This window comes from Monodelphis domestica, chromosome 2 (genome assembly GCF_027887165.1).
Source record: "Monodelphis domestica isolate mMonDom1 chromosome 2, mMonDom1.pri, whole genome shotgun sequence".
NCBI classification, from domain to species: domain Eukaryota; kingdom Metazoa; phylum Chordata; class Mammalia; order Didelphimorphia; family Didelphidae; genus Monodelphis; species Monodelphis domestica.
The window spans coordinates 266,656,512-266,790,286 of NC_077228.1; the positions used below are offsets into that span (position 1 = coordinate 266,656,512).

The 133,775-nt window shown below is 41.5% G+C and overlaps 8 protein-coding genes and 1 non-coding gene across 32 annotated transcripts; 5 read left to right on the forward strand and 4 right to left on the reverse strand.

Moving 5' to 3' along the window:
* Positions 1–4,677: 4,677 nt before the first annotated feature.
* LOC130457317 (translation initiation factor IF-2-like) lies at positions 4,678–33,033 on the reverse strand. The gene is made up of 3 exons (XM_056817890.1): positions 32,263–33,033; positions 27,685–27,788; positions 4,678–6,739 (listed from the first exon to the last, which is right to left on the reverse strand). Exon 1 carries the CDS (start codon positions 32,996–32,998, stop codon positions 32,525–32,527), a length of 474 nt encoding a protein of 157 aa, XP_056673868.1. The 5' UTR covers positions 32,999–33,033; the 3' UTR covers positions 4,678–6,739; positions 27,685–27,788; positions 32,263–32,524.
* On the forward strand, positions 28,242–30,072 carry AIF1 (allograft inflammatory factor 1). Its single transcript, XM_056817891.1, has 6 exons — positions 28,242–28,394; positions 28,590–28,651; positions 28,736–28,802; positions 29,112–29,153; positions 29,402–29,564; positions 29,879–30,072. The coding sequence occupies exons 1-6, from the start codon at positions 28,370–28,372 to the stop codon at positions 29,961–29,963; spliced, it is 444 nt and encodes a 147-aa protein (XP_056673869.1). The 5' UTR covers positions 28,242–28,369; the 3' UTR covers positions 29,964–30,072.
* On the forward strand, positions 32,714–49,608 carry PRRC2A (proline rich coiled-coil 2A). Of its 11 annotated transcripts, none has more exons than XM_056817881.1 (31): positions 32,714–32,847; positions 34,974–35,148; positions 35,666–35,843; positions 36,120–36,219; positions 36,316–36,388; positions 36,807–36,950; positions 37,261–37,412; positions 37,567–37,643; positions 37,811–37,953; positions 38,355–38,445; positions 38,561–38,774; positions 39,244–39,718; positions 40,088–40,278; positions 40,564–40,861; positions 41,305–41,515; positions 41,763–43,604; positions 43,965–44,239; positions 44,481–44,611; positions 44,827–44,956; positions 45,057–45,142; positions 45,354–45,587; positions 45,711–45,839; positions 45,958–46,032; positions 46,120–46,287; positions 46,518–46,690; positions 46,786–46,996; positions 47,075–47,173; positions 47,384–47,596; positions 47,694–47,782; positions 47,869–47,965; positions 49,024–49,608. In XM_056817881.1, the coding sequence occupies exons 2-31, from the start codon at positions 35,037–35,039 to the stop codon at positions 49,063–49,065; spliced, it is 6,453 nt and encodes a 2,150-aa protein (XP_056673859.1). In that variant the 5' UTR covers positions 32,714–32,847; positions 34,974–35,036; the 3' UTR covers positions 49,066–49,608. The 11 variants fall into 11 exon arrangements, with proteins under 11 accessions (XP_056673859.1, XP_056673861.1, XP_056673851.1 ...); XM_056817883.1 differs by having other exon boundaries at positions 46,608–46,690; XM_056817873.1 differs by lacking the exon at positions 49,024–49,608 and adding an exon at positions 48,047–48,444.
* Positions 35,339–35,473, forward strand: LOC130457790 (small nucleolar RNA SNORA38). Its single transcript, XR_008917064.1, has one exon. It is a non-coding gene; the product is annotated as a small nucleolar RNA SNORA38 (small nucleolar RNA).
* Positions 48,691–67,211, reverse strand: BAG6 (BAG cochaperone 6). 7 transcript variants are annotated; one of them, XM_056817884.1, is made up of 26 exons: positions 67,095–67,211; positions 61,861–61,978; positions 59,991–60,108; positions 59,674–59,873; positions 59,354–59,407; positions 58,576–58,650; positions 57,830–58,032; positions 57,242–57,371; positions 55,596–55,793; positions 55,057–55,309; positions 54,505–54,582; positions 54,291–54,398; positions 54,032–54,144; positions 53,806–53,890; positions 52,795–53,072; positions 52,054–52,348; positions 51,589–51,758; positions 51,341–51,394; positions 50,968–51,070; positions 50,762–50,886; positions 50,442–50,588; positions 50,238–50,294; positions 49,988–50,131; positions 49,777–49,884; positions 49,261–49,407; positions 48,691–48,885 (listed from the first exon to the last, which is right to left on the reverse strand). In XM_056817884.1, the coding sequence occupies exons 1-26, from the start codon at positions 67,142–67,144 to the stop codon at positions 48,790–48,792; spliced, it is 3,507 nt and encodes a 1,168-aa protein (XP_056673862.1). In that variant the 5' UTR covers positions 67,145–67,211; the 3' UTR covers positions 48,691–48,789. The 7 variants fall into 7 exon arrangements, with proteins under 7 accessions (XP_056673862.1, XP_016286436.2, XP_016286437.2 ...); XM_016430950.2 differs by lacking the exon at positions 67,095–67,211 and adding an exon at positions 62,634–62,948; XM_016430951.2 differs by lacking the exon at positions 67,095–67,211 and adding an exon at positions 62,634–62,948 and having other exon boundaries at positions 61,861–61,993.
* APOM (apolipoprotein M) lies at positions 63,019–68,099 on the forward strand. 2 transcript variants are annotated; one of them, XM_007483538.3, is made up of 6 exons: positions 63,019–63,304; positions 66,312–66,466; positions 67,058–67,131; positions 67,245–67,343; positions 67,549–67,647; positions 67,978–68,099. In XM_007483538.3, exons 1-6 carry the CDS (start codon positions 63,290–63,292, stop codon positions 68,001–68,003), a joined length of 468 nt encoding a protein of 155 aa, XP_007483600.1. In that variant the 5' UTR covers positions 63,019–63,289; the 3' UTR covers positions 68,004–68,099. The 2 variants fall into 2 exon arrangements, with proteins under 2 accessions (XP_007483600.1, XP_001376080.2); XM_001376043.4 differs by lacking the exon at positions 63,019–63,304 and adding an exon at positions 65,727–65,923.
* A 156-nt stretch (positions 68,100–68,255) lies between these two features.
* On the reverse strand, positions 68,256–71,143 carry C2H6orf47 (chromosome 2 C6orf47 homolog). The gene has a single exon (XM_007483537.2). It carries the CDS (start codon positions 69,771–69,773, stop codon positions 68,859–68,861), a length of 915 nt encoding a protein of 304 aa, XP_007483599.1. The 5' UTR covers positions 69,774–71,143; the 3' UTR covers positions 68,256–68,858.
* A 44,196-nt stretch (positions 71,144–115,339) lies between these two features.
* On the reverse strand, positions 115,340–117,879 carry GPANK1 (G-patch domain and ankyrin repeats 1). Its single transcript, XM_007483551.3, has 2 exons — positions 117,227–117,879; positions 115,340–115,965 (listed from the first exon to the last, which is right to left on the reverse strand). Exons 1-2 carry the CDS (start codon positions 117,877–117,879, stop codon positions 115,518–115,520), a joined length of 1,101 nt encoding a protein of 366 aa, XP_007483613.1. The 3' UTR covers positions 115,340–115,517.
* Positions 117,880–117,947: 68 nt separating this feature from the next.
* On the forward strand, positions 117,948–125,755 carry CSNK2B (casein kinase 2 beta). Of its 7 annotated transcripts, none has more exons than XM_056817888.1 (7): positions 117,948–118,060; positions 122,720–122,802; positions 123,537–123,639; positions 124,191–124,306; positions 124,881–124,956; positions 125,094–125,283; positions 125,500–125,755. In XM_056817888.1, exons 1-7 carry the CDS (start codon positions 118,054–118,056, stop codon positions 125,588–125,590), a joined length of 666 nt encoding a protein of 221 aa, XP_056673866.1. In that variant the 5' UTR covers positions 117,948–118,053; the 3' UTR covers positions 125,591–125,755. The 7 variants fall into 7 exon arrangements, with proteins under 7 accessions (XP_056673866.1, XP_056673865.1, XP_007483609.1 ...); XM_056817887.1 differs by lacking the exon at positions 117,948–118,060 and adding an exon at positions 118,508–118,634; XM_007483547.3 differs by lacking the exon at positions 117,948–118,060 and adding an exon at positions 118,527–118,833.
* The last annotated feature ends 8,020 nt before the right edge of the window (positions 125,756–133,775 follow it).

A 133,775-nucleotide genomic window follows, 5' to 3' on the forward strand; every position in this document is an offset into this window, starting at 1 on the left:
AAAGATCCATATAAACTGATGCAGAGTGAAGTGACAAGAGGCAAGAAAACAATGTTTACAATAACTATATTGTAAACAGAAAGAACAGCAATATGCCAAAAACTCAAAAGTAAATGAAACAATTTTTTAATTATTATTTTTTATTTAAAAATATTTTTCCAAGATTACATGCTTCAGTTTTTCTCCCTCCCTTCTTCTCCCCTCTTGGAGCTGAAAAGCAATTATACTGGGTTATTCATGTGTTATCACTTGATACCTATTTCCATACTATTCATTTTTATAATAGAGTAATCTTTTAAAACCAAAACCCCAAATCATATACCCATATAAACAAGTAATAGATCATATGCTTTTCTTCTGCATTTCTACTCTCACAGTACTTTTTCTCAATGTGGATAGCATTCTTTCTCACAAGTCCCGCAGGGATATCCTGGATTCTTGCATTGCTATTAGTAGCTAAATTGATTACTAAATGTAACAAGATTATAAGAATAAGTGAGACCTATCCCTTCATATAGGTGAGAAGTCTACAGATGTTACATACTGCACATTTTTTAAGACTTTCTCAATATATGTGTGCAACTTCACACACACACACACACACACTAAAAAATACTATTTATTTGTCGAAAGAAAATGGCTATGAGAAGGGTGGGAGGTAGGAGGGATGCATAGGATAGTATGGTGATGTAAGAAATAGAAACCATCAATAAAAATGTTTTGTTTTGTTTTGTTTTTTAATCCATACCTTCTATTTTAGAATGAACACTAAGTATCAGTTCTAAAGTAGAAGAGCAATAAGGGCTAGGTAAGTGGGGTTAAGTGATTTGGCCAGGGTCACACAGCTAAGAAGTGTCTAAGGTCATATTTGAACTCAGCCTTCTATAATATATATATGTATAAAAAAATTTTTTTAGTAGAAGAAAACAAAGCAAAACAAAGGAAATCTCTTTTGCCTATAGGAAAGACACCAAACATGAAAAGGATGGAGCAGACCCTGGACTTGCAGCATCTTATTTCAGAGTAGAAGTGTCATTCTGTCTGTTATATTGAGACGGGGCCTCTCTGTAATACTGGAGACAACAGAGAGAGACAATGGAAACCAACAAGAGAAGAATGAGTAGAGTTGGAATGGCGGAATAATATTGGATCCTTGAGTGATGTGTCTACTACAGCACCAAGTATGCTGACTGAGAATTTATATCTTTCACTTTTAATCCCATTCAGTAAATGTACTTGAGTCTATAATGTTACTGTGTAATATATCTATAATGTGACAATGTAGTCCTTTGGGATCATGTAAAGTTGGAGATCAGAATCCTAAATATGGTAGAGAAAATGAGCCAAATCTTAAATTATGAATTACTTTTAGAGGCTAAGATAGTAAAAAGAAGGCTGAGAACCAAGAAACCCTGTCTTCACATGTGCAGAGGTAGGGCTGGTAGCTCAGGACTTGGATGGCCACCCTCAGTAGATCCTACATCCTGCCTCCTAAAGGGAACATGTTCTTGGCCTCTCCTTTACTTACTCACCTTTCTACCTCTGGTGCCAATGTGAAGCAGATGCTTCTGTAGAGAAGAGCATCCCTTCATCTATAGTTATATCACATTCCAGGGACTATGTCACATCTTAGAATAATAGCAAATGTTCTTCTTCTTGTGTAATAGGTATTTATACCATGCAATAGAGTTGCTTTTGTAGAGTAATCCAACATATGATGTAGATAAGCCCATTGATGATGGGTGTTCCTCCTGTAAGAAATTCCCACAACGAGCAATGAATAGGGAAAGGGGTTAGAGCAAACCAGCGTATCCCATATGATTAGGCCCTTTTCTCTTCCCCCATTAATTGCAGGCTTTTGACTGATTAGCAGCAATAATCTAGGGCAAGGGACAACAAACTTTTTCTGTAAAGAGCCAGAGAGTAAATATTTTAGGCTTTGTAGGCCAAAATACAAAATCAAGGATATTTCATCTTTGAAAATGTCTTTTCACAATGCCTTCTGAGAAAGAACTGATGGAATATGGATATAGATGGAAACATACTATAATTCATTTTCTTTCCTTTTTGTTTTTTTTTTAATTTGAGATCTCTTCCACAAAATGACTAATATAGAAAAATGTCTTACATGATTATACATGTAAAATCTCTATTGCTTACCATCTCAAGGAAGGAGAAGAACAAGGAGGTAAGGAGGGAGGAAAGGTCAGGAGAAAGAAGAGAATTTGGAAACTTTAAAAAAATGTTAAAAACTGTATTTATGTGTAATAGGGGAAAATAAAATGCTATTTTTAAAAAAATATTTAAATTTTTATTTAATTTTTAAATTTAATTTAAATTTTTAATTAAATTAATTTATTATAAATTTTATATATAATATATATTAATAAATTAATTTAATTAATTAAAATTTTAAAAATTAAAAAAATTTAAATTTTAAATTTAAATTTAAAAAAATTTTTTAAATATATCTTTTCATATAGAAAGGTATTGCCAAATAATAATGTAAATCCTCAAATATATGATTTTAATTGAGTTGAAATGGCCCAATAGTCTTAAACAAGTTTATTTTCTCAAGACATTTTTTCAGCTGCTGCAATAAAATACATTACTATGGTAAATGGCTTGCCTTTCTTGGCAACAAATGAACCAGTCTGAAGCTTACTTTGCTTGCAGCCTTTTTTCATTTTTTATTTTTGTCAAGAAATTTCTGCTGTAAAGAGATATTCCACTTTAAATTTTCCAATTTTAGCAACGAAGTGGGCAAAATTTTTTTCAATCTTAAAAAAATTTTTATAACAAAAACCTCTGAGAAAGGTGTCATTTCTCAAAATTATAAGGAGCTAAGTCAATTATACAAAAAATCAAGTCATTCCCCAAGTGACAAAAGTGACACATTAATAGGCAAATTTTTAGATAACGAAATCATAAGCACATGGAAAAGTATTCTAAATCTCTCATAATTAGAGAAATACAAAGCAACATTGAGGTACCACCTCATACCTAGTAGACTGGCCAATAGGACAGTAAAGGAAAATAATAAATGTTGGAAGGGGATGTGGCAAAATTGGGACACTAGCGCATTGCTGGTGGAGTTGTGAATTGATCCAACCATTCTGAATGGCAATTTGGAACTATGCCCAAAGGACTTTAAAAGACTGTCTTCCCTTTGATCCAGACATAGCACTGCTGGGTTTATACCCCAAAGAAATCATAAAGAAAAAGATTTGTGCAAAAATATTTATAGCCACGCTCTTCGTGGTGGCAAAAAAACTGGAAAATGAGAGGCTGCACTTCAATTGGGGAATGGCTGAATAAATTGTGGTATCTGATAGTGATGGAATACTATTGTGCTAAAAGGAATAATGAACTGAAGGAATTCCATGTGAACTGGAATGACCTCCAGGAATTGAAGCAGAGTAAAAGGAGCAGAACCAAGAGAACCTTATACACAGAGATGGATACCTGGTGGCACAATTGAATGTAATGGACTTCTCTACTGGCAGCAATGCAACAATCCAGGACAATTCTGAGAGATTTATGAGAAAGAACACTATCCACATCCAGAGAAAGAACTGTGGGAGTAGAAACACAGAAGAAAAATAGCTGCTTGATCACATGGGTTGATGGGGATATGATTGGGTATGTAGACTCTAAATGACCACCTTAATACAAATATTAATAATATGGAAATAGGTCTTAAAACCTCCTGGCCCGCGGGAAGTTTTAAGGAAGGAAAATAGAAACAGGATAGAAGTTTTGGATTCCTCGAAGGGCGTGAACGAGCCGGCTTTAGAGATGTAAATAACCGAGTCAGTAATCAATTATTGATATTCAGGAGCCACAGCCTGCTCCAACCACTGCTATTCCACCCAGTGATCTCAATTTAACACTGCACTGGTCAGAGGATAATGCTAGCTCAGAAGGAAAGGAGATTAGAAACTAAAGGAGGTAGATAATGCTAGGTATTAGCATTGGAAAAGAGAGAGAGAGACAGGAAGGCCTGACCGAAGGGCCAGGCCTCAGGGATAAAGATAGAGAGGAGAGAGAAAGGGGTGAAGTTGCTCCTTTGCAAACCTGTCGATGTCCTCCAAGTGGCTGAGCTGGCTGTGTCCCGTTCCTTTTATTCTCTTTGATATACAAACGAGCTCAATACATATTGATCAGTTACATGATGCCTCAATACATATAGATGAGTTGCCTAGTGTATTGCCATTGGATAATTACAAATTATGACAAGGTGAAGGTGGGGTTATTATCCTCAGGTGAGTGAGACAGGAGGAAGCAAGGTTTTGTGCCTAACCTCAGCCACGCTGGGAATAGAGCCCATTGCCATGCGCAGGATGGCCATGTGCTCACTCACAATCCTTGTCTCTCCATAATACCTATGGGCTGGACTGCTACAGGTCTTGATTAATGAAACATGTAAAACCCAATGGAATTGTGTGTTGGCTATGGGAGGGGGGTGGGAGGAGGGGAGACAAAGAATATGAATCATGTACCCATGGGAAAATATTCTAAATTAATTAATTAAATAAAATCTTTTAAAGATTGGAATTATGTGCAAAGGGCTTTAAAAGAATGTATACCCTTTGATCCAGCAATACCACTTCTAGGTTTGTACCCCAAAGAGATAATAAGGAAAAAATATTTGTACAAAAATATTTATAGCCATACTCTTTGTGGTAGAAAAAAATTGGAAGCTGAGGGGATATCCTCTATTGAGAAATGACTGAACAAATTGTGAAATATGATGGTGATGGAATACTATTGTGTTGTAAGGATTGATGATTTAGAGCCTTTCTGTATGAACTGGGAGGCTCTCAGTGAACTGATGCAGAATGAAATGAGCAGAACCAGAAGAACATTGTACACAGAAAGTAAAACACTTTGGAACAATATAATTTAATGGACTTTGCTACTAGTAACAATGCAACAAGTGTGAATTTTAGATTTACTCCACCCTGCTTAGTCTAACAAAACAGGAATGTCTACACCCCAACTTAAGGATTAAATGTCGAGAAGGATGGCCTATGACAGATATGTGCTAGCAAATGACAAATCAGAAACAACTGATACACCCCCTGGGTTGTCCTAAGTCAAGTTTAAGCTACCATTGGTACATGTGAGATGCAGGAAGTGATGTAAAAAACAGTCTATATATTTCATGTCACTTCCTCTCTCGGGCTCTTTTTGGTGGAGAGGTGGCTAGTGGCAGCATGCTGGGCGTCTTGGCATCTTGGCATGGCTACAGCTATTGTTTGGGTTTGGCCGTGAGTGTCCTTGATACAGTAACTGGGAGAAGCTTAATATCGTGGGTCAGGTGAGGCATCTTCCCTGAGCTCTCTCAGAATTTAGGCTGATTCCTTTTTTCCTTTACCTTTCCTAAAAATGCCATCCATCCCTCATCTTGGAGGAGGCCTCGTGACTGGAAGGTCTCTGAACTCCCCTTGGCTCAGGCTAGGCCAGAGAAATCTTATTCTCTTTTTCCTCTCTCTTCTTCTTAATTCCTTCCCTCTATATTAATTAAACTAACATAAAATTCCCAAACTGATGAGTATTTTTATTGGGATTTGAATTAATCCCTGGTGACCATAAGGATAATATATTAGTCAAAACCCCTAAATTTACCCCTTTCACAAGTCAGGACACTCTTAAAGGATTTATGGGAAAGAATGTTAAGCACATTGAGAGAAAGAACTATGGAAGTTGAAATGCAAAGGAAGAACATATGAAATCACTTATCACATGTATATAGGGGTATGTGATTTAGGGTTTAGGCTTCCAAAAAAATTGCTCTATAGCAAAAATGAATAATATGTGTAAGGGGGGTAAGGGGCTGTTTTTTAAAAAGGGTTGGACTTGATTATTTAAGAGTTTGGTCACCAGGAATTTAATTAATTCCAAAGAGATTTTATTTACAATTTATTTACAAAACGTAGAAAGAGTGAAGCAAGAAATCAGAGAGAGGATAAGGTAAGATATCTAGCCTCAGCACTAAGTAATTTATCTCCAGCCCCTGGCTCAAAAACCAGGCAGGGGAGTTTACTGCTCAAACAGATAGACCTTGGCCTTGGTAGCCCAGGACCTGGGGAAGTCTCTTCAGAAAAATCTAGCAGTTTAGAGTCAGCTTTTCACTCACCATGTGTCAGTCTAACAGCAGATCCTTCTGCCCCTCTTCACCAGCCTCAACTTGAAAACATAAAGAATTGAACTTCAGCAGAAGTGGAAGTCCAACTTGAACTCCACTCCAAGAATCCCAGTTCCAAGTCAAACTCCACTTTTAAAGACATTTTCTCTTGCGTCACTTCCCCTAATTCCACATTTACCAATCACAGCTGACATGCTCTAGAACTGCCCAGAAGGCAGGTAGTTGACTCTGATTTGTTACCCAGTATCACACACAGGTGTCACAGACCTCCCACTTCATGATTAAGTGGGATATTTATACTTTTGAAGATTAGATCTAAATGGGCAGATCTTCATACTTAACTTTTAAGTACCTTGTTTGCACTTTTTGTGATTGAATCTAAAAATAGGCAGGTCTCCATATTTAACTTTTAAGTAGGGTGTTTATACTTATGGGGATTAAAATCTAAAAATAGACATGATTTACAATTTAAATCTTCACAATCAGGGAAGAGTTAAGTACCTTCATTGTTACAATCAGGGAGAGTTAAATTTAATCTTCACATATGGAAATGGAAATCAAGTGACAGCATGGAATTGCTTGTTGGCTCTGGGAGGAGAAAGGGAAGAGGAGGAGGGAAAGAAAATGAATCATGTAAATATGGAAAAATAATTTTTAAAAATAAATAAATTTAAAAAATAAAAAACAGATAAATTTTCCAATTTTTCTGACCATTGCTTTTCTCTGAGTTGGGATTATTGTAATGAGTACTTCGTTTGGTAATATCAATATGTATTGTATTTTTTAAATAAAGGTATAGTGTCACTTGCATATTAAACTCCATGATTTGCCATCTAATTTGATCACAGAATAATCCACACTCCACTGTGCCTTAAAAATGTGGCATTAAAAGTGCCCTATTATCATCTTTTCTTGTTTTGACATGATAGGTATGCATTGATTTAAAAAAATAGCAACAAACTGTCTTGATAAGGTGATCATATAGTATTCAAAACACTCCTAGTTATTGACCGTGCTATCCCATTTTGTAGTGCCCGGAACAATAGCATGATGAGAGCGCCATCTAAAGCTCATCACAAATACTTTTCTTGACTAAACTGCCATAGGCAATATGTAAATAAATGCATGTTTGTATTCCAAGAAAACTTTATTTATGGTGCCAACCTTGAAAAACACAGAACCACAGTTAAAAAGAACAAGTCTTTAATTGGGCCAAGGAAAAACAATGATCTAATACATCCACATGGAGTCATGCACAAAATACCACACAGAGATAAGCTCTGGGTCTCTGGGAACACTGTCTCTGGGGAAATACACCTCCAAAGGGGATTTTTCACTAAACTGAAGAACTTGGGGTCCTATATACACTCTGGGGAATGAAGGACACAATTAATTGGCTTACATGGAGACTGGGGAAGAAGTCAGCTGGACTACCTGGGAGAGACCTAGATACAATGGGAGAAACTTCTAAGACAAAAAGGCACTTAAGATTTGACTAATTCTATTTAGACTGAGATCATTGGGTATTTTAAGGTTTATTGTTCAGTCTAAGGCAAGAGACAGACTAGGACTTCTCTGAAGGTAAGTTCCCAAGGGACAAAGGCAAATTTGGGGCTCCATAAAACAAGACTACCAATGGACATTGAACCTTGAATTTCAAATAACTTTCATGTCATTATAATTTTTTCCAAGCATTCAAAAATGTAAAAATCATAACTATCAAACTACCAAAAAACTTTTTTATAATATTAGAAAAAATAATAACACAATTCATCTGGAAGAGCAAAAGATCAAGAATATCAAAGGAGGGGGCAGCTGGGTAGCTCAGTGGATTGAGAGCCAGGCCTAGAGATGGGAGGTCCTAGGTTCAAATTCGGCCTCAGCCACTTCCTAGCTGTGTAACCCTGGGCAAGTCACTTGACCCCCATTGCCTAGCCCTTACCACTCTTCTGCCTTGGAGCCAATACACAGTATTGACTCCAAAACAGAAGGTAAGGGTTAAAAAAAAAAAAGAATATCAAAGGAACTAAAGAAAAAAGAGTGAAGGATGGTGACCTAGCAGTATCAGATCTTAAACTGCATTATAAAGCAGTGATCATCAAAACAATATGATACTGGTTAACAGATAGAAGCATGTATCAAAGGAATAGACTAGGGCTGTGGCAAACCTATGGCACAGGTGCCAAAGATGGCACACAGAGTGCTCTCTGGGAGCACTCAGCCACCCTGCCTCCCCAACCCCCACCCCCAGAGTCTGTTACTAGAAAGGCAAAAGGACTCTGACAGAGCTGCTCCCCTCCCCCTCTCCACCAGGACTGATGACATCCCCCCCCCATTCCCTACCCCTCTGTTGACAGAGCTGGAGGGGAGCACAGTGATCTGACCACTTCCCCTCCCCCTCTCTACACTCACCAAGGACATTCCTAACTTCACCTGCCCCTTTGCCCAGCAGTCTAATGATAGTCCTTCCTCCCTCACCTGTGTGGGATGGCAGAGCATAACCAGCATGTGGTGGTGAGGAGGGGTATGGCACACAGTCTCCGGGTAGGGCAAGGTTACCTTCCTCTTCTCACTTTAGTTCTGTGACCCTGAGAACTGGACTGGGGGGGGCGGGGTTGGTCTATTTTATTTGAACTAGACCTGGAAGGTGGGAAGTCCCCAGACCCTGGAGTTACAGCCATAGTGACAATTTGATGGGACTTTGCTGTATAGGAACTGAGTTATTCTAGGAATCAAATCCCCTTCTCCTTCCCAGAAACAAAGGGTGAATAAAGAGGATTCTGTTTCCCCCTCCCAAGATTTTGGGGTGGAGGAATGTTTGTATGTTTGTTCTTGTTATACCTTTGAAATACATATTCCTTTTTTTTTTTTTAATCTTTGAATTGTGCTATTTATTTATTTTTAACATTCTCTTCTTTTTAAATTTTGAGTTTCATGGGGTAGCTGGATAGCTCAGTGGCTTGAGAGCCAGACCTAGAGAAAGGAGGCCCTGGTTTCAAATTTGGCCTCAGACACTTCCCAGCTGTGTGACCCTGGGCAAATCACTAAACCCCCATTGCCTAGCCCTTACCACTCTTCTGCCTTGGAACCAATACACAGTATTGACTCCAAGACGGAAGGTGTAGCATTCCAAACATATTCACATCTAAGAAATATAAATGATGTATGGTTATTGTGTCTTCAGACACAAGGTTTGAACTCTGATATTTGTGGATGGACTCTTGACCTAGCCATGCTGCCTTTGCTCAAGGCAAATTCATTAACATTTGGTGTGGAGTCAAATTCCTTTGTAAAAGGGGGGGGGGGAGGGGTTGAAGTCAACATGCCCAAAAGGTGTCATCATTACCATCCCATCCAATCTGAATTATCTATGCTTTGAGTACCTCCCAAGCCACACTGAAATAAATTGGAAAGGCAGCCAGTGATTTCTCCTCTTTCCTCTCTTGGGCTTTGCATCCTCACTCTTGATATGCTTACCCTATTTTCTTTCATTTCCACGTGTTCCATTAGTTCTCACATTTTCCTACCAAGGAGAATATCATAGGGGATCTTCCCTATTCAGTAATACTGACTTGTCTGTGTCTCTCATTCTTCACCCATATTCTCAGACTTCTTGCTCCTTCTCGAGCCCCAACCCAAAGGAAAAATTTCTTTTTGTAGCCCCCACTGAATGGGAGGTTACAGAAGGTAAGGGTTAAAAAAAAAAAAGGAATGCATGCCCTGTGGTCCAGCAATACTACTACAAGGTTTGCATCCCAAAGAGATTTTTAAAAATCAGAAAGGTTCTGTTTGTACAAAAATATTTATAGCTGTGCTTTTTGTGGTGGCAAAAAAACTTAAAAACATGGGGATGTCCCTCAATTGAGGAATGGTTGAAAAAATTGTGGTATATGATAGTGATAGAATACTATTGTGCTATAGGGAATGGTGAATAGCTTGATATCTATAAGTGGAAGGATCTACAAAAAACTGATGCGGAGTAAAATGAGCAAAACCAGGAGAATATTATACATAGTAATTGAAATATTGTGGGACAATCAAACGTAATGGACTTTGCTACTAATAGCAATCCAATGATCTAAGACAATTCAGAGGGACTTATGAGAAAGAATGCCATCCACATCTAGAGAAAGAATTGTGGGATTAAAAATTCAGAAGAAAAATATATGATTTATCACTTGTTTATTTGGGTATATGATTTGGAGTTTTGGTTTTAAAAGATTACTCTTATAAAAATTAATAATATGGAAATAGGATCAAGTGATAATACATGTATAACCTGGTGGAATTGCTTGTCAGCTCTGGGAGATGGGAGAGAAGAGAAGAGGGAGAGAACATGACTCATGTAAACCATGGAAAAATATTTTTAAAATAAAATTATATTAATTAAAAAAAAAAAGTAAAGGCAGTGGATCTCATTTGATCCACTTGGCCATAGTTTATTGACCAGTGGTCATGGGGAAATTTCTGAATCTTATTGGGTTCCTAATCTCTCCCTGCTTATCACCCTGAGATGGCTTTGAAAACTATCAGGAAATTCTACCAGGTGGGGATCTGAGGAAAACCCAGACTCTTCCATGTTTCTCACAGAGGAGAGAAGGGGAAGAGAATAGATGGTTTTTTTGCCCTTATTCTGGACTCATCTGTATCTTGAAAATAACAATATGCAAGAACAACATGCTCTTTTCCTTTATTGATCAACAGAGTCACCAATATCAAGAAGAAGCAGACAAAAAATGCAAGAGGAAGGAGAACACAAAGGTCAAGCCAGCCCAGTTCAATGGAAATTTAACATCCATTGCTGAGTGTCTGGCTACAAAGGAAGGAAATGGCTTTTTCCTGCTTAGTATAGCCACTTCCTCTGCTGCTTAGAGTCACAGAGGAGGAAGGATGTCTCTAAGGGACAATGGACACCAAACCAATCAATACTGAATACTACACCTTGGCCATGGCAATCAGCTGCTCTTCAAAATCTCTTTGAATAAAAGAATGGGGCAAAACTGAGCACTAGCATCTCCCATATGTTCCCAAGATGTCAAATACACATGAATACTGTAAGGGCAACATGCAAAGGTAAGGATGGAACAATGGAAGAAGACATGATTGATGGACAAAGACTGTTGGTAACAGGATCATGGAAGAAGAATGATGACCTGAGAGAGCTCTAAGAGGAACTCTGGGTTTTTGAGATTGGATCTCAGGGTGAAAGGAAGCATTTTATTTTGCTAGAGATTTGTCAAGAGCCAACTGAAGGATATCCAAGTGAATAGCCCTGGGACTTCTCCAGAAGAGTGTTTTACTACATCCTAATATCTCTAATAAGAGAGATTCAGTTATCATTGGACCTGTGAGGGGCCTCAGACTCTCAGCCTATTGCACCTATCCTTACTCTTACCTTGACCCCTTTAGTATTTAATTTAGTTTGAGATAGTTGGGAGGTGAGGAGAAATTCTGATCTTGCTCTGAAGCTGTCAGAACAAAGGACCTCGGTGGGACTTAGAAATTAGGGACACCACTACCCTCAAACCAGCCCCTCACTTCCAAAAATCCTGTATTTATTAAACCTATACAAATGCAGACAGATATTTAAAAGGGATTTATTTAAGGAGCATTGAGGCAGTGACTCATTTAGGTCACTAATCAGCCATGGCTAAGTGCTGGTCAAGACCCCTCCCCTGCTGTCAGCAGACAAAGGGGAGGCTTGTCTTCCCGGCCAATTCGTGCACTGGTATTTTGGGGTACCCCATCCATCATTCAACAGAGGAGACTTCCCTTCAACTCCCTAACACCAACTTACTATTGGGGAACCACATTTTTCTAAGTTATACCCTCTGTAGCTATTGGAGTCATTCCACCTTAACTCCTACCTTTCCTCACATATATGCTCACAAATAGTAGCCTTCTTCTAATCCAACTAATATCATCCCCAAATAATCATTACAATACATTGAACTCTACCTTTTCACCCATATTCTTCCTCTGGCATCTTTTTCCCCAGAACATTCTGCAATATAATGCCCGCCCAGAAATCTTTGTTCTAAAAGATCAGTTGCAGATAGATTCTGGAATAGTTGTGGACAATGAGAACTTTTAGATTTAGATAAGGCTTTACAAAGCACATTACACGCTTTATCTTACTTGATCTATACAGCAACACTGTGAGATAACATATCCCATGCTAAAATAACACATTTCATATCAGGAGTCCATTTTATACATTATATTCTAAAATAACACATTTCATATCAGGAGTCCATTTTATGCATTATATTCTATGATATCCTGAAATCACAGCTAAGTAGGAAGAGCATATTTAAGACAGCACTCATATAATGCCTGTCTTGATGAATGATTTTGGAACTGTGAAATGGAACCATCACAGGTTTGGAAAATATCCTAACAAAACCTATACAATATTAACAACATATAGAACTGATTACTCTAAAGCAGCTATGGGAAAATGAACACTTCTGTGTCCCAGATATTTTTAGAGCATATGATATGAAGATTTTAAAAAAAACAACCTACAGTGATGCTTTAAGAATACTTGGACATCAGTTTACTAAGCTATATGAATGCCTACAACAGCTGCATGCCATTAGATTTGTCAAATGTTACCAAATGTCATTTATACCAGATGAAGCCTGGGGAGCCACTATCAATTGCAAATGGAATCAAAAGGTCTTGAGTGCATGACATCCATATAAATTTGATCAATCATATGTTGACAAAAGAAAAATCAAACAAATTGCTGAGTTGTGTGACTTTGTGGAAATAGAAGAATTTATGATGGCAATTCAGGATAATAAAGATAGAATTATCCTTTAAGATTTTTTAATATAATTTTAAAGTTCAGAATTTATCAGCTCCAAATAAGATGAGCATTTCCACATGCAAAGCATAATAAGAAAATATGTTACATACAACTGCAAAACTTTACTGTGTACAGTTCACTTCTCCCTTCAAGTTTATAAATTCAACATGTTATTTTTCAAAGTTTCTCTGCTTGCCTGTTTCCTTTTGACTTCCCTTATTCTCTCTTCTATGCATTTATTTTATTTTAAACCCTTACTTTCTGTCTTAGAATTGCTACTAGATTGGTTCCAAAGCAGAAGAGCAGTAAGGGATAAGCAACTGGGATCAAATAATTTGTCCAGGGTCACACAGCTAAGTGTCTAAGGCCACATTTGAACCCAGGTCCTCTTTCTAGACCTAGAACTGAGTTACTTAGGTGTCCTTCTTCTATGAATTAAAAAAAAATTCAATGACTCTTTTCTTATTTTTCTTTTTAAAAAATTGGTAACACCTATCTATAGTTCTTTCAACTTCCTTCCAAAACTGAAAGAAAAGCAAAGGCCTTATATCAAATATACATTGGGAACAAAACAAATCTCCAGTGTCCTTCTCTGAAAATATAGCTCATCCTGTAGCTTAAATTCATGATTTCTCTGTCAAGAAGTAGATAGCATGTTTCATCATAGATGCTATGGAATCATTGTATGTCACTAAATTCATCAGTTATTAAATCTTTCTTAGTTGTTTTTCTTTAAAATGCTGTAATTTTAGCCATAGTTCTCTCTCAGTCCATTAAAACTAGATGCATGTTGTTATCTCTTATATGGGGCGAAATTTCTTCATTATACTTATACATCCTTCAGTTTCCCCTGTTTACTTTATTATAGTTGTTTTGTATATCACTTTCTGAAATCAAGCAACTGTTTTTTTTAAATTGAGCTGTATACTTGACTTAAAATAAATAATTAATATTGAGCTTTGAAAAAATAAATAAAATGCTGTAATTTTGATATAAATTGTCACTATCAGCATCAGTTGATACAAGTTTTCCTAGGTGTGCCTGAAACTGTCCCTTTTGCTATTTCTTATGGTATAATAATATTCCATTACATTCACATGCCATAATTTGTTCAATTATTCTCCAACTGACATTCCTTAGGTTTTGTTTTTTAAACCCTTACCTTCCATCTTAGAATCAGTACTGAGTATTGGTTCCAAGGCAGAAGAATGGTAGGGGCTAGGCAATGGGGGTTAAGTGACTTGCCCAGAGTCATATAGCTAGGAAGCGTCTGAGGTTCATAGAGATAACTTAGCCAAAGTTATACAAGGTAATACAAGATAATGTTAAAATCTGAGCTCAAATCTTGAGATTCCAAATCCAGTAGAGATTTAATTCAAGTATATAGATGGTCTCTAAGGTCTCTTCTAAATCTGAAATTCTGGTATTCTGTGTTTCTGTCCTTTTCTGTGACCAGCTTTGCCTCTTTCTCCACCTCTTGTGCCTCTATTTCTCTGTTATTGTGTTCTTCTCTTCCTTGTCCTCTCAGGCTTCATCTTCATTTCTGTTTTTCACAGTCTTTGTCTCTGTCTCAGTATCACTCACTCCTCTTCTGCCTCTATGCTACCACCAGAAGTGTGAGGGATCAGGAGATGAGACAATGAGAACCATCAAATCCAACTTGATCACAATATTCTTGCTGTTTTATCTGCCTCTCTCTAGGAGAAAGGACCCAGCCCTTTGGATATAATTATAAAGCTCAGGACATAGAAAGGACTCAGGGTTCTCTACCCCATGAACCCCAAATTCTCTTCATGTCACTAGACTTAGAAATCCTGAATTTGAATCCAGGTTCTATAAATTACCACTATATATCATTAGATGAATTACCTGGCTTAAGCCTCAGTTTCCTTATCTATAAAATTGGGGTTCAGGCTATATGATATCCAATATCTCTTCCATTTTGAAAATCCTATGATCTTACAAGGATTAAAAATCCTATATCTTTCTTCAGTAAGAGATTTAATAGCATAGGAACTTTGTTTTTCAGAGAAGACACTACTGAGAAAGGATGGAGCTCAACCTGGGATGGCTTGCCAGGAGATATGAACCTGGAAGGAGTTGTTTGGACAGTATACAGCTCAGGTGAAATGTAACAATGTCTATTTAGAAGTCTTGAAAATGGTTCCATTGTCCAATTTTTAAATCTTCAGCTCCTAAAAAAGCATAACAATAGTTATTCCCATTATTTAAGTTTTCCATCAATGTGCACTTATGAAAGTCTTTTATATTAAACATTTCTTTTGTGCATGGGAAATAAATGGTTTGAACTAAGGTTCTCCTTCTCTAGAGTTAGCACTCTTATCATTATACCACTACTTCCAAGTAACCTGGTATGGCAGAGAGAGGATTTGAGTTCAAATCCCACTCCCCAACTTTGTGACCATAGGCAAAAGCACTTAGTTTCCTCCATAGTACTCAGTTTCTTCATTTGTCAAATGAGAGGGTTGAATTAGGCTTCTGAGGTCTCTTTCAGCTTTTTATTTATGGTCCTATGGTCTTGACAAGGTCAGAGACTGACTTTCCTAGCAAGACAATGCATATTATATAGTTGCTTATTGTTGAATTATGGAAACCTTCACAAGATTGTTGAATGGGATACTCATCAGATTAAATCTTAGTATATTATCTCCTTCTATTTGTCCCAAACAGTATCAATTGGGTGTTCACTGGTATATGCTAGCCCTTTTAATTTTCCCTGTACAACTATCAAATTTCGTACAACAGTTTTTCCAAACCTCAAGCCACTACACCATGCCTCTCTGTAAACAGAAGATGGTACTTTCTTCATAAACTTCATTGATAAAATTAAAAAAAAAAAACTTCTAACTACCCTACTTTGTTGAAACCCCAGGCATTTTCCAATAGAGATTAAAGTAATACTACAACAACTACAAGCAGAGCCTGAGAGAAAAATGGCTTTACTACAAGGATTACAAAATATCTGAAAGAAATGAAACAAGGGATAAAAAATGAAAATTAAAGAAGAAAATAAAGGCAGCCAGATAGTCCAATGAATAGAATGCTAGACATGGAGTCAAGAGTATATGAGTTCACGATCAGAGATACTGACTTTAAATGATCACTCTATTGTAAATAATAATAGAGAAATAGGTTTTGAACAATGATACATGTAAAATCCAGTGGAATTGCTTGTTGGCTGGGGGGGAGGGAAAGGAAAGAGCATGAATCATATAACTATGGAAAAATATTCTAAATTAATTAATTGAATAAAATGGAAAAAAGAATATATGAGTTCAAATTTGCCTTCAGAGATTACCTGTGTGACCCTGGGCAAGCCATTTTATCTCTACCTCTGTTTCTTCATCTATAAAATGGGAATAATAATAGCACCTACCTCCGAGGGTTGTTGTGAGTATGAAATTGGATATTTCTAAAATACTATAGAAATACTATCCTAATATTATTATTAGGGATATTGGCTATAATTTTTCTTTTCATTTTTTCTCTCCTTTAAGTATCAAAGACATATTTATATCACAAACAAATTTAGTAGGCTCTCTTTTTTTTCCTATTCTATCTGGTCTTTTTTTCCATAGTCTTCAATTTCTTTTTTTGAGACTGAGTTACTTAAATTCTGTATTCATTTTATTGTTAATCTGGGTATTTTGTGTTTCAGATAAATTCGGTTTTATCAGTTCATCAGTTTTGTTGGCATAAAATTCAACAGAGTAGTCTCCAATTACTTTTATTTCTTTATGCAAGCTGTCCTTTTTCTTTTTTATATTGGTAATTTGGTTTCCTTCTTTTAAAAAAATTATATCAGCTAAAAGTTTATTTACTTTGTTGTTGTTTAACAACAATTCAATTCAATGTTTTCTTTTTTACTTTCAATTAATTTTTGTCTTCGATTTTTGCCATTTCAATTTTTGTGTCTAGTTGGTTTTTTAATTTGTTGTTTTTCTAGTTTTTTGGTTGCATCTCAGATTCTGTTCATTCTTTTCTGTATAAAGCTATTTAAAGACAAAAATTTTAAGTATTGGTATGTTGTATCATTGTTGCTAATTTTCTTTGTTGCAATTACCTATTGTTCCTATGATTTGTTCTTTGACTCACATTCTGTATGTTCAAGCACTTATTTTTTTCTCCTTCCCATTTCTTTTTCCACTCACTAAAAAAAAAAAGAAAGAAAGAAAAGGAAGGAATAGAAATGTAGACATCACTCCAGCAAGTGACCAGAAGGATCATTCACCATGATCAAGTAGGATTTATACCAGGGATGCAGGGCTGGTTCAACATTAGGAAAACCATCCACATAATTGACCACATCAACAAGCAAACCAGCAAGAACCACATGATTATCTCAATAGACGCAGAAAAAGCCTTTGATAAAATACAACACCCATTCCTATTAAAAACACTAGAAAGCATAGGAATAGAAGGGTCATTCCTAAAAATACTAAACAGTATATATCTAAAACCATCAGCTAATATCATTTGCAATGGGGATAAACTAGATGCATTCCCAATAAGATCAGGAGTGAAACAAGGATGCCCATTATCACCTCTACTATTTGACATTGTACTAGAAACACTAGCAGTAGCAATTAGAGAAGATAAAGGAATTGAAGGCATCAAAATAGGCAAGGAGGAGACCAAGTTATCACTCTTTGCGGATGACATGATGGTCTACTTAAAGAATCCTAGAGATTCAACCAAAAAGCTAATTGAAATAATCAACAACTTTAGCAAAGTTGCAGGATACAAAATAAACCCACATAAATCATCAGCTTTTCTATATATCTCCAACACAGCTCAGCAGCAAGAACTAGAAAGAGAAATCCCATTCAAAATAACCTTAGACAAAAGAAAATACCTAGGAATCTACCTCCCAAGACAAACACAGGAACTATATGAACACAACTACAAAACACTCGCCACACAACTAAAACTAGACTTGAGCAAATGGAAAAACATTAACTGCTCATGGATAGGACGAGCCAATATAATAAAAATGACCATCCTACCCAAACTTATTTATCTATTTAGTGCCATACCCATTGAACTACCAAAATACTTCTTCACTGATTTTGAAAAAACCATAACAAAGTTCATTTGGAAGAACAAAAGATCAAGGATATCCAGGGAAATCATGAAAAAAAACACATATGATGGGGGCCTTGCAGTCCCTGACCTTAAACTATATTACAAAGCAGCAGTCATCAAAACAATTTGGTACTGGCTAAGAAACAGAAAGGAAGATCAGTGGAATAGACTGGGGGAAAGCGACCTCAGCAAGACAGTATACGATAAACCCAAAGATCCCAGCTTTTGGGACAAAAATCCACTATTCGATAAAAACTGCTGGGAAAATTGGAAGACAGTGTGGGAGAGACTAGGACTAGATCAACACCTCACACCCTACACCAAGATAAATTCAAAATGGGTGAGTGACTTAAACATAAAGAAGGAAGCCATAAGTAAATTGGGTAAACACAGAATAGTATACATGTCAGACCTTTGGGAGGGGAAAGGCTTTAAAACCAAGCAAGACATAGAAAGAGTCACAAAATGTAAAATAAATAATTTTGACTACATCAAACTAAAAAGCTTTTGTACAAACAAAACCAATGTAACTAAAATCAGAAGGGAAACAACAAATTGGGAAAAAATCTTCATAGAAACCTCTGACAAAGGTTTAATTACTCATATTTATAAAGAGCTAAATCAATTGTACAAAAAAATCAAGCCATTCTCCAATTGATAAATGGGCAAGGGACATGGATAGGCAGTTCTCAGATAAAGAAATCAAAACTATTAATAAGCACATGAAGAAGTGTTCTAAATCTCTTATAATCAGAGAGATGCAAATCAAAACAACTCTGAGGTATCACCTCACACCCAGCAGATTGGCTAACATAACAGCAAAGGAAAGTAATGAATGCTGGAGGGGATGTGGCAAAGTAGGGACATTAATTCATTGCTGGTGGAGTTGTGAACTGATCCAACCATTCTGGAGGGCAATTTGGAACTATGCCCAAAGGGCGACAAAAGAATATCTACCCTTTGATCCAGCCATAGCACTGCTGGGTCTGTACCCCAAAGAGATAATGGACAAAAAGACTTGTACAAAAATATTCATAGCTGCACTCTTTGTGGTGGCCCAAAACTGGAAAACGAGGGGATGCCCATCAATTGGGGAATGGCTGAGCAAATTGTGGTATATGTTGGTGATGGAATACTATTGTGCTAAAAGGAATAATAAAGTGGAGGAGTTCCATGGAGACTGGAACAACCTCCAGGAAGTGATGCAGAGCGAGAGGAGCAGAACCAGGAGAACATTGTACACAGAGACTAATACACTGTGGTATAATCGAACGTAATGGACTTCTCCATTAGTGGCAGTGTAATGTCCCTGAACAATTTGCAGGGATCTAGGAGAAAAAAACACTATTCATAAGCAAAGGATAAACTATGGGAGTGGAAACACCGAGGAAAAGCAACTGCCTGAATACAGAGGGGACATGACAGAGGAGAAACTCTAAATGAACACTCTAATGCAAATATTATCAACATAGCAATGGGTTCAAATCAAGAAAACATGTAATGCCCAGTGGATTTATGCGTTGGCTATGAGGGGTGGGGGGGAGGAAAAGAAAATGATCTTTGTCTTTAATGAATAATGCTTGGAAATGATCAAATAAAATATAATTAAAAATAAAGAAAAAAAGAAAAAAGAAATGTAGACATCATGTATCAGATAAACATAGTCAAGCAAAATAAATTCCAACATTAACCACACCTTTAAACAGGTTTCTTATTCTGTATATTAATCCTTTATCTCCCTGTCATGAAATAGGTATCACTATTTAGCAATCCTCTGAAATCTTGGTTGCCCCATCAGGTTGATTTGAGTTCATAAGTTTTTCAGAATTTTTACAATATTGATATAAACATATAAATTATTCTCCTACTTTTACTCTCTTCACTGTGCATCTGTTCAGGTCTTTCTGAAATTGTCTCTTTCTTCATTTATTATACTACAATAGTATTCCATTATATTCACAGGTTGTAATTTGTTTTCAATTATTCCCCAACTGATGAACATCCCTTTAATTTCCAGTTCTTTGCAATTTAAAAAAGTTCAGATCTGGTCTTTTCATTAGAGATGCTTCAAAGTTCTCTTCCATCAAGGATTAATTTTCCCCCAAGTAGATTATACTTAGTCTTCCAGAATAAATTGCTCTTGGTTATAAGGGTTTTTTTTTTTGCCTTTTGAAATATCATATGCCAAGATTTTTTTCTTTTTTAGAGTAATAGTTTTCAGGTCTTGTGTGATCCTGATTGTAGTTCCATGATATTCAAATTCTTTCTTGCAGGCTATTTGAAGCATTTTTTTTCTTTGACTGAAGTCTGGATTTGAACAATGATATTCCTGCGAGTTTTCATTTTGGGAGTTTTCATTTTCATTTCATTTCTTTTAAGAGATGACTGGTAGTTTCTTTCTAGTTCCATTTTGACCTCTAATTCTAATAAATTGAGAACAACTTTCATTTATGATGTCTGCAATGCTATATTCCAGGCTTTTCTCATCATGGTTATCATACATTCTGGTAATTCTTTTTTTTTCCCCTTTTAAACATTATTTTATTTGGTCATTTTCAAACATTATTTATTGGAAACATAGATCATTTTCTTTTTCTCCCCCCCTCCCACCAGCCCTCCCATAGATGACACATGATTCCTCTGGGTATCACATGTGACCTTGATCTGAACCCATTTTCATGTTGTTGGTATTTGCATTGAGGTGTTCATTTAAAATCTCTCCTCAGTCATATCCCCTCAGCCCTTGTAGTCAAGCAGTTGCTTTTCGTTGGTGTTTTTACTCCCAGTTTGTCCTCTGCTTGTGGATAGTTATTTTTCTCCTTGATCCCTGCAGATTGTTCAGGGAAACTACATTGACACTAATGGAGAAATCCATTACGTTCAATTGTACCACAGTGTATCAGTCTCTGTGTACAATGTTCTCCTGGTTCTGCATCACTTCCTGGAGGTTGTTCCAGTCTCCATGGAATTCCTCCATTTTATTATTCCTTTTAGCACAATAGTATTCCATCACCAACATATACCACAATTTGTTCAGCCATTCCCCAATTGAAGGACATCCCCTCATTTTCCAATTTAGTAATTCTTAAATTACCTCTCCTTGATCTGTTTTCCAGGTCTATTGTTTTTAATAGAGGATACTTTACATTTTTTTTCTATTTTTCTCAATCTTTTGAATTTGTTCCAATATTTCTTATTGTTTCATAGAGTCACTAACTTCTATTTGTTCCATTTTGATTCTCAGAGAGTCTGTTATGTGGATAAGGTTTTCTGCTTTGTGCTCTAAACTATTTGTTCTTAAAATTATTTCCTCTGGAGTTTCTTATTTCATACTGAGAAATAAGAAGCAAAAAAACAAAACAAAACATAGAAACAAATGAGTTTTAAAATATAACAGCTATAAACTACTGAGCCCAAGTGGCTAGGGCATTATACCATTTCTGGTTTATTAAGGGACCCTTCTCCTCTTGACCCAGGAATGTGTGGTAGCCTGAGTTCAGTGCTAGGGGAGCCTGGAGTTTGATGAAAATGGGTAGGCTCATTTTTTTGTTATGTCATAACATTTTTATGTCATAACACTCCCATGCTGGCTATGATTTGCATAATGGCTAGGTTCTTTCTGAAATAAGGGGTAGAAAAATATTCAATGTACAATATCAGTGAGATATGGGACAGCTATTCATTTCCTAGAAACACACACAAATCCTCACAAGCATCAATTGACAGCAATCAATTGCAGGTAAAAAATGAAATGACAGAGAAAAAAAAGTTTTGATCTCCTCAGCATATCAATTTACAAAGCAATGCATACCAATTGCCTAACAAATTAGGACCAGGCCCCTTCCTCAGCTTAGGTCTAGATGTTGAATATAGGGGGAGATGGACTTTTATACATTAAAAACAATAAAATAAAGCCAATTAATTAAAAGGAAACAATACAACATTAGGCAATCTGATTTCTAATTGGAGGAAAGATTAATTACTTTCCAAGTTGGGAGGGGAGAGTGAACAGATATAAGTGTCTGAATTCAGAAAAAGAGGTATAAGCTTAGACACATCCATTTCAAGACTGATGTCAGTTACCAAGGATCAGGCAAGGGAACACAAATCAGAAGGATTTCAGCCAGAGGTCCAGGCTCAAGTTCACTTAGCTGAAGCTTCCTAATGTAGCAATTCCCTAAGAACAGAAGATTTACTGCGAGAGTATAGATGGGCTAGTCTTTCCCTACCATCATGAGAATTTCCATAATTATATGATACCAGCTGGAATGTGAGGGAAGAGATAGCCAATGCTGAAGTTACTCCCTTTTTAAAGGTTTAGGGAGTCATCAGTTTTTCCTTCTGGGTAGCCAATAAGGGGATTGCTTTATCATCCCCAAGTTACCCAAAAGCTAAATCATACTTACATGTTAATCATCTTTTAAAATACTCAAGAACTAGTCCACATGGTTGGCCAAAAACATGCAAGGAAGCTTTGCATTTACCCTGTTCAACTCTAAGTTATTAAAAAAAAATTTTTTTTAGATTTTTTTAAAGGCAATGGGGGTGAAGTGACTTGCCCAGGGTCACACAACTAGGAAGTGTCAGGCCAGTTTTGAACCTAGGACTTCCCATCTCTAGGCCTGGCTCTCAATCCACTGAGCTACCCAACTGTCCCCTAAAGATTTTTTTCATAATAAATTTTCTAAAGTCTAACCATAAATTAGCTTAGTTAGTGCAGGTATAGGACACCACATACACAGAGAAGTTGGAACAAATTAAAAAGTTAAAATGGTAATAGGGATGAAAATGGAATGTAAGATTCTATTGTATTTGTTCTTTCTTTAAAAACAACACCAAACCAACCTTGCTTTCTGTCCTAGAATTGATACTAAGTAAGGGCTAGATAAATTTGGTTAAGTAACTTGCCCACAGTCTCACAGCCAAGAAGTGTCTAAGGTCAAATTTGAACCCACGACCTCCACCTCCACGCCTGGCTATCTAATTGCTCTATATCTGACTTGTTTTGTTTTTTCTTACACATAGGTTGGAAAATCATGACCTATTTTTGTACCATGCTGCCAGATAAGCATGGTTTTTACATTTTTAAATACAATAAAACTTTATTTAAAAATGTAAAAATCATTCTTAGGTCCAGGGCCATACAAAACAGGTAGGCAATCCCCAAGGTAGTGAAGGTAAACCTTTTAGAGACCAAACGCCCAAATTGCACTCTCACATCACATATGAGCTGCCCCTTACCCCTAGAAGGGAGGGAGGAAGCACCCTTACCCCTATATAGGAGGGAGGAAGCACTCCCACTGGGCTGCTGCGCAGAGGAGCAGGTGATATGAAAAAATGTCCTTGGGTGCAGTGGAGAAGGAAGTTAATTATAAAGGAAACTAGCTGTGATTATAAGCCATCTACTCTTTATCATTTAACTACTAAACTAACTGCCCAAGTTAAATGATTTATATCACATTCTAACACAATTATGGAGAACATATGGCATATGTGCCCAAAAGGGCATGCAGAGCCCACTCTGTGGGTGGGCCTGCTGTCTCCAGTCAGAGTTTCTTACTAAAAAGCCAAGAGGGACTCAGGGCAGAACTGTTCCCCTTCCCTTCTTTATGTACCTGAGGACATTCTTCACTTCACCAACCCCTCTGCCCAGCAGCCCAATGGAAGCACTTCCTCCTTTTCCTGTCTGGGGTAAGGTGGGGGGAGGGCTTAAGAGGGGGACTGAGGTGCAACACTTGGCTTGGTGGGGATAGAATTGGGGTGGGGCCCAACATGCCATCCCTAAATGGTTTGCCATCCCTGGTCTAACACTTTCACTCACTTTTCAATCAGCTATCATGATATTGCCACTCAGTCATGTAACCATACAATATGACTAATCAGCCACACATCTAATTATACTTAACTAAATAACTATACATTTAACTAAGCTAGTCAACCAGTCAAAGGCAATGAACTAATTGAGCACTCTTTACACAAATGGCTTTCCCCTTCAATTTGAAACTAACTGATAGGTGACTATCTCTACCCACCTCAATAAAAAGTTGATAAACTAGCCAACTAAGTTATCTCAGTAGCCAAATATTCTTTTAACTCTCTGGATATTTGTGGTCCTGGACTGGGATACCGTCTTTACCTAAGAGTCCCTAGTTAACAGTCCTTCCTTCTTTCCTTCTGTTGTGAGAGACTTGAACCCCCTGGGTTCTGGATGAGTACCCTTTGCAGGAATGCAAGACTCCAAAACTTAGCTTAAAAATAAAAAGAGAAATGTATTAATTTAGAAGGTAGTGTTGAATTGGACTGGAAGGACAGCATAGATGGAAAGTTGCCTCCTTGAGGAGATCCATTCTGGGGTCTTTATATGCTTTACAACAGGTGATGTGTGACTTGAGGAGGGTATGTGCACAGGCACAAGTTGGGTGGGGGTGGTCATCTGCCAGGGATCAGAGCAGTATCTTATGTCCTGAAGACATAGGGGGTGACCCTCATAGTATAGGGGACAAATAGATGTCTTAGATACAACCTGATGGTATCAAAGCATAGCCTGGAGGTATATCTCTATGTCCATCTTGAAATGTAGGGGATGATCCAAGGAGGACAATTCTCTTAAGGGACTTTCTCTTTGATATAGGAGAGTCTTATCAGGAGTTTTCTGATGTTCTGGAGTTAGTAGTCACAAGGATGCAAGGAAGCAAAGGAATTTTCCTGCTCACTGTTTGGCCTGAAACACTTCTATAATTTGGGAATATGACATCCCATGCCACTTCCTTCCTTCCTTCCTTCCTTCCTTCCTTCCTTCCTTCCTTCCTTCCTTCCTTCCTTCCTTCCTTCCTTCCTTTCTTCCTTTCTTCCTTCCTTCCTTTCTTCCTTCCCTGCTCTCTTCTACTTACTGGGGATAGTGGAAAGGCCAGATTATGAATATATACAAAAATAAACATATAAATTCATTTTAAAAATACAATCATCCCATAGGACCAAACCAATTTTAGTGAAGCTAGGTAGAACATATTCTAAGACCCTCGTATAGTTAATCAGTTCAAATGTGGAGTCAGACACTTCTTAGCTATGGGACCCTGGGTTTACCTTAATCCTCAATTGCCTAGCCTTTAACACTTTTCTGATTCTAAATCTAGCACTCTTACTCACCGAACTACCATAAACAACTATGAACCCCACTCAGAAATTGGACTGGGGATCTGGAGAGCCTCTGCTTTCTCTGAATGTCTTTCTTTCTAAAGAATGATACAGGGGCAGCTAGGTGGCTCAGTGGATTGAGAGCCAGACCCAGAGAGGGGAGGTCCTAGATTCAAATCTAGCCTCAGACACTTCCTAGCTATGTCACCCTAAGCAAGTCACTTAACCCCCCATTGCCTAGCTCTTACTGCTCTTGTCTTAGAACCACAGTATTGGTTTTAAGACTGAAGGTAAGGGTTTTTTTGTTGTTTTTTTTTAAGATACAAAACCCCTTCCTCTTTTCTTTATGAACCTTATACACGTACCTCTCCTCAGAAAAGACTACAGGGAAAAGGGAAAGAAACCTATTTCTTTGTATGTAAGAAACTTTCCTGATTTATATCCCTTAATTTCATATTTATTAAAACTACAGTGATCCAAATGTCAGATGTATAAGTTAATGGCTACAGTGGGAAGAAAAACTGAGAATAAATTACTTCAAGAGGTTAGGAGTGGATCTAAGACAACTGTAATTGTTTGCTACTTTATGTACTTAGAAAATTTCATCAGCTAGGCTGAATCTTGGGAAGCAATAGCATAAGCAAGGGCCAAGTTTTATACCACAACTGAAGGTAATCCCACTCTGTTCAGATGATAGAGGGGTGGTTTCGGAAAAATCTGGCAAGAATTCTATGAACTGATGCAAAGTAAAGTGAGAAAAACTGAGAGATCATTATGTACAATGAGAGCAATGTTGTAATGATGATCAACTGTGAAAGACCTGGTTATTTTGATCAATGTAATGATTCCAAGACAATTCTTTTTTTTTTTTAATTCCAAGACAATTCTAATGGACTCATGCTGAAAAAATGCTGTCCACCTCCAAAGAAAGAGCTGATGAACTCAGTACAAATTGGAGTATAATTTTCTCAATTTCTTTTTCTTACTTTTTAAAAAACATGTGGCTAATATGACATTCATTTTGTCTGATTTCACAAGTATAATTGTTTTTATATTGCTTGCCTTCTCGGTGAGAGTAAGAGGAAAGGAGAGAATTCGGAACGCAAAATTTAAAAAGAAAAAATGTTAAAAATATACTAATAATAAATTTATTTTTTTAAAGCATCTCACAACTTTGGTGTCCTCTAGGAGCCAGATGAAATTCTGTATTTGGTTGGTTTGCTTGGCTTTCCCACATCTGGCCACTGGCTAGAATAGCTCGCCATCTAGTGGGTACTTCAGATATGTACTATTGACCAAATTTTAACCAATGTGATAGACAATGGTACCAAGCCTGAACTAAACATCCACTGCCCAACCTTGCAGAGGTGTAAGGTCAATTGACATGGCTATAGGTCTCCCAAATCTACAATAGGGCCGTGGCACAATCAGAGTGGCCTCAGCAATCTCTGGATTCCACTTTTCTATTCTTTATCTCCATACTCTGATAAAAACAATTGAGCCAATAGCGGACCTCCCCTGGCAGTTCTCATGAAAGAACAGAAGACCTCCTCTCCTGGGTGACAATGGGATCATAGAAGGGATATTTGGGATAATTCATTCCAACCCCTTCATTCTATAGACAAAATCAAGGCCTACAGAGAAGTGAAAATCTTGTTTCCCTGGACTCCAAACAACTTCAATTTCTTCTTCCACATTAACACTCAATCACCCAAATATTTACCTAACTTTTCTGTCCCCTTTTTTCCTTAGGATGTGAATGCCTTCTCCCTCAAAGTATTACCAGGACTCCAAATCCAGGCTAATTCCCCTATTCTACCTCTACCTCTATGCCTTCATGTCTTTGGTCAGTGGGAACTTGGTACCTAGGTCCTAGATCTATACCTACATATTTATTTTTCAAAACCCTCCTTTCTTCTCTTTTTTCTATTCTTTTTTTTTAACCCTCACTTTCCATTTTACAATCAACACTAAGTATTGGTTCTAAAGCAAAAGAGTGGGAAGGGTGAGACAATGAGAGTTAAACTTGCCCAGGGTCACACAGCTAGGAAGTATCTGAGGTCAGATTTGAACCCAGGCCTTCCTGTTTCTAGGCCTGGTTTTCTATCTACTGAGCTACCTAGCTGCTACTCCAAACTCTTCTTTCACATCTGTTTTTAGCCTATGTTCTTCCTCTTATTATACTGCATTAGATGTTCCTCTCTCCCCAAACTAGCTTCTCTCCCTGTCTTGCCCCTCACCAAACTTCTCTCTTCCTCCTTCTTATACTCTTCAAGGCTGAACATTCTTTATCAGTCCTGGAACTATGCTTCCTAGTGCAAGAAACTATTCTAGAATCTAATGTTCCTCCCTTTTGCTGTGAGGTCCTTTCTATCTTTCCATTTTTGTTCTAGTGAAGATTCACCAATTCATGTAAAGCCCATAATTTATTTGTACTTGCCTCTAAACACATATATACCCTACACATCAATTGGCTTACCCTCTCCAGGCTTCTTCCTTCTCTTCTTAAGTTTAACAGTTTCCTTCTTGCCTGGAAAGGTCTAGTCATTGGCCCTGGGCAATTAGATGAAAAGACACAGATACCTGGAGGGAATGAAGAGGGAGGAAGGGAAGAGGTTGAAAAAAATGTCTTTTTTGTCAAGGATACCTACCGAATAGGAAAACTGCAGGAAATTTAAGGAAGTCTGGTTAGGGTCACACTGGCCTACCAAGAGTCAGAACAAGTGCAACAGAAAGTAAAAACTTTCAGATACAGACGCAGAAATCAGTTATATGAGGGGAAAGTGAATGCAGCCTCAGGTAGCTCAGTAGAGGGGTATTTCAGGAAATAGGGAGATTCATTGATATCTCTGTCTCCCTTGGAGAAAATGAACTGAAAAGGAGAATAAGAAGGACAAAGGTTGGATGCCAGAGACTCATCCATCATTTATTATTTTCCTTTCCCTCTTTTATTCACCCTACATATCCCTAGTCCAGCCCCTCCCTTAGCATGCTAGAGTCAGCAAAAGCTGATGGGGAAGTGAAGACATGGAGCTGGTAGAGAAGGGGTTCCAGGAAAGAGGAAGTCTCGGAGGTAGGCAGTAGAAGAAATTAGCCTGGAGAGGACTGACAGAGGGACAGATAGCTTTGCCTGGCTCCAACTCTCCTGTGGCCCCTTAGAGGTCATGAACCAGACCAAAGACTTTCAGGGTAAGGGAGAGAGTAAAAGCAGTAGGGGCAGAACTGGGAGAATTGGATAGGGGAGGGGAGAGAAGGGAATTCTAAGAGTAGGTAGTCAATGGGGATGTGAGATGAGGATATTAAGAGTACTATGTGTGGCAAGAAGGTAAGAAATATGAAAGTCTATTGAGTACTATTAATCTCTGTCTCCACCTTCCTTCCTAGGGGGCAAGGCCTTTGGACTCCTGAAAGTTGAACAGGAGGAGAGACTGGATAGAATCAACCAGGTAAAAGGATGGGAGGGGATCAAAAAGGAAAGGGAAGCCAGGCTTGAGGAGAGGATTTCTGATTTCCCTGCCTGTCCCTCACAGCAATTCCTGGATGATCCCAAATACAGCAGTGATGAGGATCTACTCTCCAAACTGGAAGCCTTTAAGAGTAAGACAAAGGGAAGAATTCTAGTTGGTATAGGGAGCCATTAATAGATACAGATTTTCTCTGCACTTGAGGAGAAGCTGTCTGCCCTACCAGTCAGCTCTTCTTACTTCTTCCCCCTTCCCTCAAACCTAATTCAAAAAAGTACCCATTCGTTTTCCCCTTTTCCAAGGTAGTTTCTCTCACTGTTCCTATCTCCCATCCCAGCTATTCAATCCCTCCTCTTCAACTCCTCTCCTGCCAATAACCTGTCTCTCCCGTCCTTCCTAAACCTCCCTCCTATTCTCCCTTTTTTTCTCCTCCCCTCTTCAGAGAAATATCTGGAGTTTGACCTGAACGGAGATTGCAATATTGGTGAGAATGGGGTAATTCTGAGGGTGGGAGGAAGTGATAGCTCTTCCAAAAACATGTCTAGAGATGGGAGAGGGTGATTTATACTGAGTCTTTGTCAAGTTTGGCAAAAGATTCCACCCCAAGCTTGGTGTTTGTTTCAATCCTATTCACTGGGTGGGGTGAGATTTATTCCTTTAATGGGGTGAGAAAGAAGAGGATGGGAATCTAAAGGAATGGGGTTGTTTGACCCTATCCAATCAATCTGGAAGATATTATGTCCCTGAAGAGAATGCTGGAGAAACTGGGGGTTCCCAAGACTCACCTGGAACTGAAGAAGCTAATTATAGAAGTGGCAAATGGTCCTGGGGAGACCATCTCCTACCCTGACTTCCTCAGGATGATGCTAGGCAAGAGATCAGCCATTCTTAAAATGTAAGTGTCAGACCCCCACAAACTATCCTGCATCCCCCATATTCTTCATCTGAATCCTCTTCTGGGTTCTGGCCCTCCCCATTCCCCAGCCCTCCCACCTACATCTTCCCCAGTCTGTCCCACTTTCCCCAACAAAGCTATAATTATTTTTTTCCCCTTTCACCCACTCCCTCCCATGTTTCTGAAGTCTTTGGTTACCGTCATACCCCAATCTGTGTCTTCTTAACTTACTTGATTCTGATGCTTTATGTCCTCTCTCAAACAGACTCTTCCCCTATTTCCCACCCTTCTATCTTTCCAATTCTCTAATTCAGGATCCTGATGTATGAGGAGAAAAACAGAGAACAAGAGAAACCGATGGCCCCCCCAGCCAAGAAAGCAATCTCTGAATTGCCTTAATTTGGGAGGGCTGCTCAGGGGCTTCATCTTCCCCTACTCCAAAATGGGGAATTGAAACTTTCCATTTCCAGTAAGCTGTGAATTAAATAAATTCCTTCTTCAAGATTAATCCTATTTGACTTATTTGGAGAGGGGAGTAGTAGAGTTGGGGTAGAAGGGCCCTCCCACTTAAATAATCAATAGATGAAAAGTATATTGCAAATGCCTACTCAGTTATGGAACTTACTCAATGCTTTGAAGTTTGTAAAATGTTTTTCACAATTCCCAGATGGGATAGAAAATGGAAGTATTAACCCTCTCTTTCATTCCCCCCATCCCCAATTGAAATAAAATGAAGTCTCCTGACTCCACAATTAGGGAACTTTTCCTACACTTTGGTAATTTTCAGGATAGATAACAGCATATATTTAAAGTGATAACATGGGACCCTCCCCTTATGTTCCCTAGTGCTCTGGGGAGTTCAGAGAAGGAAGAGGTTGATCTAGGTTGAAGTAGGAAAACAGGGATGATTTCACAAAGCAGGTAATACAAGTAATGGACCTTGAAGACTAGGTAGGTTTGTTGTTTTCTTTTGGAAAGGTATTGAAACTGGCTATCTAAAGTATATTTTGAAGATAATAGTTTCCCTAACAGACTTGGCACCAATGGATAGAGCAGTGCACCTGGAGTCAATTTACAAATCTGGTCTCAAGATACTTGCTAGTTGGGAAAGTCACTCAACCCTGTCTGCCTCAGTTTCTTCATCTGTAAAATGAGCTGGAGAAGGTAATGGCAAAGCATTCTAATATCTTTGCCAAGAAAACGCCAAATGTGATCACAAAGAGTAGAATGCACCTAAAAAGTGACTGAACAAAAACAAGACCATTAAGTCATTGAAGGCAAGAACTGAGTCATATCTGTTTTTGTATCCTCTACAGTACCTTGTGCTTTAATGTCTGTGAGGACTTTCTTAACAAGTCTATCCACTTATGCCTCTCTGTCCTCTCATATAAGGTAGTACCACAAAAAATACTTTGTCACTGAATGACAGGCCCCTCACAACTCAGGTCTGACTGGAACAGAGCAGTTAGGTAGAGAAGTTGCAAAATCAGATTGAGGGAGTATTTCTGTCAATTTTTAAAAACCTACTCAGCCAAAAGGATAGACTATGTTAATATGCTAAGAACAATAGAAATCTAACTCTCTTTTATTACAGTTATAAGTCATATAATTGCCAAAGGCTCATGACAAAAAATGTTATCCATTTCCAGAGAATTAATGAACTGAGTGCAGACTGAAGCATATTTTTTCACTTTATTTTTCTTGCTTTTTTGTTTGCAACATGATTAATATGGAAATGTTTTACATCACATTACATTTGTAATGGGTATCATATTTGCTAGTCTTTTCAATGGGTGGGAGAGGGGTTGGAAGGAAAGAGAGAATTTGGAATTCAAAAAATTTTTAAAGAAATCTCAAAAAATATTTGAAAAAAGTATGATATTGCTTTTCATCACTGATTGTTTATATTATGTTGAATAACTTCTGACAAAACAGCTCCTAACTGCTCTTGTTCTTCCGGTTTGCATATGTCCGGAAGAATTAGCTAGGGTAAAGGTTCTGTGGAGGGGTGACTCGTAGAACTTTTTAAGGGGTGCTAGAAGCAAAAACCAACTTTCATAATATTAAGGCATTTTAATTTCTAATATGGTAAGTATTGATCGATATAACCAACATAAACAAAAACTCTGGGAGGACAGGGTCTGAGTGGAGAGTTGTCCCCAATAATTAAGTGTATAAAGGGGTCCTCAAACTAAAAAGTTTAAAAATAGAAGACAAAGAGGCAGCAGCGAGTAGTAAATAGAAAGCAGTCCCTGGGGCCAGGAATACCTGAGCTCAAGTCTTGCTTCTTAAACGTACTGGCTGTGTCACCCTGGACAAGTCACTGAATGTCGCAGGGATTAAAAGGCAGGAATTGAATTATGCTAGTGACCCAGGGAGAGTAGGCCTTCTCTGGATTCGGCTCCTCTCTCAATTTATTTACATTAAGTACATATGTAAATAAGCACGAGGAGTGTTTTATTCTCAGAAAACCTGGAAAGCTCCGCCCCATTAATATAACTCTCGCGAGAGGATCATGATTCTTACACAGGTTCCATTCTCTGCATATATTATACTAATAATTCGACCATTCCTTCCTACCCCTTTACGTCTCCACTAGTTCCACGCGTTCCGCCCCCAATTTCTAGCTTCGCCGCTCACATCTGCCCCGCCTCTTCCCGCCGCGTACGCAAGACGCAGGCCCCGCCCCTTTGCCTACCTCCTTCCGCAGCTTACGCCAGACTTCTCCCAACCGCCGAACAGGCCGGCGCCGTGACCCCGCCCCTCCCGCACACCTCACGCCTCACGTCTTGGGCCGTAACGGCTGACTGAGGATGGGGGGGGGGTCTGCCACCCTAGCCAACCACAGTCCTGGCTACAGCTTACCCCACCCCTTTATGCAAATTATATCCTCACCATCACCCACACCCACCACTTGCTTGTCCCCATTTTTTGTTCCCCTCTTTCTTTTTTTTTCCTCTTCAGGGTTTTCCTTCTCTTCTTTTTTTTTTTTTTAAACGAACCTGCACTGAGATTAAAGAGTGGGGCCGGGTGGCGGGAACTCCGCCCATTATGCAAATGAGGGGGCGTGTCCCGGCGCGGAGGGAGGCGGGAGGTGGGGGGGGCGCTCCCGGGGGCGGCGGTTGCCCGGATGGGCCGTTAGTCGGAGCCGAGCCGCCGAGCGAGCGAGGGAGACGGGAGGAGCCGAAGCCGGCGCCATCCGCCGCCATCCGCCCCCGCCCCGCCGCCATCCCGCCCCGGGGAGCCCCAGACCCCGGCCCCGGACCCCCGCGCACCCGGCCAGGTGAGTCTGGGGGGCGCGCTGTGGGGCGGCCATCTCTTTCCCGGAGCGGGTGGCGTCCGGCGGCTGCGACGGAGGGGCTGGCGCTAGAGGCGGCGGCGGCGGCGGGGGGGAGGAGGTAGAAGCAGCAGCAGCCATCAGCCGCCGCCGCCATTTTGTCCTCTCGCTGCCGGGGCCCGGCCGCCCCTCCCCCCCGACACCCCCACCTCTTCCCGGTACCCCCATCCCCCCTCGGCCCCCTCCCCCCTTCCCAGGGGAATGATAACCTGTTTCAGCTTCTAGCGGGGCCACCCTTGCTTCCATTCCAGGTGTACCCCCATCTCCCTCAACTAGGGGTAACACCTTCCCCTGCAAAAACAACCCCCTCTCTATTCCCTTCCTCCATATTGTCCCCCGGACCCCCTCGACTAGCTCTTTCTTGGCTCTCGGGGACTTAGCCTTCCTCCAGGCTGCCGGGTCTCATCCCCCCTCCCCGTGTCACCTCATTTCCCCTCCTTCCGGGTCTCCCCTCTCCCTTTAAGCCACTATGATCTCGGAACCCCAAGATATTCTCTATCCCCCACACACGCACACTTAACCTTCCTGTCGCACAATTTCCAGTTTCCTTACCTACCTCTTTGCATGTGTCCCTTGTTCCCTTTTTCTTCATCTCATCCCTAAACTTCACCATCTCCCACCTAGAGCCCATATGTCACTCCTTCCCCCCCTCTGCCCCCCTTTAATCTCTTTTCTCTGCCCAATTGGACATTTCACTTCCCCTCCTCACGGTTTTGCCACCTCCTCTGGTAAAAGTAGATCACTTTAAACACTGGTAGCCCACTGTGAGTAAGTTCCTCTTTGAAATGATTCCCCCTTTCTGAGTATGGGCCAGTCCTTTCCCTTGGGAATAACTTCCTGAGATGTACATGGCTATTTACACTCTTATTTTGCTTTCTGTAAGGAGCTAAAAATCCTCTTATTTTTCTCAAAGAATATTCCATCCCCCTCCCCCTTCCTCCAGCTTGACAAAAAGCAAGTTGTGCCTCCCATCCTTTGGGCCCAATCCCAGTGGCAGCCCCTAAAGGAAGGGAATGTGCTGCCTCCCCTCCCCCACACATGGCAGTCATAGTGCGTCTAGGGAAGTGGGAATAAGGAATCCTGGGCCTGAGGATAGAGGAGCAGCCATGAGTTTCGAATTTTTTAACTCTGAGAAGGGAGGAATTAAGAGGGAAGGTCCTGGGGTTGTGAGAGCCAACACTGGCCCAAGATAGGGGAATTTCCAAGTGGTCCATAATTGCTTTATTTCTTCACAATCTGGATTTGGGAAGATAAAGTTGACTGGTGCCTTACCCCAGAATCTGGGTCTGCAGTATCCTGGACTCTTCAGGGCCTTGGCTATAAATCAGGCAGTTAGTCGTCGTTCCGGTAGTTTGGGTGCTTCAGTCAGAGAGTGTGGGTGAACACTGATTGTTCATTTGAGCATTTCTCAGACACCAACCCCCATTCTGGCTGGGCAAGCTCATAAAATTCCCAAACTCCCAGCATCCCTCTTTCCTAACCCTCCCCAGATGGGACAGAAGGCATGCTGGGAATAGAGCCTGGGGCTCTGAGCCCTGAGACAGAGCTAAGGAGTTTCAAACTGAATGGAGGGTTCTGGTTTGAAAAGTGATGGGACTGAGATTTTTGGTTTTTTGAGCTATTGATTATTTAGGATTTCTCTGAAATAAGGATTAATGTATCTACTTCCTTTGAGGGAAAGAAATGTTCTTGTTGATGGAATACAGAACTAAGAGAGAAAGAAGAGACTTGATATTTTCCTTAGAACTCTAAGATGAAGTTAAGTTTCTAATATTCCTTTCCCACCACCTTTAATAATCTATGGCTTTTCCTTGTGGTGGCAGAGGATGAGAGTAGGAAGATCAATGTTGAAAGGTAACAGGATTTGAAATTCATATCTCCCTGACTGAGTTTGGATGGTATGAGAAACTTATTTCATTGTCTGAAGGTGATAAAAAAGCTAAAATTTTAAATAAAAGAATGAGCTAGGGGCCAGGATATCTTTGATTCTGAAAGAAGTGAGAGTTGGGCATAGCCCTCCTCTTTGGTTCCTGAAAGAACGGGGAATAAGGTGCCTGGAACCCCACCTGCAGGCTCCAGCACGTTTCGGGGGAGGCGCCTGCAGGACCCAACGTACTCAATGAGCTTCCAGCGCGATGTCCGATCGCTCGGGGCCGACTGCCAAGGGGAAGGATGGAAAGAAGTATTCCTCGCTCAACCTGTTTGATACATACAAGGGCAAGTCCTTAGAGATCCAGAAACCCGCTGGTGAGGGCCCTTATGGGAATGTTGCTGTGGAGGGTGAGGGGGAAGAAATGATGGGAGTGCTCACGGTCTTTTGGGAGAACCAGACATAGTGGAGACATGGGAGGCCAAAAGGACACAGAAGACTTAGCAGGTCCACTCTAGGGATAGAGAAGGAGGGGATAGATACCTGATTCTGGATAGGAGTTATTTTACCTCCCACAAAGGCGTGTCTGTGGCTTCCCATCCATAGATACGTAAGAACTGGAGGCAAAGAAATGAGGATTAGGAAAAGTTCAAGACTGGCTTACTCAACCCTTGCTGGTCTAGGACTTCCTGTCCAACAATAATTCTGAGGAGGTTAGAGTCTCAGCCCTAAATCCCAGAGATGAGGGTATTAATAGGTTTTGTGGTAAATTGGGCCCTTCATCAAAGAGAGGTATAAATTGTGAGTGTTTGGCATTGGAGTCTCCTAAATCTGAGCCAGTTCTCTCATGGGCTAGGTTGAAGCACTCCTGACCCTTTTCTACCTTTCCTCTAGTTGCTCCTCGACATGGCTTACAGAGTCTTGGGAAAGTTGCCATCGCCCGGCGCATGCCACCCCCAGCCAATCTGCCGAGTCTGAAAGCCGAAAACAAAGGCAATGACCCCAATGTCTCGCTAGTGCCGAAAGACGGGACAGGATGGGCAAGCAAACAGGAGCAGCCCGACCCCAAGAGGTGTGGGGAACAGAGAAGAGATATTCGGACTTCAGCTTTTCTCATAGGGGATTTGGTGTAATAGAATTGGGGTTTGAACTAATTCTTTATGAACAAATAGGAGAACCAGAAGCAAGAACATGGGGACCTGAAGAGGGTTGGGCCTGAGTTTTTGTCACACATGGAGAGAAAAACAGATAAAGGAACATGTAGCTTTCTAATTTTGATTGTGAAACTGTCTTCTCTAAATGAATAGGAGAGATGGCCTAACCCTTCTGTCCTTCTATCTCCCTCCAGTTCCGATGCCTCAACTGCTCAGCAGCCGGAATCGCAGCCACTGCCGGCTTCACAGACGCCTGCCTCCAGCCAACCGAAACGCCCCCCAGCAGCCCCCGAGGTATTATTGAGAGAGGTTCAACCATATTTGGGATAAAGAAGAAAGGCATCTGAGACCAGCCATTAGCTCACTTTTCAATTTCCTTTCTTCCAACAGAACGCCCCTTCGGTTCCAAGCGGGGTAAAGTCCTGGGCACAAGCCAGTGTCACCCATGGAGCGCACGGGGATGGTAAGTTGGGGACATTGGAGTACTCTTCTGAATGAAGAACAGATTGTGTATGTTTCCTTTTCAATGGTCCTTAATTTCCTCCTCCTGTTTAGTAACCCTCTTTTTAAGGCCTGGCTTCCATGATGGTGGCCATTCCCTCCTTAGAGGCTGTCAGAGATTTGGTTGGGATTTTTTTGGTCATTCCCTTATTATTTAATCCATGTTCATTTCCCAAATCTCTCGTGTTAGGCTTTTAAGGAAAAAATAGAAGATTCCTTACCAGAGCTAGCTCTCCTTGGGTGAAGGAACCCACATATCCACTCTGAATTAGGGGCAGGGAGAGAGATTCTAGTCTAAAATCTGATAATTTAGTATTTAACAGATGTTTGATGTGTTTGATCATACTGAGGTCTTTCTGTCCTTCACTCATCTCTTACAGGTGGAAGGGCATCAAACCTACTGTCACGATTCTCTCGAGAGGAATTTCCGACCCTGCAGGCGGCTGGCGACCAGGACAAGGCTGCCAAGGAAAGGGAGTCTGCCGAACAGTCGTCTGGGCCCGGACCAAGCCTCCGCCCCCAAAGTGTGTCCCATTTTTTTTTTAAATTGATTACTACTTTTTAAATGACTGTTTTCACTACCCATTGTCCCTTCCTCCCCCTTTGCAAGGGGTGACTCAAAATTACTTCTTTGTTCTGTTATTCTTGACCTATATGGTGTTTCCCATGCATCCTTTCCCCAAAGGCCATAGTTTCTCTTCCAGAACCAGAGGCTGATGTGATCAGCTTTGTTCTTGCCTGTTCTTTTTATCCATGTTCACTTGCTCTTGGTAGTTATGTCTCTTTGTTTTTCTTTTCCTTTCTTTCTGTCTCTAACCCTCAAACTTGTAACAGATTCCACAACTTGGAGGGATGGAGGTGGGCGGGGCCCTGATGAGCTGGAGGGCCCGGACTCCAAACTCCATCATGGTCACGACCCCCGGGGGGGGCTCCAGCCCTCCGGCCCTCCCCAGTTCCCTTCCTACCGCGGGATGATGCCGCCCTTTGTGAGTTGTGGGTCTTGAGAGAAGGGGATCTTGGTGGACTAGTAAATAAGGGGATAGCAAGAGGGTTGGAACAGGTTTTTGGAAAGGAAGGTTGGAGGGGAGGGTTGGAACTTTTGGATTCCCTTCTAAGCACGAGTTTTGGGACCTCTTGCAGATGTACCCCCCATATCTCCCGTTCCCTCCTTATGGACCACAGGGGCCTTACCGATACCCTACTCCTGATGGGCCCAGGTGAGAGAACTGGGCTTGGACCTGGGGTGGAAGGGTTGTGGGACTGAGGGTTAAGATATGTAGAGTTTGGGAGACTGGACAGACTGGGACCTGAGGGAAGGAGATGCATGTCCTAGGAAACAGAGCCCCATTTAGAGGTGTAATCCATTCACATACCCTTAATGCAGCCGATTCCCCCGGCTGGCTGGCCCCCGGGGCTCAGGTCCCCCCATGCGCCTGGCAGAGCCTGTGAGCCGACCCTCCATCCTCAAGGAGGATAACCTCAAGGAATTTGACCAGCTGGATCAGGAGAATGATGACGGTTGGGCGGGTGAGTGGAGAATCCAAGGAGAACTGGACAAAGGGAATCTATGAAACAGGATCTGCTGGGAGAAAAAAGCTAGGCTCAATGAGGGCAAAGTTAAGCTCTTTCAGGAGTTTGGGGGGGTGGAAGTACCAATGGTGAAGAGTTTGGGTAATGAGGGGTGGTAATGGAGGTACTTTGAGGGGTCAGTTGGAATGGGAGACGATGGGGAAAGAGAGACGAGATGAAAGAGGGAAGAACATCAGTCTTTACAGAAATTGAAATAATGTAGTATATTCATCTCTACTACCCCTTTTCTCCAAGTCTTGGTCCCAACCTTAAGGGGAATCATAGGCAAATGTTTCAAGCCAAAACTACCAAGGTCCCAGTGGAAGACTGTATTTACCATCTGTGCCCTCTCCCCTCAGGGGCCCATGAGGAGGTAGACTACACAGAAAAGCTCAAGTTCAGCGATGAGGAGGATGGTCGTGATTCTGATGAAGAGGGAGCAGAGGGCCAGTGAGTGGGTGTGGAGGGTGGGGGCATTCTGATTCTCTGAACTCTGAGCATTTGTGGTTCTTGGAGTAAATCACTTTTGGTCATGGGGACATTTCCCTTGTTCCTCTTCCCACAGCAAGGAGTCTCGTCCTTCCAGTGAGGATCGGCCCCCTGACACAGAAAACAAAAAGGGCTGTTCCTCTGGCAGTGAGCCACCTCCTCCCAAGACAGCCTGGACAGAGACCTCCCGGCCTCCTGAGGCAGAGCCTGGGCCTCCTGCCCCTAAACCTCCCCCACCCCCACCTCACAGAGGCCCCACCGGGAATTGGGGACCCCCTGGAGACTATCCAGTGAGTTTTGACAAGAAGCATTGTGGAAAAAAGAATGTCTTTTCACGTGAAGGGAAATAGCTTGTACAAAGTGCAGCATAGGTGTATGAGAAAGCCAAGATTGTTTGAGGAGAGGGCAGAGCACTGTGTAAAGGTCCTCTCTATGTAAATCCCTTGCTTAGAACTTCTCTAACTTTGGGCAAGTTCCATTCCTTTGAGCTTCTGTTTTCTCCTCTCTAAAATAAGTGAGTCAAATCAGGAGATCTAAGGCCCTTTCTAACACATGGTAGCATTCTTCAAGAATGTTAAAGGAAGAAGTAGTTGTGAAGTCAAGAGTAAAATAGTGAGGAATGGCTGAAGATGGATTAAGTTAGGAGGAGGGAATGTTTAGGTGATATGGTAGAATGATGGAGCCAGAGAGCTAGAATATTGGTGAAAGAAGGGTAAAGTTATGCAGAAGTGAGTATCTGATATTTGTCTTCATCCTTAGGATCGTGGGGGCCCACCCTGTAAGCCACCAGCACCTGAAGATGAGGATGAAGCTTGGCGGCAGCGTCGAAAGCAGTCATCATCAGAGATCTCTCTAGCAGTAGAGCGAGCACGAAGGCGACGAGAAGAGGAGGAAAGGCGGATGCAGGAGGAGCGGCGGGCAGCCTGTGCAGAGAAGCTCAAGCGACTGGATGAGAAGTTTGGGGCACCTGACAAACGACTCAAAGCAGAGCCTTCTGCCCCCCCTGCTGCCCCACCTACCCCAGCTCCACCCCCTGCCCCCTCCAAAGAACCCCCAGCACCTCCTGCACCACCTCCAGTGCTAGTTCCACCTGCTGAAAAGGAGCCTGAAGAGCCAGCTCTGGTCCCTGCCCCTGTCCAGCCTGCCCCTGCCCCTGTCTTGGCTCCAGTTCCCACCCTGGTGAGCGGGGGCAGCAATAGCAGTACTAGCAGCAGCAGCTTTGATGCTAGCCCAGGTATGGGGTACATAACCAGGTGAATATTCCTAATTTGTGGGGTTATTTTGACTGGTTTGGGGCCAGGGAACAGTGGTAGGATGAAAAAAGAGCCTTCTCCCCTTGTGATTTAGGAAGGGACAATTTAATGAAGTAAATAATCTCTTGAGTGAGTCAACTTGGAAATTGGTTTGGCAAGGAAGGTAGTAAGGGCTTATAGAGAAGATATTAACATTGTCTTGGTGAACACTATCTGTAAAGGGAGGGTTTCCTGGTTCTGACTATAAGAAAGCTCTTCTTTGTTTTGATGGGAGAAATATGGTAATTGTTCAGCATAGATAAGAATCTGTTTGCCTGAGCCACCTTGATTTTCCTCTGTTTTCAATTTAGTGGAGCCTCCACAACCACCAAAGGAAGGCCCTGAGCCACCAGAAGAGGTCCCCCCACCTACCACACCCCCAGCTCCCAAGGTGGAACCCAAAGTTGATGGAGCTGGGCCAACACGACAGCCCCCTAACCAGGGACTAGGCTATCCCAAATACCAGAAGTCGCTGCCTCCCCGATTCCAGCGTCAGCAGCAAGTGAGCTTGAGGCCTTTTCCCTTAGGGCTCCCCATCTCTCCAATTTCACCAATGTTTACAGTGATCATTGACCACTTTCTGATATTTGTCTCCAATTTTGTCTGTATCTTGTTTCATTTTCATCTAATTTAGGCTTTTGTTCTCTCCCAGTTTCTTTGGCCACTTGATGTTTCCAAGCCTCGATTTCCTTCTCTCATTCATTCCACTCTCCACCACCTATAGACTTATCCCTGTGCTCCTTTCTACTAATGGAATCGTTTGGGTTTTTCCCTCCACTTTTTCTAGGAGCAGCTTTTGAAGCAGCAACAGCAACAACAGTGGCAGCAACACCAACAGGGTCCCACCCCTCCTGCTCCAGTGCCCCCATCACCTCCACAGCCTGTGGCCATGGGTGCTGTGCCACCCCCCCAGGCTCCACCCCCACCACCCAAGGCCCTATACCCTGGCTCACTGGGCCGGCCACCACCAATGCCCCCAATGAACTTTGACCCTCGTTGGATGATGATCCCACCCTACATGGATCCCAGACTGCTTCAGGGGAGACCCCCCCTGGATTTTTATCCTCCGGGTGTGCATCCCTCTGGTAAGAAATGGGCTTTGTTATAAATAGATCAGTGAAAGAAGGGGGAGAATAAGATCATCTCTATTAGGGATAGGAAGATTTTTGTGTGTGTCCCATTGGTTTTAATAGATGACTGATTTTTTTTTAAAAAGAATTCTTGATTTTCAACAAGAAGTTTTGCAGAGGGGGCAGCTGGGTAGCTCAGTGGAGAGCCAGGTCCTAGGTTCAAATCTGACCTCAGACACTTCCCAGCTGTGTGACCCTGGGCAAGTCACTTAACCCTGCCCTTGCCTAGCCCTTACCACTCTTCTGCCTTGGAAACAATATACAGTGTTGATTCTAAGATGGAAGGTATGGGTTTAAAAAAAAAAGTTTTGCAGAGTTATAAATGGTTGTACCCATTATAATGAGAATGTTGGTGCCAAGGACCCATTCTTTTTCCTAACCACCATCCCTTACGTCAGGTCTAGTTCCTCGGGAGCGCTCAGATAGTGGGGGCTCAGGTTCAGAGCCTTTTGATCGGCACGCACCTCCCCTCCTAAGGGAACGTGGCACCCCACCGGTGGACCCAAAGCTAGCTTGGGCAGGAGATGTCTTTGCCACTGCACCTGCTGACAACCGCCCACTCACCTCCCCACTTCGACAGGCCCCAGAAGAGGATGATAAAGGCATACGGTGAGTTGAGATGGGGAAGAAAGCCCAAGTCCTTGTAGAGTTCATAGACTCAGCAAATATAACTTAAAACCTTTTTTCTGAGTGGGAATAATTGGTTAGCCTGTTGTATGCTCTTGGGGAGAAGGGAAGGTTCAAATTGCTGCAAATAGTATCACCACAATAAATCCTAACTCCGTTTTCATATCCCAATATGCTGATTCTATACCTTTTTTTTTCTACTTTCCAATGTCGTTTTATTTCCATACAGGAGTGAGACCCCTCCAGCCCCTCCGCCACCACCCTACCTAGCAACTTATCCAGGCTTTCCTGAGAATGGAGCCCCTGGTCCCCCACTTTCCCGATTTCCTCTGGAGGAATCTGGCCCCCCAGGCCCTCGTCCGATCCCCTGGCCTACTGGTAATGATGAATCAGCCAAACTATCGATCCCACCCAAGAAGGAACCCCCTAAAGAAGAATCCCAACAACTAGGGGGACCAGAAACTGGGCGTAAACCCCCCCGGAGTGGTGGGGGTGGGGGCCAAGGCCCACCACCACCACGTCGTGAGAGCCGAACAGAAACCAGATGGGGTCCCCGCCCAGGTAGCAGCCGCCGTGGTGGACCACCTGAAGAACCAGGAGCACCCCCTCGACGTGCTGGGCCTATCAAAAAACCCCCACCCCCTACAAAGGCAGAAGAACTGCCTCCCAAGCCTCTGGAGCCAAGTGATGAAACCTCTAAGGTCTCAAAACCAGATGCTCTGAAGGTCTCCAAAGGGAAAACAGGAGGCCCCAAGGATACCCCTCCAGTTGGGACCCTGTCCCCTGCACCTCGACTTCGTCGGGATTACTCCTACGAGCGTGTAGGGCCAACTTCCTGCCGAGGCAGGGGCCGTGGAGAGTACTTTGCCCGGGGTAGGGGTTTCAGGGGGACCTATGGGGGAAGGGGCAGGGGTGCTCGAAGCCGAGAGTTCCGTAGCTACCGGGAATTCCGAGGTGATGATGGGCGTAGCAGTGGAACTGGAGGACCATCCCATCCCCCTCCTCCCCGAGGTCGAACAGCCAGTGAAACAAGGAGTGAAGGTTCAGAGTACGAAGAGATCCCTAAGCGGCGCCGGCAGCGGGGTTCGGAGACAGGCAGTGAGACACATGAGAGTGACTTAGCCCCCTCCGACAAGGAAGCCCCTCCAGCCAAGGAGGGGGCACCACCTCAAGTACCTGTAGCTCCCCCACAACCAGGAGCTCCACCGTCACCAGCTCCAGCCCGATTCCCTGCTACCCGGGGCGGTCGTGTTTTTACTCCTCGAGGTGTTCCATCACGAAGGGGTCGAGGGGGTGGTCGACCTCCTCCCCCTGCTGGTCCAGGTTGGAGCCCTCCAGCCAAGTCCCTGGCTCCCAAGAAACCCCCACCTGGCCCACTGCCACCAGGCAAGGAAGCCTCAAAGGAGAAATTGGTTCCAGGGCCTCTGCCACCCCAGGCTCGAGGTGCTGGTGGTGGCATAGAAGATGGGGAGCGTCCCCGGAGGAGGAGGCATGGACGGGCACAACAACAGGACAAGCCACCTCGATTTCGGAGACTCAAGCAAGAGAGGGAGAATGCAGCAAGGGGGGCTGAGGGAAAGGCTCCACCTTTGCCCCTTACCACCACACCACCTGGCCCTGAGGAAGTACCAACAGCAGCAGTGGTACCCCCACCTCCACGAAGAGCAGCTGCCAAATCACCAGACCTGTCAAACCAGAACTCAGACCAGGCCAACGAAGAGTGGGAGACAGCATCAGAGAGCAGTGATTTTGCCAGCGAACGTCGGGGAGACAAAGAGGCACCCCCACCTACCCTACTAGCCCCCAAGGTGGTGGGAACCCCTAGCAGTGGAGGTGGAGGGGTTGGGGCAAATCCTGGGGTCTCCTCCATGCCCCGAGGTGAGCTGAGCCAGAGAGCCAAAGACCTGAGCAAGCGGAGTTTCTCCAGTCAGCGACCTGGCATGGAACGACAGAACCGGCGCCCAGGACCAGGGGGAAAGACAGGTGGTGGCGGAGGCAGCGGGGTCCCTGGGGGGAGGGCTGGCCCTGGGCGAGGGGACAAAAGGAGCTGGCCCTCACCCAAGAACCGAAGGTGAGTAGAAACCAATACTCATGCCTAAGGGTTAGGGTGGACTTGGTGGTAAAGGGATTGGGAATGATTTGGGCCCCTGCAGGGATTCAAGAACGAGGTTGGTTTAAGGATTCCTAAGTGGAAGGAATAAGCACTAGAGCAGGCCCAGGATAAAGGTTGTTTCCAAACAACTGCTCCCCTAGTCCCAACACACAAGACTATTAGGGAAGGGAAGGGAGCATTTGAGGGAGACTATAGTACCTGGGCTTTAAGGCAACAGAATTTAAAGAGTAATTTAGATAGATAGCTGAATGCTTGGGAGAGGGCAGGGGCTTGGCCAGCACTAGGACTGATGCCATCCACCCCCTACCATATCCCCAGCCGACCCCCAGAGGAGCGTCCCCCGGGACTTCCCTTGCCTCCCCCACCCCCCAGCAGCTCTGCCGTCTTCCGCCTGGACAGAGTCATCCACAGCGACCCAGCTGGTATCCAGCAGGCTTTGGCCCAACTCAGCAGCCGACAGGGGGGTGCAGCTGCCCCAGGGGGCCCCCCGAGGCCCAAGCCAGGGGCCCCCCCAGCCCCTCAGGGCCCCTCTCCCCGGCCCCCAGCACGATTCGAGCCCCCAAGGGCCAGCAGCAACGGTGTAGGTGGCACCGGTGAGCTGGGAGAAATGGATTGGAGGTGGGGTGGGATGGTCAATACCTTTGTCACCAGAGGGAAAAATCCAAGTGGGAGGTGTATGTATATATTGAGGGCCCAAAGTGCTAGGATCTCCTTTCCCCTACTCCCTACCCACCCTCCCACCCTCCCCCACCCCCACAAAGTAAAGGTTGGGATGGTAAAAAGACCCTAGGACTCTGGATCCATATGCTACCAGGTTTTCCCCATTTTTCTCAGAGCCCCACTTTGCGGAGCCAGGGCCATTGGTGAGGGGGGTGAGTGGGACCTCCCGGGACTCTACTGGGGTTAATCCCTTCCCCCCCAAACGTCGTGATCGGCCTCCTCGAAAGCCGGAGCTGCTACAGGAGGTGAGAGGGGGCTGGGTCTATATTCTATTTTCATTGTCCTAAAGGTTTCTGGGCCTGCCCGCATCCTGAGCTTTTGGTATTGTCTCAGTCTTTCTTATTTTCTGTATACCATTTACCTCCATGTTATCCTACTGCTTCCTGTCTGTCCTATTTTTCATCCCATCTTTTCCCCTCCACCTTCATTATCTCCTTTTTTTTTATCTTTCTCCCTGTAGGAGTCTTTGCCTCCTCCTCATAGCCCTGGATTCCTAGGTCCCAAGCCAGAGGGACCCAATCCACGGGGAGAGCCCAGAGATGCAGGCACAGAGGCCCTGGCTCCCCATATCTGGAATCGTCTGCATACTAGTGAGTGGGATTGTGGTGGGAGATGAGATTTTGAAATGGCATAAAGCAGGCTCCAGGATTAATAACACCCCATCTAACTTTTCCCTCCTGGCCTCTTTAGCCGCCAGCCGAAAGAGTTATCGACCTGGCTCAGTGGAGCCCTGGATGGAGCCCCTCAGCCCTTTTGAAGATGTGGCTGGCACAGAGGTGAGCAAGATGGGGGAATCTGGGCATCTAGAGTGGGGATATCCATAAAGGCTGACCACTCTACTGCCTCACATTCAATATGATGTCTGTACGTGTTCAGATCTCCTATGTGTTCATCCTTCATCTGTCTGTCCTTCGTCTATGGGGTGACTTGGGAAGACTGTATTTCAGTTGGAGACTGATTACTTTCTTCTCCCCCATCCCATGCCAGATGAGCCAGTCTGACAGTGGGGTGGATCTGAGTGGCGACTCTCAGGTTTCATCAGGCCCCTGCAGCCAGCGAAGTTCCCCTGATGGGGGACTAAAGGGGACAGGGGAGGGTGCACCCAAGCGGCCTGGAGGCCCCTCACCCCTGAGCACTGCCCCTGGTGAGGGTCCACCTGGCTCTGAACCCTCCGATCCTCCAAGGAGACGTCCTCCTGCCTCCCGTGATGGGGACAAGAAGGTAACAGGGATCAAGAAAAGAAGGGAGGTGCAACCTGTAATACAGTCCCTCACTTCCACCTTTGCCCTGAAAGGCACTGAGCACCCCTGATTTTAGTCTTTTTTGTTATCTTGCCTACCCTAGGAGCCACCTCTGCCCCCTGGCCCCATAGGCACAGAACGATCCCAGCGAGCAGATCGAGGACCGGAGCCTGGTCCCCTTCGGCCCTCTCACAGACCTGGTCCCCCTATCCAATTTGGAACCAGTGACAAGGTTTGTCTGGAGCTGGACATTGGGAGCTTTGGTTGAGGGATAGAGGATGGGCTGGAGGGAAAAAGTTCAGGAAGTTGATGTCTTTCCAATATCCTCTTCTACCCTTCTGTGGTCTCAGGACTCTGACCTCCGCCTGGTGGTGGGAGACAGCTTAAAGCCAGAGAAGGAGTTGCCACAATCTGGGCCTGAGGTGGTAAGTAGGTGGTGGAAAGGCCAGGTATTTGGGAGAAGAGAGGATAATGCCTGGCTTCCTCATATGACATGGTGGCCCTTTTCTCAGCCTGCTCCAGTACCTCGAGACTGGGAATTGCTCCCCTCTGGTCCCACTTCAGCTGAGCCAACATCCAAAAATCTGGGCCCCAGCCATTGTGGCCCAGATCCCAACCCCTCGGGTCCCCGCCTATACCCTGAGGTCTTCTACAGCAGCCCAGGGCCTCCAGGCACCCAGGTATGTTCCAACCCCACTCCATCCCCAAAACACAACAAAACACCTTTTGTAGCATTCCTTAGATATCTTTATCAGAATTCTGACCACCAGTCTTCCCTAGCTATTCTTTTCACCTAATTTACTTTTTGTGTCAGGTCACTTATTAACTTGAAGCAATGCAATGCTTAGCACATAGCAGATTCCCAGTAAACATTTTCTGAATGAACAGATACTGTACTTGCTTCTCACAGGCACATCCTCATCACTGGTTGTGTGATATCTCATGTAGGGGCGTAAATGGCCCTGCCAAGAGCCTTCCCTGCTTCACTTTTTTCCCTCAGGTCCCAGGGGGAACAGTGGACTCTCAGCTGCACCCCACCAATGGTGGATTCCGCCCAGGGACCCCTTCGCTGCACCCCTATAGGTAAAGAAAGACAAGGAACCTAGGTACCTCAAGAAGTCAAAGTAGGGATTTGTAACTGAACTTGACACTTTACACCCGTTCTCTTTCCTCCTCAGGTCACAGCCCCTCTATTTACCCCCTGGCCCAGCCCCTGCTTCAGCACTGCTTTCGGGAGTAGCCCTTAAAGGCCAGTTCCTGGATTTCTCAGCATTGCAGGCAGCAGAGCTGGGGAAGCTGCCAGCTGGGGGTGTCCTTTATCCCCCACCTTCCTTCCTCTACCCACCGGCCTTCTGCCCCAGTCCCCTGCCTGACCCCCCTTTACTGCAGGTAAGAAATAGAATGTTGGTGTGGGGCATCATGGTTGGGGATTTGGGGACCCTGAGCTATGAAGCCCCTTCTTTCCAGGTGCGTCAGGACCTGCCATCCCCTTCAGATTTCTACTCTGCTCCTCTGCAGCCTGGTGGCCAAAATGGCTTCCTGCCCCCGGCTGCCCCCACCCAGCAGGTAGCACCCCATGTCTCCCTCCGGTTGTATTAGCTGTTTTCTTTTCAGCTTCCCTTACAAGTCTTTCCATAGAGCTGGTCTTAAATAGCCTGTCTTTTATTTTCCTGCTTCTAGACCTTGTAAACCCAAGAAAATCTCATTTCTCTTTACCAGGGTTTAGAGTTTTTTTCAGAATTTTCCTTGGCCAGACTTACTCAATTTCTCCTATAGATGCTGCTGCCAGTAGTGGAATCCCAGCTACCAGTGGTGAACTTCAGCTCCCTGCCTCCAGCTCCACCTCCTGCCCCACCTCCACTTTCCCTGCTGCCTGTGGGCCCTGCCCTACAGCCCCCCAGTCTGGCTGTCCGGCCCCCACCTGCTCCGGCAGCCCGGGTGCTACCCTCACCCGCCCGGCCCTTCCCTCCCAGCTTGGGGAGAGCAGAGGTGAGAGGCTAGGAGTTTAAGGGGGAAATGAAATTTTAAATTGTGGAGCCTGAAAGCAGGTCCTGAGGTTTTTTCTCTCTTCACCTTTCCCCTGTAGCTGCACCCAATGGAACTAAAGCCGTTCCAGGATTATCGAAAACTGAGCAACCTCGGGGGACCTGGGGCTCGAACCCCCCCAGCTGGAAGGTGAGAAGATGGGAGATTTTTAGCTTACCCCATGGAACTAGTCAACTCTAACAATCTGCCCCTGATGGTTCTTCTTCATTCTACAGGCCCTTCTCTGGTCTCAGCTCCCGACTCAAGGCCCCACCTACTGGATACAGTGGTGTCGGTGTCTTCCGAACCCAGCGCTTCGACCTCTACCAGCAGGTGAGGAAGATGAGACACCCCTTAGCCACTTGTCCTGACCTGTAAAATAAATACTACCCAAATCCTAACTCTTGCCCACAGTTTGGAAACTGGCCTACCCTCAATGATCCCCAAGTCTGTTTCTCACTCTCCCAGTTTGACTCCATGTGTACCTGCCCTCAGGCCTCCCCACCGGATGCCCTGCGCTGGATGCCGAAGCCCTGGGAGCGGGCAGGGCCACCCTCTCGTGAGGGTCCACCCCGGCGGGCAGAGGAGTCAGGGCCCCGTGGGGACAAGGATCCTGGGTTGCCCCCGCCCCGCTGAGGGAGCTGCCCCCCCCTGGGGCCTGTACATAGATATAAATATATAAGGGGGAAGGGGGCGGGTGGGGAGGGGTTGTGGGGCTGGGGCCTCCCTCCCCCTCCCCCCTCTTCCCCTGGGCCCCTATCCCTGGGGCCGTTTGTTTAAAAAAGAATAAAAGGATTTAAAAAAAATGTCCAAGTTGTTTAGAGAATGAATGTGAGGACAGATATTCCTCCTGAATGGCCATCAGAAGGAAAACGACAGAATTCATCCTGCTTCAAGCTCTTATTCCCAACTCCCAACCCCCAAAATGAGTTGGGCCATTGGGGGGGGGGGCGGGTGGACTGCAATCAGGTAAAATGAAGAAAAGTAATAGCAATGCAGTACCCAGCTTATAGAAGTTTGGGGAGGTGTCGACTTTTGTAGGGATAAAAACAGCCAAAGCCAGGAAAATCCGACTTTATTTCTTAAATACTGTGAATGGGGAGGGGAAGAGAGGTCCCTGGGAGAAGATGGTATGGGATTGGCCATCAAGCAAGAACCTAAGGGTCATCAGCAAAGGCCCTGTGGGTATTGGGGAAACGCTGGGGGCTGTAGTTGGGATCATCTTGAAGTCGTTTTTGGATGTCAGAACGGAGCTAGGAAGAAAAGAGCAAATGGGTTAAAAGCAGGGTAAAGGGCCCTTAGCATATGCCAACACTTCCTTCCCCCTTTAAACTTGTGTTCCACTAGGATAGCCATTCAGGAGACAAATCTTATCCATCTTCCCCATGCAGATTGTATATGGCAATATCGTTCACCAGAGGCATCCAAAATAATGACGGTGATCCGGCCCATCCCAGCTTATTTCCCCCTTGCTGACCTGATCTAATGGTCTCCACTTTGAGCCCACCCTCTTTTCCAAATGAACCTCCTGCCCTAGACCATTCCATTTCAGTTCTAGAAAAGGGAAGGACTGTCCCTAATGAAACTTTGCAATAAAGAATTTGCTATTCTGTTTTGAGAGGGTGCACCTGCTGCCTGTAGCTCTCCTGAACCTCTGGTGCCTCCAGGTCATGACTCAGGCTCTCCGAGCTAGTTAGAGGTCGGGCTCCAGCTGCCTTGGCTGCCCTGCTCACAGCCTCTGAGAGGAGCAGCTGAGGGCCCTCGCCCTGCATCGTCTAAGGAGAGAAGAATGGCTTTCAGCATCTCACCAGCTCTCCACCCCATCCCCCACCCCCCACCAAACTTAACAACTGAGTTTCCACACTAGCAGAGAAAAGGAAATGTCATGTGAATACATTTGGAGGGGGAGAATGCCAAGCTAGCAGATTGCCTGGCACCAAGTAGGTGCTCAATAAATGCTTATTGAATTATATTGACTTAGGCTCACATTTGCATTCACTGAAAAATGGGAGTGGGGGTGGTTGGGGGGTGGGGGTTAAACATAGAAAGGCAAAGAAATTGGCCTTATCACCCTCAAGCATAAATAAAGGAGCAGTATATCTTGAGGGCTTTAATACCATCTTCCAAGGGAAAGGGAGCCAAACCTTGCGTCTCTTGGCGGGCATGCCGCTGAGGTAGGCATCACTCAGGGGAGGCTGTGGTTTCACCTTTCTCTGGCTCTGGATATCCTGTTGGATGATTGGAACCCACTCCTGGAGAAAAGTCAGAAAATTAGGGAACATTCCACCCTGACCACTCCACAAAACCAGCACTTTAGGGAGCCACATTCCAACCCCAGCCACTCCGCACACTTACTGGAGGAACAGCAGCAGCCCAGGGCTCTGTCTCAGCTGTAGCTCCACCCTGGTCCTCCTGAGAAGTACCCTCAGGAGCAGGAGGTGGTCCCCTAGACATGGCCTCCTCTGCAGTAGTGCCAGGGGCTGGGGAGGCATTTTCCCGCTAGAAGAAAGGTGAGAAGAGTATTTACTGTATCTCAACTCTTGGCTTTCCTAATTCTTCCCCCATCACAAGGCACCCAGTTCCCAAAAGAACTCTTCCCCAATACCTGGGGTTCAGGAGTTCTCTCTGCTCCTTGGATTTCCATCGGTTCCTCAAGAACTGGCTGTGAAATTTGGTAGAGGGGAAGGGAGAGGTGATGGCTCTCCCCAAAGCAGTTTTTTTTCTCCCCAGTATAACCATGCCTTGTGTTCTCTCTCCATGTGTTTCTACACTATTAAGGGGCCCAAGCACAAGATCCTACAACCCTTACCTGGGAGGGATCTCCAGTTCTTCGAACATATCGCAGGACAGCATCAGGCCCTACAGGCATGTGCTCCAGCACAACTTGCAGCCGAAGCCCCATCATAGTTGTCAGCCAACTCACCAGGGATGGGTTCACCCCTCCAGACATACGGCGCTATATGAAAATAAATGAAAATCGATCATGATTCCTGCCACCCTGATACTTCTTATTCAGTCACTTTAGTACCTGGGTAGAGGAGTAAGGTGAGGGAATGGTATGGAATGGGTATGAAAGTCACAGGGAAAGATGGACTAGATAAAGGGTCCTAGAAGGAATCCATTTCTTACAATTCTACCATTGATGACATCTGTAAGTGCGCTCTGCTGTCCCCCTAAGCAATGCAGATTGAGGGCCAGACACTCGAACAGCCCCTGGTTACACAGCTCCAACAGCCGTGCCCCAAACCCACCATCTGTAGGAGAAAGGAGAAGTGTTGTTACCCCATCAGGCCTAATCCCCTATCCCTACCTTCCACAAAACCCCTGCCCCTGACCTGTGCAGTGAAGTACATGGGAAGCAATGCCATTGAATTGCTCCTGGAGAAACTCCAGGTTGGTCCTAGTGATGTCCACACCCGGCTGTACCTGCACAGAGGCCTAAGAAAGACAAAAGGTAAGATGGAAACAAGCTTAATGGCAATAGTTAACAGTAACTAGAGCAAAGGGACTGACTGCATCTGGAAGAAAAGAATCCACCCCACCACCAAATTATTCCAAGGGAGTTCTAGGGAAGAGGGGAAAGGAAAAGGGTCAGTCTTTTTGTGAAGGCACATCAGAGTTTTCAGCTCCTCCAAAAGCCAGAAAAGAGAGAGGGGCCAATAGCTGAGTGTGGGAGTTCATGTGGGGATTATGTGTTTCACCACTCACAAAGCTCTCTCGAACATACTCCTCCAATCCCGTGATCAGGGTGTGGGTTGCCATCTGTGGGAGAGACCCAAGCCAAGGTTAGCAGTTGGCTTCTGGAGACTGTTCCCCTTTCTACATTGGTCAGCCAGTAATTCGGGGGCAAGGTTAGAGAGCACTCGGCTAGACATCATGACAAGTCATGGAAATAGACTTGCAGAGGTTTCTGCAAACCTAGGAATGAGTCTTTTGGGAAAGGAAGCTCCCCTTACCCGGATGTTGTGGGGTGTGGGCTCACGGCCTCCCAGGTAGTGCTGATGAAAGAAGCCCCGAAGCTGGGGCTGGAGTCGCTGGAGGGGCTGAAAGTGCCCATGGAGAAGCATTACTACATCTACCATGGAGAAGTTCTGGCACAGGAGAGAGAGCAATGCCCCAAAGAATCCTGGAAATATTAGAGAGAAATAAATGAATAACAACGTTACCAAGTGCCCTACACAGTTGAACCAACTTGGGAAAAGAGCCGGCTAGAGTTTACAGCATCAGACCTTCTACTCCTATACTTCTCACTACAGACATACTTCCTTAGTTCTTTTGTTCATTTTGGGGTCATCTTCCTTAGCCACCACACTGAGGGTACCCCTTCTACCACAGATGACAAGCAGCTTCCCAATCAAGAAGACCCAATCCCATCCTAAGTTTCTTCTCCCTCAAGGTCCACCCCCACAATTACCACTCACCAAGGGCTCCATCTGCTCCAGGTTCGAAAATGTTGCTGGAGCCACTAAGGCGCTGGATAAAGGCTGCAATGCTCTCACTGCTACCTGCCCTTGCTCCAAGAGAGCCCAGCAGGGAACTCAGCACACCCTGCACCACTGAGGTGAAGAACTCGGGAGGCAGGCTCTCAGGTCCCACGCCCCCTTGGCCTCGTGCCCCCAGCCCTGCTGGAGGGGACCCAGGTGGTGGGGGTGCCTGTTCTGGAGCAGGAGGAGGTGGTGGGGGTGGAGGAGGTGGGGGTGGAGCACTCTGTGTTGCCTGTAAAAAAGTAAGGGAATCAGTGACAGGGAGTGAAAACAAGGTAAATTATGAACTAGAAAGAAGGATGGATTAACAAGCTAAAGAATGTATTCCCAACTCTGGGAAAGGGATACATGTATGCACTAGATAGGAGAGGTTGTTCCAAAGGAAGGGAATTAATTAAGTTAAATCCCTGACTATGGAACAAGATTTAAGGTCCTAAAAATTCCAAGAGGGGAGACTATATCTTATACTCTCCCCATTCCCATATAACACTAGGATGACAGTAATTACTCTAAGTATTTGCTGATTAACTGATGGACAAACAGGAAAAATTAGATACTTTCCTCAACCCCCTCCACCCCAATGAGAGATCTCAGTGCTCAAATTTCCAGTAGTAGGGATAATGATTGTGAGATAGGCCTAGCAAGATAAGGAGATGCCTCAGCACCTTCACCACTTACCTGAAGAAAATCTGTCATGCCCTGGAGGAAGGCAGGGACACCTGGCATGGCCACAGTGATGGTGGGAGAGCCTACGCTGGCCCCTCCAACCCCTGGCCCTCCAGGTCCCAACAGATTCCCCAGAAGTTGAGAGAACTGAAGCTCAGTTGGAGGAGGTGGTGGAGGTTGAGCAGGTCCTCCTGGGGCTGGCCCAGCTGTGGTGGCTGTATTGGTGGTACCAGCACTTGCAGAGGCTGTAGCTGGAGCAGGGGGTGGGGCCAGGCCTGAAGCCCCCTGAGCTATTAAGGTAGAAAGATGGAATTAGAAACAAAAATTAGCATGGAGAAGAAAACAAGGAGTCACCAACCCACCAGAAAAGGGCCCAAGAAGTTGGGAATGAAAAGGAAAGGGAGGTTGTAGAGAGAGAGAACGGTAGGAAAGAAAGAGAACTTGGAGAAATCAGAAAGGGAAATGGAGAAGTCAAGTGGGAATTTGGAGGTGGGGAATGTTATAGAAGGGATTGAGATTAGAGATGAAAAGCAGAATAGTATGGTAGAAAAAGCACTGGATTAGGATTCAGGAAATCAGTGTTCTATCAATTCTCTCTGGGCCTCAGTTCCTCATCTGTAAATGGAAAGAATTGGCTTGCTCCTTCCAGCAAAATAAAAAACTGCTATGATTTTGTATGAATTTTGAAGCCACAGAAATGTAATACCTTTTGGAAAATGCCTTTTAAGGAATGTAAATCATTACTTGTTCACATACGTAAAAATTATATATGATTACACAAAGAACAAATGGAGACAAAAGAAAATGGTCAATTTTTTAATAAAAACTGATTTTCAGAATAAAAGAGTTCTAAGCCTTCCCCTTTAACTTTCACATCTTAACTCATATAAGAAAAATGAAAGTAGGACAGTTTAATAGGAAGCAAGAGATTTGAAAGGTAAAGGAAGACTTTTTAGATGGAAAAAAGGAAAAAAAATTTGTTCTCCTTTTGCAGGGATCATGAGGTAGTGGGAAATATCTTACCCACAAGCACAGGCTGCATGAGAAGCTGTCCTACCAACCCGCTCACCATCTGAGCCAGAGATGCATTTGGCCCCAAGCTTGGACCCTGAAAGAAGAAAAAGGCAAAAGCTCAAGTCTTTGCCCTCTAGAGCACCTATACTCAAGATTCCTATTATTCCCATACACCCTCAATGCTTCATCATTTTTCAGTATCCCTCTCTATCCACATTCCTTAGACTTCACTCACCACAACTCCAGGGGCAGGTGGCCCACCAGGGTGGGGGGCCCGAGCCTGGGGAGGGGTAGGCCGAGCAATCACCACTCTTGTAGGAGCTGATGGAAAGCCTGGAACTTGCTGTCCTGGGGGTATATATGGGAGAAAACCAAAAAAGCTCAGGCTTTATTGTTCCCAATTCCCACACTCCTGAAATGACCCAACCAGATACTTGACTACACTACCCTCTTTTCCCAGACCTTCCCCCCCCCACTCCAGTGGGATTAGTCACCTGTAGCTGCAGAGGCAGCAGCTGCTGCCATAGCCTGCTGAGTGATCTGGTGAGCAACAGCTTGCATGAACTCAGGAGGCAGGGAAGGCAGCTGAATATGAGTGGAGCCTAGAGGTGAAGGAGACAAACTGAATACTGACCACCACACTTCTATAGTCTTCTAACTCTAATCCTATTTTCTCCTTCACCTTCCCAGAAATTCCTCCACTCTTACCTAAGGCCTGACCATGACCAGGAGGGCCTGAAGGACCAGTTGGGGCACTGGGAACGCTACCTGTCTGTGAACTAGAATCTGGAAGAAAAAAAATTGGAAACATTAAGTCAAACATATAGACAGGTTAAGGGATTTACTACCTCTTCTCCAAAGGTCTTTCTGCCCTCCCTTTCTTAGTCAAGTAGCTCCAAGTACACAAATTTTGGATCTCTCCAATGCTAAAATACCCTCCCCCGCAAACTTTGGTACTGAAATCCCTTTATCATCAATCAGTTTTTAGACAAAAAGGATCTTAGATGTTCAATCCCTTGGATAACAACAAACATGTCACATGCTCACCAAGAGGTGGAAAAAATCCCAAAATTCAGGGTAGAGTCAGGACTAAAAATCAATGATTCCTGGTTCTTAAATCAAGTTTCTTCCCACAGTACCACACCCATGCTCCTCTCTCCCACTGTTAAGCTCCAACCTTATTCCCTTCTCCTTCTGCAAACAACCCTGACTCTTATCTGGTTTTTTTCTTTTCTCAACCCATGGATTCTTCCAGCTCACCCTGGATGTTCATGTGCATCATGACAACAGGTTCCACACTCTGGTGGGAAATCCTGATGACTCTGGGATGGCCAGGTCCAGGTGGGGGGGCTGGACCCGTGGGAGGAGCCCCCTCCGTTGTGGGCTCCCCTGTAGTAGGAGAAGGTGCGGGAGGGGAAGTCTGTCCAGGAACAGAGGGTGGTGCCTCGGAGCTGGGGGTTGGGGGTGGCCTGGTTCCATTCCCAGTCATGGTCACAGTTGTCCCCACATTGATCTAGTGAAGAAAGATGAAGACAGATTGGAGCCACAGATATCACTCCTCCATCATGTTCTTCCCTTACTTTTTACTAGTGGCCTGTTCCTTACATCTCCTGCTCCTGCCCTGCTCTATTCCAGTGTCCATTTTTCATTCCTATGTTCAGAGCCTTTTCCCAGCTTGTCTTCCTCTCACTCAACATTGTTCCTCCAACAAACACCACCCATTGCCATACAACAGAACCCCATCACTCCCTGGTGTACACTTCTTCTTAACCCTCATCTGAGACTCTCAGTGCACCCACCTGAATGGGGATAGCAGCCTGCTGCAGCACCATGGGAGCTGTGTAATGAGACATTGGCCGGACCACATGAAGATGCCGAGGAGGGGCGCAGGCCAAGTTGCAGCGCAGATCAGACAGTGCCACAAAAGTGTTACCCAGCAACCGCAAGCTCTCCCCAACTAAATTGATCACTCGCTGATCCTCTTCACGCCCCTCAGTCTGAAGCCAGTTCCCAAAAACCCAGAAACAGGGAGAAAGGAAAAGAAAATGAAAGGGGAGAAGAATTGGTCTCCTTGACATGGTCTCCATGTCTCCTTGAAATGGTATCTATCACTTTCTGTAGAGAAGGACCTTCCAATAGGAGAACAGTTAAATTAAGGAACATTAGTATCATAGAACATGATAAAGCAATTACAGAGCTAGTGAAAGTAGCTAAGTGGATGGGGAGCCAGACCTAAAAATAAGAAGTCCTGGGTTTAAATCAGAACTCAAACAATTCCTGGGTATGTGCCCCAAGGCAAGTCACTAAACCCCCAACTGCTTAGCCCTTATCATTCTTCTGCTTAGAAACTAATAGTATTAATTCTAAAATGGAAAGTAAGGGTTTAAAAAAATAAAGCAATTACAATTGATAAGCATAAGGAATACAAAGAAATCTGATAAGACCTTTATAAAATAATGTAAAATGATTGCATTAATTAAAATTATTATACTATATTATTGCAAAAACAATGATAAAAACATAACCAGAAGAAAGGAATATGCACTAATTACAATCACATGGAGAAAGATGGACAAAGAATCCCAATGGTGACTTTAAAAGAAAACAAAAAATATTATGATATATTAAGCACTGAAATTAATTCAAAATAGGGGCAGCTAGGTAACAGAACAAATAAAGAGCACCAGACCAGGAGCTGGGAGGTCTTAGGTTCAAATCTGATCTCAGAGTCTTCCTAGATTGTGACTCTGGGCAAATCACTTAAACCCAGTTGCCTAGCCCTTGCCTCTCCTCTATCTTAGAACTGATAAGGCAGAAAGTAAAGGGGGGGAGGGGGAGGAGATTAAAGTAGCTAGCTAGCTGTTGTTAAGACATTGATACTGAACTTTAAATTTCAAATTAAATATTTTTATAAGCAATAAAGAGAAGGACAATTCCATGTAATGGGAAGGGGAAAAGAGAAAAGCAGAGAGGTATTTTAACAACCTTTAGTTATTAAAAAGCTATGTTCAGACATTATTTATAAACTGAATTTCAACACATTTAATTTCTGTAAAGGAGCTATTTATTGGGAAGGAACCTATAAGGTGATTCTTTTTGTAAAGCAAATCATTAGCCAGTTATCTATTTTTCAAATCCATGTTTTTATATTCAAATTTCATTTAATATTTGCTTAAAGCTGAGTACACCTCTACCAACTATTAGGGTAGGGAAATAGAGAACAGAGGAAAGAATTGTTCAGAGTATTCTACTGTATGCAGGTTCAAGATGATTATTATTTATTTGGACTATCCCAATGTCATGCAGAGAGTTCTAATTCCATACCATGGTGAAGGGGAAACATTAAATGGACAGTATGTCTACCTTGGGTAGACTGGCAGATTTCAAAATCAGTTCTATCTTTAAGCTAAAAGATGAGAAAGGGGAAATGGAAAAAAATCCTCACATTATTGTTGTAGTCTGTGGTGGCAGCAGATCCCAGTATTTCATGGTAACGCTGCAGAAAGGGCTGGAGTCGGCTCTCTACCCGCTGTAGCTCCTGAAGTACTTCAACATACTCCAAAGGGGATGGATGGCTATGGGAGATAACAGGCATTCATTAAGGGTTTCATAGGTCTCCCTCCTAGGCCCCACTATGCATGTCCTTTCTCTCCCTCTCCCATTCCTCTACTCTAGGGCATATTATTTCTCTCACAGAAGCAGAGGCAGAACTTGCCCGTCTGGCCAACAATGGAAGGGAAGAAGAGAAAGGGAAGACAAGACTTGATTGGGATAAGAGTAACTTTGGAATTCTCCTATCTCAAAGAAGCCAGCACTTCCACAGGGCTAGGAAATAACCCCATTTCTTAGGCTTATAATTATACACCTCTATTTATACCTAGCCTACCAAAATAGAATCTTCATCTACTTCCCTTGATACTCAATACGCAAAATCCAGCCCCTAGGCAATCTCCCCTTCCCAACAATGCTTTGCATACAACTCACCCACCTATCCTCTATCCTTACTTCTCCCTCATCATTCAGAATCACTCACTTGGGAGCTGGGGTTGGACCAGGAGGAGAGGACTCAGGGCTACGGGGCTGGGTGCTTTCCTCTGGGTCTCCTGCTTCCATGGGCTCTCGTGAGGGAGCTTCACCCTCTGATGGTTCAGGAGCCTCTGAGCTTAAGGATGATGCTTCCAAAGTAGAAGGTGGTGGTGGCTGTTGCTGTTGATGCTGCCCTCCATTGGCTCGGCCCTAAAAGTTAAGAAAGAATGAAGGTTACTGAGGGGAGACTGAGACAAAAGTGGAAGGCTATACAAATCAAAATGCAAAAGACTAAATCTCAATATGTAAGTTCTCTGAACATATTATTTGCAAAAAAAGCAAATAAGAGAACAGAAAGACCTATTTCCCAACCCCAATGAGGACAGAACCCAAGATAATTAACTGTCAAATGCTTCTATAAGAGCAACTCAGGTGAGCCCAAACACTGGAATGAAGAACCTTAAAAACAACTGTGGGACATTTTCCCACTTGCAGGAGAAAAGGCTTTAAAGACAGTAACAGTTCTTCTTTGTGAGAAAGAAGCCAGGTAAATAGTTTCCTAGACTCAGAGACCCAGGGAGAGTATGAATAAGATGACTTCTCCAAATCCTTGTCCTTTCCCAAAATCTCAGAATAAAGAAAACTGAAATGGGAACAAAGGTGGAGTCACAGAAATGTAACATGACCACAACATGAGTCAAATCCTGAAAAGCAGCCCAAGAATAAATGTGCACCAGCCTCTCCCCCACATACCTCCAAACGAGATAGAACAGCCTGTATGTCTCTCAGCATATGCTGGGCCATAACCAGTCGAACACGAGGCTCACTCTGGAAATAAAAAATCAAGGACAGAAAAGCAAATGGTCAAAAATTGTTGAAGACATTAGACCCATAATCCTACCCAATCCGGCCTCTGCCTTCTCACAGAATCTGTAGTTGGAATGAACCTCAGAGGCCAGATAGTCCAACCCATACCTGAAAAAGAATTCATTCTACAACATACCCAGCAACTGGTCATCCAGTCTTTCCTCAAGACCTGCAGTGAGGGGAACCCACTGCCTTCCGAGGCAGCCCATTCCACATTTTGATTGTAATCTAATTGTTGGTTAGTTTTTCTTTATAACAAGTCTAAATCTGCCTCTTCACAACTTCAACCCATTGCTTCTAGTTCTGCTCTCTGGAGCAGAAAGTTTCATCCCTTTTCCAAATGACAAGCCCTTCAAATATTCGAAGACAACAATATTCTCCCTATATCTTCTCTTCCCTAGGTTAGCCATCCCCAATTCTTTCAACCAATCCTCATATGTATGGCATGATCTTGAAGCCCTTCACCATCCTTGGTTGCCCTTCTCTGGATGCTCTCCAACTTATCAACCGTCCTTCCTAAAATGTGGCACCCAGGACACAATAGATGTAGTCTCTGCACGGAGTAGATAATTCCACTGTACACGCTGTACATTGTGTACAAATCCCCATCTCAAGTTCATTCCCTCCCAAATACCCTGCCCTGATGTTCCCAGCCCCTGGATACCTGGATTGGCGCCTGTTCCATGTTTATATGAACATCCACAGCAGAGCCGTCGCTCTGGGGGGAGGGGGGGAGGGGAGGTAAGGGGCAGGGAGGGGGGAGAGAGGATGCTGTGACAACTGAGCTCTAGAACTCAGGTATCCATGCCCCCACCCCCAACTCTCTCCCTCCAGCCTCACTACCCAAGAAAGAGACAGGTTATCAGGCCTTCCAGATCCCCGCCTTCCAACCCAAAGACCTAGGTATCTGGCCTTCCAATTTTTCCCACCCAGCCACTTCCATCAACCCTCCCACCAAAGACACAGCTTTGCACTCCAGCTTACAGGGAGATTGAAGGTCCCAACCATGACATAACTGTTAGCATTCCGATCATGGACAGGTGCTCCAGGACCTCGAGGACCAGTTGGGGGGCCCCCACCATGGGTGGCTGAGGGAGATCCTGCCCCCGAGGCAACCCCAGAAGATGGAGGCTGGGTCTGTGGAGGGGCCCGCTCCACCAGGTGTATCACCTTTCCCCCAACATCTGTAGTATAGAATCAAAGAGAAAAGAGGAGTGAGGGAGAAGAGTCAGCTAACTGCCTCACCCCTGCCCTCTACCAAGCAAATACTCCTTCACCTAAAGCCCAGTATAATCCCTTACTATATTCCTGTAGCTTCTTCTCATCCTGCAAAACTCGACCCTGATATATGAGTCGCTGTTTCTCAGAAGGGATGCTGACAGAGGCAGCAATATGCTCTTTAAATTCCTTCACTGTCATCTGCAGAGATGAAGAACAGGAAAAAAGGTCAAGGAATATCTAATGGGGAACATCAGGCAATGTGAGGGGCTGAGTAACATAAAAGTTATAAAAATCACTGCTCATTTTCATACATTTGTGAAGTACCCACCGCAAAGTTCTGTGCTGGGAAAATTTTGATAGAAAATGTCAAATTTTTAAAAAAGTTTTTAATTTATTATTTATTTTTAGCATTTTCTTTCTAAATTTTGAGTTCCAAATTCTTTCTCTCCCACATCTATTTGGAAGGAAATCACTATAATACCAATTAAACATGTGAAATCATAGTAATGGAAATCCTTCATGGAAATTTGATGGTAGGCCTAGGAGAGAATTAAGAAATAAGAACAAAAATTTCCCATCAAGCTCTCCACTCTCTCCCTTTTCTTTGTTTCTATGTCTGGAGTTACAGGTAGGGAGGTCCATACCACCACAGGTATATAGGACTAATGAGAGAACATTTTGTGAGGAAAAAGACACTCAGGCACAGGGTCTCTGATTACATTGTTTATCAGACTAGATTAGTGAGACTCATACATGTAAAAAGAAATGGACTTTTTGTATATCAATAATACACACCTAAATGTACATGCATAAATGTATGTGTATATATATGTTCTTTCTTACATTGCTGTAATTACGTGAGGTTCACAGTAATAGTTAACAATAAACATTTACATAGAATTTTATGGTTTTGCAAAAGCAAACAACATATAATAAAGATATTAAAAGTTCATCTCTATTTCATCCATAAAGAAATCTAGATTTAGAGATTTGTTAAGTGATATTGTCCAAGGTCATTTAGCTAGTACTAGTGCCAGGAATCAAACCCACATCTTTCCTGACTCCAAGAGTACAACTATTTCTACTATACTAACCAACTAGGCTATATGTCTGATGCATCCCATCCCAGTATTTTGTCCCTATCATAGGGGATGATTTGAAGTAAAACTTGTGGTTTTTCCTCCATGAGAGTTCAAATGTTGGGAATATTCTCCAAACAATTCTACTTGTATGTTCTTTAATTTCACCGATATATTCAATCAGAACTATTCTAATATTTCAATCATACTACTAAACAATTGTAACAAAAAAATTTGTTGTCTGTAGGACAATCCTCTGATAACTAACCTCTTTTGAGTAGAGTATTTCCCAGATGCCAAGATACTTAGAACACTGTTGGATCAAAAGCCTTTCCAGCTTAGTGGGACTTAGAAGGCCTTGTGTTTTGTTGGCCTTGCCCTTGAGAGTCAAACTATGATAAGCTAGCAATGTTAGGAGAAAAGATATCTCTAATTACCCTTCATACTTTTTCAAGTCTACTAGTGGTTTCTGACTGTGTGCATTCCCTCCCTCTCTCTCAAAGGACAGATTCCCTATCTTTTCTCATTAAGGTTGGAATTTCCTCAAGGATAGGAAATAAAACTCCTTTTGCCTTTAGAATTCTTCTAAGAGTATATGTGTATATACAATAGAGGGAGGAAATGAATCTCCTTATGACCCAAATAATAACCAGAAGATTTAATGCTTCTTTATCTACAAAATGAAGAAAATTAGATGGCCTCTAAACTACTTCCCAGTTCTAAAATCCACCAAATGATGTTCCATATGAATAGTATAGATAAAAAGGAGATAAGAGAATCTGAGGATCGTTGCCCCGGGATTAGAGAGAGTTGTTAAGGGAAAACCATTTACAGAAGAACCTCCCAGAAACTCTAATCCCTTAGCTCTCACCTCAGCCCCCACAGTGAAGGTTCGAGTCTGGGAGTCCAAGGTCTTCACCAGTACCTCCAAACTGGCTGGCTCCTCCATAGCAGTGCTGCTACTGTCACTGGGTTCCATGACCAACAAGCTAAAGAAAGGAAGACTAAGCAATTTTCATATAGTCAGAGCTAATTAGGTTCCTACATCCCAAGAGATGATCCAAACTCTCCCATAGCTTCTCAAGGAGTCCAAGTCCCTCTAACCACACTCCCCCACCCCTTCCAAGCTTTTCTGCATACACACGTCCTGCTTCTAACCCTAAGTAAGGGGAAGGGGGAAAAAACAAGAGCAAGAACTCAGAAAAGGAAGAGGATTTGAAATAAAGTCTATCATGACATCGAGGAAGAATTTAACAGGACAGGAATCATGACCCAAATATTGACATGGATGCGAAGGGGGGATGGGGAGCGGTGCGTCGCGCGCAGGGTAAAGGCCTGGATGAGGTCGGGAGAAGTCCCTGCGGTCAAGGTGAGAAGGGATCAGAGAAGCATTAGCCACATTTGCGCACCATGCCACGCCCACCGCGATAGGCAGCCCTCGAGTCTGCTTCTGTCGCGACAGATGGGGGATCGGGACAATGACGAAAGGAAAAAGGCGACCCCTGGTCTAGCTAAATGTCACCCCCCCTCCCCTCGGTGGCACGGCAAGAACTACGCACAAACACAAACACACAATACGTACATATATGTACACATACATACACACTAACTGGTTCACATACACACACATACACACATACACACCTGCCCCGCGGCTCCGCCCCCGGCCTCCCGGCGGCAACGCCACTTCCGGTTCTTCCCCCAAGTTTCCGCCGACGAACACTTCCTGTTCCCCGATAGAAACTGGGGGGTCGCGAGATGGCCCTTCCGGTTCCCCCAATCCCCAAGATTTCCTTCTGTGGGGTACGACGAGGAAAGGGGCAGCCCCGGGCGCCGGGGAGCCCCTAGGAGGAAACGAGTCGGGGCTCGGCCTAGGTGGGAGGGAGCCGAGCACCCAGAGGAGCTACCGCCGCCGCCTCCCGGGGGACCTTACTGCGCTTGCGCACACCACAGTGCGCCTGCGTACATGATTGAGGACCCGCCCCACTGATTGGGTTCACCAGCCTACAGTACGCGCCTGCGCCATAGCGCGAGGAGGGTGGGGAGGTCGCGTTTGCGGATGACTACAGCAAATGCCTGAAAGTAATTTTCCCTCTGGAGCTTTCCGCCTTCCTGTCGAAAGAGCTGTTCTCTAGTGCGCTGATCATGTGTGCCTTTGGCATACTTCTAATATGTAAGGAAATTCGTGATTGGCACTGTCTTTCGGACGGCAATGTTTTAGATACCTAAAATCGCATTTACCTTCCTTAGCTACCCTCTAATTAGGTGGTATGGGTCAGTGAAAGCCGGCGCTCCCCGCCATGTTGATTCAAGAGGTACGGGCTAGCGGCCATATTTCTTTTGGGCAACGAGTTTTTCAGGCCGGGATGGTTACGTGGTCGGGTCCGCCATTTTTTTTCCGCTTAAGTGTCACGAGGATAGTAAAGCTATATTTTGCTATCTGTCAACTTTAAATTGAGGGGGCAGAGAAGAGGAAAAGATGTCACCATATTTTTTGAGGGCGGAGGTTGCTGCCATTTTGTTACTATTGATTAGTCTAGTGGGGGAGGGGAAATGGATGGTGTTAATTGGCAGCCGGAAAAACCACAACTCCAGAGAGAGGGGCCCGGGGAAGGTTGTACCATGCTAAAAATGTGACAAAAGAGCTACGTAGGTCTAGGTGGTTAGGCCTCCCAAACCCTGGAGAGTCACAATTTCAGAATGGTAAGGGATTTAAGAGATCCTTATTCCAGAACTCATACCTCAACAAAAGCAACTCCCCAAGAAATTCCCAAATGGTCATTAAGGTTCTACTTGAAGATCTGGATGAGAAGTAACTACTATTTTTAACAGTCCGGTCTGCTTTTAGATAACTTTCATTGTCAAGATGATTTTTCCAACATTGGGACTAAAATATGCTAAAGACAAAAATTGATTTACCCAGTGCCGTTTCATTGTCTACTTAAATCCAACCAATTCACACCCTAGCTCAAGCCTCCTTTTTTTCACCCCTTATGATTTATTATTCCTGGATTGATAGACATGTCCACAATGCAGAAAATAGTTTTGTGATGCCCAGCCCTAATCACACCACATTTGGAGTATTGTGTTCACTTAAAGGTACTACATTTTAGAAAAGACAATGAAAAACTGGAGGGCATCCAAGGGAGAGCAACCAGGATAGGGAGGGACTTGGAAGAATTTTATTCACATATATTATTATATATATAGTCTGACTATTGGAAACCTATTTGGGGTTTTCTTGGCAAAGTTAATGAAGTAATTTGCCGTTCCTTCAACATCTATTTTACAGATGAGGAAACCAAGGCAAGCAAGGTGAAGTGACTTGCTCAGGGTCACATAGCCTAGTATTTATCTGAGGATGGATTTGAACTCAGGTCTTCCTGACTCCAGGTCCAATGCTCTATCCACTTTGCAACCTAACTACCCTTCATACATATAAATACACACACACTCTCACATACTGGTTGAAGGAATAGCAGATTTGTTAGCTGGCAAATGAAGACTTAAGGAAAGGATATGAAAACTGTTTTCAAGAATCTGAAGAGTTTTCCTCTGTTAAAGTAATTATAACCATTTCAGTTTGGTTACAGCTGGCAGAACTTGGATATACTGGATTTCTTCCTAACAATTAGATCTCTCCTGAAATGGAAAGGGCTACTACACCTCTTAAGGTGGCAAGATCCCCTTACTGGAGTTATTTAAGCAAAGACTATATGATCAGTAGTAAAGTATGCAGGAGAATAGATTCTTTTTAAGGCATAAATATATGACCCCTGTGTATAGGGAAGGGTGGCAGAGTATATATGTTCCTTCTTGAGCAAGGTTGCACAACTTTTAGAATCTGTAATTTGGGTAATGATTTCTTGTCCTATAATTTATCTAAATCCTTATTTCCCACTGTTGTTTAACTCTTTTATGCATGTGTTTTTAAACATTTAAAACTAATACAAAACAGAATTATTTGCTCCACAAACTTTCTCACCTCATGGTCCTATTCATCCTGTAATGCCACCTTCAAGTAATACTTCCTTCAGGTAACCTTCTCTGTCTGCTCCTCTTCCCCCAATCAATCCTTTCTTTAATCCCATTTTTGTATTGAGGTGAATTTTGTTTGTTTGCATCTCTCCTATGTTTGTTACTCATGTGTGTTTTGTGCACAAGACTGATTGTAAGCTCAATGATGTAAATGACAGAAAGTAGTTTGATTTAATGGAAAGAGCACTGGACTTGGAAGTCAGAAGACTTGTATTAATTTCAAATTCTAATTAGGCATTCTCAGTAGATAAACCACTCTTTCTCAGGACTTGTTTGCTTATTTGTCAAAAATGCAGATTAAACTAGTTGACTTTTTAGCTCCCTTTGAAATCTAATATAATTTCTCTATCTGTCCTCAAGACAATGTTCTTATGTATGTTAGAGGCACTTAATAAAATTTCTTAATGTAGTGGTTTTGCTAGTTTGTCTTCTTACTTGGATTAATAAGCAATCTGAGGACAGGGCTTCTATCTCTATTCTCTATCCCTCACTAGACTTGGTATCATATACAGGTATACAATAAATACTAGTATCGAATGAATGAATGGAGGGCACAATCATCTAGTTAGAAGTGGTGTTGGCAGGTATATAATGTGAGGAGGGGGAAGACAGCCCAGAACACTGTCAACAATTCAGAATTGGCCTGGAAAAACAAGACTAGAGTTACTCATTAGCAGGTACAGGGGGTCAAGGGTTGAGGAAAGGGGGCCAGAAGCTACAGTGGACAGAACTCTCAGAGGAGAGTGGTTTCAGACAGCTGCCACCTTTACATGTCTTTGAGGATGTTCCACCAAATTTGGGCAGCTTTCCTTTATTTCTACGGGATTCTCTATGACTCCATTTACCTGTGTTCTAAGCCTGATCAATTAAATCCTCTGGGAGTAAATGGAAAAGAGGTATGAGGGCAGAGGGGAGGGGAGGTGGGAAGGGAAAGGAAATACAACAGGAGGGAATTAAGCAGGGCCTTGAGGGACTGCAGAAGATTTTAAGGGATTTAAAGTGGAGAACCTGGGGGATATAGTACAAGATGATAAAGGGATAGTGATAACAAGGGAAGAAATTAGAAAAAAAGAGTACTGAGACCATTAGAATAGTAAGCCCCAAAAATTTGACAGCTGAAAGAAAAAGCCTTGAAAGGGAGAGGAATGACCTGGGAAAAGTGAAATGAAGGATCACCCATAGTTCTAGAATCATTGAGAGATCAGGGTGAGGGAACAGTAATTGCTGCTTGAGTTTGAGTTTGTGATTGATTCCATCTTCTCCTCCCCGGTCTTGTTTATCCAGTTCCCGGGACCCTACCTGGGTCAATGGTACTTCATTGCTGGTGCAGCTCCTACCCAGGAGGAGTTGGCGATCTTTGTCCCAGTGGACAACATTCTCTTCAACATGGCTGCTAGTCACGTTCCCCAAAAGCTCCAACTACGAGCCACCATCCGAATGTAAGTTATGGGGAAAGGAACCAGTTAGGTACCTTTTCTTTCCATTTTTTTTTTTACTTTCTGTTTTGGTTCTAAGACAGAAGAGTAGTAAGGGCTAGGCAATGGGAGTCAAGTGACTTGCCCAGGGTCACACAGCTGGGAAGTGTCTGAGGCCAGATTTGAACCTAGGACTTCCCATCTCTAGGCCTGGCTCTCAATCCACTGAGCCACTGAGCTGCCCCCCTTTTCTTTCCATTTAATATTCCAAGTAGGACATTCCCCAAGTCAAAGTCTGAGCTACAGTTAGGTTTCTAATCAGGCCATTCTCAGCTGCTAAATGCAATGACCTTTTCCCATTGTATAATTGGGGGTCCATCAAGGGTCCTGATTAATTAGCCACCTAGCATCCTGACCTCTCCGTTAGCTGACTCTAGTCTACATTCTTCCCTGGGTAATATTTCTGATTGAGACAAAATCTTTTTGCACAGTTGTCTTCTCTCAGACAACCAAAATTTACTGAATAAATTAGATTAGTAGGGAGGGGATTGGTAAAAGGGCATATCTGTGGAGAGAAGAATCACTCATTTCATCATCCTAATCTAACCATCCTAGGAAAAATGGGCACTGTGTACCCCGAGAATGGACTTACCATCTGACTGAGGGAAGCACGGATCTCAAGACTGAAGGTTGGTTACCCATAATCCAGATCTTTCCTTTGTGTCCTCTAGTCCCCTCCCCCACCCAGATTTCTTCCCGTATTCACCCCCACTCCAATCTTTGCCCCCCTACTCCACAACAGGCCGCCCTGATATGAAGACTGAACTCTTCTCCAGCTTTTGCCCAGATGGGATCATGCTGAGAGAAACAGGACAAGGTTACCAGCGCTTCCTCCTCTATAGTGAGTGTCCATGCAAAGGAGGAGGTAGAAATTCTAAAAGGTGATAGAAGCTCTACTCTCCCACACTTATTCATCCCCAGAGAGAGCATGGTGACATCATCAGAGGGGAGTGGTGCTCTGTGATGTCATCTCTTGAGGTCTGGGATCTGGGAGCAAGGGGGTGGGAGTGTGGTAGGATCAGTATCATTCAACCTCTCTCTCTCAGATCGATCTCCAAACCCTCCTGAAGAATGTGTGAATGAATTTCGGTCCCTGACCTTTTGCTTGGACTCAAAGGCCTTCCTGCAGACACCCAGGGAATTAGGTGAGAAGAGAGCAAGACCTCAGAGATATCATCCGCAAAAGGATAGGTTCTTCCAAGGGAAAGTTATGGGATTTAGGGAGAGGATATTGGCCAAGAGAATTCTAAGACCATTGGGTGGTGGAGGGTTGGTCAAGGTAGGCCTCCTAGAAGGGATCATTTCAGAGATCGCAGTGGATATAGGAGGTGAACCTGTCTGAGACCAAGGCCCTAGGAGGTTTTTTGAGGGGGGAGTGGAGAGCACAGCCCTCCACATTTCCCTCATTTTTCTTTTTACTCCATTGTTCTTTTTCTCCCCCTCTTCTGCTCCACTTTTGCTCTTTTTTCCTTCAGAGGCCTGTGAGTTGTCCCGTGACTGACCTGTGCCCTCAACTCTTCTATCCAGACACTTTGGAAGGCTGGGTAGGGAGCTGGAGACCTCTTGCTCCCTTTCAAGAATAAAGATGATTTTCTGACCTTTGTCTGTTCCTGGGGCTAGCTTATAGGCACCAGTTTCACTTTCCTTCCCCACCCTTTCAGCCCCCTTGCCCTTTTCCCCCTAAAGATAATCCACTGTCCCCAGACACCCAACTTTGGCTTCATCGTCGATAGGAAGGAGACTGGAAGCAGTGTTAATAACTTCCCTTTTGTAGTGGTATATTTTAGGAGATCAGTGCAACGGTGACTGCTAAGTGATCAAGCCCCCAAACACTTTTAGGTAGGCATAAGTGTTTCCCTAGAGCTCTGCAGTGGCATCCCAAGGCTTTCTGCTGGGTTTTCTTGAGCATTGTGATTCTCTTTCACATCCTAGCTGAATCTCCAGTTCCAAGCACATCTCTCCTCAACCCACACCCTTTTTGATCATTCAGCTTTATAGTTGACCCACTCTCCCTTCTCTATTTATGGCTCAGATCCTAGTATCCAATAGATTCCTGTGCTTTCCCCTCACTCTCCCGGTTCTGGACGATTGTCCTGTGGCTAGCAACCTTATCTTTTGGGGGAATTAACAAGGGGTGGGGGAGTTCCTTTTTACTTTTATTTTTTAATTGGGGGATAGAAGAGTAACACTAAAGAAAAAAGTGAAAATAGCTGGTGAATTAGAGAGTGACTCCTACTTTGAGCTGTCTTAGCCCTCTTGCAGGTGGGAGGGGTCTCTATAGCCCACTTCACTCTAGGGTCTCTCTCCTTTCCCTGAGGTCCCTATGTTCCTCAACCCTACAGTAGTGCCCCAACACCTAATTCACAGGCCCTCCCCCTATTCCTTTAATCTCATCTTCCTTCTCAAGGTCTCCTCTTTTCCCTCCCTCCCAATTGTATTCATCCTCCTCCTCCCCAGACACCTGGGTGCTCTCCCGGAGGCTGACAGCCAGTACCAGGGCCTGGAGAAGGCCAAAGAGGCAGGCAAAATGGAAGGGGTGTGCGGTGAGCAGGGTAAGGGCCAAGTGAAGTCCATGGAGGGTAACAAGGAAAGAGAGAAGCCCATGCAGCCAAAGCCCCAAAGGTCCCCTAAGACCTAAGGCATCTAGAATCAGGCGCAGAGGTTTGGAACATAGCCCCAGCAGGGCTGAAGCCAGCAGTTCCAACAAGTGCAGGGTTAGGTTGGTGGAGATCTGGAGCCACTCCTCAGAGCCTCCCAAGAACTGTGGGTGGGCCCCCAACCCTCTCTTTGTTTCCCCCTGAAGCCAGCCCAGCAGCCTCCGGTGATGCCTTAGTTTCTCCACTGGGGCCTCAGGGCTGAAGGGATTTGTTTCCCATTCAAGTGGCACCCCTTGTTCCTTAGAGTCTTCTAAGTTTGGGGGGTTACTGCCAACGGTGGGGATCACTCCCCTAGCCTCTAGTTTTCTGGACTCATCAAAACCAAGTATATCCATGCTCAGTTTGGGGGAAACCCTTCTGTCCTCCAGTTGATCAGTATCTCCATAGTTGGAAGAGTTTTTGTTCCAGTCAGGAGGGGTCCCCCTATCCATTTGCTTCCTGGAGTTCCCAGCCTTCAGCTGGCCCCTATCTCCCATGGTCTCTGGGGCACTGTCCCAGTCACTCCCCGAGTTCTCAGGAGAGCTATCCTCCCTTACAGGGCCAGACTCAGGCAGGGGGTCTTTTCGGCGGCCCCAAAAACGGGGCATCCAGCCACCAAGATGTCGAAGAAACATAGTTTGGGTGATGGGCGAGGGGAATCCCCCAGATTTCTGGGATCTCCTCCAGGTGTTCCTCTGGCCCACAGGCTCCTAGGAGGCCGAGAGAGGCTCCCCAGATGCCAGGTCTGTTCCAGCTTCAGGGAGTTCCTGTTTTGTGGCCCTAGTAATTCTGCAAAGACTCTCTGGTTTTTCAGATTCTCAGTTTCCTTCTCTTAAGATCTGAGGGGGCACTTTCCACTCCCAAGAATGTCACTGGAAATTCTAGGGAAGAGACTGGGGACGCTCTAGGCCTCCAAATTCATTAAAGCCCCCCAAAGATTCCAAGAATGCCCAGGAGGTATATCAGAGCCTTGCACTCCCACAAAAGTCTTCCTGCTGTGTTTAGGATTGTGGGCCTATAACGTGGCACCCCAAGTTTCACTCACCAATGCCACAGCCCAAGATGCCACTGCACAGGGTGCTGTTAATCCCAGAAGATGTGGCCCCTCAAAGTGGGCAAGAATCCACAGGTTCCTCTGGATCTGCCGTGCGCTGAGAGTATGCTCTGTAATCTGCTTTTGTGCTGAAGGAGAGGTCTGGTAATAGAAAAGGAGTGGTGTGGTCCACCCTTCTGGAAAACTCTCCTTCTCTGGATTCAAGTTTCCCCCGCACGCTTCGGATTAGGGAGGTCTCAATATCCCAGAATCTATGCAGGCCAATCCCTGTGTCAGCAGAGGAGTCGGGGCTTCGGCCAAGGTCAGGAGATATGCGGTCTGGTGTGCGAGGTACTGGTGTGGTGACAGCGAGTGAGACCCGCTTGCAAAGGCGGCAGAGGGCGCGGCCCAGGCGTCCTGACCCGGCTCGCAGCGCCCCCTCCGGGGTCCCCGGGACGGGTTTGGATCTCAACTAGAGGCCCAAGCCGAGGAGTCGACTCCGGAAGCAGCTGTGGCCTGGGAAAGGGGTGGGGGGAGGGGAGGCTGAGGGGCGGGTACTCAAAGCGGGGGCGGAGCCTGGTCCGACGTCCCGCCTCTCTCTCTCGCTATGCCATTCGGACCCTCCCAGGCCGCCCGACAGGCCCTTTTCATTGACTCGTCTGACTTCTCACCATTATGGCAGGTCTTGACTTCTGGGCCTCTGTAGTTCTCTGCTCCAGTGCCTGCACATCTCCCTTCTGCTTCCTTCTCCCCAACTCCCATTCCCCTACTCCCCTATGGCCCTGCCCCAGCCATCATATCCCACTGGTGAGCTCAGTGGCTCTGCACTAGCCCTATCATTTTGCTGTGGCAGGAGGTACCCAAGGAAGGAGAGTGGAGCCCAGAATTGGGATGGAACCTGGAGCAGAGGTTCTCAAATCCATGGAGATTTCAAGAAATCCTTGTATTTTTTTTCTGTACATTGATAACTATTTCAATATAATTTATTCTGGAGTCTTTTGCATTTTAAATTATTCTGAGGAGTACAAAAGGGGTCCACGACATAAAGAAATGAAGAAAGTTAAAAACCTTTCATGGGGCAGCCGGTTACTCAGTGGGTTGAGAGCCAGGCCTAGAGAGTGGAGGTCCTAGGTTCAAATGTGGCCACAAACACTTCCCAGCTGTGTGACCCTGGGTAAGTCACCCTTACCACTCTTTTGCCTTGGAACCAATATACAGTATTAATTCCAAGACGGAAGGTAAGGGTTATTAGAAATAAAAAAAAAACAAAAGCAAAAAAAAACCTTGGGGGCAGCTGAGTGACTCAGTGGATTGAGAGCCAGGCCTAGAGATGGGAGGTCCTAGGTTCAAATCTTGCCTCAGACACTTCCCAGCTGTGTGACCCTGGGCAAGTCACTTGACCCCCATTGCCTAGCCCTTACCATTCTTCTGCCTTGGAGCCAATACACAGTATTGACTCTAAGACGGAAGGTAGGGGTTTAAAAAAAAAACCTTTCAGGAGGAACTTCAACATGATCCTTACTTAATTCCCTTTCTTTCCTTTTCCCCAAAGACCTTCATAATCTTCCCATCTCCAACCCCTATCACATCTTCCTTTTTTAAAAGTCTTATTATTATTGATTCCAAGGTAGAAGAGTGGTAAGAACTAGGTAAATGGAGTGAAGTGACTTGCTCAGTCACATATCTAGGAAGTATCTGAAGTTAGATTTGAACCCAGGGCCTCCCATCTCCAGACCAGGCTTTCTATCCACTGAGCAACACTAGTTGCCCCACCCCTATTATATTTTGTTTAATAAGCCCCACATACACACAATAAACTATTCATTCTATTGGTCCCCAAATGATCTCCATTCATTCAGTCCTGCCCAATCTTGAGTCCTTCTGATTCTGGTGCTATCATCTCTTCCTCCCAGCTGCTTCTCAGTGCTCATCCCAACCTATCCCTTCTCCAATCCAGGTTCAGTTCAGTACTCTCCTCTCAAGTCAATAAAGTACAGAAAATTATTCTGATTAATCACTAGAACTAGAAAGAGTTCTAGAAGATATGGCCAAGAACTCCCTCTACTCAACTACTCAATATATCAAAGCTTTTTTACCTCTGCCTTCATCCATACCCTTCTGATTGCCAAGGCCAATGTTTTACTTGTCTCTAAATGTATATGCTCCTATTTCCTTGAAGAGTTTGCCTAAAAAGTTGGGACACTAATTCATTGCTGGTACAGTTGTGAATTTATCCAACCATTTTGGAGGGCAATTTGGAATCTTGCCCAAAGGGCTTTAAAAGAATACATTCCCTTTGATCCAGCCATACCACTATAGGGTTTATATCCCAAAGAGATGAAAAAAATTGGGCAAGGACCTATTTGTACAAAAATATTTATAGCTCTGCTTTTTGTGGTAGCAAAAAATTGGAAAATGAGGGGATATACCTCAATTGGGGAATTATTAAACAAATATGATGGTGATGGAATACTATTGTGCTATAAGGAATGATGAACTGTTTGATTTTTGTAAGAACTGGAAAGACCTCCATGAACTGATTTGGAGTGAAATAAGCAGAACCAGGAGAACATTGTACACAGTAACTGAAATATTGTGGAACAATCAAATGTAATAGACTTTGCTATTAATACAATGATCAAGGACAATTCTGAGAACTTATGAGAAAGAATGCTATCCACATTGAGAGAGAGAACTGTGGGAGTAGAAATCCAGAAGAAAACATATGATTTATCAAGTGTTTATATGGGTATATGATTTGGAGTTTTGGTTTTAAAAGATCACTCTATTCCAAAAATAAATAATACCGAAATAGAACTTGAGTGATAATATATGTATTACCTAGGGGAAAAAAAGAGTTTGCCTAAGTCTCAGCAGCTAGGTGAATCAATAGTCAGGCCTGGAGATGGGAGATCCTGAGTTCAAATGTGACTTCGGATACTTCCTATTTATTTAACTCTGGGCAAGTCATTTAACTTCAACTGCCTAACCCTTACAGATCTCCTGCCTTAGAACCAATGTGGATTCTAAGAAAGAAGGTAAGAATTAAAAAAAAAAAGTTTGCTCAGGTGATCATTCCTACTCCCTCGGATCTATTGATTCTTCTCCCACCATTAGATTTACTAATGCTTAAAAAAATCTTCACTTGACCTTGTTATCCTCTATATTACTCCTTCCTGCTTCTGCTTCTAAACTCTTATAATCATCAATGTTCACAGCCTCCTTTTTCATGAGGATCAGACAAATGGAGACCCAGATCCACAAGTAAAGGACAATGAGTCAGAATGGCCATGATGGGAGTAATTACATCTACTCACTGCTTAATCCTTTTCAGTCCACCTCATAATTCCACCACCTGACTGAAATGGCTTTCTCCAAGGTTATTAATGGCCTTTAAATATTTTTTATTTTAATTTATATCTTTTGTTCTTATAAATCTTCATTTCAGATATATTCCTCCTCACCCAAACCCTTGCAACAAAGACTTTTGAGAGAGGCAGAGGCAGAGAGAAACAAACAGTTCAGCAAAAACTAACCAAAATAATTGACCACATTTGTTATATTCTACACCTCTAGTTTCTCACTTCATTAAACAAAGGGAGGGATTCACATTTTCTCACTTCTTCCCTGGGCCAACCTTGATCATTATCATTTCACAATATTCAGCTTTAGTTTATTCTGTCTACTTGTATTGTTGTAGTCATATATGAAATTTTCCCATTTCTACTTTGCAGCAGGTCATACTAGTCTTCTTGTCTTTCTCTGGGTTCTTTGTATTCGTTATATCTTACAGTACAATAATTACAATTGTTACAGTTATGCACCAGAATTTGTCTAGCCATACTCTGATCCTTCTTTGTTTCTATTCACTACCAAGAAAGGCCTATTATGAATATTTTTTGTATACAGAAATTTTTTGTTAATTTAAAAAATTTAAACTTAATGAAAACTAATTATTTCCATTTCAAAAGTAGAACAGAGAAGGATGTATACGAAATTGTAAATTTCTTACTTACAATATGCTTTTTATTTAAGTCTAGCACACTCTATGAGCTTTCTCTCCTAACTTCTTAGGTTCTTAAGAGGTAGTAGTAACACTGTTACCCCTAAAGGTGACTGTTGTTGTTCAGTTGTATCCAACTCTTTGTGACCCCCTAGTGGGGTTTTCTTGGCAAAGATACTGGAATGGTTTGCCATTTCTTTCTCCAGTTCATTTTTACAGAGGAACTGAGGCAAGCAGGGTTAAGTGACTTGCCTAGGATCATACATCTGAGGTCAAATTTGAACTCAGGAAAATGAATCTTTCTGACTGAACCTCCTGGTAGTCTTATAATAGTGTTGCTTACAAGGCCTCATCAGATGTGCTTCTCACTAATTACCTAACATATTTAATTAGCCTTTATAAAGAAGCATTTATGAAGTTGGTATAGTAAGAGAGTTAATACAAAACTACTCCCCCCAACCCCCAGATATCTGAGACTCAATCTCCCACAAGTAAATAAATAGTCTGTGGAGATCATGGGCATAAATTTAAAGTACAATGGCAAGCCACAAATCTAAGGAATACATGCGGCTGAAGGGAAAATTCACAGCTCCAAATTACTAGATGTCCTTTTATCCCTCCATGGAATCCTCATGAAATTTCCCCAAGGATAGATTTCTACAGGGCTCTGAAAGTCATTGCCTTTGGAGAACCCGTATCTGTACTTATCCCTACCCTGAACAGTTGCCTTTTCTCAGTATTTATTTGTTGGTGCTTTCTCATCTCCTGCCTGGAAATCTTGTTTATTACTGGTCCAGTCTCTTGGATGACATAATCAATGGGATTGGGAGGAATGTGACACTATCCTCTTGTAGTCCTTTACTACAGGGGCAAAGGGGTCCTCCTCCTCCAGCCCTCTGGAACTTTGACTGCTTTTCTGCTCAGATCTCTTTTCTAATGTACTTATGTTTAGGAGTATTTCCAATTCTTTCCACCAATCCCATTATAGTTTCTTTGTGTCATCTAATTTTAACCATTGGATTAAAAGCTCTTTGCTTCTCCCAAATGGATTAAGGATTTGATTCAATCCAGAAGTTCCATCTTCCTTGTTTATATTAATAGTGTAATAAGATGATAGCCACCTCCAAAGAAAGGACTGATAGAGTCTGGATACAGATTGAAGCATACTTTTTAAATTTTATCATTCTTGGGAGGTTTTTTTGAAGGGGCAAGGGAAGATTGCATTTTCTTTCTTTTTTAAACCCTTACCTTCCATGTTAAAATCAATACTAAATATTGGTTTCAAGGCAAAGGAATGAAGGGGCTAGAAAATGGAAGTTAAATTACTTTCCCAAGGTCACAAAGCTAGTAAGTATCTGAGATTTGAAGCCAAGGACTTCTCATCTCTAGGTCTGGTTCTTTATCCACTGAGCCACCTAGCTGTCCTTCTGCATTTTCTTTTGCAATATGACTAATATGGAAATGAATGACTGCACATGTATAATCTATAGCAAATTACTTACCTTCTCAAGGAGGGGTGAGGGGAAGGAGGAAGAGAATATGGAACTCAAGATTTTTAAAGAAAAGAATGTTACTTTTTTTTTGGTTTACATATAATTGAGAAAAAATAAAATAAAGGGGAACAGCTAGATAGCTTAGTGGATTGAGAATCAGGCCCAGAGACAGGAGGTCCTGGGTTCAAATCTGATCTCAGACACTTCCTAGCTGTGTGACCCTGGGCAAGTCACAACCCCCATTGCCTAGCCCTTACTGCTCTTCTGCCTTGGAATCAATACAAAGCTAAGGGTTTTTTAAAAACAAAATTAAATAAAAATTAAAGGTAAAAAAAATAATAGTGTAATAAGGTTCTGCATAGACCCAGATTGCCTAGGAAGGAGGCAGCAGGGACCTGATTCTGGGAAAAGACATTATCTGAGCTCCCCCAGGTAGTGGGGTGGGAGCAGCCTCTGACCATTGACAGCACAGCCAGGACAGACTGTAGCTTTAAAACCACCTGCCTCTCTCTTTTTGGCAGCATCCTGGGATGGAAATCTCCACCCACAGCCTGAGCACAATGCATGTAGGAAGGTTACCTTCCTCTTCTCACTTTAGTTCTGTGACCCTGAGAACTGGACTGGGGGGGTTTGGTCTATTTCATTTGAACTAGACCCGGAAGGTGGGAAGTCCCAGACCCTGGAGTTACAGCCATAGTGACAATTTGATGGGACTTTGCTGTATAGGAACTGAGTTATTCTAGGAATCAAATCCCCTTCTCCTTCCCAGAAACAAAGGGTGAATAAAGAGGATTCTGTTTCCCTCTCCCAAGATTTTGGGGTGGAGGAATGTTTGTATGTTTGTTCTTGTTATACCTTTGAAATACATATTCCTTTTTTTTTTAAATCTTTGAATTGTGTTATTTATTTATTTTTAACATTCTCTTCTTTTTAAATTTTGAGTTTCAGGGGGCAGCTGGGTAGCTCAGTGGCTTGAGAGCCAGACCTAGAGAAAGGAGGCCCTGGTTTCATATCTGGTCTCAGACACTTCCCAGCTGTGTGACCCTGGGCAAGTCACTTAACCCCCATTGCCTAGCCCTTATTGTTCTTCTGCCTTAGAACCAATACACAGTATTGATTCCAAAATGGAAGGTAAGGGTTTTTTAAAAATAATAATTGTCTTGGATCATTGTATTGATCAAAATAGTCAAGTCTTTCACAATTGATCATTATTGAAGCATTGCTTTCCCCCTGCACAATGATTTCCCAGTTCTTCTCACTTCACTCTGTATCATTTCATATAGGTCTCACCATATTTTCCTGAACCCCCTCCCCATCATTTCTTATAGTCCCAAAGTACTTCATCACAATCACATGCCTCAGTTTTGTTCAGCCATTTCCCAATTGATGAGCATCCCCTCATTTTCCAATTCTTCGGCACCATAAAAAGAGTTGCTATAAACATCAACAACATGGAAATAGGTTCTGATCAAGGACACATGTAAAACCCAGTGGAATTGCATGTCAGCTACGGGAAGGGGTGGGGGGAAAGGAGGGAGGAATAGAATATGATTTTTGTAACCAAGGAATAATGTTCTAAATTGACTAATTAAAAATTTTTTTTAAAGTTGCTATAAATATTTTTGTACTGTAATATTTAAAAGAGTGGATGCTATAAACTGTGGCAGTTAAAAGAGTTAATGCCTTAAACTGTAAGAGTTAAAACGGTTGAAGATATAAATTGTAGTAGATATAAGAGTGGGTGAGTAAATTGTGACCGCAGAAAATATGTTTTCACCACAGTGTCTTGTTTTAAATCAAATATAAGGTGGTTGCCAGGGAAATATTCCCAATTATGAATATACCCAAGTCAACTGGGTTTTATAGAGATTTAATTAATAATACAATGAGGAATCAAAGAAAGAGAGAGAGAGTAAGAAAGGAATAAGTATGAAGAGCCTTAAGCCAACATGGCCTAGACCTGAGTCTTAAGAGAGAGAGATCAGTCAGTCTTTTATCACTCACCACAAGATCTATTCAAGCGAGGATTCAGTGACACCAGGCCAGCTCCATCTCAGCTGCCTTTACCAGCTCAATCCTCAATCTGAATGTTTCAGAATGAGTCTCGAGAGAGACCCTTCAAGGCAGCCTTTCCCAGCTGACTGTTTTTTACTCAGATTTCTCATCTCCTTATATAGGGCATTTTCTCCTTTGTTACCTCCCCTAAATTCTTACATCCACCAATCACAGTAGACGTTTTTCAAAGGACAGACCATTCTTAGTTCACCCCTGAGTAGACTAATCTTTTTGAGTAATTCATACCTGAGTAGACTAGAATCTCTGAGTAAGATTTCACCTCTTTGCTCCTTGTAAATTCCCAAGTTGCCTGACCTTTATAGGTACTTAGCACCCTATTGTATTAATTCTAAAAATAGGCATGGCTTAAGTATAGGTATAAGCATTTCTCATTGTTTAGCAAGGAGTTCTCTCCACTAAAGCAGTCCTAAGTACCTGTGGAGTAGAGGTCTTCCCATTTCTGACCCAAGTAGAGTTCTCACATTTTAGATGGGGAATGGTCCCAGTAGGGAATTGTTCCAATGGAGAATTCCCCAATGGGGGAATTTTTAACAGTACATATAGGTTGTTTTCATTTGTCTTTGATCCCTTTGGGATACAGACCTCAGAGTAGTATTGCTGGGTCAAAGGATATGCACAGATTTATAGCCCTTTGGGTATGGTTTGAATTATTCTCCAGAATGGACCAGCTTACTATTCTATCAGCAGTTTATTAGTGTACATATTTTTCTCTCACCCCCTCCAGCACTTGTCATTTCTGATAAATGAGAGGTGGTACCTCACATGCTTTAATGTTTTAATCTGTACTTCTCTAACCAATAGTGATTTAGAACATTTTTTCATATGACTATTGATAGCTTTGATTTCTTCATCTGAAAATTACCTATTGGACTAGAATGGCTCTTATTTTTATAAATATCTCAATTATATATTCAGTACATATTTGAGAAATGAGGCCTTCATCAGAGAAATTTGCCATAAAATTTTTGGATATTGCCTCATTGTCATGGTACCTTTTAGCAAAATATCATTCTCCTGATCATCTCTTTTAATTAGGTGCCTTTTTGCTTTTGTTTAGTTTGAGATCATGATTACTATCTCTGCAGTTTTTACTTCAGCTGAAGCATATTAGGTTCTGCTCCAGCCTTTTATTTTAATTCTGTGTATGTATGTCTCTCATAAACAACATATCACTGGATTCTGATTTCTAATCCATTCTGCCATTTGCTTTTGTTTTATGAGCTCCTCTCATTCACATTCACAGTTGTGATTACTACCTTTATATTTTCCTCCATCCCATTATCTCTGTTTCTTCTTCTCTCTCTTTTTATTCTATCCCTCCTCAAAAATCTATTTGGGTTTCTAACTAGTCACTGTCTCCCTTAGTCTGCCTTCCCCTTGATCATCATCCCGGACCCCAACTCACATCAGTTTCCTCTCCATGGTAGAAGCTGTTCCTTTCAGGCTTCTAGATTACTTTATAAAAGCTCATTGGACTCTTAAGTGATTAAATGGAGTTGGGGATGCCAGAGACCCCTAAGATTGAAGGAACACAATTGGTGGGGACTTGAGCCAATGACAGAGACTAGACACCCCCCAAACCCTTTAGGATACTGGAAAACCCTGGGAGAAGGATAAAATTTAATATACTTGGCCTTTGGGCAGAGAAACCTCAGAGCAGACACTGTTACAGTAGGATTTGGGGCTTTTCACATAGATCCCTTGAATAATAGATAATATATATAACATGCTCTATATTTAACTCTAAAGATGTCCTGATTGGCCATATTTCATATGTGTGCTTTTAAAAATCCTTTAATAACCCTCTTTTTTATTTCTTTCCTTTTTTTTGCATTACCTCTTTTCCTCTCCCTATCCACATCACCAAACTGAGAAGTGAGCAAGGATTTATAACAAAAAAAATTTTTTTTAAGCAAAAACAAATCCATAAATAGGCCATGTTCAAAATGTATATTTCATTCTACATCTTGAGTCTATTTATTTGTCCTCTGGAATTATCATTGATCATTTCATTGTACAGAAATCTTAAGTCTTTCAAAATTGTTTTTCTATTAAAAGTTATTATTGTCATCCAGCATTTATTTAGCACCCACTACATGTCTGGCATTGTGCCAGGGGTACAAAGAAAGACAAAAATATTCCGTCCTCCAAGAACTCACATTCTAAAAAGGGAGAAGGCAAGATTTGAACTAAGACTTGAAGTTATCTAGGGAGACTGACTGGCAGAAGTGAGGGAAAAGAGCATTTCAGACATGGTGGTGCATTGGGGGGGTGGGGGGGGGAGAAGGGAGAGGATTCCAGAGACATATTGGAACCAGCTAGTGAGATTCAACTGCTAAATTCAGTGTAAGCATTTATACCTCAGAAATTGGCAAACACAAGTCAGGGATTGATTTATCGTCTTGTTCATTGTCTAGACTTAAGAAAGCTATGGAGAAAATATTAATAATGCAGATTATACTTAAAAGTATTTTGTGTATACATTTTTTACCCCAGAGACTTGGTTATTAAACATATACAAACATACCCTTTTAGGAGATGGAATCATGTGCAAGGAACAGCAAGAAGGTCAGTGTAGCTGGATCTTAGAGTATGTGAAAGCCTGGAAAGGTGGGAAGGAGACAGGTTAGAACAAGTTTTAAATGCCAAACAGAAGCCTTTCTATTTGGTCCTACAAGTAACAGGGAGCCACTGGAATTTACTGACTCGGGAATGACATGGTCATATTTTGCTTTCTGAAAATCATTTTGTGTGCAGGATAGATTGAAGTGGGGATAAACTTGAGGCAGGGATACCATTAAAAAGGATATTTTAATAGTCCAAGTGACTGACCTAGGGTGCCTACTATTTGAATAAAGGAGTCATATGTAAGATATTGTGAAGGTAGCACAAATAAGATTTAGCAAATGACTTGCTTTGTGAATTGAGAGTGAGGAGTCAAGAATAACACCAAGTTTTCAAACCTGGATGACTAGGAGGATGGTGGTTCCTTTAGTACTAAGAGAGAAGTTCAAGTAAGAAGAGATTTGGGGTGGAAAGATAATGAATTCTGAGTAGGGATGAATATTTAGATCTAGAATCATCTGCAAAAAGATGGTTATTGAATCCTCAGGCATGCAATTAAAAAATACTTGGACAACATATAAAAAATCTCAACTAAATAACAAAGTAGAAATTCTGAAAATGAAAGAAAAGTATTAAAATTGAAAGCAAAAACCTATTGAATGAATATTTTTTAAAAACACTTGGAGATTTTTTTTAACTAATAAAAATAGATGAAGTTAGCTAACCTAATTTTTAAAAAGAGAATGGAAAACCAAATTATTCTCATCAAAACTAGAAAGGAAAACTAAAATTTTTGAAGAATAGCAAAGAAAATGATCAAAACCTATTTTGCTCTTCAATACACTAACAGAAGTGATAACTTAGAGGGAAAAAATAAATATTTACAAGAATGTAAAATACCCAGATTAGAAAAAGAACACATAAACTATTTAAGTAGCCCAGTATCAGAACAATAAATTAAACAAACCATAAATTAGCTCCCAAAGGAAAAAAAAATTCCAGGAGTCAGTAGATTTATAATAAGTGAATCCTAGTAAACATTCAAAGAAAAGTTCATTCTAATATTACATCAATTATTTATAGTAATAAGAAAGATACCTCCCTTTTGATCTTATTCTACCATAAAAATATGGTCTTGATTCTTAAATGAGAAAAAAACAAAGCAGATAAACAAATGTGTGTTCTCATCATTTGATCACTTTACCTTTCAAGAACAAGTGGCTTTTACTTTCATACATTTGTGTTTGTCTCTTGTATGAAGACTTTAGATATCTGTTACTTATTAGAGATACTTAATTTTTTTTTTTGCCTAAAAGACAGTCATCCTTCTTATCCTAGCTGATTTGATGTTGTTCCTATAAAAGCTTTTCAATTTCATGTAATTGAAATTTTATACCTTTTGTGATCTTCTCTGTTCCTCATTTGGCTAAGATTTTTCTCCTAGCATATGTTCCCATTCCTTCTTGATTGAGGATAATAATTTATTATTCCTTTTCAAGTACACCATTTTCTATCTTTTAATATTAATTTTCAATATAAAATAGTTTTAGTGATTATTACTTTATAATATAATTCGAAACTGGAATTGTTATTTTTCCCTTATCCCTACTTAATATCATTGCTTTCCTTAAAATTTTAAATTTTTTATTTCCCACAAATAAATGTTGTTATCACTTTGTCTAGTTCTATACAAAATATCCCCTTGTTAGTTTAATTAGTATAGCACTAAGTTTGGAAGTTAATTTGGGTAGTATTGTCATTTTTATTACATAATGGAACTCAACCATGAAAAATGAGCATATCTTCAATTATTAAATTGAGCTTTGTGCTTTAAGTATTATTTATAATTGCATTCATAAATCTTTGTAGATGGATATTTTATGCATTTTGTAATTGTTTTAGAGGGATTTGACTTTTTTTTTAAACTATTACCTTCCATCTTAGAATCAATGTTGTGTATTGGTTTTAAGGCAGAAGAGCAGTAAGGGCTAAGCAAAGGGGGTCAAGTGGCTTGACTAAAGTTACATGGCTAGGAAGTGTCTGAGACCAAATTTGAATCCAGGACTATCTCTCTCTCTCTCTCTCTCTCTCTCTCTCTCTCTCTCTCTCTCACCCTGGATCTCTTTCCATTGGCTGCCCTGTAATTTCTTAATAAATTTTGATTGATTAATGGATTGATTGGCATATTCAGAAGTAGTGTAGTGGATGAATCACTGAACCTAAAGTTAGGAAATTGTTCAATTGCATACAATTCTTTGTGACCCTATTTGAGGTTTTCTTGGCAAAGATACTGGAGTGGTTTGCTATTTCCTTCTCTGCCTCATTTTATAGATGAGGAAACTGAGGCAAACAAGGTTAAGTGACTTGCCCAGTTTCACACAGCTAGTAATTATCTGAGGCTAAGTTTGACTTGGGAAGATGTCAGGCCTAGCACTCTAACCACTGCAACATCTAGCTGGCCCTGCTCAGGAAAACCTGAGTTCAAATCTAGATTCAGATACTTCCTAGTTGGGTAACACTGGACAAGTTACTTAACATCTGCCTATTTCCTCATATGTAAAATAATGATAATAATAGTAGTACCTATATCCAAGGGCTATTGTGAGGATCAAATGAGATTAGGTTTTTAAGTGCTTTCCATGTAACCATGGAAAAATATCCTTAATTAATTATTAAATTAAATAATTGAAAATAAGTAAATGAATGAATAAAGAAAGGTTAAAACTAAAAAATAAAAATAACATGCTTTCCAAAGCTTAAAACACTGGATTGCTAACTATTATGACTATATGTGAAGGGGCTTGGCTCTGTAAATGTGGAGGTATGGAAAGGTGAAAAATGTCAGGAATCTACTTGCTTCTTTTTTTTTAATTTATTTTTTATTCTCACATGCAAAACACACTTCCATACTGATCATTGTTGTAAGAGCAAAGTCACACATAACCAAAACCCCAAAATAAAACCATAAATACACTGATATGAAAGATGACTCCAATAGTTCTTTCTCTGGAATCCTTCAAGATTGTCCCAGAATCATCTGCAATGGGGATAAACTAGATGCATTCCCAATAAGATCAGGAGTCATACAAGGATGCTCATTATCACCTCTATTATTTGACATTGTACTAGAAACACTAGCAGTAGCAATTAGAGACAAAAAAAGAAATTGAAGGCATTAAAATAGGCAAGGAGGAGACCAGGAGATCTTTGCGGATGGCATGATGGTCTACTTAACGAATCCTAGAGATTCAACCAAAAAGCTAATTGAAATAATCAACAACTTTAGCAAAGTCACAGGATACAAAATAAACTCACATAAGTCATCAGCATTTCTATGTATTTCTAACACAGCTCAGCAGCAAAAACTAGAAAGAGAAATCCCATTCAGAATCACCTTAGACAAAATAAAATACCTAGGAATCTATCTCCCGAGACAAAACACAGGAACTATATAAACATACCTACAAAACACTCTCCACACAACTAAAACTAGACTTGAGCAATTGGAAAGACATTAACTGCTCATGGGTAGGACGAGCCAATATAATAAAAATGAACATCCTACCCAAACTTATTTATCTATTTAGTGCCATACCCATTGAACTTCCAAAAAATTTCTTTACTGATTTAGAAAAAAACATAACAGAGTTCATTTGGAAGTACAAAGGATCAAGGATATCCAGGGAAATAATGAAAAAAAAAATACAAAGGAAGGGGACCTTGCAGTCCCAGATCTCAAACTATATTACAAAGCAGCAGTCATCAAAACAATTTGGTACTGGCTAAGACACAGAAAGGAGGATCAGTGGAATAGACTTGGGGCAAGTGACCTCAACAAGACAGTGTATGATAAACCCAAAGATCCCAGCTTTGGGGACAAAAATCCACTATTCGATAAAAACTGCTGGGAAAATTGGAAGGCAGCGTGGCAGAGATTGGGTTTGGTTCAACACCTCACACCCTACACCAAGATAAATTCAAAATGGGTGAATGACTTGAACATAAAGAAGGAAACTATAAGTAAATTAGGCAAACACAGAATAGTATACATGTCAGACCTTTGGGAAGGGAAAGACTTCAAAACCAAGCAAGACTTAGAAAGAGTCACAAAATGTAAAATAAATCATTTTGACTACATCAAATTAAAAAGTTTTTGTACAAACAAAACTAATGTAACTAAAATCAGAAGGGAAGCAACAAATTGGGAAACAATCTTCATAAAAACCTCTGATAAAGGTTTAATTACTCAAATTTACAAAGAGCTAAATCAATTGTACAAAAAATCAAGCCATTCTCCATGGGCAAGGGACATGAACAGGCAGTTCTCAGCCAAAATAATCAAAACTATTAATAAGAACATGAAAAAATGTTCTAAATACTCTTATAATCAGAGAGATGCAAATCAAAACAACTCTGAGGTATATCACCTCACACCTAGCAGATTGGCTAACATGACAGCAAAGGAAAGTAATGAATGCTGGAGGGGATGTGGCAAAGTAGGGACATTAATTCATTGCTGGTGGGGTTGTGAATTGAGCCAACCATTCTGGAGGGCAATTGGGAACTATGCCCAAAGGGCGATAAAAGACTGTCTTCCCTTTGATCCAGCCATAGCACTGCTGGGTTTGTACCCCAAAGAGATAATAAGGAAAAAGACTTGTACAAGAATATTCATAGCTGCACTCTTTGTGGTGGCCAAAAATTGGAAAATGAGGGGATGCCCTTCAATTGGAGAATGGGTGAACAAATTGTGGTATATGTTGGTGATGGAATACTATTGTGCTAAAAGGAATAATAAAGTGGAGGAATTCCATGGAGACTGGAACAACCTCCAGGAAGTGATGCAGAGTGAGAGGAGCAGAACCAGGAGAACATTGTACACAGAGACTAATTACTAATACACTGTGGTACAATCGAACGTAATGGACTTCTCCATTAGGGTCAATGCAATGTCCCTGAACAATCTGCAGGGATCTAGGAGAAAAAACACTATCCACAAGCAGAGGACAAACTGGGAGTAAAAACACTGAGGAAAAGCAACTGCTTGACTCCAGGGGTTAAGGGGACATGTCTGAGGAGAGACTCTAAATGAACACTCTAATGCAAATACCAACAACATGGAAATGGGTTCGAATCAAGAATACATGTGATACCCAGTGGAATCATGGGTCAGCTATGGGGGGGGGGGGGAGAAAATGATCTTTGTCTCCAATGAATAATGTTTTGAAATGACCAAATAAAATATTGTTTAAAAAAAATGCTTTGAGATCAGGACCCAAAGACCTCTATTTATAAATAATGAAGATCTGGGGAAAAAAAAAAGATTGTCCCAGATCAGTGCATTGCTGAGCGTAGCCAAAGTTCACAGATAATCCAATATTGGTGTTACCCTGAAGGAATTCCTTATGGATCGGAAAGGCCTCCAGGAATTGATACAGAGAAAGGAGTAGAACCAGGAGAACATTGTACACAGAGACTGATATACTGTGTACAATAGAATGTAATGGACTTCTCTACTAGCAGCAATGCAATGACCCAGGACAATTCTAAGGGACTTATGAGAAAGAATGCTATCCATACCCAGGGAAAGAATTGTGGGAGCAGAAACACATTAGAAAAATATGTGATGGATCACATAGTGCAATAAGGATATGATTGGGGTTTTGATGTTAAAGGTTTGCTCTACTACAGATATGAATAACATGGAAATAGGTTATGAACCATGATACATGTATAACCCAGGCTTGTCATCTTTGGGAGGAGGGAGCAAAAGATGGGGGGAATCATAAATCATGTAACCATGGAAAAATATTCTAAATTAAAAAAAAATTTTAAGATAGTAAAATATTGCTGTTACTATATACAATGTTCTCTGTCCTGTTTATTTCACTCTGCAGCAGTTCCCAAAAATCTTTCCAGCTTTTTCTGAAATTGTTCTGCTCATAATTTTTTTATAGCACAATATAGTACCAACATGTACCATAATTTGTTCAGCCATTCCCTTATTGAGGCACAGGCCCTCAATTTCCAATTCTTTGCCACCACAAAAAGAGCAGCTATAAATATTTTTATACAAGTATGTCCTTCCCCCTCCCCTTTTTTTTATCTCTTTGGGATACAAACCCAATAGTGGTATTACCAGATCAAAGGATATACACAATTTTATAGCCCTTTGGACATAGTTTCAAATTGCCCTCTGGAATAGCTGAATCATTTCACAATTCCACCAACAATGCATCAATGTCTCAATTTTGCCATATCCCCTCCAACATTAACCACTTTCCTTTACTGTCATATTGGCCAATCTAATAGGTGTAAGGTGGTACCTCAGCATTGGTTTAAGTTGCATTTCTCTAATCAAGAGCAATTTAGAACAATTTTTTCATATGATTATTGATGGCTTTAATTTCTTCATCTGAAAATTGCTTGTTCATATCCTTTGACTATTTGTCAATTGGGAAATGGCTTCTATTCTTGTAAATTTGACTTAGTTCTCTATAAATTTGAGAAATTAGACATTAATCAGAGACATTTGTTATAAACATTTCCCCCAAGTTTGTTGTTTACCTCATAATCTTGATTAGTTTTGTTTGTACAAAAGCTTTTAATTTAATATAATCAAAATTATTTATTTTACATTTTATAATACTCTATCTCTTGTTTGGTTATAAATTCTTCCCTTCTCCAAAGACCTGCCAGGTAAACTATTCTGTGTTCCTCTAATTTAGTTATGGTATCACTTTTTATATCTCAATCATATACCCATTTTGACCTTATCTTGGAAAAGAGTGTGAGATATCGGTCTATGTCTAGCTTCTGCCATGATATTTTCCAATTTCCCAGCAGTTTTTGTTAAATAGTGAGTTCTTATTCCAAAAGCTGGGATCTTTGGGTTTATCAAACACTAGGTTGCTAAGGTCATTTACTCCTGTATATTATGTATCTAATCTATTCTATTGATCTACCATTCTATTTCTTAGCCAGTACCAGAATGTTTTGATGATTGCTACTTTATAGTATAGTTTTAGATCTGGTACTGCTAGGCCTCCTTCCTTCCCAATTTTTTTCATTAGTTCCCTTGATATTCTTGACCTTTTGTTCTTCCAGATGAATTTTATTATCGTTTTTATTTCTATAAAATAATTACTGGTAGTTTGATTAGTATGCCACTGAATAAATTAATTAATTTAGGTAGAATTGTCATTTATATTATATTAGCTCAGCCTACCCAATTTCCATTTGTTTAGAGAAGAGGATTTAGGATTCTCCTGCCTGGCCTGTGCCAGGGGGAGTTTTAAAATCCCTGCCTCTAGGTCTCTGAAGAAGATTAGAGGCTTCTAAGGTTGGAAAAGTAGAGGAGGGAAACAGCCAGAAACTCACCACCTAATCGGACAATAGTTTGTAGTCACCAGTACACAGTTGTGAATCTTAAAAATTCTCAGACCCTACTTCAGAACACTTGGTTAAGACCATTCCCCATTTTAAACAATGAAGGGACTTAGTCAGGAATGTGAGAACTCTACTTCACCCATACTTAAGCATACTTTAGGGGAAGATAAAGTTGTAAACTCTTTACTGAACAATGAAAAGTACTTAACTCATACTTATAGTGAGGCAAAATCCCTTAAGCTAAGTCTATTTTTAGATCTAATACAAAAAGGTGTTAAGTACCTATGAAAGTCAGGCAACTTGCAAACTTGCAAGGGGCAAAGAGATGTGAACTCACTCAGAAGTTTTAGTCTACCCAGAGAAGTTGAGAACTAAACAAGGTGTGAATTAAGAATGGTCAGTCCTTTGGAAAACGTCTACTATGATTGGTAGATGTGAGAATTTAGGGGAGGTGACATAGGAGAAAATTCTCTTTAAAAGGAGCTCAAAAGAGGTCTCCAAATAGATTCAGCTTGCCAAAGCTGAATTGGAGAGAGGCAGCTTGCCAGAGCTGCCTTGAAGGGGGTGGCTGGCTGAAAATTCAGTTTGCCAAAGCTGAATTGGAGCTCAGACTAGTTGGAGTAGCTGGGTCTCTCTGAACACTAGAATCTTTGGGACAAATCTTGTGGTGAGTGGATTAAAGACTGACTGATCTCTCTTAGGGCTTAGACTGAGGCTGGCCTAGGCTGGCCTGGGCTGGCCTACCCCTTTTCTCATTATTTCCTCTTTCTCTCTCTCTCCCTTTCATTAATTCCTTAATTTGTATTAATTAAAATCTCCATAAAAACCCAGCTGACTTGGGTATATTTCATATTTGGGAATTTTTCCCTGGCAACCACTTTATATTTGATTTAACTCAAGACAATATCTTGAAACCATATTTCCGCGGTCACAGTTTATACCAACCACTCTTTTAATTGCGCCACAGTACACACCAATACACAGTATTGATTCTAAGATGGAAGGTAAGGGTTTAAAAAAAAGTAATGACCTCTCAGAAAAAATGAGAAATGTATGTCCTTCTTTTCATTGGAGAGGTGAGAAAGTATTGGTATAGATCAAATTCATTCAATACATTGGTTAGTTTCAGGAAGATTTTTTCTTTTTTATTTTCAGTTATAAAGGGAGACTCTGAGTAGTGAAATGAGAAAGTTTATAGTTGGCAATATGAAAACTAGATATAAATAAAAATAGATTTTTAAAAAACTGAATTTTATGACATGAATAAGGAGAGAAAAGTGGTTTAAACATAGGATAGAGGTTTGAAGAACAGAAATCAGAGGGATTTCATGTTTTGGGTAACTTGGAGTCATACTCCAAATCAGACCTCTGGGCTCTTATTGAACCAGATGATCAGTTAACTTCACACAAAAGCTTGGGAGATGTATGAGCTGTGAGAGGGCAGAATAAATAAATTATGTATAATACTTATAGTAGCTACTATTTCTATAAAGGCTTTAAGATTTGCAAAGCATTTTTAAAATATCACATTTTATCTTTACAACAACTCTGAGAGGTAGGTGCTATTTAATTCCCAATTTACAAATGAGGAAAATGTGACTGATCAAGGTTAAAGGATCACACAGATAAGTATCTGAGCTCAGATTTTTTTTTTTTAATAGGCAATGGGGGTTAAGTGACTTGCTCAGGGTCACACAGCTAGGAAGTGACTGAGGCCATATTTGAACCCAGGACCTCCCATCTCTGGGCCTGGTTCTCCATTCACTGAGTCACCTAGCTGCCCCTGTGAGGTCAGATTTAACTCTGTTCTTCCTGATTTTTAGACTAGCACTCAATCAATTATACTTCTTAGCTGCCTCATGAATAGTCAGAGCCATAAAAAATAATTAACTAATTCATCATTTTAGTAGCTTATTGTTCTCATAAATAGCAGAGAGCAAGGGAAGAAAACAGATGTGGGTGGATATAGCCACATATAGCAGCCCTATGTGCATTTCTATCATGTTATCAAGTCAACAAATATGAATCATTTTTTGGGCAACATTTAAACCTTGGGTTTTTTTCCCTGTCTTACGGCTATTGTCATTTTGGGAATTATATTACATAATAATGGGGGAAAGGGAGCATCTTTGCTTTACCCCTTTATTTATTGGGAAAGCTTCTATCATTTCTTCATGGCAAATAATACCAGCTTTTAATTTTAGATATGTAACAGACTGTTAAAATAATTCACTTTTTTAAGCCTAAGGATATATATAATGATTCCTCCTCTTCAAACTTGGGGCATTTATTTTAGATGAAAAAGATTTTTAAATTTAGTCACAGTCACTCTGATCTTTCAAATAGGAAAATTGCTAACATTCAGTCAGAGTTTGGGCTCTCTCACTAATTTTTTATGTTTATATCTTAGTCTAGTCAACTCCTGCCTGCTTTGTGGGTGAAGCAAAATTCAGTTTGCTGGAAATGTTTGGGTAGCAAAACAGCAAATTATGTTATGGAGCCTAGGGCACCAAAGGGAATCTGGGGAAAGAGGGAACTTCTTAGAACTTCCCTCAGACTAGTTCTTCCACCAAGTCTGTCAAGCCAGTGACTGTCCTTGATATCTCACTTGACCGCCACGGCGCAGTCCTCCCTTTGCTCCTTAGAGGTAAGCCGTAAACAGCACACTTGTTCCCCAGCTATCTAATGATCATTTATATATTACAAATTGGCCTGGGGCATGACCAAGGACTCTAGCTTATCTGAACATGATTCTTGTACAATTGTACCAAAGCTCAAAGGACTTTTCCAACATTTAGTCTAAAGAATATAAATGAAATTGATTGCTTGAGTATCTTATCACTTTGTTTATTTATTCTTAAACCCTTAATTTTGTCTAAGAATGGATACTGTGCATTGGTTCCAAGGCAGAATGGAAAGAGCAAGGAAGGCAATGGGGATTAAGTGACTGGATCAGGGTCACACAGCTGGGAAGGGTCTGAGGCCAGATTGAAACTCATAAAGATAAGTTTTCCTTATTCCAGACCCAGCACTCTATCCACTTCACCACCTAGCTGCTCATAAATTAGGATTGTACATTATCAAAAGTACAATTGATATTGGTATCATTTTTGGGAATTATCACATAATATTGGGGAAAAGGGAGCATCTTTGCTTTACCCCTTTACTGAGAAAGCTTCTACTGTTTCCCCATGGCAAATAATGCTAGCTTTTAGTTTTAGATATATAACAACCTGTTACAATAATTAGCTTATTTAAACCTAGGAACATTATGATTTCTCCTTTTCAGTCATCAAAGAATTTTATATAGATAAAATTATTTGGTTTGGGATGGCTCTGTTTAATGATTAGTTATTTTAATTGTTTTCTGACATTGAACCTTCCTTGCCTCCTGGTAGAAATCCAAATTGATCTCTGTGTGCGATTTTTTAAATATATTATTATAATCTTTTTGCTGGAATTTTATTTAAAATTTTACATCAATATTCACTGGTGACTTTGGTTTATAGTTCTCCTTTCCTTTATCCTTCCCTGGTTTAAGGATTAGGACCATATTTGGCTCATTAAATAAGTTTGTTAGATATTTTTCTTTCTACATTTTTTGAAAATAATTTGTTAGACATAAGAACTAGTTGTTTTTTAAACATTTAGTAGATAACACTCGTAAATTTGTCTGAACAAGAATATTTCTTTTTCCTTCTGGTAATTCCTTTATGGCTTGTTTAGTATCATTTCCTGAGAAGGAATTGTTAAGGATTTCCATATCATATACCATTAATTTACTTATATTTAAAAAATAATCGTTCATCTCTTTTAAATTCTCAGTCTTCTTATATGCGTATACTGATAATTCTATTATTTCTTCTCAATTGTAATTTCATCTTGTTCATTTTTTAACTATGTGTTGACTTTTTTTTGCCTTCATTTTTTAAAAAGTTTTGGGTCAATTATTTTTATTTAGAGAATTTTAGTTTTGAAATGTTCCCAAAACTCAAAAGTTATTGTCAATTACCACAGATTTATATTTCAATTTTATACAATACACATTTCTATATTGTAATTGCATCTTAAAATATTGCACACTTGAATTATATGGTCCTCCAAGTCACCTTCAAAACCTTTTGTGATTTTTTTCTGTCAAAAAAGAGTTCACATGTAACATTCATTCTTTAAACTTTCTTAGATTTCAGTGGCAGCCTTTGCTATTTAAAAAAAAAAAGGTCTAAAGAGCTAGGATCAATATGCAATCCTCAGCAATGCAAGATTTAATTTTCTTTAAAAATGTGCAGAAGGTCACACAGATGTGTGACACATGTGTCAAAAGCAGAAACTGAATTAAGATCTCCAGGATTCCAAGACTGCATGTCTATTAGCTATCTTATATGAAAAAAAGGTATATGTGTGTATTACAAAGAAATTATCAATGGATCCTGGGGTATGATTTTGCCCTCTTTAAAAAAAATTCATGTGATATAATTATTTATTTTGTTAGCCTTTTTCAAATTTGTAAAATATTTTAAAGTTTTTTTGTTTTTCACTTTATTCATTTTCCAATTTTCAAAATTTCCACTTTGAAGTTTATTTTGATCTTATTTCTGATTATTTAGTTTCTTAATTGAACATTCAATTAATCTTTTTTTAATTTTAATTCATCTAGATTTTACACATGTAAATGTTTTACATGATTGAACATGTAAAATATATATAAGATTTCTTACCATCTCAAAGAGGAGTGGGAGGTTGTGGGGGAGAGAATTCAGTGTTTTCTTTTTATTGAGACATGGAGTTTTCATTCCTTTTCATATAACTTATTTAATTAAAATATTCATCTTGGTAATTACCACAAAAAAGTAACATAGAAAATTCTATTTATATCTGGGGACCAAAGTACAAATGTAGAGCAGGTCAACACCTGACCCTCTTCCCTCCCACCCCAAACAAAAACCAAGGCCACCAAGAAACCACTCGTTACACACACCAAAGATCACAAAGTAGTGTAGCACAGAACATTTGAAATTGCACAAGTGGAGGATCAGAAAGGCTGAGAAGCTGGACTTTTTTTTTCACCATTAGCAGAAGAGGCTATGTATACTTTGCATGCCCTTCCCACCCTCCCCCTAACACCCAGGCATGATTCCTGTCTCAGAAATACTCCGCAGGATGGCCCAGAGGTGTACACTAGAATGGGACAAATGGGAGTAGATAATGGAGGGATCCAACATCCACTAGGATGAATAGCTTTAATTCCCTGGGGGAGAGAATTCAAGCCTCAATATTCTTTGAAAAATGTTGGAAACTTTTTACATGTAATTGGGGGAAAATAAAATGATTTTTTTACAAAAGAGTTTAATGGTAAAGAGAAGTAATCCTCAGAAGAAAAATCATATTTTTGGAAACACATTGACAAAATGGTTTTTAAGAAAGATTAATTGAATGTGGAAAGAAACTAAAATAGAAAAAAAAATTAAGAAAGAGGAAAAAGCTTGTTTTGGTCTGAATTTAGACTCAGTTCTTTTTCTCTGGAAGAAGATGTCATTTTTTATCAGAAGTACTTTGGGATAGTTTTGGATAATTGTGTTGCTGAACTGTTATTTACAATTATGGATTGGAAAGTATTCCTGCCACTGTACAATATTCTCCTGGTTCTGCTTATTACATTCTGCCTCAATTTGTATAAGCCTTTCCTGATTTTTCTGAGCTCCTCCTGCTTGTCATTTCTTACAGCACAATAATATTCCATTATAATCATGTACTATAACTTAGTGATTCCCCAATTAATGTGTATCCCCTCAATTTCCAAATCTTTACCCCCAAAAAAGAGTTGGTTTAAGTCTTTTTATACATATAAGTCCTTCTCTCTTTTTAAAAAAAAATATTTTTGGCATATAAATCTAGTAATGGTATTGCTGGATATGTACTGTATTTTTAAAAATTCATTCATTCATTTAAAAACTTTTTTCCATGGTTACATGATTCATGTTCTCTCCCTCCCCTATGTACTGTTTTATAGCCCTTTGGGCATACATCCAATTGCTCTTCTGAATGATTGAACAAGTCTACAACTTCCCCAACAATGCATTCCTGTCCCAGCTTTCCCATATCCCCTCCAAGTTTTGTTATTTTCCTTTTCTATCATAATAGACAATCTGACAGGTATGAGATTGTACCTCAGAGATGTTTTAATTTGCATTTCTCTAGTTAATGGTGATTTAGAGCATTTTTTATTGACTATAGAGAGTTTTAATTATGTTATATGAGAAATACTTGTTCATATCCTTTGACCATTTATCAATTGGGGGATGATTTGCATTCTTATATATTCAATAAATTTCTCTCTATATTTGAGAAATGAGGCCTTTATTAGAGAGACATGAAATTTTTTTGCACCAATATGATTACTGGGTATTATTTTCCATCCTTTTTACCCATTTACTTTCTGACCACTTTGCTCTCTCTTCAATAAGCCCTTCCCTTCCTGTTTTCCTATAAGGTAAGATAACTTTCTATACCCAATTGATAGTTTATGTTCTTTCCTCATTGAGTCAATACTGATAAGAATAAGGTTCCCATTGCTCTCCTCCTCACCTCCCTCATCTTTCCCTCCACTGTGAATGCTCTTTCATACTTCTTTTATGTGCAATAATTTACCCCATTCTACTTTCCTTCCCCCCTCCTCTCAATGCATCGCTCTTTCTCATGCCTTAATTTTATTTTATCTTTTATATAATCCATCATATTCAACTAACACTATTTTCGTCTAGATGTACTCCTCCTAATTGCCCTCATAATGACAAAGTTATTTGGCATTACAAGAATCATCTCCTCATGTAGGGATATGCACAATTTAACTTTATGGAATACCTTTTGATTCTCTTTCCTGCTTATCTTTTTATGATTCTCTTGAGTCTTATATTTGAGTGCCAAATTTTCCATTCAGCTCTGGTCTTTTCATCAGGAATGTTTGAAAATCCTCTATTTCATTGGATACCCATTTCCCCCCTAAAGGATTATGCTCAGTTTTGCTGGGTAAGTGATTCTTGGTTGAAATCCTAGCTCCTTTGCCCTCTGATCCTTTAATGTAGAAGCTGCTAAGTCTTGTGTTATCCTGACTGTGGTTCAATGGATATTTGAATTGTTTCTTTTTGGCTACTTTTGGCTACTATATGTTCCCCATGACCTGGAAGTTTTGAAATTTGGTATGATATTCCTAGGAGTTATCCTTTTGGGGTCTCTTTTCAAGAGTTAATCAGTGGATTCTTTCCATTTATATTTTGTCCTCTGCTTCTAGAATGTCAGGGAAGTTTTCCTTGATGAGTTCTTGAAAGATGATGTCTAACTTTTTTTTTTAATCATGGTTTCTGGTAGTCCAATAATTCTTCATTTTTATTTTTATTTTTATTTAAACCCTCACCTTCCATCTTGAAGTCAATACTGTGTATTGGCTCCAAGGCAGAAGAGTGGTAAGGGCTAGGCAATGGGGATTAAGTGACTTGCCCAGGGTCACACAGCTAGGAAGTGGCTGAGGCCAGATTTGAACCTAGGACCTCCCATCTCTAGGCCTGGCTCTCAATCCACTGAACCACCCAGCTGCACCCTTGTCCAATAATTCTTAAGTGATCTCTCCTGGACTTATTTTCCAATCAGCTGTTTTTCCCATGAGATATTTAACATTTTCTATTTTTTCATTCCTTTAATTTTATTTGATTGTTTCTGGATGTCTCATGGAGTCATTAGCTTCCATTTGCCCAATTCTAATTTTTAAGGCCCTTTTCTTTTTTATTAGTTTAAAAAACTGTTCAACCTATTACAGAGGTAACTAGGTGGCTCAGTGGATCGAAAGCCAGGTCTAGAGATAAGAGGTTCAAATCTCACCTCAAGCACTTCCTAAATGTGTGGCCCTGGGTCTCAACTCCAATTGCCTAACTCTTCCCACTCTTCTGCTTTGGAACTGATCTCAATTATGATGCTAAGATAGAATGTAATGTTTTAAAATAAAATAAATAAATTTAAAAGGGAAAAAAACTGTTCAAGTTGAGCTATGTAACTATTACTTTTAAATATTTACCAACAAGGGGGCAGTTGGCTAGCTCAGTGGATTGAGAGCCAGGCTTAGAGATGGGAGGTTCTGGGTTCAAATCTAACCTCAGATAGTTCCTAGTTGTGTGACCTTGGGCAAGTCACTTAACCCCCACTACCTATCCCTTACTGTTCTTCTGCCTTGGATCCAATATATAGTATTACAGCATTGATTCTAAGACACAAGGTAAGGGATATATAGATATAGATATAGATATATAGATATGTTTGTTTATTTATTTACCTACAATTTTTCTAACCTGGCAAATGGTCTACTTTTGAAAAAGTATCACATGATGTTGAGAATAATCATATTCTTTAATGTTTCTATTTAGAAAATTCCATAAGCATTTAAAATTATAGAACAGCCTGTCCTGTTCTATATATCTTTCTGTTCAATTTGTCCTCTTTTTTTCTCTAAAATAACACCAAAGTCTCCTAATTATTGTGCTATTATAGCACATCCTCTGGGGTCTACATTCCCCAATTCATGATTGAGATTTGTGTGGCTACTACCTCAGGATCAAAGTGCCCTGTGGATCCACATTGCTACAAGTATAGTTTATAAGCCCCTACTGGTATAGCCAGTAATGGGAAGATGGTGGAATAGAGCAGAAGATTCACTTGCTCTCCAAATTCCCTCATAAATAATTTTAAATAATGCCTCAGAGTGAACTTGAAAGTAGTAAAAATAGTTTAGAGTTGGGATGAGATAGTTGTCCAGACTAGGATAACTTGGGAAGATGCTGGGAAAGTGGTCTAACCTGATGGAAGTACAGACACCCCCCAGGAAGATACTGATGAATCAACAAACAATAAGCCCTGGTGGCAGCTGTGTGAACAGCAGCATCATATTGGGGTTGGGCAGCTGACCAGGAGAATATTGCAGGGCCCAGGATGTGCATGCGGATGAAGAGGAGGGAAGAGTAAGTATGGTTGCTGAGAAGTGAGGGCCCTGCTAGCAATGGTCACTTCCAGGAGAGTATAGTCTCTGGTTATGGTTTCAGGGCAGAGGAGTGATTGGACACTTATAACCTGCAGCCACTGGAGAGACTACTTTAGAGCATTTGTAGCAACAGTATTCCTGGGGTCCTGGTTAGGGCCCAGGGGCACAGAAGAACATGGGATTTCATGTACAGAGTAGGGCATGAACCAAAGGAGCAGAGACAACATCTAGCTCTGGATTATAGAAAGTGGAAGAACCAAGAGGTCAAAGGCCCCCTAAGGACTGCTGAGAAAAAATAGCACAAAAAAAAGTCTGAAACCTGAGACATCTTCCACACCCTAGAAGCCGAGCCTAACCCTAGCATAAAATTAACAAGCAAGAAATAGGCTGCTAAAATTAAAAAAGAAAGAGAGAGAGAGGAGCAAAAGAGAAATAACCCAACCCATGCATAATTACTATGGTGATAGAGAAGATCACAGTCAAATTCAGAAAAAAAGTGAAGTTAAAACACCTACTTCTAAAACTTCAAAGTAAAGCACAAAATGGTTATAAGCCCAAAGAGAGTTCTAAGAAGGGCTTAAAAAGGACATTAAAAACCAAATGAGAGGGGCAGCTAGGTGACTCAGTGGATAGAGCCAGGCTTAGAGATGGGAGGTTTTGGTTTCAAATCTGGCCTCAAACACTTCCTGACTCTGTGACCTTGGGCAAGTCATTTAATCCCTATTGCCTAGCCCTTATCACTCTTCTACTTTAGAACTAATATGTAGTATACATTTAAAAATGAGAGACACATATAGAGTTTAAAAGGGGGGGAGGGGGGCTAGTATAGAATATATTATGCTTTAGCTGACCAAAAAAAAAAACAAGGGTAGAATTCATGATCTCAGGCAAAATTAAAACTAAACTAGATTAAATTAAAAAGAGATAAACAGGGAAACTACATTATGTTAAAAGGTAACACAATGAAGCATTATCAATACTCAACCTATATATACCAAATATTATAGCATCCAGTTTTTTAAAGGAAAAGCTAAATGAGTTACAGGTGCAAATAGATAGGAAAACTATAATAATGAGGGATTTTAGCCTTCTCCTCTCAAAAATAGATAAATTTAATAAAAACATAAGAAAGAAGTCAAGGAAATGAATAGAATCTGAGATAACCTAGATATGATAGCTATCTGGAAAGAATTAAATGGAAATAGAAGGGAATATACCTTTTTCTTAGTGGTACATGGTACCTTTACAAATTTTAATCATATATTTTGGATCTAAAAATGTTATAGTTAAATGCAGAAAGACATCAATATTAAGTGCATCCTTTTTAGATTATAGTGCAATAAAAATTACACTTAATAAGGGATTATGGAAACAGAACAAAAATTATTTAGAGACTACATAAATTTAAAGAACCAGTAGGTTAAAGAAGAGGTCATAAGAATAGTAAATAATTTTATTAGAGAAAATGAGACAACATACCAAAACCCAAGAGACACAGCCAAAGCAGTAATTAGAGGAAATTTTATATCTCTAAATGCCATATTAATAAAATATAGAAAGAACAGATGAATGAATTAGGTATGCAATTTTTAAAAACTGGAAAAATAATAATTTAAAATCCTTGATTAAACATTGGAAATTAAAAATTAAAAATTGGAAATAATAAAAATTAAAAGTAAGATTAAAAATTTTGAAGAAAACCATTAAGTTAAACAAAACCGAGAGTTGATTTTATTTTTAAAAAACATCAAAATCTATAAGTTAATATGATTTTAAGAAAAAATAAAACCAAGTCACTAGTATCAACAATGAAAAGGGTGAATATACCACTAAGTTATATTCAATGAAGGTAAAATCAATGAAGTATTAGGAATTATATTTCCCAATTATATGCCACAAATTTAGCAATTTAAGTGAAATGGAAGAATACTTACAAAACTGCCTAGACTAATAGAGGAGGAAATAGAAAAAAATAATTTATTTTTTTTCCAATTACATGTAATAACAAATTTTCCACACACGTTTTCCTAAGTTATATGATCAAATTCATCTCCCTCCTTCTTTTCCCTTTCCCCACTTGGGCTGGCAGGAGATTCGATCTGGGTTATATGTACATTATCATGCAAAACATATTTCCATATTGTTCACATAAATGAACTTTCTAAGAAAAAAGCACCAGGACCACATGAATTTGCAAATTAATTTTATCAAACATTTAAAGATCAACTAATTCCAACATTAAATAAATTATTTGAAATAATAAGTAAAGAAGTATTACCAAACTCTTTTTATGAAACATATGATGCTGATATCTTAACCAGAAAAAGCAAAAAGAGAGAAAGAAAATTATAGACAATTTCATTTATGAATATGGATGCAAAAATCTTAAGTAAAATACTAACTAGGAGATTACAATAGTATTATGTACAAAAATTATACAAGAAGTATATTATTTCAATAGATACAGAAAAAGCTTTTAACAAAACACAACATTCATTCCTATTAAAAACATTTGAAAGGGGGTTAGCTGGGTAGTTCAGAGGATGGAGAGCCAGGCTAAGTCATGGGTTCAAATGTGACCTCAGACACTTCCCAACTTTGTGACCCTGGGTAAGTCACTTGACCCCCATTGCCTAGCCCTTACCACACTTCTGCCTTGGAACCAATACATAGTATTGATCTTAAAGCAGAAGGTAAAGATTAAAAAACAAACAGCAATAACAACAACAAAAAAACCCACTTGAATAATATTGGGATTTTTCCTTAAAATTATAAGCATCTACCTAAAAATCATCAGCAAGCATTATTTGTAATGAGGCTAAGAGCCTTCCCAAAAGAATCAAAAGTGAAAAAGAATGCTCATTATCCTAATATTATTCGATATTATATTAGAAATGCTAACAATAGCAATAAGAGAAGAAAAGGAAATCAAAGGAATCAGAATGGGCAAAGAGATAACTAACTTTTGCAGCTGATATAATAACATATGTGGAAAATCCTAAAAAGTTCATTGAAACAATAATTTTAGTTAAGTAGCAGTATATAAAATAAACCCATATGAATATATCATCAGCATTTCTATATATGCCTAACAAAGTCCTGCAAGAAGAAATAATAAGTATCTCATTCAAAATAATCATAGACCAAATAAAATACCTGAGAGTATGCCTGCCAGAACAAACCCAGGAATGATATGAACATAATTATAAAACATCTTTATACAAATAAAGTCAGATTTAAATACCTGGAGAAATGTTCATTGATCATGGGTGAGCAGAGCCAATATAATTAAAATAACAAACCTACCTAAACTAATCTACTTATTCAATGCCATCCCAGTTAAATTATCAAAAAATTATCTTATCAAGCTAGAAAAAATAACAAAATTCATTTGGAAGAACAAAAGGTTAAGAATATCAAATGGGAAAAAAAGTAAATAAAGGAGGCCTAGCAGTTCCGGATATTAAACTATTATAAAGCAACAATTATAAATACTATCTGTTCTACCAGGAAAACATTGTACACAGTAACAGTAACACAGTAATAGATCCACCTCCTGAGAAAGCACTGTTGGAGTCAGAATGCAGATGAAAACATATGATCAATTGTTTATTTTGGTTTATGTTTGGGGTTATGTTTTAGTTTTATAAGATTACTCATTTACAAAAATGAACAATATGGAAATATGTTTTTTTATGATAATACATGTATAATCCAGATCAAATCACATGCCAGCACCGGGAGGGTAAGGGAAGGGTGCGAGGGAGATAAGTTCCATTGAATAACTTAGGAAAACTGGTGTGGAAATTTGTTATTATATGTAATTGGTTTTATACATATATATATTATATGTATACATGTATATATAAATATATATATATAGTTTTAAAAACACTATCTGGTTCTGGCTAAGAAATAGAAAGGCTAATCAATGGAACAAAACAAACATACAATAAATAGTGGTAAAAGATTAAAGAACCTTGTGTTTGACAAAAGTAAAGATCCAAGCTTTTGGCATAAGAATTCACTATTTGGAAAAATGGATACATGACCTAGACATAAAGGGAGATATAAGCAAATTAGAAGAACAGGGAACATATTACTTATCAGATTTATGGATAGGAGAATAATTTATGAATAAATAAGAGATAGCATTATGAGATGTAAAATGGATAATTTTGATTAAATTAAATTTAAAAAGCTTTATACATAAAAACTAATGTAACCAAGATAAGAAAGTAGAAAATTGGAGGAAATTTTTATACACATTTTTTTTTTGGATTGAGGTTTCATATCTCAAATATAGAGGAAATTGTCAGATTTATAAGATATGAGCCATTTCCCACTCAGTAAATGGGCAAAAGATATGATTAGACAATTTTGGGATGAAGAAATCAAATCTATATGTAACCAAATGAAAAAAAATGTTCTAAATCATTATTGATTAGAGAAATGCAAATCAAAACAGCTTTGAGATATAATTTCATCTTTATCAGATTGGCTAAAAAGGGCAAGATGACAAATGTTAGAGGAGATGTAGGAAGATGAGAACACTGTTGGTAGAACAGATCTAATCATTTTGGAAAGTAATCAAGAATTATACCAGAGTTCTAAAACTGTGTATACCCTTTGACCCAGTAATACCACTATTAGTTCTATTTACTAAGGTGATCAAGGGGAAAATGTTCTAAAATATTTAGAGCAGCTCCCTTTATAATGGCAAAGAAATGGAAATTGAGAGGATGCCCATCAATTAAGGAATGGCTAAATAAGTTGTGGCAGATGATTGTAATGGAATACTACTGGAGGGTAAGAAATGACAAGCAAGTTAATTATTTTTTTAAAAAGCACAATGGAAAAACCTACATGAAATTATGAAGAGCAAAACAAGAAGAATGAAAAGAACACTATATATATGTATATATCAACAGAAATATTATATGAAGAATAATTGTGAATGTCTGCTTCCAGAGAAAGAATTAATAAATATAAAAATTCATAACAGTTTTATATATATTTATATACATATGCATATATATATTTTGTCAAATGATGCCTTCTTAGTGTGGAGAGGAGAGGAACGGAGGAAGATACCTGGAAACTTTAATGTAACAAACAACTAGGTTTTTTTTTAGTCAATAGATACAATTAGCGCAAAGGCATTTATCTAAATGGTATAATAAGAATAGTAGCTACAAAACACTCAATTCATAAACTAGAAGTTCATTCTTCCACAAATACATATTGTGATGGAGAATGGCCAAGGCAACTTGTCCTTTCAATACTGAAGGGCACTGATGTCCTTTCTATTTTTCTGGTAATCACTCGGTAGGGTTATCCCACTGGAATTAGTTTTTTCTGCTGGTCACATCACTCAGCTGAACTCCCTGGACCTACTTTTCTTCCATAGTTCAAATTCCTGTTAGGACTAATGCTCTTTTTTTTTTTTTAAACCCTTACCTTCTGTTTTGGAATCAATACTGTATATTGGTTCCAAGGCAGAAGAGTGGTAAGGGCTAGGCAATGGGGGTCAAGTGACTTGCCCAGGGTCACACAGCTGGGAAGTATCTGAGGTAAGATTTGAACCTAGGACCTCCCATCTCTAGGCATGGCTCTCAGTCTACTGAGCTACCCAGCTGCCCCCCTAATGCTCTTTTGAATCCATAAGTGGTTCTCTTCTCTGTGGCCAGGGATCATTTCCTTCAGAGTTATCTTTATTCATTGCTTTGACTCCCTGGCTTGATAGATGTAGAATTTCCTATTGAGTGAGCAACTCCACTGAAAAGTATTAAGGCTGATAGGAGTGAGGAAGGAGGATAGAGAAATCTTCTAACCACACTTGCACCTTCTGGTAGAGAGAAGACAAAAAATGATCCTGAAAAGTGATCCCCTCTCAAGAGGTGGACTCTTTCTCCACAACTGGCACTGCTCTAGATCTAGAACTAGCTAACCCTCCAACTTCATCAGGGAAAATTTTACACTTTGTATAAGCATTAAAGACGCATCTTTGTACTTCTTTTGACATATTAACTCTTGATTGTTTCTATTACCTGCTTCTTCTATGATTTCACCAACCATGATGGGGGCTGTGGTAAAGAGGGGTGAAATCAATTGATCAGAGTGTTCTGACAACTCCCTGGTTCCTCCCATCTGTACTACATTTCTATCTATATGTCTTTTGGGAATTTGGTTAATTTCTTCTTTACTTAAAAAAAAAAAAAACTATTCTGAAATTAAACTCATGAAAAATATTCCCATAGCAGAAAAAAAAAATAAGATCATCTATGGAATCATGAATATCCATTTCATATTGCTTGCTTTTTTTAAAAAGTATATAATAAATTCTATACACTACTTTCAAAACTGTCCTGGCTGTATTTATTTCTTCCTAAACTTCCTTCTGATTTCTTCTGTGAATTTAAAAAAATGTTTTGGAAGCTCTCTTTTTTTATATCATTATTACTAATGATCTTCCCACCTCCGACTTAACCTAGAGGGAAAAAAAAAGAAAAGAAAAGAGGCAGCTAGGTGACTCAATAGATAAAGAGCCAGACTTGGAAACAGTACCTAGGTTCAAATCTGACCTTAAATACTTCCCAGCTATGTTACTCCTTCTGCGTTGGAATGGTTATTTAATTATTGATTCTAAGACAGATGGTAATGGGTTTTTTTAAAAAGGATTTTCTCCTTCCTCTCCTTTATTCCTCCCTTCTGAATTAGGAAGTTTATTTTGATTGCAGCTAGCTATTCTGTCCCCCAGCACCCTCCTCCCAACTCTTTCCAGTTCTCCATCCTTACTATTTCCTCCTATGGAATTTGGTATATTTCTTCACTGAACCTTTATGTATGTATTCAACCCTTCTTTATCCATTTCGAGTATGAATGAGATTCATTTAATGCCTACTTCCCCAGACCTGATACCAGGTTTATATACTCTACTTCTCATATACTTTAAATATGAGAAATAATAAGTTCCGCCTTCTATTCCTACTTTTACCCTTCCTTCCCTTCTTAAAGCCTTTGGGACAATCAATCTACTCATAAGACCCCTGTTTTTTTCATTTAATTGCCTTAATTCCCTTTGAAGTCATTAAAGTTCTTCAGGGAAAATTGTTTCTTCTCCTACTGAAATTAAAGTACTGTATCACTGTAAAGGCCCCTTCTAATAGCTCTAATTAATTTACTTTTCTAGGTTTCCTTTAACTCTTATCAAAGTTCCTACTCAGCTCCAATCTTTTCATCAAAAATTCTTGAAAGTTGTCTATTCCTTTAAAGATCTATTTGCTCTCTAGAATTCTATTTAGCTTGGTCAGATAAATTATTCTAGGTTATAAGGCTACATATCTTTTGCCTTTTGGACTATTTTATTCCAAAGTGTCCTCTCATTTATCGCAGAAGCAGCCAGCACTTGTATTATCCTGACTATGGTCCCTTCTTACTTAAACTACTTCTTTCTGGATGCTTGTAGAATTTTTTCTTTAATGAGGAAGCTCTAGATTTTGATTGTGACATTCTTAAGACTTTTCTTTTGCAAGTTTCTTTCAAGAGATGATGGGTAGTTTCTATCTTTACTTTGCCCTATAGTTCTCATAGAGGTCTAGGCAGTTTTTTTTATATGATCTCTTGAAAAATAGTATACAGGGGACAACTAGGTTGTTCAGTGGGTAAAGGTCCAAGCCTAGAGATGGGAGATCCTTGTTTCAGATCTGTTTTGACATTTCCTAGCTATGTGACCCTGGGGAAGTCACTTAACCCCCTTGTCTAGCCGGTACTGCTCTCCTTAGTATCAATTCTAAGACAGAAGGTTAAGATTTAAAAAAAGAAAAGAAAAGAAAAATAGTATACAGGCATTTTTTAAATGCTCATTTAATTATTTAATTATCTAGTTATTCTTAAATTGTCTCTTGATCTATATTCCAGTTCAGTTGACTCTGATATCATTTCTCTTACATTTTCTTTTTATTTTAAGTATCCTTTGCTTTATTCTAATATTTCTTACTATTTCATGATGCTATTGATTTCTGTCTCTAGTTTTCAGGGACTTTGTTAATCTGAATAAAGTCTAGGGCTTCTTTTTCTTCTAAACTATTATTCTTCCAATTCTTTTCTCCACAGCTTTTATTTATTAATTTTCTTTTGAGTTCTTTCTTAATTATTCCTCCATATCCATGTCATTCCTTTGGAAAGATGATCCCCTCCCCTTTTAATTTCTATTTGCAGTTGTTAATATACTCTGTCCTTCCTTGAAAGGATCTTTATAGAATTTTGATAACTTTTTTTCCTGGTTAGTGTTTTGGTTCTTACTCTTGTACCAAGGATAGGCTCTGGCCCCTACTATAATGTCGAGTGGCTTAGTCTCACCCTGGGTCACCCTGGTTCCACTGCCAACCTCTACTTCCTGGGGTTAGGCTCTTGACATTTTTGAGGTTCAGAGCACTGGATCTTCAGGGTCCTCTGAGGCATTTTAGGACAGCTCAGTAGGAACCTCTCAAAGCTGTCCAATCTGAGCACTGCCAACCTAATCCCTAAAGTCCCCTAAAAGAACTATAGCATCTAGGCAGCTGCTCCCTCTATAATATTTGCTCTTGACCATGTCCCCATAGATCTCCTGCCCCTCTAGTGGCTCTTTGTTTCTCCCTTAGATACTCTGCCTCTTTTGCTCATTTCTTTCTGTCTCTTTTTCATTTATACCCTCCTTTTCTGTTGTTTTCCTTCTATTCCCCCTCCCATTTCTTCTCCCAATCAAATTATTCTCAAATCTTAAATCACTATATAAATATAATCTATTATTATTTTTGTCTCCTCTACTTCCTACTTCACTATTAACTCTCCTCAACCTCAAATTCATCTCCTTTTCTTCTAATTCTGGCTTTGGTTCTCTTTATCTCACTAACTTTCCCAAGCTCAATCCACTCTGACTTTCTTGTTTTCTTACTTCTCTCCCTTCTAGCTTTCCTTTTCTCCCTGTGCCCTGTAACTTCCCTACTTTCTTCTTTCTCCCCTCAGCTTTTCAGTTTCCCTTTGTGTGCTATGTTCCCTATTTGACTGTAAGGTCCTTAAGACCAGGACTGTCTGTTTTTATTTATATTTGTATCCCCAGTTCTTAGCACAGTCTCTGGCACATAGTAAGCATTTGTGTTTTTTGTTTTTTTTTTTAAACCTTTACCTTGTATCTTAGAATCAATACTAAGTATCCCTTCCAAGGCAGAAGAGTGATAAGAGCTAGGCCAATGACCTTTTAGAGACCATGTGCCATCTCCCCACCCCAGCCACTGAGTGCTGGGTGCCTCCTGCCCCCCACCTTATGCCACACAGGAGAGGGAGAAGGAGCTCCCACTGGGCTGCTGGGCAGAGGGGCAGGAGGATGTGAAAAACTGTCATCAGGCATAATGGAGAGGGGGAGGGGAGCAGCTCCACCAAGTTTCTCTGTGTGCCATAGGTTCACTGTCCCTGGCCTTGGCTATTGGGGTTACAGGACTTGACCAGGATCACACAGTTAGGAAATGTCTGAGGTTAAATTTGAACCCAGAACCTCCTATCTCCAGGTCTGGTGCTCTATCCACTGGGCCACCTAGCTTCCCCTTAGTAGGCATTTAATAATGTTTATTAACTTACTGACTGACTCCTACACATAAGGAATATACAAGGAAGTTGTTTTTCCCTGTAAACATGTGGAGAGGTAATTCATTTTAATGGGGAGCACTTAATAATATTCTACTAATCACACAGATGCTCACTTTTTCTTCAAGTTTATGCCTAAGGTATATAGTTATATATACTGTCAACCTTGAAAAACATAGAACCACTAATGTAGTAAAAAAGAACAAGTCTTTAATCAGGACAAGGAAGACAATGCTCAGATTCGGGGCCACTACACAGCGTCAAGCACTAGATACTACACAGAGCCAAAGCTCCAAGACTCTGGGGACAATGTCTCTGGGGAAAAGCCCCCCCAAAGGAGATTTTTCCAATGAGCTGAAGAACTTGGGGCCTTATATACCATTTGGGAAATATAGGACAGGAAGGTTCAATTGATTGGCTTTACAAAGGACAGCTACATGCTGGACTTATCTGGGAGAGGCTGATGCTTTATAATGGATACAAAAAAAGGATGATTCCAGCCTAGGGCTGGACTACCAGGAAGAGGTCTCTGATAAAGGGAAGAAACTTCTAAGACAAAAGATTTTATTATATCGCCTAATTCTGTCTAAGTTGAGATCATTGGGTACCTTAAGGTTTATTGTTCAGTCTGAGACAAGGTCAGTCTGGAACTTCCCATAAGGCACAGGGGCAAACTTGGGGGGTTCCATAAACTGCTTAAAAACTTTCCTGTGTATGGATACATGTTGAAAAGGAGTATAATTTCTTCCTTCCTTCCTTCCTTCCTTCCTTCCTTCCTTCCTTCCTTCCTTCCTTCCTTCCTTTTTCTTCCTTTCTTCCTTCCTTTCTTTTTTTTTAACCCTTACCTTCTGTCTTGGAATCAATACTGCCTATTAGCTCCAAGGCAGAAGAGTGGTAAGGGCTAGGCAATGGGGGTCAAGTGACTTGCCCAGGGTCACACAGCTAGGATGTGTCTGAGATCAGATTTGAACCTAGGACCTCCCATCTCTAGGCCTGGCTCTCAATCCACTGAGCTACCCAGATGCCCAGGAATATAATTTCAACATGCATCCATTGTATTTATAACTTCCGAATGGAATCACAACTGTTCTTTCTCTGCAAAAGCATCCCCTTTGCAAAGATCCAAACTCTTCCCTAAATACCTACATTTGAAAGCACTGATCACAGGTACAAGGATAAGTGACCACCAGATTTTTCTTTTATATAAAGGGGGATTGACAGCAAGGCGATGTCAGTGAGCAATAGTTGGGGAGGGAGGTCATTTGGCTAGGAAGAAGCTGGCAATTCCCACCAATAAATACAGAAGCAAAAGGAGCTTTCTCTCCCTTTAAACTCCTTCCAAATTGCAGGAAAGGACTGTTTAATCAACAGAACCTGCTGCCACTTTGGCCATCGGATGGAGAGAAAGGAAGATGTCTGGGCGAAGTGCTTGCTTAATCTAACCAGATGGGGCACTCGGGCACCTCACCAGTCAAATTGCTGCTGCAACAGCTACCCAACCAAATCTAAGAAAGATAGAGTAAAGGATTAGGGATCCAGAGACCAAGTGCCTCGTTCTATTCTGCCTCCCCTCATGGCTTCAAGATGGAGAAACGACTTCCTTCTTCTGCCTTCTCTATCCCAAAATTCTCTAAAAATACAATCCTAGGAATCCAGGTTCAAACTCATGACCAACTAGTACATGCTGAGGTAGCATCTGCTTAAGTCTCTTCTCTCCACAATACTCACAACAGGTGTTTGAAGGTAGAAGACTCCCAAAATATATATCTCTACTTCTAAATATTAAGCACCATCTGAGAATGGAATCAAAATAAAGAAAAATCAAATGTTAAATTACGTGATTCACATTATATTTGCAGCGAGGGTTCAAAAAAGAGAGAAATTAGTGTGGGTGGTGGTTTCTAAAGGTAATGAGAGTCCAGAGATGAGAGATGAGTGTGGGTTGTAATTGTTCAAATGAAGGAGGTGGTACTTGGGTACACTTTCTTCCTATTACCTTACAATCTAGTTTCTGACCATATCACTCCATGGAAACTATGCTCTCCAAAGTTACTAATATATACTTTCTTAGTTGCCAACTCTCAAATCCTCATCTTCCTCCCCGACTCTCTTGGGTATATAGTTTCAGAATCCAGGTTTCCCTGTCTCAACCATCTCTGGTCTAAGCACTGGAAATCTTCTGTGTACTATGCTACAAAGTTTGGGGGTTTTGCCCTTTTTTTTTTTATTAAACCTCTTCCCTGGTTTTCTCTTTGAATGGCCAGAGCAAGAAAATGCATTTGTCATAGTTTTTCTTTTAATATCTTGATGATTTGGTCTTCTTTTCTATCCTTGCAGAAGCAATTGTCTGAGAAGTAGGTGTTCTGCCTCCATTTAATTTAGTTAGAATTCTAGCTCATTTCCTTATCAGGACTTTCTATCTCTCTGGGTTCAAAAAGAAAAGGTCTAGGATATGATTTGAATAAATAAATACGAACCCTGGAAAATAATGATTTATAGTAAATATTGTATTTCTTATCCACCCAGCATACATTAACATTTCAACAAAAAATAAGATAAAAATAGTAATATTTTTCTGTGTATGGTATTACCAATACCATTTGCAATTAAACAATTGTGTAATCAGTAATACACAGAATCACATATTTAGAGATGGAAGGGACTTTAGAGTTCTGATAGTCCAACCCCTTCATTTTTCAAGTGAAGAAATGAATGCCTAGAGAGGTTAAGTACTATAGAAACATATTAAAAATCTCCATTTTTATTTCTCTAGAAATATTAAGAAAAATATTTTTCTCTAATGCTGTTTCCAGACTCTTGGAAAAGTCCCTTGGAAAGGTATAAGTAATAGTTTGAGGCAAAAGGAAAAGGGGCCTTTCGTTAGATAAATGGATTTAAGGTGAAAACCAGAGTACCTCTGTCTAGATAAGAATATTGCTTTTCCCCATCCCACCCCCAATTCCTGACTAGGCTATTGAACCAACTAAAAACAATCCCTCTCTCAATCCTGTGAAGTAAGTGTTTAGACTAGGGTTTATGTTTTATCTAGAAGTATTCTCTTCTGTGGAAGTTCCATAAATCTTAGTCAATTCAGGCTTCCCTATCCTTTTGAGCCTGAGCTCCAGTTGGCCTCAAGGACCTTTGCTTACTCTCAAATGCTTTTGCCTTTTGATCTGGAGCCTGAACTATTGCAGGTGCAACCCTAATTCACCTAAATCAGCACTCCTCAGTTGAGCATTTGTTTACCTTTACTTTAGAATTCCATTCTCTGGGTATTTACCAATCTTTAGAGTACCAACCTTTCCTGAAAAATCCATTCTCCCCAAAACTCCTTTGTCTGCTTTGCTGTCCAAAGTCTAAGCCAGTATTGTGTATCTTAAATCCAACAATGAAACCTTCCTAATCCCATAAAATAAGGAAAGGAGGGCAGCTACTAGCTCCCTTATTTCCAGTCAGTCATTTTGTATCACCCCCATTGCCCATTTCTCTTTGTAGTTCTCTGCTCTAAGAGTCCCTGTGCTATAAAGGGCATGGGGCAGTTCTGATGCTCCTTCATTAGGCTGTTTCCACCCATTTGTAAGTCCCTAATAAATAAAGATGCCTGATTTACTTCAAAAATCTAGTCTGCCTCAGTTTATATTTGGTATAAATTCTGGCCTTCCTCAGTTTACACTTCCATTCAACTAATCAATTTGTATTTTTGAAATAGATCTTTTAGTGGGTTGCTCAATTCTGGGATGTTAAAATATTCTGTACCTTAAGATAGATTTTCCTTATAAGATTCCTATAAATGTTACCTGAAATTTTCCTGGTGCAGAGAGTCATGTCTGAGGGAATACCAATTTGGACCTCTCTCTGTCCAGGCTTAGATATAGATTAATTTTGTATTAAACTATGGAATATTGATGCCTAAAACCAGCACAGCACTATTATTAATACTTAATAAAAGTAATGTCATCATTATTAATATTTTCTTTAACCATAGCTTGCCCCAGATCATTTCAGAATGAGGGACCTAGCTGAAGTGTGAACCCAGATCCTAATTCCAAATGTACTTATCATTCCATGATACCATACTGCCTATTTACATGAATGCTATCAACATCATACATTGGAGGTTAGTAACAGTCAATACCATTGGAATAAGTACTGAGTAACATCTTAGTGATCAATGGAAATATCATACTGATCCCAATGACCAATATATTTGGAACCCTTTTAGATTTGTAGTGAGACAAAAGAAGGGACCTAAATGAGAACAGCAAATGTCAAATGCTAGGCTAGAAAGAAAATATTTCAAGTAAACAAAAAAGATAGGAAAATTTTAATTTAAAAGCTCAAAGGAAATAAAACCTTTCAAAAACTATTTTTAATTAAATAAATAGGGTAAAATCTATCTGTATGGGAAGATATATCAACTTCTAAAATTGAAAGAAAACAATTCTAGTAAAAAAAGAAAAAATTCAAAATAAAATAAAAATTTTTAAATGTAAATTTACAATGTTTCATTGAAATAAAAAATAGTTGAAAGGAGATATCCATATATTTAAATTTGTAAAACTTAAAAAATGAAAAAAATCAAACAACCAGCATTTTTTAAGCATCTACTATGTTATGTTACTACATATGTTAAACTACATATGTTAAACACTATTATGTGCCAGAGTGCTAAGCACTGAGGATAAAAAGGAGCCAAAACATAGTCCCTGACTTCAAGGAGTTTACAATCTAATGGGGGAAATGACATATGAAAAATATATTTATACAAAAAAAGCTATATAGAGGATAAATAGTAAATAATTAATAGGGAAGTAGTTAGAATTTAGGGGGGTGGAATTAGGAAAGATTTCCTGCAAAAAAGACAGGATTTTAGTTAGGACTTAAAGGAACCAAGGGAAGCCAGCAGGTTCAGTTGAGGAAGGAAACCATTACAGTAATGGGAGAGCAGCCAAAGAAAATGTCCATGACTGAGAGATGGAGTATGTTATTCATGGTACAATAAGGAGGCTAGTGTCACTGGATCACTGGTAGGGAATAAGGTATAAGAAGACTGGAAAGGCAGGAGGGGGACTAAGTTATAAATGGCTTTACATGCCAAAGAGAACATTTTATGATTGCTCCTGGACACAATAGTGTTTATTGAGTAGGGGAGCTAATACGAGCATATCTGAACTTTAGAAAAATTATTTTAGAGGATGGTTTCGAATTGACAGATTTGAAGAGGAAGAATCATCAGCAGGCTATTGCAATAATCCAGATCTAGAAGTGATAAGAAAACTCATATAATAATGATCTAAAGAAAAAGAGAAGTAAAAAATTATTACTGATTTTTGATGGTTACCTGATTCTAAGAGTAAGAAGGATTTATTGTATTTCTTCAGAATATATTACTTCAAAAGACCTATCAAACCTGATTCATGTGGACACAAATGATACTATCAGAATCTTGAAAGCAATGCTAGAGATTATGAAGTACTGGGAAAAAAACAAATGATACAAGGGGCCTAAGTAGTATTTTCTTCACAAAAGCCAATCAAATACCATGGCATCAAAAGTGAAAGGTAGATTTGGGAAGTGAACATTAGTTAAAAATATGGTATCTGAGAATGGGTTTTGGATTTCTCTACCATGTTTTATAATATAGGAATATATATCCTCAGCCTGACTTGTAGTATGCCTAACAGGGTTTGTCAAAATGCATTTTCCTAGATTTCTAAGAATCTAATCAAAAGGACATAAAAAGGAAAGAAAATGGAGAAAACTTCTATTGAAGAAATCTCTGCCTTGATGACTCAATTGAGATATTGTTCTTTATTTCCTATCGCTATAAGGGAGAAATGGCAGGTATAGCTTTGAACCATAATCCTTGATCTTTGAAATTAAGAAGTATTTATGAGGCAGCTAGGTGGCTCAGTAGATAGAGTGCCAAGTCTAGAGTTAGTAGTGACTGGATTCAAATCTGGCCTCAGACACTGCCTAGCTATGTGACCCTGGGCAAGTAACTTGACCCAATTGCCTAGCCCTTACCTTTTCTGCTGTGGAACAGATACTTATATCTATTCTAAGATGGAGGCAAGAATTAAGAAGGAAAAAAAATCTATATGTATATATATATATATGTGTGTGTGTGTACATATATATACATATGTGTGTACATAGATTATTTATAAGTACTATTTATTCACTACTCACTAGAGTGAAAAGTGAAAGTCCTTAACCTCAAGGAGCTTACAATCCATCAATGTAGACTACATATATAGGAGAGATACATAAGGTTCTTTTGAGGGGAAAGGCACTGGCAAGGGGAATTAAGAAAGGCTTTATATATAAGGTGATGCTTGAGCCAAATTTTTAAGGAAAATAGAGATTCTAAGAGGTGAACCTAAGGAAAATATGCATTCCAAGCATGGGGGGAGGACAATCACTGCAAAGTCAAAGAGATAAGAGATGGAGTGTTATGTGTGAGGGCCAATAAAGGAAACCATTTAGACTGGAAAGTAGAGTATGTAAAAGAAATAGTGTATAAGGTTCAAATTGCAGGTTGAAGCCAGTTTGTGAAGGGATTTAAATGCTAAAGAAAGGAGTTTATATTTGATCCTAAATGTAACAAGATGCTACTAGAGTTTACTAAGTAGGAGAATGACATGATCATATCCATGGTTTAGAAAAATAACCTTTAAAGCATTATGGAGATGAATTGGAGAAGAAAGAAGCTGAAGGCAGAGAGACTATTTAGCAGACTACTTCAGTAATCCACTTGAGGGTCTAACCTGGAAAGGCTGATTGTATGAGTGTAAAGTTGAAAGAGAGGCGGATTAGTGGGGTAAGGAAGATAATTAGTTCTGTTTTGAACATTTTACATTGGATGGAACATTTATAATGGATGTCTGTTGGAGAGCCATTCAAAATATCTAAACGGCAGTTGGTGATGTGAGATTTAACCTAGGACTAGAACAGAACATAGCTTTGGAGTTCATTCACAAGAGAAAATTGAACCTGTGGAAACTGATAAGGTCACTGAGTTAGTACAGAGACAAGAGAAGATCTAAGAGCCTCAGGGTATATCTTCAGTTACAAGAGAATGATGACCCAGTAAAAGTGACTGAGTAGAACATTATATAAACAATTCTGAAAGACTTAAGAAAGGCAATCAACTAAATGCTCATGAATCCAGATGACTGATTCCCAACTTATAGCAGAGAAATGATGGATTATTATGCATAAGAAATGCAGTTTGGGATGTGACCAAAGTGGGAATTTGTTTTGTTGATTGTTGACTATCCATACTGGGGATTCAATCTAGTTAGAACCAGCCTTTTGAGCTGCCTTAGTATAGTGATTTTCTAAAGTTTCTGAAATGGAATCTGATTCCCCCCCCCCCCCAAAAAAAGAAAAAATCCTTCAGTTAATAGAGCACAGAATTATAGTTATCGCTCATAGGAATCTTATATTGAGAGCCCTAGACAGTAAAGGTTTGGACAGATACTTGGACAACTAGCCTATTTCCCATCTGATGAACACAATAGTCAGAGTTCCACTATATGATCAAATTCTTGGCATCAAGACTATCTATAATCCGACTCTGACCTCTCTTTCCAGCTTTATCTCACATTACTATCTACTGAAGTTATGGGCAAACTAGCTTGAAGAGTCCTTCTCTGATACTTGGAAGTTATTCCATCCTCATCTCTTCATTCTCATCAGTGTCTCCCAAGTAGGGCACCAGCAGCAAGAGCAGTATCTACCAAATGGTTCATGTTATTTTTCTCCTGTCCACTCTGATTATCTTCTCAAAAATCTAAGTAAATTATATCTATATTCTATCAGAGTATTTGGAAAACTATCCCACAGCATTCTTGTGGGTAGGAGGAGGGAGAATAGAGATGTGTTCCAAAGTAGATTAATTCTATTGATCCAATCAGATTCAGAAATGGTCAAATGGCTGTTTAATTTTGATACTGTTACCAATGAGTTGGATAAAGGGATAGATGGCACAATCATTTCTGCATATCATACAATGCTGGGAAGAATAACCTAATACTGGATGACAGTCAGAATCCAAGATCTTAACAGGTCAGTTTTAAAATCCAAAAGATTCTAGAGACAATCATGGAGCTATGGTTTTTAGCACATGGGAAGCACTTAAGAAATCTTTATCAAATCATTGCCTGAAGTTAAGTTAGCCTCTGGGTTCGTTTTCCCTTTTGTAAAAATTAGTGGATTGGAATAGATACTCTCGTGTCTCATAGCTCTATAATCTGAGGTAGGCCAGAATTTACCCCAAATGTAATCTGAGGCAGATCAGAATTTAGAAGTAAATCAGGAATCTTTATTAAGGATTTATATATGCACGGAACAGCATAAGAACTGCCCACTGCCCAATGCCCCTCATCACATAGGGGCTTTTTATAACAAAGAACCACAAAAGGAAAGGGACAGGGGAAATAGTATAAAATGATTAATTGGAAACAAATTAATGGGAGTTAGCTCCTGTGCTCCCCTCCTTATCTTATGGGATTTGGAAGGGCTCACTATTGGAACTGAGATACAAGATAGTGGCATAGACTTTGGCCAGCAAAACAAAATGGTCAGGGGTGGGGGCAAGTCTTTCAGTAAAGGCTGGTAAAATTAGAGAATCAGGAATGCTAAAGATAAAGATAAACAAATGCTAAACTGTGGAGTGCTGACTTAAGTGAATTTTAGGTGGCAACTACAATAGTTTAGGCTCCAGATCAAAAGGCAAAAGCATCTGGGAATGAGCAAGAGTGCTTGAGATCCATTGGATAACAGTTTCATAGAAGGGCAGGAAGGTCTGAATTGACCAGGGTCTAGTAAATTTCCACAAACTTAATTTGAGACTAATCCTGAGACAGTAGAAATTAACTCAGTAACTCAGTCTGAGCTTACTGCTACTCCTATCTTCCTCCCCTAGGCCTAAATTCCTCTATCACTTAAAGCTGTTCCACTCCTCACCAAAGAAAAACAATTTTTAAAAAAAGTTGGAAAAGGCAGTTTTATTTCTCAACTCTAAGCAGAGAGAAATCAACCTATGCATAAAAACTTAAGGTTCCAGCAGTTCTAGAAGACCAAAGGGATTGGTTCAAATGTGATTCCCTGAGGGTAGGCAGTCACAGGTCTCCAAAGATTCTATACTCAGAATTGTTTATGTAGTCAGAATCAGAGATCAAGGTTCATATAAGTCCGTAGGTTCCATTCCCAAGCTCTCCTCTTCTCTTCTTGATGTTTCTCCTCTCTCTTGCTCAAAGTAGCTGCCCGAGGTGCTCTTTTCCTCTCAGCCACAGCCCGAGGGTCCCTAGCAGGGAAATGTGTGACTCTGGGCTGGGGAGTTGGCCTATATCCCAAACCTTCCTGGTCTCTCTTGAGGACTGTGGGAATGGGAGCAGTCCGCCCTTCACCCCGGGGGCCCAGTCCCAATCCAGGTTCCCAGCCCCCTTTTACCAATAACCTGAAGCCAGGGCTAGAGGCAGGGACACCTGGGGGCAAGTGTGGTGGCCTAGGCACATGTGACAGAGACAGGAGGTGAGCAGTAGAACTGTTGTGATTAGAGTCTTGGTAATGGGAGCCACAAGTCTCACAGTATTTTGGGGGCAATGGAAAGCAGGGCCTGGAAAAAAAAGTAGAAAAAAAGAATGAATGTGGTCCTCTCTTCAAGGTCCAATTCAGTTGCTACCTCTTCCAAGGAGACTGATCTCACATCTGAGCTTCTTTCTCTAATTTTCCTGAAGCACTCCAGAACTCTCTTTATTGCTTTTCATTCAATCTAGTAAAACACTTATATACAATCATAAGGAGGGCGGTATCTAGTACAACCCCACTGAGGCCCAGATAGATTAAGCAACTCATTTGAGTCATCAAGGTTGTGAAATACAGGATCATATCAGCCACCAATAGAATGGTAGGTTCTTTGAGGGGATGTGTAGTTTTGCATACCCAACTCTTACTATACATCACATTTAATAGGCATTTAATAAGTCTTCGTGGAATGTATTATTGGGAGTAACACTGAGGTTGGTTCAGCTCTGGAGTTGAAAAGGATGATCAGATTAGTTCCTAGGGAGACACTATCTGCCCTTAGGAACCAGGGCATGTAAGAACAATATCAAATAATCAGGATCCCGGAGTGGAAAAAAGGTTAGGTGTTACTAACCATCTACTCCTTAATGGGGAAGAGTGGGGAAGCAGGAGAGTGTAGAATACTGTAAAAATGATGATCATGATAGCTAGCATGTATAAAGTCTACAATGTGCATGACACTGTACTAAGTGTTTTAAAACTGTTATTTCAATTTCATTTGATCCTCACAATCACCTTGGGAAGTAAGTAGGTAGAGAAAGAGGAAAATGAGCATCCTCAGCTCTGACCCAGTGGCTTCCTATCAACTCCAAGATAAACTTAAAATCCTGTTTGGAGTTTGAAGCCCTGGACAACCAGGCCCTCTTCCTTCCTTTCTGCTATCTTACACCTTACTCATCCCCACTTACTGAAATGTAGTGACAATGACTTACGGGGCTGTTCCTCCCACAAGGCACTCTTTCCAGACTCCCTGTATTTTCTCCTGCCATGCCCCATTCCTACAGTGCTCTCCCTCTTCATCTCTACTTTCTGATTTCAAGTCCCAGCTAGAACCCCACTTTCTCCAAGAAGCCTGTCCCTAAATGCCAATGCTTTCCCACTTTGTTTTACTCTGCACTGTGCTATTTAAGTTTTATTTACACGTAGCTGTTTGTATGTGTCTTTCTCCATTAAACAGAGCTCCTGGAGCACAGGGAAGGTCACTGGCTTTTCTTTGTACCCCAAGGACCTGGCCCAGCGCCGACCCTTCAACAGAGATTGCTGGGTCGGGACAGAGGCTGGGATTGTCTCACCGGCTCTCAGAGATTTCCTCTCCACGGCTCTCTCGGACAATCCGGGCCACCTCGAAGAAGCCCGCCTCTTCTGCCAGCTGAGCGGCGTCGCGGCCTCCGAGGTCACAAACACCAACCCAGGCGGCCCCTCGAGCCAGAAGGTAGCGCACGGCAGGCCCCTGGCCTGCTCGGGCTGCGCACATTAGCGGGGTCCACCAGGCGGCGTCCCGGGCGTTGACGTCGCCCCCGCGAGTCCCTGGGCCGCGGGGCTCCAACAGGGCGCGCAGCTGCCGCACGTCCCCATCCTGCGCGGCTCTCAGAAGCTGCGCCGTCTGTCGCTCCCGGGCCCTCGCGCTCTCACCGTAGGCTATAGGCGCTTCCGCCGCTGCCCCGGCTCTCTCCAGCCTAGTCTTCTGCGTCCTTTTTCTCCCCTTGGGAGGCACCCGTGGGGGGCTAGGGGACCGGGTAGGGGCGTCCCCCGTGCTTCCCACCACGGATTCATAGAAGTCCCGGGCGGCGGCCCCGTCCAAGGGAAGCTCCGGCTCCGGCTGCGGCTGTGGCTGCGGTTGCTGCCGCCCGTCCTTCCAGAGGTCGCTTGAGTCCTGGGCTGGGGTGAAGGCGATGAGAGCGGGAAGGGTCATGGCTGCAATGGCGGGGGGAGGGGGATGGGACATCAAGCCAGCAGCCCCCAGGAGCAGTTGCTGGCCTAACTTGGCCCGAACATTTTCGATCTAAGCTACTCCTTGGAGGCAAAGCACCTCATCGAGATCTGCAGGCTCCGAGAGCCACGAAGCAAATTCAGCGATAACTGGCCTACCCTCTGGAACCCCAGCTCCATTCAGCTCACTATGTTAGGTACATTCCAGCAAAATTAAGTCCAAGTAATAGGAACCAGGGCCAGAGGGGTTTGTTTCCGGTACAAACACACACAGCGCCTGCGCAGAAAGCGCCCCGGAAGCAGATGACTGAGAAGAGAATGCGCCTGCGTCAAACTATGGGTGGAACGGGGGGGGGGGGGCGGAGCAGGGAAGAATGGCGCGGTCTAAAATCAAAGGAAAAGAAGTGCGCTTTCTAGGCGGCACCATAATTCGAGTTGTACGACCGGAGGGCGGGGCATAAAAAACAGATAGACACTGACCCAGGGACACCGCCGCACGCTTGGCTGGGGTTCTGCACCCATGCTGTGCTTAGCTCTCTCCTTTTCTCCGCCCCTTCACAATCCGGAGTCGATTCGAATTGCCCTGTGGCGCGAGGCAGGCGCGTGCCCAGAGGCGGGAAGGCCACCGTGGGGGAGGGGAAGACACTGGCCGTTAGGGTTCTTCGTTTACATAACGCCCCACAATGCTCCTCGCTCCTCCCAAAGTGGCCCCTGAAGCCCATTCCCTGGGGCCAGAACTGGGGTTTCGGTGGAGTCAGCTGCCCAAGGAAGGTGGGCACCGGCCTGCAGGGTGCAGCCAAATCTAAATGTGAAATAGGGCCGCGCTGCCTCTCACTCTTAGTACAACCAGCATTTGAGGGCTGATACAAACAGCCCCGTGCTGCTGCAGGCCCAGCCTAGCCCCTAGGAGAGGAGGAGGAGATGGAGAAGGGCAAGGGGACAACTAACAGGATGGCTGGTGCCACCTCAGGTTAGCGCCCCCTCCCATTATTAGCCCCTTCCCCGGAGGTTGGGGTTAAACCCTTTCACTCCCTAGTGCTACACCCCACCCCACCCCCAGACTGGAGAGAAGGAGCAAGGAAGGCACCTGATGGTCCAGTGTCCTGGAGGAGGGAGGGCAGATATGTGGATTTGGTTGGTAAAGTTGGCATAGGGGGCTAACCCGGGATAGGGGTGATTTATGGAGAGGTAGGGATAAGGGAAGGTGAGAGTTAATTGGCTTGGAGTTTAGAAATAGGAGGTAGGATAAATAAGTTAAATGATAGAGAAAGATGAACCATGATGGAGAGGTAAAGATGAAAGAAAATGGGATGGGGAAGGCCTTTATGGAGAAAATAGAATCTATCCTTCATGAGTTCCCTGTTTTCACCTATTCTGTAAACTGATCTCTTTAATTATTCTCTGTTTTCTCCTTTGTGCCATTCTCTTATAAGAAGGCACCCTTTCTCCATGCCAACACCCCTTTCAATTTGTACCCTTCATTTTATTTCTTCCAAGAGCGCTTGCCCCTCTCTCATTTTAAGATTCTCCTTATCCACTGACTCCTCCATCCCAGCAACAAACATGGTCAGGCCTTCCCCAAACTTTCACTTGACCCTGCCACACCTTCCAAACCATCATCCCATCTTTTTTGGTCATACTCCTGGGTATTACTGTCATAATGAGTGGGAGAACTGTAGTTCCCATTCTATCTCTCCACTCTACTGTAGCCCAGGCCTCTGCTATCACACGGGAGTGGATAGAACACTATAGTTCTAGTTTCCTGCCTCTGCTCCCTTGTAGCCCCGGTGCATTGATGCCACATGTTTAGTTTGTAGGTTTCCTGCCTTCTCTACCTATGTGGAGTAGCTTTAGTTGGGTTTGTTGGAGTTCTGTAGCTTCATTGCCTCTGGCAGAGTCCCAATGGTTTAAGCTGCTCCAAGATCTGATTCTTGCAGATGCTATGCTGCCTGGCCTGCTCTCTCCTCTTACCCCAGTGAGAAATATTCCTCCAGCTTTCATTTGTTTTGAGGTAATTTATTTTCTTATTTTGTATGCATAAAAGCATTGTGGGAGCAGAGGATCCTTTACTCTGCTATCTTAGCTCCCAGCATGCAACTCCCACAATCATACCCATGGAAAAAGCCATCTCCACAAGTTGCTTCCAATTCATCTTCCATTACCACCTAACTAAAACTGTTCTCTCCAAGGTTATTAATAATTTCTTTATTATATATAATTAATTTTCATTAAATTATAAATCTACTGGCCTTTTCTCAGTCCTCATTTTTCTTGACCTCTCAGCTTGTGATCCTATGGACCATTTCCTCTTCCTATTTGAAATAGCCACTCCTCAGTCTCTTTTGCCAGAACATTATAGGTGTCCAAACCACTAAGCATGGATGTTCCAATCAACACTCTGTCTTGGGTACTCTCCTCCTCTTTCTCTAAAGCATTTCTCCCAAAATATTTTATGTTTCTTTATATTTCCTAAAGGTTCAATTATAAGGACTCCCAGATTTATAGATCTAGCCCTAATCTCTCTTCCAGACTCTAAGTCCCATATTAATTCAGTTCAACAAACACTTGTTAAGCATCTACAATGTCCCAGGTACTGTAGTAGGCACTTGAGATACAAAGACAAAAACACTGATGAATAAAATCTACTGACTGACTGCTGGTCATCTCTTGATGTAATCTGTACTTGATCTCTTGAATATTCTGTAGCAGTCAAAATTAGCATGTCCAAAATAGAACTCATTTCCCATCATAAAACCAGCACCTGTCACTCCTAGCCAGAACTATTGTGATAGTCTCCAAATTGCTCTTTCTGCTTCCAATTTCTCTTTAACACAAGCAAAAAGAATCTTCCTAAAACATATCTATCTGAACATGGCACTCCCCTAATCAAGAAAGGTTTGGGGGCTTATTGTTGCCTCTAGGATAAAATACCAATTCATCAATTTGGCATTTAAAGTCCCAGTCTGCTCCAGTTTACCTTTCCAGATTCATTTAACTCTACTCTCCTTTATCTACTCTTGTGTCCTAACCAAAGTGACTTCCTTGATTTTCTCTGAATTTGGCATTCCCTCTCTTATGCAATCTTCTGTGCCTTGGATTAAGAATAGACTGAGAAGCTAGACCATTTTGTTAGATATCTGTGAGATATGTAGAAGAAAGACTCACCAACCCTTCTTAGGAAAGTACACAGGAAAAATGTGCCCCATCTCTGGAATGTACTCCTGCTTCAAATCTCTTAGAATTTTTAGCTTCTTTCAAGGCTCAACTCTGATGCCAACTCCTACAGGAAATCTTTCTTAATCTTACTATATTTTCATTTTCTCTCAAATTATCTTGTATTTATACACATGTATCTCATGGGGAAGAGGAGGAATACTCACAGATATCACAGATCAACTGGAACACACACATATACTGTAGAATGTAAGCGCCTTACATTTACAGAGGCTGATTTTTCACGGTATCTTTTATAATCTCACACCCTATCACAGTGCCCGGAACATAACAGGTGTTTAATAAATGCTTGTTAAAGTATTGAAAGATGAAGGATGATTGTGAAGAATGGAATGATAAAGGATGGTAGGGAGTAAGGGTTCTGAGAAAAGGGGAGATGACTGGGAAGATGGGTGAGAGATAAGACTGGGGAGGTTTGCAGTAGATTTAGTATAGGTTGAAGAGCTAGACCGTTATGGTAGATACTTTCTACCTGTGAGATGTAGAGGACAAAGACCCTCCAACCCTACTTAGTCCCAGTCTTGTTTGGCTCTGAGCCTTCCGTGGGCACGAGACTACATTTCCCATGTTCGCTAGCGTTAACCTCGGTCTCGGGCTCTGTTTCCAGCCCCTTAGCTGAGAGCCTCCAAGCCTATCTCCGTTGTGGCTCCGCCCTCTGCCCTATTTCACTGAGTGGGCAGGGGCTAGAGTATCTTCCGGGAGTCGTTTTCTAATCCTTCCTCGCCACTGGTCGGGGACTCCATTTCCCGTCATCCACGGGGGGCACCTGATTTCCTGAGCTTGCGCTCTGCTTACTTTCCCGCCCTCCCGTTTCTCTTCCCCCTTCCCCTCCCCCCACCCCCCCCACCGCTTTGCCTGCCGCGGTCGGGTCCGCGGCCTTCGCTGCGCGGCTTTGCTGCTGCCGCCGCCACCCCTGGGAGCAACTTCTCCCTCTCCCTCCCCAGCCCCAGCCCGGTAGGTGAGTCGGAGGGCGCCCCTCCGCACGCTGGGGGCGGGACCAGAGGACGCCTGGCCTGGGGAGGGAGAGGTCCTGGAGAAGGGCAGGAGAGACCAAGGTGGTCCTGTAACCAGGGTTCGCGGAGGCGCCGAGCCCCCCCCCCCTTCCATCCTCCCGCGAGAAGCCCTAAACTCGGGAGCCTGGGAAAAGGGGCTGAGGGGCCTGGGGCGGCCCTCGGCTGAAACAGGCCTGGGAAGAGGCCCTACGGAAGTTGGCTGAGGTCCGGCCTCCTGGGGGGAGGAGGCGAGGGCCTTCCGAGCAACAGCTGAGGGGGCCGGTAAGGGGGTGTGAGGAAGGGGGTCTGAGCCGGGCCTAGATCTCCCTTCGAAACACACACGCGCGCACGCGTAGGGTGGGGAGGGACACAGGTTTTCTGAGCCCTGGGAAGAAAAGGCTCAGCCAAGAAGGTGAGCGATGGAGAAGGCTTGGGGACGCGGGGCGAGGGAGAGACCGGAGAGTCCTCCTGGGGCTCCCCATAACTAAGAGCCTGGTCAGGGGTCTGTTGAATATTCCTTCAGAGTTGTTGGGCAAGGGGGCTGGGAGAGGAGAGAACGTCTAAGGGATGGGGGAGAGCTCTGGAGAGAGGCTGGCCTTTCGCCCTCCAGGCTAACCTCTTTTCCCTCAGCTGACGTAAAGATGAGTAGCTCAGAGGAAGTATCTTGGATCTCATGGTTCTGTGGGCTTCGTGGCAATGAATTCTTCTGTGAGGTAAGTTCCCCAGGTTCCCCATTTACTAATTACCCTCAGACACAATGTCTTCCATGTATGCACACTTGTCCCATCTGCCCTTCGGAGTCAAGAGCTTATTCTCCAACCTATGTGCTAGCCATCCCAAGCCTTGCACCCCCATATACCATGTCATTGTGCCCCTGAAGCTTCCTGTCTTTTCAGGAATCCAATTATCCTGTCCCCTCTCCTCCCCCCAGTTATGGAAGACATGGATTCCAGGAATCTCCATAGAAGGGATTAAAGAATCTGAAGTGTATCTACTTTTGTCTTTATTAGGGGTATTGCTGGTCCTCCATTGCAGGGGTTGGGGTTTTTTTGTCTGTCATAGACACTGGCTTGCTGGTAGAACCTATGTACATTTTCTCTGAGTAATGTTTTTAGTGGCATAAAATAAATTATGTAAAATTGTAGTGGAAAGCAATTGTATTGGCATAGTTACAAAAATGTTGAGATGAAGAAAGCAAGTTTGTAGATTCCACATTGAGAATCCTTGCTCTGTTGTCATAAAAGAGAAAAACCGAAATGGCTTGTTAGGATTCTTGTCAGGTTAAAGAGGGGCAAACAATTAACTGTCTTAGTAGTAAATGAGAACCCCTTTAGGGGCAAAATGGATATAGTTCTGTTACATGATGAGTGGTAACTTGTCTCCCCTTGCCATCCTGCTGTTAGTAAAACAAATACACAGTTCTTCCCTTACTTTTGCATTCTAACAGGTAGATGAAGACTATATTCAGGACAAGTTCAACCTCACAGGGCTCAATGAACAGGTGCCCCACTATAGGCAGGCACTAGACATGATCCTCGACTTGGAACCTGGTGAGATGCCCCCGATTGCCTCCTTTAGTCTAGTTTTCTGAGTCTTCTTCCTGATCCCAAGCTCCCTAACTCTTAAATCCCCTACCTCTCTTTTTCTGAACCCATAACTCTTAAATTTTTGAGTTGTTATAGAATTCCTTAGTATTCTGAACCTGCCATACAGCTCCTTGATTTCAGCTGCAAAGTTTCCTTTATCCTCACCCCCAATTTTTTTCCTTCTTTTGATGTCTTCCAACCTTGTATTCCCAGCTTCTAAGCAATAGCATAGCCCATTTACATTGCTATATGTGTCAGTTTTGTGTTGGGAAAAAGCTGAGGAAACTCAGAGATTTATAAATATAGCCGTTTTCTATGGAGAGTAGTGTTCTAGTTTAGTTAGACAATTGTGGCCAGGTTCCTGGGCAGGGCAATGATGAGTGGGCTGGGGACAAAAGGAGGGTGGAGGGAAGGTTGACCTGACTGACATTTCCTGGGATGGGTAGGGCTCTTTAGGGAAAAGATTGAGTGACAGCTGACTGGGTTCTGGTGTGGGTGTGGGGGGCATGTTTCAGATGAGGAGTTGGAGGACAACCCCAACCAGAGTGACCTGATCGAGCAGGCAGCTGAGATGCTATATGGACTGATTCATGCCCGCTACATCCTCACAAACCGTGGCATCGCCCAGATGGTGAGGCTACCCCACCTCAATCCAATTTTGTTTACTGATTGTTGAGGAAATGAAAAGAAACTTAAGTGTAAATTACTTTTTTATCATCCTTATATTAAGAAAGAAAGTATTAGAAATTGCTTAGGACTTAACCATCTAAGAGGATGAAGTTCCAAATTGTACTATCCCACAATTTTTTTTACCTTTTGTTCTGTGTGATTTTTAATGCTCATTGGGAAAGTAAAAGCTATTTAACATTTCTGGAATTACTGTCATCTGAGACCAATAGCTTAACAAAACTAAAATTAAGAAATTTCATGTCTAATCAAAGAAAACTTTCATAAAGGGAGCAAGGGGAAAGGAATAATTGGTTCTAGCTCTAGTTGTAGTTACTGTGAAACTTTAGAGATGGAAGTAGCCCTTTATACCTATGATGGAAATGTATCCCAAAGATACTATGTCTGTATACTTGAATGCAGAAAGAGAGAGACACACTTATATATGTATATTTATATCAGGAAAAGATCAGGACAGCCTCTGTTTGGACCAGTAGGTTAATAATGCCCATTTCCCAATTATATCCCCCCTCCCCCAGTTGGAAAAATACCAGCAGGGAGACTTTGGCTATTGTCCCCGTGTATATTGTGAAAACCAGCCCATGTTGCCCATTGGTAAGTATTGAGGGGGAAGGAGAAGGGAATTCCTGAGGAGTGGAGTTGGGATTTATGGGACCAAATGCCTGGGTCCTTGATTGGGGGCAGGGGAAGGAGAAGAATCAAATGTTGAAGCTTCTTCCTACTGCTCTTAGGATTGTCAGACATACCAGGTGAGGCCATGGTGAAGCTGTACTGCCCCAAGTGCATGGATGTTTACACCCCCAAGTCGTCCAGGCACCACCACACAGATGGTGCTTACTTTGGCACTGGCTTTCCCCACATGCTCTTCATGGTGCATCCTGAGTACAGGCCCAAACGGCCTGCCAACCAATTTGTGCCCAGGTGAGAATGGGATAGAATAGATTGATCAGACTTCACCATCTCCCTTTTCTTAGGAACACCTCCTCTGAAAACCAGGTGAAGGAAGGAAGGTGGAGTTAGTTTGTTGGGAGGAGAGATGATCTCAAAGGGAGCCCCTTAGACTCTACTCTGCAGTGAGATAAGAGTATAGGAACTAGTCTCATTTTCCTCTTTACTGATTCTTTTCCCTCTTACCAGGCTGTATGGCTTCAAGATCCACCCTATGGCCTATCAACTGCAGCTTCAGGCAGCCAGTAACTTCAAGAGCCCTGTCAAGACCATCCGCTGACATGTCTCCTCCCCTCCCCCCAACACCTCAGGCTGTGACATCATTTCCCCTCCCTCCCAATACACACACCTTTCCAGAACCCCTAATGGTTTTTAGTTTAAATTAAGAAGAAGTCAATATTGTGGTGGTGTGGTGGGAGTATGAAATAAAGTGGAGGAAAAGGCACAGCTTCAGCCCAATGACTGGGGAAAGGGGAATTTTAAAAAATGTCCTAAACCTAGGCAGGCACCCATGGTTCATTCCCATCTCCCACCCACCCCCCCAAAAAAACAGGCCTAGTTTGCAGCTGAGGATGGAAGACTGTATTTGAGAGAAGAACTAGACAAATCTAGGGTACAGAAAGGGTTACAGAAAGGTGGAAGATAAATTATTTCCGATTCTTTTTTTCAGTGTTTGGCTGTTCTAAAAATCCTTAACTTCGAGAAAGCTCTAAAAAAAGGCATTTCATCTTTCTTAGGTCACTGCCCCCTTTCAAAATCTTTCAGATTCTCTTAAGACAATGATCTAAGCCCCCCAAATAGGTAAAAGAATCCAATCTGACAGGAGCAGAAGTTGTTTATTGGTTGTGGCAGGGTCTCATCCGGCTTGGGGTGGAGCCGCTTTCAGAGGTCACAGCAGCGCCAGCCACGAAGGCGTGTCTGGTCAGGCCGGCTCCACCTGATGGGCCTGGGGCGAGATCAACCTCCTGGCCTTTTGGCGAGGCTTTCCCTAGTAGCCAGCCAGCTCACGGCTTTCAGCTGCAGGAACTTGGAGTTGGCCCTCCTGGGGCTCCACTGCCTACTCCGTGGACAGTTCGTGTGGAATCCAGGAATGGACTTAAGTGTGCCATCCCCTTTGGGTATTGCTGCTCCAGGACCAGAAGAGACCTGGCAGGGGCGCAGAGAAAAGTCGCCGGGCTGGAATAAGACCAAGTAGTTCTTCACGTGTCCCAGAGCTCCAAGCTCCCCGCCCCTGGGGTGGGTGAGAACTCCCTGTACCTAGGAGCTTTTGGGCAGCTGTTCGTTTCCCTGCCTGTTCCCAACTTGGACTACACACCCCTCTTGACGAAGTAGGACAGTCTGGAGTGGCCCTCTGTCTAAAAGGTGACAGCCACTGCAGGGACTCCTTTCTATTAGGAATCTTCCCTTGAGTGCCCCAAGGGAGGTTCATCCTCATAGACATGTGACTGAGCTTGGCCTTGGGTAAGCCCATCACAAGGACACAGAGTCTTGATCTGACTGATTTGGTTCAAGAAGCCCAAGTTTTCTCATTTCCCCCACTGTGTTGCCTTGGGCAAATCTCTTTTCTGGCCTTCAGTTTTCAAAAATAAGATTGGACTGTACGTAATCCAAAATCTTTATCACCTCTTCCATACTGTCTAAATTGGTCTAGGAGAGAAAGATCGATACTAAGGGAAAGGGTCTGAGCCCTCTCAGGTGCCAACCTCCACCTGAGCTTTCCATCTCCTTTTTCTCTTGGCCAAACTCCTGTACTGCTACCCAGGCATCATGGAGATCAAGGAGTTAGGCAGTATCTTGGCCTCTGACATCAGCCTGGGAAGCCAAGGGTGAAGGTTGCACAAGCACCATTATTCACAGTGGTGAGTGACCACCACCCCATTCCCCACTCCCCAAACTGAGCCTTTCCAGAACTTTCTGTCTAGTTTACTGAAACCACTATATCAGGACCTCCAGCCTTCCCTAATATTAGACCCGTTATTCTATTTTCCAAATTATCCTAGTCCCTTCAAACTGCCCTGGTGGCTCCTGGTACCCTCACCTTCACTCTTCTTATTCTGTCCAAAAGACTATTAAGATGCCAAATTGTTGGTTGATTTACTCTGCCCAACTTGTCCTCATTCTCCACCCTCCTTAACCCTTTCTCTCCCACAGTCCCCCTTAACTTTATTCAAATCTTCCATGGTACCTCACACATCTTAGGTCCATCCCTACATATTTTCACTAAAATGTAGTTCTGTCTTTTTAACCCCAAGGGCAACAGTGGTAAAGTTTTGGGGCAGGATTCAAATACCTTGAGGACAATAAAGGTAGTCTGGTTATCAAAAAAGGACAGTGCTCCAGACAAAACAGTTTAAGGAGGAAGAGGGCAGCTGCTGATGACAGGAAAAAGAATACAAAGTGAGGACAGACAGAATGATGAAGTTTGGAGGGGTCTAAGGACAGTTTGGAAATACAAAGGAAATCGTTTGGGAGGCAGATAGAGGACATTCTGAGGAATGGAGTAGGGACCCTGAGGATCTAGATGGAACAGGGAGAATAACCTTTCCCTTTGGGCAGTGCAGAGGAAGAAGTCATAAGTGACTGCAGGGTGATGGATGGGCTGTCAGAATGCTCAATGTCATTGGCTTCCCCAGTGCCAGATTTCTGGGCATCTTCTGGACGCTGCCTTAACTCATCTGTAATTCTTCAGCACTCTGACCAGACCTTGTTGCATAATCAAGAAGACAGAAATACTAATGCTGTATTTGCATTTCCTGATTCCCATTCCTAGCCTTGGAGTCACCACCACCCGCTCACCCACTCAATTAGGCCAAGTGAGTGGCCCTCATATCATGACCCCCTACTCAACCCTTTCCTAGAGTTCTCTTACAGAACTCTGACCTTGCTTGGCCTCAAACTTTATCCTGCTTTAAGATACAACTAGATCTCTCCACCCCTTATACCTTGCCCAGAGAATTCTATCAGGAAGCCCCAAGTATTTCCCTGCCCCTTAGGGCTCCCCAACCCCAGCCACAACTGATGATTTCCCCAATTGATTCCCCAATTTCCCCAATGACGTTAAATCAATTCACCACATTCATGAAACATCTCAGCTACATGCAGGACATTGTTAGACCTCCTGTCCCTAGATGTTACATATGATAGAATCTCACAGCCAGAAGAGACTTCAGAGGTCATCTAGTCCAATGACCCCATCCCTCACCCATTTTACAGATTGCTGAAGAAAGAAAACATCCTGGGCTAAGCACTGAACTTGCCATCAAGAGCCCTAGGCTTATGGCCTAGTTCTTTCTTTGATTCATTGTGTGAGGTCAGGCAATTCGCTTTGCCTCTGTAGACCTCAGTTTCCTAATATGTAAAGTGAGGAAACCCTCAGAGCTATCACAGGAAAAGCATTTTGTCAACTGCAAAAATATACAAATGTGAGTTTTAATTATTAATGAAGGGCAGTTCCATCACTGGCAAAGGTCAGGACTAAAGCCTACATCCCCTGAGTTTAGCAGACTAATGTTCTTTCCATTACAGCTTCCCTCTGTATTGGATCATTTCAACTTTCTCTCTCCTCTCCCCTAAGTCCCCTTCAGTGGTAGAAGAGGAGGAGTTGGTAACATCTGTCTCCACAGCTTAGTCTTTGTCTCTGATTTTATTCTACAATAAATTGATGATGCAATAAATTCCATGTCCAATTTTAATGCGATTTGGCAGGGGGTGGGGAGGAAGCTGGCCATAGTGAGGGATAAAGAAGGACAGAGGATACTACTTATGTATCAGGTGTCAATGAGACCAAGAAAAGATTAGTCCAATACAACAACAGACCAATGCATCTCTCATGGTCACTCCAGCTGGGTTTCTTAAATCCCCCACATGCCAAACAGCAGGGCTACAAAACCAGGGCTCAAATTACCTATGCCCCCCATCCCCAACAAGCTCCTATCCCACCCAGGCCCAGGACCTCAAGCTATAAAGTTAATCCCCAAATGCTCTTGAGGGGCCATCTGGAAATCTTTCTTCCCAAAGAGGGTGGGGGTGGCAGAAAGTCATGAACAGACTCCAGAGAAGTAAAAAAAAAAAAGCATTAAATGTGGGCAGCCAGATGGCTCAGTGGATGGAGAGCCAGGCCCAAAGCTGGGAAATCCTGGGTTCAAATGGGACCTCAGATACTTCCTAGTTGTGTGACCCTGAGCAAGTCCACTGATCACAGATAGTGGGAAGTGGAAGAGGGGTTGTGGAATAAGGTATAAGAAGACAGGAAGGGTAGAAAGTGTCAAGACCTGCAGGGCTTTAAAAGCCAAATATTTCTCTTTGGAATCTAAGATGGAGCTATGTGGTACAGTGGATAGAGTGCTGGGCCTGGAGTCAGAAAGACTTGAATTTAAATCTCACCTCAGTCATTTACTAACTGTGTGACTCTGGAGAAGACATTACCCTCTGATTGCCTCAGGTTCCTCAACTATAAAATGAGGATAATAGTACCTACCACCCAGGGTGGTGGTGAGGATCAAATGAGATGATATTGGTGCCTGATACATGGTAAATACTATATAAATGCTAGCAATTTTTTTTAACCCTTACTGTTTATCTTAGAATTAATTCTGTGTGTAGGTTCCAAGGCAGAAAAGCAATAAAAGGTAGGCAATGAGGGTTCAGTGACTTGCCCAGGGTCACATAGAAAGTATCTGAATTCAGATTTGAACTCAGGACCTCCTATCTTTAGGCCTGGCTCTCCATCTACTGAGCCACCTAGCTTTCCCCTAGCTATTATTATTAAACTCAGGCTTTTATGTTTGATTTTGTAGGCAATAGAGAGACAGTGGAGTTTATTGAATGGAGGTGGAATGTACTTGCACTTAAGGAAAATCAGTTTGACAGCTCAATGAAGGATGGATTGGAATGGGGAGAAACAGAATGCTAAGGCAATTTTTTAGCCATGAGGTAATGAGGGCCTACCCCAAGGGGGTAGCAGTGTTAGAGGAGAGAAAGGACTGTATATGAGAGATGTTAAGAAGGTAAAATCAATTAGACTATTAATGAGGAAATAAATAAAGGAAGATGGAATAACGGTACCAGATCTCAAACTATACTATAAAGTGTAAACCTTAAAATTTCTTAGACTTATAAATGTTGGAAATTTCACCATTGGGAAATTTCATACTTGAAAAATTTCCTATTGATAGTGGGTCTTGGCTATTGGAATGTGAACCCCATTGGCATGGGAGGTTCCTCCTCCTCCCTTCTTAAGATTACTTTAGGACAGAAACCTTTTGCTGAACAATGGAAAGGACTTTGACCTATGCTTAAGCATAGAACAGGAATTTCTTTGAGTCATGATTGATTTTAAAATTGATACAATGGAGATACTTGGAATGACAGAACCAAGTCTTGGAAATTGCAATCTCCACCCTACTCAGTCCTAACAGGATTTAGAAAGGGCTGCAGCATAGATCAAAATTTAATTATTCCAATCTCTACCCTACTCAGGGTAACAGGATTTAGGAAGGGCTGTAGCAAAAGATCAAGATTTAATTATTTGAGAATATGATCTCCAACAGACATGTGCAAAGCCACAGACCTCTGGGCGGTCCTGGGTTAAGCTAGAGCCACCATTGGCACAGGGAAAATGATGGTCAGTGATTGGTAGATGTGAGAACTGAGGGGAGGGAACTTGGATGGTTTCCTTAAAGATAGAGGGGTCTGAGGACTGGAGGTGTGGTTGGAGAGTTTTGGCTCTGAGTGGTTGGAGAGGTTCTCTGAGAAGCTTGCTCTGAAGGAAGCTGGAGGTGGAGGCCTCTGAGACTGTTTCTCCATTTTGGTCACGTGAGTAATAGGGACTGATCTCCTTTCTTTGCCCCAGCTATCTAAGGGCTTGGGCCTTTTGGCCCAGCCTAAACAGAGGGGGTATTTAAGCCCTATTCCCTTCTCTCCCCTTTCTCTCTCTCTCTCTCTCTCTCTCTCTCTCTCTCTCTCTCTCTCTCTCTCTCTCATTCCTTTCTTCCTCCTGTTTGTAATTAAACTCTATAAAAGACTGATGGCTGACTTGAGTTTTCATTTAGGAATTACATAGCTGAATTCCTTGGCGACCTTAAATTAATATATATCAGTCTTTTAAAGTGATTTCCTTGTCAAAAAAGCAGTAATCAAAACAATGTGGTACTGGCTAAGAAATAGAGTAGTGGAATAGTGGAATAGGTTAGGTAATCAATACATAGTAATTAATGACCATAGTAATCTACTAGTGTTTGATAAACCCAAAAATTCACACCTTTGGGATAAGAACTCTCTATCTGACAAAAACTGCTGAGAAAACTAGAAAATAATATGGCAGAAACTAGGCATAGACCAACATCTCACACCATCAACCAAAATAAAGTCAAAATGGAGATGATCTAAAAATAAAGGGGGATGCCATAAACAAAATAGGGGAATACAATCAATGAGATTTGACAATTAATTGGATATGGGACAGATGAAAGAGAGTGAAAAGAGAATGACATCAAAGTTGTCAGCCTGGTAACTAGCAAGTGAATGAATGAATGAATGAATGAATGAAAAAATATTTATTAAGCATTTACTAAGTGCATAAAATGATTCTGCTCAGCCTTGGGGACACAAATAGAAAAGTCAGACAGTCCCTGCTCTCAAGGAGCTCACATTTTGAGGGAAGAAGACAACACACTGGGAAGGTTTCAGCTACAAATCAGATAGAAAGGTCCCATGATCCACCAACAGTGTATTAGTGTCCCCATTTTTCTGCATCTCCAACATTTGTCATTTTGCCCTTTATCAGTCTAGCCAAACTCTTAGGTTTGAGATGATATCTCAAAATTGTTTTGATTTGCATTTCTCTAATAAATAATGATCAAGAGCTTTTCCCCCCTCCACGTAGTTATATACAGCTTTGATGTCTTCATCCAAAAACTCTTTAATTCATATCTTTTGACCACTTATCAATTGGAGAATGGCTCATATTCTTATACATTTGGCAAAGTTCTCTATATATTTTAGACATGAAACCTCCATTTGAGAATCTGTAAAATCCCACCCACCCCCAATTTTCTGCTTTCTTTAGGGTACAACAGCAAAGCAGACGCTTCCTCTTGTCATTTCCACTGATAATTCATATCAGTTTCTGAAACTGAACTATTTGACACTATCAAAGACTTTGGCCTTTGCTAGTTTTTTTAATATAAAGATCTATAGCTACAGCACCCACAAAAACAGTTGCCAGGTTACATCTACACAGGGATTGTTTCCCAGGGTGACAGCAGAGGGAATTGGGCTAGAAGCTTGGTGACTCGCAAGGCTCTGGGTCCTAGGCTGTCTCTGCCAGAGTCTGAGGGAAGAAGACATGAAGATGACTGGAGTGGCTCAGCACATTCTGCCTCCTGTCTCTCCCCCAGCATAGCAGGCTGGCTTGTCTGCCCTGGGGGGGCTGGGGTTGAGGGTGGCAGAGAAGAAAAGATGCCATTCCCAGGAGATATTGACCGTTGCTTGTCATTTGCCCCAAGAAGCCTTCTCTGATATTCTAAGCTAGAAGAGAAGAAGTAGGCATTTATATTGCCCCTGCTATAAGTCAAGTGCTCGCCCAAGTGCTTTATAAGTATTACCTTTGATCCTCACAACTCTGTGAAGTTAGTGTTATTATTTATCCTCTTTTTACAGTGGAGGAAATTGAGGCAAAGAGTGGTTAAGTGACTTGCCCAGGGTCACACAAGTAATAGGATTTGAAACTCAAGACTTTCTGATTCTAGGTCCAGGCATTCTATGTGACTACCTTGCCTATTCTGACTTACATTATATTTATATATACATGCCTCGACCCTCTTTCTTCCCCTCATCTCTTACCCTTGGCCACCTTCTAGACTCTAAATGGTTTAAGATAGTGGTAGACTGTTCTTACATAGGTTAGGGACTAGACCTATGATTTCCTTTTATAATAAGATATATTATAATAGGATAATATATAATAGACCTATTATATATACAAGAATATATAGTATACGTGTATATTGTATATATGTGTATATATACAAGTACAGGGAACTTTTAGGTGAGGAAATAACTTTTATTTTTATTTAATTAATAATTTAATAAAATAAATTAATTAAACATTAATTATTTTTAATTGATTGAAGGACACAGTAGGAGAGAGACAAGAGGCAGCATGTGCCAAGCCACCTTGACTTCCATTTCTCCTCAGACCCTAGATGGTCCCTGTCCCCAAGACAACCAGCCTTGCTTCTAGCACAGCCCTTGAAGTCATTATTATAATGATGATGCTGTTTTCAAAACATTTTTTTACCAATTATATGTAATCACAAAATTTCCACACAAGTTTTCCTAAGTTATATGATTGAACGTATCTCCCTCCTTCCTTTCCCTTCTCCCTCCTGTGCTGACAAGTGATTTCATCCGGGTTATATATATTATGCAAAACATTTCCATATTATCCATTTTTGTAAGTGAGT

Excerpts from the sequence above, each read along its gene's own strand:
- AIF1 (XM_056817891.1), top strand. The coding sequence starts at position 28,370 with ATGAACCAGACCAAAGACTTTCAGG. Across the intron at positions 28,652-28,735 it reads GACTGGATAGAATCAACCAG|CAATTCCTGGATGATCCCAA; the intron begins GTAAAAGGATGG and ends TGTCCCTCACAG. Across the intron at positions 29,154-29,401 it reads GAACGGAGATTGCAATATTG|ATATTATGTCCCTGAAGAGA; the intron begins GTGAGAATGGGG and ends TCAATCTGGAAG.
- LOC130457317 (XM_056817890.1), bottom strand. The coding sequence starts at position 32,998 with ATGGCGGCGGCGGCTGATGGCTGCTGCTGCTTCTACCTCCTCCCCCCC.
- PRRC2A (XM_056817873.1), top strand. The coding sequence starts at position 35,037 with ATGTCCGATCGCTCGGGGCCGACTGCCAAGGGGAAGGATGGAAAGAAG. Across the intron at positions 35,844-36,119 it reads GAGCAGCCCGACCCCAAGAG|TTCCGATGCCTCAACTGCTC; the intron begins GTGTGGGGAACA and ends ATCTCCCTCCAG. Across the intron at positions 40,279-40,563 it reads GATTCCAGCGTCAGCAGCAA|GAGCAGCTTTTGAAGCAGCA; the intron begins GTGAGCTTGAGG and ends CACTTTTTCTAG.
- APOM (XM_001376043.4), top strand. The coding sequence starts at position 65,798 with ATGTCTTTGAGGATGTTCCACCAAATTTGGGCAGCTTTCCTTTATTTC. Across the intron at positions 66,467-67,057 it reads CTACGAGCCACCATCCGAAT|GAAAAATGGGCACTGTGTAC; the intron begins GTAAGTTATGGG and ends TAACCATCCTAG. Across the intron at positions 67,344-67,548 it reads CCAGCGCTTCCTCCTCTATA|ATCGATCTCCAAACCCTCCT; the intron begins GTGAGTGTCCAT and ends TCTCTCTCTCAG.
- BAG6 (XM_056817884.1), bottom strand. The coding sequence starts at position 67,144 with ATGGGTAACCAACCTTCAGTCTTGAGATCCGTGCTTCCCTCAGTCAGA. Across the intron at positions 50,295-50,441 it reads GAACTGGAGATCCCTCCCAG|CCAGTTCTTGAGGAACCGAT; the intron begins GTAAGGGTTGTA and ends CAAATTTCACAG. Across the intron at positions 49,885-49,987 it reads GGGCTGCTGCTGTTCCTCCA|GAGTGGGTTCCAATCATCCA; the intron begins GTAAGTGTGCGG and ends ACTTTTCTCCAG.
- C2H6orf47 (XM_007483537.2), bottom strand. The coding sequence starts at position 69,773 with ATGTTTCTTCGACATCTTGGTGGCTGGATGCCCCGTTTTTGGGGCCGC.
- GPANK1 (XM_007483551.3), bottom strand. The coding sequence starts at position 117,879 with ATGTCCCATCCCCCTCCCCCCGCCATTGCAGCCATGACCCTTCCCGCT. Across the intron at positions 115,966-117,226 it reads GAGGAAATCTCTGAGAGCCG|GCCCTGCTTTCCATTGCCCC; the intron begins GTGAGACAATCC and ends TTTTTTTTCCAG.
- CSNK2B (XM_056817887.1), top strand. The coding sequence starts at position 118,547 with ATGCTCCTCGCTCCTCCCAAAGTGGCCCCTGAAGCCCATTCCCTGGGG. Across the intron at positions 123,640-124,190 it reads GATCCTCGACTTGGAACCTG|ATGAGGAGTTGGAGGACAAC; the intron begins GTGAGATGCCCC and ends GGCATGTTTCAG. Across the intron at positions 124,957-125,093 it reads CCAGCCCATGTTGCCCATTG|GATTGTCAGACATACCAGGT; the intron begins GTAAGTATTGAG and ends TACTGCTCTTAG.